Raw genomic sequence first — 138,056 nt, 5'->3', positions numbered from 1 at the left:
GCATTGCTAGGAGCCTCATTGGTTGCAGCCTCGTCCAGGGAGCGGCCTTGCCGGGAGCGGCCTGTGGTACAGTGAGGGTGGGGCAGGGAGCCTCCAGGAGGGACCCCAGGCCAGGGAGGCGGTGGCCCCCAGCAAGGCTCGGGCACCTACCGGTCAGTTTGGTTTCTAATGCACGGGGCTCGGGCGCCTACTGGTCAGTTTCATTTCTGATGCATGGCATGAAATAAAGCTTTGCTTGATTTTCGCTTTGTGTCAGTCTCGTTCCTTTGATCATGGACCCTAACATGGCCGTACTAGGATGAAGAAGGATGTGAGAGTTTTGAGAGGACATCAGAGGGAGCAGGGTAAGGTCACACAGGTCTTGGGGACCCTTCCCAAGGAGTTTAACTTCTATTCTAATGTGATGATAAACCACTGGACAGTATATAAAAGTACCTTGGTGTAGGGGCACCTGGGTGGTTTAGTCAGTTAAGTGTCTGTCTTTCACTCAGGTCACAATCTTGGTCCTCCGATTGAGCCCTGAGTTGGGGTGGGCGGTTGGGGGGGCTGCTCAGCAGGGAGTCTGCATCTCTTCCCCCACCACTCCCCCAGCTCACGTTTGCTTGTTCACGTGTGCTGTCTCTCTCTCTCCCTCTCTCTCAAATAAATAAGTAAAATCTTTTTTTTTCAAAGATTTTATTTATTTACTTGACAGACAGAGACCACAAGTAGGCAGAGAGACAGGCAGAGAGTGAGAAGGGAGGAAGCAGGCTCCCTGCTGAGCAGAGAGCCCGATGTGGGGCTCGATCCCAGGATCCTGAGATCATGACCTGAGCCGAAGGCAGAGGCTTTAACCCACTGAGCCACCCAGGTGCCCCAATAAGTAAAATCTTAAAAAAAAAAAAACAAAAAAACAAAAAAGTACCTTGTTCTGGCTTACATTCTAAAAACATCCTTTTGTCCGGTGCACTAAGTGTATGAAAAGGGGACAAGTTTGCAAGGAGACCACTTAGGAGAGAAGAAGATGACTAGGGGAATTAGTATGAAGGCAAACCAACAGGATTTGCCTGACACGGCATAAATTTATGGGATTATTAAGAGTCCATAGGTTAAAGCCAGGCAGACAGGTAACAGTTTATCTATACACCAGCTATTACTACACTCCTACTGCACCTTGTCCACACCTCTACCAGAGAGCTCACACAACACTCCCGGACATGCCCAGCCAGCCATTCCTTGGACTGCAAAAAAAGAAATAAATCTTATTAGTATTTGTGCCCCTAGCACCTTCCATCCTGTAAATAGCTGGTGTTTCAGAAATGTTTGCCAAATGAACGACCTATACTGACTGTAAGGAGAGATTTCATTAAAATTATTGCAGATTTTTAAAAAAGATTTTATTTATTTATTTGACAGAGATCACAAGTAGGCAGAGAGGCAGGAGGAGAGGTGGAGGGGAAGCAGGCTCCCTGCTGAGCAGAGAGCCCAACGTGGGGCTCAATCCCAGGACCCTGAGTTTCGGGGCTCAATCCCAGGACCCGGAAATCATGACCTGAGCCGAAGGCAGAGACTTTAACCCACTGAGCCACCCAGGCACCCCAAAAGTTTTTTGTTTTTTTTTTTTAAGATTTTATTTATTTATTTGACAGACAGTGATCACAAGTAGGCAGAGAGTCAGGCGAGAGAGAGGAGGAAGCAGGCTCCCTGCTGAGCAGAGAGCCCAATGCGGGGCTCGATCCCACAACCCTGGGATCAGGACCTGAGCCGAAGGCAGAGGGTTTAATCCACTAAGCCACCCAGGCAACCCCAACCTATATTTTAAACCAAAAGTACTTGTGTACCCTCTCTTGCTGTATCTATCTGTCAAATAAATAAATAATTTTAAAAAATAAAAATTAAAAAAATAAAATATAGGTTGTATTTTTAATTTATTTTATTTATTTATTTTTAAGATTTTATTTATTTATTTGACAGAGAGACCACAAACAGGGGGAGCAGCAGAGGGAGAGGGACAAGCAGGCTCCCCACTGAGCAGGGAGCCCAACTTGGGGATCAATCCCAGGACCTGGGATCATGACCAGGCACCCTGAAAATATAAGTTCTATTTTAAAAGTCCAAATTGGGGGCGCCTGGGTGGCTCAGTGGGTTAGAGCCTCTGCCTTCGGCTCAGTCATGATCTCAGAGACCTGGAATCGAGCCCCGCATCAGGCTCTCTGCTCATTGGGGAGCCTGCTTCCTCCTCTCTCTCTCTCTCTCTCTCTCTGCCTGCCTCTCTACTTGTGATATGTCTGTCAAATAAATAAAAATCTAAAAATATATATATATTTAAAAGTCCAAATTGGGGCGCCTGCGTGGCTCATTTGGTTAAGTGACTGCCTTCAGCTCAGGTCATGATCCCAGAGTCCTAGGATCGAATCCCACATCAGTCTCCCTGCTCCTTGGAGAGTCTGCTTCTCCCTCTGACTTTCTCCCCTCTAGTGCTCTCTCTTACTGTCTCTCTCTCAAATAAATAAGTAAAATCTTTTTAAAAAATGGAAGTCCAAATTGAACTGTTTTGGCTTCCAGTCTGGCTTGTAAGGAGAGCTTGGAGATTACCACTGGGTCCTAACAACAAATAAAAGGCCAGGCACACTGAAAAATCTTAGATCTGTCAGAGAAGTGAGATCACTGCTCCAATAGGTGAGACAGACAGACTGATAAAATCACAACTTACCAAGGCTGAAAACTCCAGGAACCAGCACTGGGGCCGGAAAACCTGAACAGTAACTATCAAGAAGTTGGAGGTTCAGGGGCGCCAGGGTGGCTCAGTGGGTTGAGCCTCTGCCTTCGGCTCAGGTCATGGTCTCGGGGTCCTGGGATCGAGCCCCGCATCGGGCTCTCTGCTCGGCGGGGAGCCTGCTTCCCCCTCTCTCTCTGCCTGCCTCTCTGCCTACTTGTGATCTCTGTCTGTCAAATAAATAAATAAAATCTTATTGAAGAAAAAAAAAAAAAAAGAAGTTGGAGGTTCAGTGTGGACAAGCCTGAATATAAGAACTCCAGAGGCTGGGACACCTGGGTGGCTCACTTGGTTAAGTAAGTGTCTGACCGTTGATTTCAGCTCAGGTCATGATTTCAGAGTTGTGAGATTTAGCTCCAAGCCCTGAGCCCCCCATGTGGCTCTGTGCTGGGCATGGCGCCTACTTGAGATTCTCTCTCTGTGCCTTCCCCTCCCTCTCTAAAAAAAACCCAAAAACAAGGACGCCTGGGTGGCTCAATGGGTTAAAGCCTCTGCCTTCGGCTCAGGTCCTGATCCCAGGGTCTTGGGATTGAGCCCGGCGTGGGGATCTCTGCTCAGCAAGGAGCCTGCTTCCCTTCCTCTGTCTCTGCCTGCCTCTCTGCCTACTTGGGATCTCTGTCTGTCAAATAAATAAATAAAATCTTAAAAAAAAAGAAAAGAAAAAGAAACGCCCCCCCCCCCCAGGGTAGGGCACACTACTGTGTAGGATTTAAGGAGTTAGAATGAAAAATTCACAGTGGGGTGTTGGCAGTAGATTTGAGCAGGCAGAAAAATAATCAGCAAACTTGAAGATAGACTAGTTGAATGACATAGTCTAAGAGAAAGAAAGGAAAAACAAAGAATAATGGTCAGGCCCTACGAAACCTGCAGGACACGATTAAATGCCAACATATGTGCCAGAAAAGGAGAGAGAGAAAGGAACAGGAAGAATATTTGGGAAAAAATAATGACCACTATGTACATGAATCTACACATTCAATATGCTCAGTAAATGCTAAGTAGGAGGGCACCTGGGTGGCTCAGTGGGTTAAAGCCTCTGCCTTCGGCTCAGGTCATGATCCCAGGGTCCTGGGATCGAGCCCCACATCGGGCTCTCTGCTCAGCAGGGAGCCTGCTTCTCCATCTCTCTCTGCCTGTCTCTCTTGCCTACTTGTGATCTCTGTCTGTCAAATGAATAAATAAAATCTTTAAAAAAAAATGCTAAGTAGGAAAAGTCAAAAGACAGCCACACCAAGACACAATATAATCAAACTATTTAAAAGTCAAAGGTGGAATTCTGAAAGCAAAAGAGAGAAGTAACTACTCATGCATCTCAATAAAATTAGAGTCAGAATCTCAATGAGATTAAAGCTGATTTCTTACCAGAAACCCTGGAGACCTGAAGATACTGGGATAACAGAATCAAAGTGCTAGAAGAAGAAAACAAAACAGAACAAAGTCCCAAACAGAGAATTCTATATCCAGAAAATTGTCCTTAAAAGTAAAAGAAAAATTCAGAACTCCCATAAGAAAATATGCAGGAAAACTCCATTATGTTGGATTTGACAATGATTTCTTGCATGTGACACCAAATGCACAGACAACAAAAGCAAAAACAGACGGAACCACATGAAACTTAAAAACTCCTGTGCATCCATGGAAACAGCTGATGAGCAAAAAGGCAATCCATGGAATGGGAGAAGCTCTGAAATTCTACATCTGTACAGGTTTAACAAGAATACATAAAGAATAGGGGCGCCTCGGTGGCTCAGTGGGTTAAAGCCTCTGCCTTCTGCTCAGGTCATGATCCCAGGGTCTTGGGATCGAGCCCCGCATCGGGCTCTCTGCTTGGCAGGGAGCCTGCTTCCTCCTCTCTCTCTCTCTCTCTCTCTGCCTGCTTCTCTCCCTACTTGTGATCTCTATCTGTCAAATGAATAAAATCTTTAAAAAAAAAAAAAAAGAATACATAAAGAATTCCTACAATTCAACAACAAGAACAATAAAAATAACCTGATTACAAAACTGGCAAGGATTCAAACAGATATTTTTCCAAAGAAGACATACAAATAGCAAACAAGCAGATAAAAGTATGCCTCCACACTATTAATTAACAAACCAAGGCAAATCAAAACCATAATGAGATATTATCTCATACCCAGTAGGTTAGCACTATCAAAAACAAAAAACCCAAAAAACAAAAACAGGAAAATAAGAAGTGTTGGCAATGATGTGAAAAACTGGAACCCCCACGCTCTGTTGACGGGAATGCAGAATGGTGCAGCTGCTATGAAAAAAAGGATGGAATGCCTCGGGAAAAGCAAAAGTAGGTTTACTACATGATCCAGCAATTCTACTTCTGGGTATCTCTTCACAGAATTGAAAGCAAGATCTCAAGGAGATATTAGCACACCCGTGATCACTGCGGGATTGTTCAAGATAGCAGGGAGGTGGGAGCAACACACATTTCCACTGATGGGATGAAGGGGTTACAAAATGCGGTATATAAAGAAAGTGGAATATTTTTGGCCTCTAAGAAGGAGGAAACCCTGTCACATCCCATAACGTGGATGAATCTTGAAGACATGACACTAAATTGAAACAAGCCAGCCACAAAGAGATAAATACTGTATGATTCCACTGATACGAAGTATCTATAGTAGTCAGACACGTAGAAACAGAAAGTGGAATGGTGGTTTCCAGGGGCTGGGCTGAAGGGGAAGTGGGGGCTTTTTGTTCAGGCAAATCCGTAGAGACACACAGAAGCTTCATGGTTTCCAGGGACTGCTCAGTGGCATGGGCTTTCTTCTTGGGCTGAGAAGAATGTTCTCGAACTACATGGTGGTGATGCGTTCACAGCTCTGGCAAACGTACAGAGCACCGCTCAATTTCACACTGCAAAATAGTTAAAATGGTGAATATTTTGTTTTGTAAAGTTACCTCAATTTTAAAAATCACTGAATTGTACACTTAAAATGGACACATTTGACCCATCAATAGAGCTTTTTAAAAAGATGTATTTACTTGAGAGACAGAGGGAGAGCACAGAGGGAGCAGGAGAAGCAGACTCCCCACTGAGCAGGGAATCCAATGAGGACTCAATCCCAGGACCTTGGGATCCTGACCTGAACTGAAGGTAGACACTTAACCGACTGAGCCACTCAGGTGTCCCTCAACAGAGTTTTTAAAGAAAGAGTGACATGCTGAATTCTCATTCAAGAATTGTCAGGCTCGGGGCGCCTGGGTGGCTCAGTGGGTTAAGCTGCTGCCTTCAGCTCAGGTCATGATCTCAGGGTCCTGGGATCGAGTCCCGCATCGGGCTCTCTGCTTGGCAGTGAGCCTGCTTCTCTCCCTCTCTCTCTGCCTGCCTCTCTGTCTACTTGTGATCTCTCTCTGTCAAATAAATAAATAAATAATTTAAAAAAAAAAAAAAAAGAATTGTCAGGCTCTTCTCAGTCATTTGCTCTTTCCCATTAATCTTAGACTCAGCTCTTGAAATTTCTCCAAATAACCTACAATCGCTCCAAATAATGTTGGTTGTGAACAACAGAAACCTTAAATGATGGTGATTTAAACAAGAAAGAGGGGCGCCTGGGTGGCTCAGTGGGTTGAAGCCTCTGCCTTCAGTTCGGGTCATGATCCCAGGGTTCTGGAATCGAGCCCTGCATCGGGCTCTCTGCTCTGCAGGGAGCCTGCTTCCCTTCCTCTCTCTCTGCCTGCCTCTCTGCCTTCTTGTGATCTCTGTCTGTCAAATAAAAAAAAATTTTTTTTAAACAAGAAAGTTTATTTCTCTCTGTTCCTTGAGCAGGGCCTTTGCACATCCTCCCTACCTTTGCAAACTCTCCTCTGACAAAACCAGTCCATGTTGACCTCAAGGTTCCTAAATATAATGTTCTCAGAAAGTCTTTTTCTGACCCCTGGGACAGACAGAGGCAGGCTCCCTCTGTTATTCCATACCACAGGACCCTGATTATTTTCTTCACCATGTTCCTCCATCGAACACCTTCTTATGAAAGGGACTACTCCAAGGGCTGTGAAGTTCTTGTTATTTCTCATTATTCTAATTATATATTTATTGTTTTGCCAGCCTATGGCCAGCCCCTCTCATCAGAACATTAATAAGCTCCAAATCCGTATCTGATTGTCACCCTCTCAAGGTAGCACAGACCTGACATAGAGTAGACAATAAACATTTGTAGACTTAAGGGATAAAATCCCAGCTCGAAATCTTATTTTCATTCTATTTAAGATCAGGAACATGAATGAGGCAAACATCTCAAAGGAGGACCCACCTTCTTAGTGAACAGAATTATTAGCTTTTACCAGATAAAATAAATCAAAGCTTTTTTCCCCCAAACCTTAGAAAACAAGGACACACAGTCTCTGGCTTCCAGCAAGCAGGCAACCTCCCTTGTGAACCTAGGTAGGAAATCTGTGCCCTGCACACTCACTCTCCTTTTCCCCCTGTCCCTATTTTACATGGGGTGACCACATCCTTTATTGCCCAGACTGAACCCTTCTGAGAGATCAAGGTAAGGAACACAATACACAGATGAACAACAGCCTGAGCCTATCTAGAAACAGAGCTCTGACTTACACTCAGCAGCATCTGTCCCAGGAAGCCAGCCTGCTACCTACAAGTCCCAGGCTCGTAGACCATCAAACCATTACTCCAGCAAACATTCCAGGAGGCCAAACAATAATCCTGCATCAACTGGCCCCAGATGGCCAGGACTCCATTAATGACTGACACCTTCCCTGGTTTTGGTCCCCACTTCCCATTTCAGGACCAGCCAGAGAAATCCAAAACCACTCACCAGACTAGTTACACAGGATGCCCTCCTTCTAGTTAGCAGTCCCAACAGCTTCCCCGGGGCCAACAGCCTCCAGCCAGAGCCCCCCAGAAACCGCTCTTGTTCCAGCCACAAAGCTCAGCCACTGGTCTACCTGCCTTTGAACGTTAAGGTGGCGGCCACCCTTGCTATTGTGAGCTCTGAATAGTCTTTGCGTGTTCTCATTTGGGCGATTTTCATTTATTTCCACAAATTACGACACTGTTAGTAGCTATGCTGAATCAAGAGGTAAAAATCGGTACTATTCAGAATCAGGACTAGATCACCCAAACTGTAAACACCATCAGCCCACACCTGTTTGTCGGCGAGATCAAGTCAGGGACTGCGAAGGTGTGAAGAACAGAAGGTGAAATGTACCACTAGGTGGGGTTGCGCCATTACAGACCAGAGGACGTTTCCATTATTGCGGGAAGTTCAGGACAGATGCAAGCACTCATCTTTTTTTACATAGTCAGTCATCTTTTTGGTCTCCATGTATGGAAGGGTACAAACTGAACATTGGACTTGTTGGAAATTTGTCTTCAGGGCAGTAATTACTAAAAGTAATTCCAGCTGAAAATGTTCAGGTATATCATTACTGATACCTAGTATTAACTTACTTTCAATTACTGCCTGCTGCCCTTGATAGGGTAAAGAGATGAAAAACATACTGTTTGCCCTTGCTGGTGTTCTGGAAAGTACTCAAGGTCCGTATGGGTCGCATAGTTTGCAAATTTTGCCCAATGCAAAATTAAAATAAGGGTCCACTTCTTCAAAAAGTATTAAGAATTTCAAGGTGGAAACTCTATGTGGCAAGAAAAGAAAAAAAAAGAGAAAGAAATCCTTTGATTCAGGGCAATGAGGAATACTTTATTTATTAACAGTAATATATTTCAGGGTGCCTGGGTGGCTTAGTCATTAAGCATCTGCCTTCAGCTCAGGTCATGATCCCAGGGTCCAGGTTCTAGCCCTGCATCAGGCTCCCTGCTCAGCGGGAAGCCTGCTTCTCTCTCTGCCACTCTCCCTGCTTGTGTTCCCTCTCTTGCTTTCTCTCTCTCTCTCTCTCTCTCTGTTAAATAAATAAATAAAATCTTTAATGTCTTAAAAATAATAACAATAATAAATAAATAAATCAAGTAATATATTTCTTTGACAGCCACACACAATTTTTTTTAAAAGAACAGGTTTTGTGCACCTGGGTGGCTCAGTTGGTTAAGCGACTGCCTTCAGCTCAGGTCATGATCCCAGAGTCTGGGGATCAAGTCCCACATCGGGCTCCCAGCTCCATGGGGAGTCTGCTTCTCCCTCTGACCTTCTACCCTCTCACGCAAAATAAAAGAACAGGTTTTGGGCTCCTGGGTGACTCAGTGGGTTGGGCCTCTGCCTTTGGCTCGGGTCATGATCTCAGGGTCCTGGGATCCAGCCCCGCATCAGGCTCTCTGCTCAGCGGGGAGCCTGCTTCCCTCCCCCCTCTCTCTGCCAGACTCTCTGCCTATTTGTCATCTCTGTCTGTCAAATAAATAAATAAAATCTTAAAAAAAAAAAGAACAAGTTTGAAATTCTACATACCCCTGAAACAAATAATTCATGCTAATATAAAAAATAAAGAAAATTCTACAGTGTCAGGGTGTTAAATTTCTTTCTTTTTTTTAAGATTTTATTTATTTATTTGAGACAGAGATAGTGACAGAGAGGATGAAGGGGGAGGTGAGGGAGAAGCAGGATCCTGAGATCATGACTTGAGCCAAGGCAGATGCTTAACTGATTGAGCCACCCAGGTGCCCAGGCTGTTAAATTTCTTTTCAAAGATTTTATTTATTTATTTGACAGAGAGAGATCACAAGTAGACAGAGAGGCAGGCAGAGAGAGAGAGAGGGAAGCAGGCTCCCTGCTGAGCAGAGAGCCCGATGCGGGACTCGATCCCAGGACCCTGAGATCATGACCTGAGCCAAAGGCAGCGGCTTAACCCACTGAGCCACCCAGGCGCCCCAGGCTGTTAAATTTCTTAATAAAATTCAAGTTGGGGCGCCTGGGTGGCTCAGTGGGTTGGGCCGCTGCCTTCGGCTCAGGTCATGATCTCAGGGTCCTGGGATCGAGTCCCGCATCGGGCTCTCTGCTCAGCGGAGAGCCTGCTTCCCTTCCTCTCTCTCTGCCTGCCTCTCTTGTGATTTCTCTCTATCAAATAAATAAATAAAATCTTAAAAAAAATAAAAATAAAAAAAAATAAAATTCAAGTTGGCATGAATATTGTCAATGAAAACAACTACTGAAGATAGTGCATTTCATATAACATATTTAAAATGTTCAGGGGCACCTGGGTGGCTCAGTTGGTTAAGCAGCTGCCTTCGGCTCAGGTCATGATCCCTGCAGCGTCCTGGGATCGAGTCCCACATCGGACTCCTTGCTCCGCGGGGAGCCTGCTTCTCCCTCTGCCACTCTGTCTGCTTGTGCTCGCTCTTTCTCTCTCTCTCTCTCTGACAAAAATAAATAAAAAAGAAAATCTTTAAAATGTTCAGTGCTTTTCATGATGAAACACTTGTGCATACTATTACATAAGCAAAATAGTTTTATTTAAAAAAATTTTTTTTAATTTTATGTATTTATTTGAGAGAGAAAGAAAGAGAGAGAGAGAGCACGACAGAGGGGAGGGTCAGAGGGAGAAGCAGGCTTGCACTGAGCAGGGAGCCTGACATGGGACTCTGGAGTCCGGGATCATGACCTGAACCAGAGACAGTCACCCAACCAACTGAGCCACCCAGGTGCCCTAAGCAAAATATTAAAAAAAAAAAAGGGGTGGGCGCCTGGGTGGCTCAGTGGGTTAAGCCGCTGCCTTCGTCTCAGGTCATGATCTCAGGGTCCTGGGATCGAGCCCCGCATCGGGCTCTCTGCTCCACGGGGAGCCTGCTTCCTCCTCTCTCTCTGCCTGCCTCTCTGCCTACTTGTGATCTCTGTCTGTCAAATAAATAAATAAAATCTTTAAAAAAAAAAATTTGTAACCCATAACACAGATAAACCATAGGGAGAAGCAAGGACTGGTTTATATGAGTGCTGTATACTTTCTTTTCCTTAGGGTTCATAAATGAGGCCCCTTTTATGGCCCTCTTACCATGCTCCCATTTGACACTAGAGATTCTTAGATCAGACATATGACTTTGATAATCTCAGGGCAAAGACCCTGGTGATCCCCATTGTCTAAACTTGGGGAAAAAAGAAAAAAGAAAAAGAATGTCAAGGTGGCCACAGCAGACCATTAAACCAAGGGTGGGATCTTCTAAGCACTAAAGCCTTGGCGAAGGCACAGGTCACACACCCATGAAGCCAATGGAAAATGTAGATGGTGTTCCGTGACAAATTACAGACCAACAAAGTATGCTGCTTCAGATATGTTGTGATGCTGCTGGCCCTGTCAGCCTCTTTTTATTCGATGCAGTACATTTTGCATGCTCACAATTAAATCACATTTAAACAGTTATTAAGCATTGACTCTGTGCTATTTACTGTAGGAAATCTTTGCTAAAGTTTAATATAATCAAGCACATACATAATCTAATAAAAAAAGATGTTATAAAAATTTAGAATTCTTATGCTCTTCCTCCCAAGACTCAAGAACAGGGCAGGGACTGAAACTGGTAAGCACTCAATACATTTTTGCTGAATATTCATTCAATGGGTGGAGATTTTAACAAAGGGAAATATCAAGAAAGGCAAAAGGCAGGGGCTAGCTAGGATTCGAGAGAAGTCACAGACTGGCCAGGAAAGTCATTGTAGACAAGAGCAAATGTCAGTAAAAGCAAAGTGCTGTAAGTATTACCTTCCAGGAGAATCGGATGCCTCCTAAAAGCATCTTCCCAGATGTTTCTTCCCAGCTGGGACCAGTACCTGTGACCCAGCAGGCCTTCAGGACTGACCCACTAAATGCAGGGAAGCAGATGAAGCTGGAGCCAAATGAACCAAAGTTTTGAATATTAGAGGGAGAATATATATTCAATGTACAGGTAAGAACCATTTGAAAAGGGCAGTGAAGTGATTAGAACTCTGAGGGAACAAGGAGCCTGTGGTTTCCTTGCTGTGGTTTTGGAACATAGGTGAGGTTATATGGGGTGAAGTCTGGAGCCAAAAACCAAGAAAGAATTCTTGAGACATCTTTGGTGCAGAAAGGTGGTTTTATTAAAGCATGGGTGCTGAAGGAACAGAAGACTGGCTGAGGACAAAGCAGAAGCTGACACCCTGCAACCTTCCCCTACCCCCACTCCTGGGTGGCACCTATGTGACATTCTTTAGGACTCTCCCAGCTATCTTAATGTTAATAGCTTGCTAAGAAGGGAAAAATGAGCTTGACAATGGCAAGGCCTCTGGTATCTCCTATTTGTAGGTCTTCTTTGGCATATGAAAGTTCTATTGAAACCTCCCTTTTTCCTTACCTCCTCCAACCCCATGATATAGAACCTGCCACCCCTCACAACCCCAGGGCAGCAACTCTTCCTGCCCATGGGTCCTGGTCCGTGCTTTAATACATCACCTTTTTGCACCAGAGACATCTTAAGAATTCTTTCTTGGCCATCAGTTCTGGACTTTACTACATTCTAAAACTTCATCATTTGGCGTCCAATGTGGGGCTTTGAGTCTTTACATCTGGACTCTGGGCTTTGGTGCCAAATTGATGAATACTTTCTCTCCTCTTTCTTGACTCTCATTTCAGGGGCCCTTCAGAGAGTATGGTCTTATTGGGACACTTTCATGCTGATTGCTTGGGCTGTAATCCTGTAGCCGGTGGCTACTGTATGGGGAGGAAAAGTCTGCCTTTTAGCTGGAAGTTAATACCCTGGTCGGAATGGTAATAAGACCCAAAAACTTGATGCTCTCTCTCTGTTCCTGTTCTTATACAAACTTGTCTGTCTTGGGCATGGGATGGCCACCCAAGTCACCAGGATGGCTGCCAATCTTAAGACTCCTGGGTGAAGTTTCCTCCTGATTGATCTAATGTGATCTCCTCCACATCCCTGGTCTAGCATCTTCTGGCCACTGGACCTCCACTGGGAGCCCACTGAAACCAGTATCCAATTGAATTAAAACCCAACTGGGGACCGTTTCCTAGGGACATTGGCTGTAAGGACCACATGTGTTAGAATGTTGCTTAGACCATGACAGATTTCAGTCTTTACTGTTTCTTGTCAGTGTCCTCTACTAAGTACTTAGAGCTACAGAATTCAGTAATTTCCCCTTGTAAAACTTCTCTAGTATTTTCCATGGGTTAAAAATGGCAGGGCAGTGACACAACTTCCAGAGTATAGGATGGCACAGTATCTTAGCCCATTCACCAGGCACCCATCTGTAGCCTAGGATGCAATGGGGAAGAGGAGGGATGCCAGCACCCTTCCAGGGCCTTTTACAGCAGGAATGCCTTCACGGGAAGGTAGAATGGTGATCAATAGCGATTTTTATTGAGAGATGCCTCCAGTTGCTTTTGACACCTGGAATGTCTGACATATCCTGTGTGAGACGCCATCCGGGAGTTGGGGGGGATTTTGGTAATGGACCTTCTTTACTTTTCTAGGAACATGGGATCCTCTTCTGTTCCCAAGAATTCTCCCTTGGAATCCCTTTTAACCCACTGAAATCAATTCAGATTGCAAGATTTAAGAAAGAAAAAAATGATCTTCTTCTGTAACACTGAATGGCCTCAGTACTCCTTAGGAAATGAGGAAAAGTGGCCCATAAATGGGACATTAAGTTTCAAGTCAATCTGTCAGTTAGACCTCTTTTGCAGGGAGAAGGGCAAATGGACTGAAACCCTATACATCCAAGCCTTTATGGCCCTAAATCGGGATCTGGGCCTGCAGGCCTCTTGCCAAGTGTGTCTAACCCTCAGCCCAGTTAACAGAATTCCCCTCCCCAGATATACTGGATGATGACTGTCTAAATAGACCAATTCCTCTTAATAAACCTGGCATGTTGAAGGAATTGCCAGCCAGTCCAAAGATACAGAACACTGGCTCTGTTGCTCACCCTCCTCCTTATAAACCCCAAGACCCCTCTGCTGCCAGCCTAGGTGGACATACCAGGAGCAGGACTCCCTCTCTTCCAGGAGCTCCATCTAAGTGTGGGATGCATCCTCTTAGGGAAGTTGCTAATGGAGAAGTGGGCACAATTAGGGTCTATGGCCCGTTCTCCATAGCAGACCTGGGTCAGGTTAAAACCACAATTACGATGACATTCTGAAAATCCTTCTCAATTTATTGAAGGCTTTCAAGAAGAATCTATTATGTGTGATTTGACCTGGAAGGATATATGTATCATTTTAACTTGTTGTTGCCCCTCTGAGGAAAAGAAACGAATTTGGGAGGGAGCACAGGAGTTCGCGGATGAGCTGGCAATGAGAGGAACATTCCCCAGCTGGGGGTGCTGCTGTCCCTGGCACTGAACCACACTGGAAATACTGAGAGGATAGTCCAGGGAGAGAAAAACAGGACCATATGATCAGTTGTTTATTCAGGCATTGTTTTTTGGTTTTTTTTTTTATATTTTATTTATTTATTTGACAGAGAGAGAGGTCATGAGTAGGCAGAGAGGCAGGCAGAGAGAGAGGGAGAAACAGGCTCCCCACGAGCAGAGAGCCCGATGCGGGGCTAGATGCGGAGCTCGATGCGGGGCTCGATCCCAGGACCCTGAGATCATGACCTGAGCCGAAGGCAGAGACTTAAACCACTGAGCCACCCAGGCGCCCCCTAATCAGTTGTGTTTTTTTGTTTGTTTTTTTTGTTTTTTTTTAAGATTTTATTTATTTATTTGACAGTGAGAGAGAGAGAGAGAGAGAGAGAGATCACAAGTAGGCAGAGAGGCAGGCAGAGAGAGAGAGAGGGAAGCAGGCTCCCTGCCGAGCAGAGAGCCTGATGCAGGACTCGATCCCAGGACCCTGAGATCATGACCTGAGCCGAAGGCAGCGGCTTAACCCACTGAGCCACCCAGGCGCCCTGATCAGTTGTTTAATAGAAGGAATGAAAAAAGGATTTTCTAAACCTCTAAACTTTGATAAACTTCAGGAAGTTACACAAGGAACTAATGAAAATCCGGCTCTATTTCAGGGACAATTGGTGGAGGCCATCCGGAAATACAGAAACTTGGACCCAGCCTCACCTGAGGGAGTCACCATACTAAACATGCACTTTATAAGCCAGTTGGCACCTGACATCCACTGAAAACTAACTAAAATGGCTTTAGGTCCTCAAACTCCCATCCAGCACCTACTAGAAGTTGCAACTGAAGTCTTTAATAACAGAGATATGAGCTTAAGGCAAAAAAAGGACTGGAGACATTTCCCATCTAGCTTCTTGGCTTCCACTCCTACAAAAGAGGAGCTTGAACAGCTCCAAGGATCCTAGGTTGTAGCAGATACCAATATAAGTGCCATAGCAACTCAGCTTGAACACATGTCTCCAAGCTACCACCTTGGTTCTCCCACTGCTGACCACCACCCAGAAGACACAGAGGAGCAGCTGCAGACGACGGCCGATTGAAGCAAGGCGATCAGATTTTAGCTGTTAATGGCGAGACGCTGGAATGTGTTACTCATGAGCAAGCTGTGGCCATTCTAAAGCGCCAGAAAGGGACTGTAATCTTAACTGTGCTGTCCTGAGCCTCGGGTCCTAATCACAAGATAGATGTTGTAGAATATCCATAGAAAGATGAAACTTTGAGGACGAAAAGCAGCCTCCACTAGAATTCACCTTCATTTACCACTTCACCCTCCTTGCTCGGGAGAGGTGGCTAGATTTCATGTGAATTGCCCAAACCAACCATCGACTCTTGGTGAGGTGAATTTCTAGAACTGAACGAGTCTTACCTGATTTGCATCTCACATCCATGTTTAGCCACTAGTAGTAACTGGTTCTTATTATCTCTGCTGAACCTGAAGTTAACCACCTCTCATTCCTGTGCCCTTCTCTGCCCATCCCCACTCACTCAGAGGCTTAATAGCAAGCTCACATGTCCTCTGACAAACAGACACAAATGTTAACCAACTTGTCATCTCACTCGTGATTTACTCATGCTAATTGTCTCTTCAAGTATGCCAGAAAACATTAGGAGTGTAATTAACTTACCACTGATCCCCATGATGAAACACCCCATTCTCCTATGGGAAATTATTGTGCTCTTTTCTGCACAATTTAGAGTCAGATAAGTCTCAAATTTGTTTCTCTGGGTAGATCTTTATAAGCTAGTCATTGATGATTATGATGAGTCAATTTGAAGACTGTAATCTGAAAATTCTGGAAGACTTTCTGATTGTTTTCTTGGCTACATAAATGTGTACCACTGAGCAAACGCACCTTATTCTCCACGGGAACAATTAGCATCAACGTTCTGAATTCTAACCGTGCTAGATTATATTCAAATCCAGGAAGTTCAGCTGGAGTTAATGGCATCTCAGCAGGCAGGCATCATTGCCTCTCTTCAGTCTTCAGACAAAGAGACAGAAGCCCCAGATCTCACCTGCAGAGATCAGTAAATTTTCCCTCAGGTTAGACCAGGTGTGGGTGGCCTTAGACTTGTGCAAAAGCAGAGTGACAGATTTAAATATCCTTCCCCTTGGCTCCATACCAGTCAATCTAGCAGCACAAACTGTAGGAACATAGGGATAGAACAACATACTTAGCCACAAAGTGACAGTGGAAATGAACTCAGCCTAAGAATCAGTGAGGGCTACTTGGCTGATGTTTCCTGATCTCCAGGATGCCCCCCCATTTGCTAAAGTTTTACGTGCTAAGAAAGCAATTGCAGCAGAGAATACAAAAAGTACCTTTAAAGTTGAATAGGGGCATTCTTATTTGAGTATTATCAGGAAAAGGGGGAAGATGCTTATCAGTGAATGTTATAGGTTCTTCTGTTTAAAAAAAAAAAAAGGTACCGCGAGAGATGAGTACCAGGATCAGTAATAGAAGTAGTTTAGCCGAATCTTTGAACTAAAACACAATGCTGCAAATGGTTCACCGTCATTATCTGAATGGAATGGACTCTGATTTTAAAATGTTATTTAATAATTATAGATTTTAATTAAGAATTACCTTCGAGTAGACATAATCACAAAGTGCATTAACTCTCGTCGGAATATTTTGTGGCGATTCCAAAGTATAGAGTGCCTAAATGTTATGTTGAAAATGTCTTTCGTGGCTGGTATTAAGTTTTCTGAAGTTACCTACGGCTTTTCGGAATTTCTGATGTATCCACCATGTGCAGTCCTGTTAGGGTCTTACCTTTCAGTGCATGAGAAGCTATCAGCCTCAGAAGTTCTAGGCTAATTGTACCTGTAAGAACACCTGAGGCAACCTAGAAGAAGTGAAGCCCAAATAAAACTTGAAAATGCACCTTAAAAAGAAAAAGCATGTGTGTGTGCATATGTTCACACGTGTGTATACACACACACATGCATAAGACTTCATGTATGACTTTTGAAATGTGATTCTGCTTGATTTTGATGGAATGCCCATTAAATATCGTTTTTGAAATAGCAAAAAAAAAAAAAAAAAAAAAAAAAAGGACTGGAGAACTAAATGGCAGGGTAAGATACAGGCTCGAAAATAATGGCCGCTGCTATTGAGGTTTCCCCATGGCACCAGACTAACCAGGGGCAAAAAAAAAAAAAAAAAAGGCCAGTAACAGACAGAAAACTAGGTAAGTCCCCATGCTATACATGTGGCCAGCTCAGACACTGGAGCAGAGACTGTCCAAACACGTGCTCTCCACTAGGGCCGTGTCCTGTCTGTAAAGAAGCAGGACACTGGAAGAGAGACTGTCCTCATCTCCAGAGAGAGAGGAAGACAGGAACTCACTTCCCTGCCCGAGAGTCGAAGCTGGAGGAGCTGGCATGACAGGGCCCTGAGGCTGGTCCGGCTCCCTCTGACATCAAGATGACTGAGCCCTGGATTACTCTGGGTATGGGAGGCAAGTTTATCAATGTTCTTACAGACACAGGAGCCCCTTTCTCTGTCCTTATTCATCATTCCAGCTCTACTTGCCTTGCTAACCTTAAAGTTGTTGGCATAGAAGGGGAAACTAAAACATCCTGTCAGACAAGGTCCTTAACCTGTAAATACAAAAGTCAGCTGGTCACTCGTGTTTTTCTAGTCCTTTGTCTTGTCTCACTCCATTACTTGGATGAGACTTAATGTATAAACTGGGTAGCCAATTTACTCTTCCTAGAAAGGGGGATGGCCTGTTCTCTTTAATATCTGGAGAGCTAGAACCATACCCAACTGTCACTTCCAATGTCTGGAAGGAAGTAAATCCACAGGTCTGGGATTGTGATATCGCAGGATGGACTCTTACACCCTGGCCCATCAAGGTGACCTTAAAAGACCCAACAAATATACCTCTAAAAAACAACATGCTCTAAAACCTGAGGCTAAAGCTGGGTTGCCACCACTTATTGACAAGTTTCTGAGACAAGGTATTTTTAAGCCTTATCAAGGGGCACCTGGGTGGTTCAGTGGGTTAAAGCCTCTGCCTTCAGCTGGGGTCGTGATCCCAGGGTCCTGGGATTTAGCCCTGTATGGGGCTCTCTGCCCAGCAGGGAGCCTGCTTCCATTCCTCTCTCTCTGCCTGCCTCTCTGCCTGCTTGTGATCTCTGTCTGTCAAATAAATAAATAAAATCTTAAAAAAAAAAAAGCCTTATCAATCTCCTCATAACACCCCAGTTTTACCAGTAAAAAAGCCAAATGGGGAATATCGGATAGTACAAGACTTAAGAGCTATTTATGAGGCAGTAACGCCTATTCAACCCTTAGTGCCAAATCTGCATACTATTCTCACCCACGTCCCTGGTAACACCAACTGGTTTATAGGACTTGACTTTAAAGATGCCTGTTTTTGCATCCCACTAAGTGAGGAAATGCAGCCACTATTTGCTTTTTTTTTTTTTTTAAGATTTTATTTATTTATTTGACAGAGAGAGAGATCACAAGTAGGCAGAGAGGCAGGCAGAGAGAGAGGAGGAAGCAGTCTCCCTGCAGAGCAGAGAGCCCGATGCGGGGCTCGATCCCAGGACCCTGAGATCATGACCCAAGCCGAAGGCAGAGGCTTAATCCACTGAGCCACCCAGGCGCCCCCACTATTTGCTTTTGAATGGACCTCACCTTCAAGCCCACAGGCTGCTCAATGAACCTGGACAGTCTTGCGACAAGGATTTAAAAACACTCCTCACCAGGGGCTCCTGGGTGGCTCAGTGGGTTAAAGCCTCTGCCTTCGGCTCAGGTCATGATCCCAGGGTCCTGGGATCGAGCCCCACATCAGGCTCTCTGCTCGGCAGAGAGCCTGCTTCCTCCTCTCTCTCCCTCTCTGCCTGCCCTCTGCCTGCTTGTGATCTCTGTCTGTCAAATAAATAAATAAAATCTTAAAAAAAAAAAACAACAACACTCCTCACCTATTTGGAGCTTCACTTACCAAATATCTCCATGATATAGCCTTGTCTGAGGGGACAATAATTCAAGATGGAGATGACATTCTAATCTGTAATCCCATGAAGGAGACATCCGATAAAAATTCTATAACTTTACTTAATTTTTTGGCAGATAGAGGGTATCGTGTATCCCCTAAAAAGGCACAAATATCTCAACAAAAAGTACACTGTTTAAGATATGAACTGACACCAGGTCACTGTATCTATCTACTGATAGAAAAAAAGGCTATATTGGATCTTGAGCCTCCAACTACAAAAAAACAACTACAAACAAAACAAAACAAAACAAAACACCCAACTCTGTACTTTCTAGGTATGGCATGTTTTTGCCGCCTATGGATTACTGGATTTGTAGTCTTGGCCAAACTGATGAGGGAGCAGGAGGCTGGCTGAGGACAAAGCAAAAGCTGGCACCTTGCACCCCCTCTCCATCCTCTCCCCTCTGTAATATGTGTAGCATTCCTCAGGCACCCCTGACCGCCATAAACAAATACTTCCCCTTCATTTACAAATGTTCTAGAGATTTACAAACAAAGAAGTTACCTTGTGCTATTGCTAATTTCCAGAGGCAAATAACTCATTTCCTCAAGCCCTCCCCTCCATACACAAAACTGAAGGAGGCTGAGGTAGAAGGAAATATAAATAAAGTTAAATCTCTTCTGAACGTAAGCATCACTAACAAAGATGCTTAATGGCAGGATTGTGACATCCCATCAGGAATCTCCCAACTATCTTGATGTTAATAGCTTGCCAAAAGACAACATTGATCAAGCTGGAAGACCTCCAGGTATCCCCAAAGACCTCTGGGATACTCCCTCCCGGCACCTTGTAGGTCCTCTTTAGCATATGAAAACTCCTTTGAAACCTCCCTTTCCCTCACCTTCCCCCAACCACAGGGTACATAACCTGCCATCCCTCACAACCCGGGGCAGCAGCTCTTCCTGCCCATGGGTCCTGTCCCGTGCTTTAATAAACCACCATTTTGCACCAAAGATGTCTCAAGAATTCTTTTTTGATCATCAGCTCTGGACCTCAGCCCACCGAACCTCACGTAGGTTCTAGAACTTCATCAAAACCATTGTATGGTATGCCTGGGTGGCTCAGTGGGTTAAAGCCTCTGCCTTCGGCTCAGGTCATGATCCCAGAGTCTTGGGATCGAGCCCCGCATCGGGCTCTCTGCTCATAAGGAAAACTGCTTCTCCCTCTCTCTCTCTCTGCCTGCCTCTCTGTCTACTTGTGGTCTCTGTCAAATAAATAAATAAAATCTTTAAAAAACAAACAAAAAAACCCATTGTATGATTCTGTTAAAGGTCCTGATGAGGCGGGCTCTCTGCTCAGCAGGGAGCCTGCTTCCTCCTCTCTCTCTGCCTGCCTCTCTGCCTACTTGTGATCTCTCTCTGTCAAATAAATAAATAAAAATCTTAAAAAAAAAAAAAAAAAAAAGGTCCTGATGAGGAATCTTTGCTCTGGACTAAAGCTCAGCAGATGGCCTTTCAAACATTAAAAGCCTCTGCCTTTGGCTCAGGTCATGATCTCAGGGTCCTGGGATCGAGCCCCACGTCAGGCTCTCTGCTGGGCAGGGAGCCTGCTTCCTCCTCTCTCTCTGCCTACTTGTGATATCTGTCTGTCAAATAAATAAATAAAATCTTAAAAAAAAACCAAAAAACAACCAAAAAAACCAAACCAGAATCTACAGGAAACAATTTAGCAGACCATGCAGCCAAAGAGGCAGCAAAAAAACAGATATTAAGACTTATACCAGTCTTAACTCCAATGGAGTCCATAAGTCCAGTCTATTCAGACCAAGAAATTCACATAGCTCAGGAGTGAGGATATACTAAAACTACACAGGACTGGCTTGTTAACAATGAAGGAAAATTTTTTATAACCCAAAAAAGTCAATGAAAGGTAATACAAGGCCTACACCAGGCTACTCATTTGGGCAAAGATGCTTTAAAACATTTAATTAAAAATACATTTGATGGAGTAAATTTGACAGTCACAATAAAATAGGTCTGCCGATCCTGTATTGTCAGCTCGCCTTCCCCGTCTTTTAAAACCAGTCCAAAGGCATGGATCCTACCCAGGAGAGGACTGGCAACTTGATTTCACACAGATGCTGCCTTGCATGGCTGTAAGTTTCTATTTGTGTTTATTGACACTTCACTGGATGGGTGAGGCCTTTCCCTGTGAAACTGAAAGAGTTGAAGATGGAACTAAGATTTTGTTGTGAGAAATTATTCCTAGATTTGGCCTTCCTCGATCTCTTCAAAGTGACAGTGGTCCTACTTCTACTGCTCAAATAACTCAACAAATAGCCCCAGCCTTAAAAATTAAATATTTCTTGCATTCATTCTGGCATCCACAATCCTCTGGGAAAGTAGAAAAAACGAATCGCACTTTAAAATTCCATCTTGCTAAGCTTAGTCTAGAAACCCAGGAAAATTGGGTTACAACAGGACTTCTCAGGATAAGAACTGCATCAAAACAACCTATAGGACTCAGCCCTTTTGAGTTATTATATGGAAAATCATTTCTTTCTATAGATCTGTTATTAGCAGAAAATTATAATGCTTTGTTAAATTATTCACTGGAAGCTGGTTTAATTCAAAAGTTACTCAACGAATATACTAATCATATACTCCCAAAACCTGATTTAACTATAACTGAAAACCCACCCCATGTAAATCCCGGAGACATGGTTTATTTAAAAAATTGGAAGTCGGCTAAAGCAGAAAACCTAAATCCAAAATGGAAAGGTCCATGTCAGGTCATACTATGTACTCCCACTGTGGGACACCCTTCATGGTTCCATGTATCTAGAATAAAACCTGTACTTCCTTCATAGAAACCCAGTGAGCAAACTATTAAACATGCCTTCTTACTCCTGTGAACCCATAGAAAACCTCCAACTGCTCTTCAAACAAAAATGAAGGTTGTATATGTTCTCTTTGTCTTCCTTTCTATCTTCCTGACAATTCCTTTCTACAGTGGGCACAGCAGTATGCTGAACTACAAAATCAAACGGGTTGTTGAATATGTGGAATTTTGCCTATGTCAATTATGTATGGATTATCCTGGTGGGTTTCCCCTTTACAGGGCATTGATTGGCACTCTCTACAGGATTATATTTCAGAAATAATATATGGAGACTGTATGTATCAGGATAAATCTATCACTAATTAAGAAGTTTCTTCTGGCCCATGATCAGTAAGACATGGAGTTCACCAGGACATAACTAAACTGTTTCATACTCTCAAACTATTAAAGTCCTAACTGTCCTTATACGCCCACAAATTAATACTCACCAACCAGGGCCTAAGCTACAAAACCTTACTGAGGATGGCATATATCAAATCTGGGATACATGTTTGTGGCTCACACCCACTATTGGACGGCTCAGTCAAAAGGCAGTTTCATGCTGGGAACAAAGAAATCATACATATTGTAAGGGCTTATCTAGCCAGAGTGATTCCATCTTGGATTAAACAATCATTCTAGGGACGCCTGGGTGGCTCAGTTGGTTAAGCAGCTGCCTTCGGCTCAGGTCATGACCTGAGTCCCATATCGGGCTCCTTGCTCGGCAGGGAGCCTGCTTCTCCCTCTGCCTCAGCCTACCTCTCTGCCTACTTGTGATCTTTCTCTCTCTGTCTATCTCTCTCTGATAAATAAATAAAAGCTTTAAAAAAAAAAAAACAGTCATTCTGTTGTTTCTGCCGTAAAACTTAAACTGACCCTGCCCCCCCCTCCCCCCCTCCAGGGGACTTACTTAAAAGCAAGCCCAGGAAACCAGTCCCAGGTAACAAATTCCAAATACAAGAGGGGGTCAGGCCAGCTGGAGGTATCCAATCAGTGGGGCGTGCATACAGTCTCCTAGCTACCAAGGAGCATGCCCCCCCCCTTTGGGCGCCAATTCTGACCAAGGTGATAGGCTAGTTCAAATATCTACTATAGGGTAAATTGTAATTCAATTGGTCATTTATGTGTGACCTATCATGACTGTGCAGCTTTCTGTGTGTTACAATCTCATTGGCCACCTGTGCGTGGCCAGGCCCAACCACATGGCCTTTGCCCTCAAAAGCTAGTCTGTAAGGCAGAGAGGGATCGCCTCTTTGTAAGGGGCGGCCCCGGCCAGTCGGTATGATTCTTCTTTCTTGGTGCTAAATAAAGCTTTGTTTGACCTTCGCGTTGTATCAGTCTCGCTCCTTTAATCACAGACCCATTATTGGGGGAACTTTCAATATGATACTTGGGCAAATAACACATGACATCTAGGATGGCTATCATTAAAAGCATGTTCCCAAATAGTAGTACTCCGGGCTACTGACTGGTTTGCTACAGATTGGGTGAGGCGACCTGGCATCAGATGGCCAGATCCAAACGGAACCCACTGGATATATGGAACTAACCTGCGGCCCTGGCTTTCTCCAGGGTGGATAGGTCGCTGCACCTTAGGATTTGCCTGGATTCATGGATGCATTACTAAAACCATCACTACTCCAGCTTGTTGGGTCCCCCAATAATGGGTCCATGGTCAAAACAGTGAGACTGATACAAATCGAAGGTCAAGCAAAGCTTTATTTCGTGCCAAGCATCAAGAATCAAACTGACTGTCAAACAGACTGGTCCGGGCCGCCCCTTACAGAGAGGGAGGGTGACCCCTCCCTGCCTCACAGACTAACTTTTATAGAGCAAAAACCATGTGGTTGGGCCTGGCCATACACAGGTGGAGAATGAGATTGTAACACACAGAGAAAGCTGCACAGTCATGCTAGGTCACACATGGGTGGCCAACTGATTATAATTTACCCTATAGTAGATATTTGAACCAGCCTATCACCTTAGTCAGAACTGCTGCCCAGAACGTGCCCAAAAGGTGGGTCCCACACTTCTTGGTAGCTAGGGAGACAGTATGCGCCCTTTACTGATTGGATGTCTGCACCTGACCCGACTCATCCCTGACTCTGGCTGTTATCTCCACCAGACCTGACCCACCCTTGTACTTGGGCTTTGTTACCTCTGACTGGTTTCCCGGACTTCTTTTAAGTAAGTTCTTTTAAGTAAGTTCCCCTGGGGCGGCAGGGTCAATTTAAGTTTTACAGCATAGACAACAAAATGGCTGTTCAACCAAGGTGGGGCCGCTCTGGCTAAATAGGCCCTTACACAGCTAAGCGCCCCAATTTATTTTTATTTGTATTGTTTTATTATTTTTTTAAAGACTCATTTATTTATTTATTTATTTGACAGAGAGAGAGAGAGAGAGAGATCACAAGTAGGCAGAGAGGCAGACAGAGAGAGAAGGAAGCAGGCTCTCCGCTGAGGAGAGAGCCCGATATGGGGCTCGATCCCAGGACCCCGAGACCATGACCTGAGCTGAAGGCAGAGGCTTTAACCCACTGAGCCACCCAGGTGCCCCTATTTTTATTTTTATTTTTATTTTTTTAATTTTTTTTATTTTTTAAAGATTTTATTTATTTATTTGACAGCGAGAGAGAGATCACAAGTAGGCAGAGGGAGAGAGAGAGGGAAGCAGGCTCCCTGCTGAGCAGAGATCCCGATATGGGACTCGATCCCAGGACTCTGAGATCATGACCTGAGCCGAAGGCAGCGGCTTAACCCACTGAGCCACCCAGGCGCCCCTTTTATTTTTTTTAAATTTTATTTATTTGACAGAGATCACAAGTAAGCAGAGTGACAGGCAGAGAGAGAGAGAGAGAGAGGAGGAAGCAGGCACCCCATCGAGCAGAGACCCCGATGCGGGGTTCAATCCCAGGACCCTGGGATCATGACCAGAGCTGAAAGCAGAGGCTTTAACCTGTAAGGACCTATTTAGAAACTGTCCCTGCTCCCCTTCCCTCAGGGGATTTACTTGGAGACAAGTTCCGGAAACCAGCCCCAGGTAACAAAGCCCAGATACAAGGGTGGGTCAGGCCAGGTGGAGAGGATGTCCGATCAGTGGGGGTTTGCATACTGTCTCCCTGGTTACCAAGGAGTAGGGACCCCCACCCTCTGGGAGCTTTTGGCACCAATCCTAATCAAGGTGTAATAGGCTGGTTCTAATGTCTACTAGGGTAAATTGTAATTCAATTGGTCACCTAGCATCACTGGAGTTTCCTGTGTGTGTTACATTTTCATTGGTCACCTCTGCGTGGCCAGGCCCAACCGCATGGCCTTTGCCCTTAAAAGCTAGTCTGTGAAACAGAGAAGGGTCGCCCTCTCTTGTAAGAGGTGCAGCTCTGAACGTTCGGTTAGATTCTTGATGCTTGGCGCGATATAAAGCCTTGCTTGACCTTCGCCTTATATCAGTCTCGCTCCTTTAATCACGGACCCATTATTTGGGCATAACAAACGCACTGACCCACCCAGGCGCCCCTAATCTCCCAATTTAAAGCAAAGATGGACACGATCTGTTTTTAAATGGTATGATCACTTAACAATGATTCCCTAAATAGCATCCCCTTACTTAATATCGAAGTCACACAGATGTGCAAAGCGGTCCTACAAAATAGAATGGCCTTAGACATCCTAACAGCAGCACAGGGTGGTACATGTGCAATTATCAAAACAGAATGTTGTGTGTACATCCCAGATTATCACAAAAATGTCACAGGACTCATAAAAGATACGAATACCCAAACTGGGGCTCTGTAAAATTCTTCTCTCTCTCAGTAGTTGGTTAAGTTCCTGGTTTAAAGGAGGATTATGGTCAACAATTAAAGATCTCTTTATTGTACTTCTCATTCTTATAGCCTTACTAATCTTAGTGCGTAGCCTTCAATGTTTCTCTATTTGGTGTCGAGACTCCGTTGCTACAATGACTTGCATTGACAGATCGCCTTGACCACTCAGAGATACTTCTTTCCTATCAACGTTGGATTCAGCTGCCTCGTCTTTCGACATCCCCAGCTGACCAATACTGACCTGAGTAGGTAGGGACAACTCTACGCCCCTGTTCAGGAGGAAGAAGTTACAGAAGATGAGACTTTTCACCTTCAACAACCTTAAAGAGTTAAGGGTCAAATTGTTCAGGGGGGAATGATGAGGGAACAGAAGGCTGGCTGAGGCCAAAGCAGAAGCTGAAACCCTGCAACCTTCCCTGACCCCCACTCCTGGGTGGCACCAATGTGACATTCTTCAGGAATTTCCCAGCTATCTTAATGTTAATACGTTGCTAAGGGGGAAACGACCTTGACAATGGCAATGACAATGACAATGGTATCCCGTGTCTTGTAGGTCTTCTTTGGCATATGAAAGTTCTGTTGAAACCTCCACTTTTCCTTACCTCCTCCAGCCTCATTGTTTGCAACCTGTCACCTCTCACAACCCCAGGGCAGCAACTTTTCCTGTCCATAGGTCCTGTCCGGTGCTTTAATGAGTCACTTTTTTGCACCAGAGATGTCTTAAGAATTCTTTCTTACATTCTAAAACTTAATCATGGGGACAAGACCCGTGGGCACAAAGAGCTGCTGCAGAGTTGTGAGGGGTGACTGTTCATATACTTGGGAATTGGGGGAGGTAACTAAGACAAAGGGAGGTTTCAAAAGGATTTTCATATGTTAAGACTCACAGGTTACCAGAGACCTTGCCACTGTCTATGTAAGGTTGTTTTTCCCTCTACCAGGGCATTAACATAAAGACAGTTGGGAACCTCCTGAAGTAATGTCCCACTGGTCCCACCCAGGAGTTTGTGTGTGTGGGGGGGGGGTGGACTTTGCAGGGTGTCAGCTTGTCTTTTGTCCTCAGCAAGCCTTCTGTTCCCTCATCACATCATCCTGAATAAGGAGAAGGTTAATGTGTTGACATCTCACAGCGTCTAATTCCACCTCCCTCCACCCCCAACCTTAATAAACACTGCTGTCATGATGAAGTTTTAGAACATAGGTGAGGTTCGATGGGATGAAGTCCGGAGCCGATGACCAAGAAAGAATTCTTGAGACATCTTTGGTGCAAAATAGTGGTTTATTAAAACATGGGGACAGGACCCATGGGCAGAGAGCGTTGTTGCCCTGCGGTTATGAGAGGTGGCAGGTTAGGTACCACGGGGTTGGGGGAGGTAAGGAAAAGGGAGGTTTCAACAGAACTTTCATATACTAAAGAGGACCTACAAGATACTGGCTACCAGAGGCCTGGCCATTGCCAAGGTCGTTTTCTCCCCCTTTTCAGCAAGCTATTAACATTAAGATGTTGGAATATTCCTAAAGAATGTCACATAGGTCCCACCCAGGAGTGGGTCTGGGGGAAGGCTGCACGGTGTTTGCTTTTGCTTTGTCCTCAGCCAGCCTTCTGTTCCCTCAACAGTCATAAGCCAGGAAGACCTCAAATGGGAATCTTTTAAAACACTGTGAACCAAGCAAGCACACTGAAACGAAAGCCAGTAACGCTGTGTTATCCATCCCGTTATTTATGTCTTAACTGCATAATAACACCTCACTTGTAAATAAGGACCTTTACCATAATTCTGTGCAGCTTCTAGGTCTAGCTGTAGTCCTGCTCTGGACGCGCTCCACAAACCAGCGGCAGAAAATCACGCAAGATGACTAGCTTTCCGAACGTCGCAGACGCCGTGGTCATCTGCACACATCTGCGTGCACCTGACTGCCCGCCCGGCGCCCAGGTGGGAAGCTCCCTACGGAGCTAGGTGGTGCCATGCTTTTACCCCTCCTTCATCGTCCTGGAGGTTTCTAGGTTTGGGGTTCATTACAATTCCGGCTCACACTAACTTTGCACGGAGCAGGGTGGGACTGGAACCCGACCCAGAACCCAAGCGGAGCGAAGCGGACGGAAAGGTGCGGGCAGCAACCGCGCGCAGGCGTGTGTCCGCACAGCGGGGAACAATAAAGTTAAGCGTGTTCAAAAGGGGTCCTTGTCATCCAGGGCCCTCTGGACAAGCCTGCAAAATAAGACTCCCAGAAAGTCCCTGGGGTTGGCAGGTGTCGTTGTTCTCGGGGGCGTCTTCCTCACTCGCGGTGGGACAGGACCTGCGAGACGGCGCGAATGGCAGGCGGGCGTCTGCGGGCGGACGCAGGCGGAGAGGGCGGCCCGGCGATCGTCGTGGGCAGCCCTGCGAGGACCCCGGTCCCCGTGGAGCTGGCCGCCCAGCTGGAGCTACCCTGACGCGCGCGATGAAGCCAAGACCCGCGAGGTTCGTGGACAGCAGGCTGAAGCAGCGAGTCGTGCAGGTGGATACTGTGCGCGGCCCTTTCTCGGCGGCTTCCAGGCCAGGCTGGACCGGCCGCCCGTCACGGCCCGGGTCCTGGGCGGTGCGTCAGCCGCCCTTACGCCATGCGGAACTTCCGGGAGCCGGGGTCCGGGCGGGTGCGGCGCCTGAGGAGTCGGGGAAGGGGAGAGTGCGGCCCGGGAAGAGCCAGCGAGGAGACGGGTGCACTGCGGAGGCGACGGGATGGGACGGGGGCGGATACAGCGCCTGAGGAGTCGGGAAAAGGGCGCGTGCTGCCCCGGAGGAGCTGGGACGGGGACTGGTGCAGCCCGGGAGGAGACGGGAAGGGGGCGGGTGTAGCGCCTGTGGAGACGGGGAAGGAGCGGGTGCAGCTCGGGAGGAGCCGGAACGGGTCAGTTCAGCACCTGTGGAGACGGAGAAGGAGCGGGCGCAGCACGGGAGAGACGGGACGGGGGTGGGTGCAGCGCCTGTGGAGATGAAGAAGGAGCGGGTCCAGACCCGGAGGAGACGGGGAAGGGGCGTGTGCAGCCCGAGAGGAGACTGGACGGGGGCGGATGTAGCCTCGGAGGAGCTGGGGTCCGGGCGGATGCAGCCCGGGAGGAGCCAGGATGGAGGCGAGAGTAGCCTGAAAGGAGCGAGGACGGCGGCGGGTGCAGCCTGGGAGTTGCTGGCGAGAGGACAGGTGCAGTCCAGGAGGACCAGGGACGGGGGTGGGTGCGTGGCATGGATCAGACGTTGTAGTAGGCTCTTGCCTACGGGTTTTTCATTTTCAAACTCATCTGTAGAAAGCGATGTGTAGTAAATGTCTTGCAGTGAGTGGCACAGTCTGCCAGCAGTCTTAGGAGGAGGGAGAAATTTCTCAGCACTCCGTACTCTGGGAGCTATATTTTCTTTCCCTTTTGCTTCGCCAGTGCTGTAGTCCCCTTTTTGGATGGGTCTCTTCCTGCCAGACTCTTAAGTGTTGGAAGTGCCCTGAGCTCCTCCTGCGCTGTTTCTCCAGACTCTTATTCCTTTCACCTACTTCCTAGGTGGTCTCCTCCAGTGTAAAATCTTTAAGTACTATCTATATGTTTTCTATACATTCACTAAAATTACTAAAACATAAAGTTAAATATAAATATATGAGTATAGAAACAGATTCAGTGAAAGTATATGTACATTTAATTTTTATTTTTTAATATTTTACTTATTTGAGAGAGAGAGCATGAGTTGTGGGGGCAGGGGACAGAAGGAGAGGGAGCCGAGACTCCCGCTAGCAGAGATCCGGACTTGGGGCTGGATCCTGGAACTTGGGGCTGGATCCTGGAACTTGGGGCATCATGACCCGAGCCCGAGGCAGACGCTTCACTGACTGAGCCACCCAGATGCCCCTATATATTCACGTTAATAAGTACTGTCTGTATAGTCCCAAGACTCTTGTGTCTAGTGTGGATTTTATCTTGAATAACTGTTTGCCTACTTAACATTTCCTCTTGAATGTCTGATGGGTATCTCCCACATCATATCCATAACTGAATATTTTTTTTTAAAGATTTTATTTATTTATTTGACAGAGAGAGATCACAAGTAGATAGAGAGGCAGGCAGAGAGAGAGAGAGGGAAGCAGGCTCCCTGCTGAGCAGAGAGCCCGATGTGGGACTCGATCCCAGGATCCCGAGATCATGACCTGAGCCGAAGGCAGCGGCTTAACCCACTGAGCCACCCAGGCGCCCCCATAACTGAATATTTTTATATTTTCCTCCAAACCTGTCCTTTCCTGTTGTTATCTGTTTCAGTAAATGACACTACTATCCATCCAGTTGTAAGGGCCAAAAACCTTAACAACCATTACTACTCCTTTGTTTTGCTTTCTGTAACCAATTAGCAATTTATTTGGCTTTACCATCAAAATATACTGCAAACCCGGCCATTCTTTCCCCACTGTACCTCCAACCATCATAGCCTAAACCGGTTCGATCTCTCTTAGTTCTACCTAAGGTCTGTTCTTTGCAGGGCAGCCAGGGAGGTCCTTTCAAACGGAGTTTGGCATGGCCCTGCTCAGAAAACCCCTTCGATGGACTCCCAGAGTATCTAGAGAAAAACCCATCATAAAGAGTGTGATGTAGTCTGGCCCCTGTCTACTTTTTTGTCCTGTTTCCTTCTGCTATCCCCCTCACTTTCACTGTCGTCACCACACTGACCTCAGACATGCCATGCACAGGACCTTCATTCCCACAGCTCAGCTGCCTCTGGATGTTCCCACCACTGGCTGCTTTGCTTCGTTCAACAGGTGTCTCAACAGTGATTCCTAATGGCTGAATCCAGTGGCCCTTACGCAACTCTTCACCATTTCACATTATCCATTTTTCTCTGTCGCTTTTGCTTTGGCTCATGAAAGCAATAGGTTCTTACGGTTTAAAATAGAAGGGTCAGAAATGCATAAAAGGAAAGAAAGAATCCCTTCATCTTCATTTCTGTAGGGGTAACCATGGCGAGTTTCTTTCTTTTTTTTTTTTTTTTAAAGACTTTTTCTTTTCTTTTCTTTTTTTTTTTTTAATTTATTTATTTGACAGAGAGAGATCACAAGTAGACAGAGAGGCAGGCAGAGAGAGAGAGAGGGAAACAGGCTCGCCGCTGAGCAGAGAGCCCGATGTGGGACTCGATCCCAGGACCCTGAGATCATGACCTGAGCCGAAGGCAGCGGCTTAACCCACTGAGCCACCCAGGCGCCCCCATGGCGAGTTTCTATTGTATCTTAAAGTTTTGTACATGTGTACACACTTGTGTCTATATATTCATGTGTGCGTGTATGTATATATATTTATTCACACATAGAGGATCACCTGATCTCTTGTCACTGGAGGCATCTATGCTGAGACCATTATCCTGTGTTAGTGATTCTTGAGAAGAAACTGCTGTCTGAAGTCAGGCATGCCTTGACTGGATGAGCAGCAGGCATTGAAACTTGGAAGTGGGCGGACATTCTGGGTTTGAAATCTGGCCCTGTAATTTACATGCTGCCAAGTAAGTAAGTAGCCTTTTAAAGTCTCTTTGAGACTTTCCCCTCTGTAAAGTGGGGGAGACTAACTTCCCTCATGGGACTGTGAGTGCTGCTCGAAGAATAAATTAGAGGCCTGCAGCAGGTGCATGGAGCCTTCAGTTTCTTGGGAGTTTTTCCCGGTGCCTCCAGGCCAAGTAATACCTGCTAGGTCTGTTTATTAAACAGTTAGATTCAAAGCCACTTCCTGACTATTTAATCCAAGTAATTTTTTTTTTTTTTAAGATTTTATGTATTTATTTGACAGAGAGAGATCATAAGTAGGCAGAGAGGCAGGCAGAGAGAGTGAGAGGGAAGCAGGCTCCTCGCCGAGCAGAGAGCCCGATGTGGGACTCGATCCCAGGACCCTGAGATCATGACCTGAGCCGAAGGCAGCGACTTAAACCACTGAGCCACCCAGGCGCCCCTAATCCAAGTAATTTAGTAGCTTTTTGAAATAAGTGATATATAAAAATGGGAAAATTAATATTGTGTTTCATTCTTAAATAATCATACATGAGTTGGGTTTGTGTGCCTTTTGGGTCATTTTGACTCTGACATTCTCATATCTGATTCCACATTAAATTTTGCAAGGGATTTACTTACAGCAACTGCTGAAAATCCAGTTTTGCAAAGATCTGACATCATCAAAAAGTGATTTAATATTGAAACCATGAGTTGTCTCTGGCTAGCAGTTCCTGCAGTATTGGACAGGTGGTAAATATTACGATGCTCCCTCAGATTTAAACAGCCCTTCATGCCCTTGTGAGCCTCGTGCTTTGTTCTGGGGTATTTGGGAATTTAGAGTGTAATAGAGTGTAATTAGAGTGTAATAAGCCCTCACTTAACTACCTTGCTATTCTAGTTATTGGTACTGTGCTATCATAGTGATTAATAATGTTAAATTCTCTGATTCCAGGCTTGATAATTATGTAGTGATTTTTTTAATGTTTCTGATATGCTTAATAATGAAGAGTTTACATTAAAGCATAAATGTTTGAATAGCTCAATCTCTGATTAAAATCACTGAGTTTAAAATAGTGTTGAATGTTTGTCTTGTTTTCTGTTGTAGTACCTCACCAGTAACAAATGTGGCAAATATGTGGACATTGGAGTCTTAGCATGTGATTTACAAAGAATGTACAGGTAAAGAGATGTAATCTCCTGATTCATGCCTTTATTTTTAGTTTCCATCCAACAGTCCAGTTGATACTATTTGCTGCTGGCATTTGTTCACCAGTCCAAAAGTTTAGAATTCAATCAAGGTATAAAAAGATTTATCAATTACCTACTATATGCAAAATGCTGTCCTTGTTACTAAGGGAAATGGCTGCTGCTTCCCTTTCAGTACCTTACAGTCTGGTCAGGAGTATTGCCTTTTTTCCCGTCTCATTAAAGAATTAAAACCATCAGGTATGATCTCCCTGAGCTTCCTGGCTACCTCAAAACATCTCTAGGCTTCCCCCTAAAGATTCAGTTTTTCTCTTCTGTCTCTAACCTCACCTTTCCTGATATCTCACTCCATGAATTATCACAACTTTGTGTATTTCAGACCCTCTGTTTTCCTTTTCTCAGTACACTAGTTTACTAGGACTGCCATAAAAAAGTATTGGACAGGGTGCCTGGGTGGCTCAGTGGGTTAAAGCCTCTGCCTTCGGCTCAGGTCATGATCCCAGGGTCCTGGGATCGAGTCCCGCATCGGGCTCTGCTCGGCGGGGAGCCTGCTTCCTCCTCTCTCTCTCTGCCTGCCTCTGTGCCTAATTGTGATCTCTGTCTGTCAAATAAATAAATAAAATCTTTAAAAAAAACCCAAAAAACACCAGTTGTATTGGATTAGTTTGCTTCAGTGCTCTGTCCTGTGGGCCCACTAGGATGGCCTCCCTGTCCTTTGGAGGGACAGTGCCACTTGTCAGATCTGGGCCCCCTGGGCCCAAGGCAGTGGCGGCAGCCCTCCAACCTTTGAGCCTCCTTTAGAGTCATTAATACCTTTCCTTGAAGGGTCATGTGTGTCCACAGCTGATGGCCCATCCCGTATAATCTTAGAACTCCAGTCGCATTCCTTCACTTCATCCTTCCTGTCTCTTCCAGTACAACCTGCCAGTGTTTCTGATGCTGTAACCTCATTTCTTTTTTTTTCTTTAAGATTATTTATTTATTTATTTATTTATTTGACAGAGATCACAAGTAGGCAGAGAGGCAGGCTGCCTGCTGAGCAGAGAGCCTGATGCAGGGCTGGATCCATCCCAGTACCCTGGGATTATGAACTGAGCCGAAGGCAGAGGCTTTAACCCACTGAGCCACCCAGGCACCCCTGTAACCCCATTTTTTTCCTTCTTCTTCTTTTTTTAAGATTTTACTTGACAGATCACAAGTAGGTAGAGAGGCAGGCAGAGAGAGAGGGGGAAGCAGACACCCCATTGAGCAGAGAGCCTGATGTGGGGCTTGATCCCAGGACCCTGAGATCATGACCTGAGCGGAGGGCAGAGGCCTAACCCACTGAGCCACCCAGGTGCCCCTGTAACCCATTTCTTTTTTTTTTTTTTTTTTTTCCCCTGTAACCCATTTCTAATCAAGAAAAATTTATGGGGTCCTGGGTGGATCAGTTGGTTAAGCGTCTACCTTCGGGGCGCCTGGGTGGCTCAGTGGTTTGGGCCGCTGCCTTCGGCTCGGGTCATGATCTCAGGGTCCTGGGATCGAGTCCCGCATCGGGCTCTCTGCTCGGCAGGGAGCCTGCTTCCCTCTCAGCCTCTCTGCCTGCTTGTATCTCTCTCTGTCAAATAAATAAATAAAATCTTTAAAAAAAAAAAAAAAAAAAGCGTCTACCTTCGGCTCAGGCCCTGGGATCAAGCCCTTGCTCAGTGGAGAGTCTCCTTTTCCCTCTGCTTCTTCCCCTGCTCATTCTTTCTCTCTTTCTTTCTCTGTCTCTCTGAAATACATAAAATCTTAAAAAAATTTACAATAGTGAAATGTAAACTCAGAATTTGCTTGAAAATAAGCTTTTTTTTTTTTTTTTTAAATTTTTATTTGTCAGAATGAAAATAAGCTTATGGTCAGGGTGAATACAGTTACATATACTTGTGCAAATTAATGTGATCAATTTAGATTGAGTCTAATGGGAAAATGTTGGGAGACCACTGTACTAAGATTCTTGTTATGTTTTTCAGTATAGACTACGGTCGAAGAAAAAGAAATGCTTTTAGGATTCAGGTAGAAAAAGGTGAGTCTTTTAGTGTTAGAGCTGAATTATTGAAGTTATTATTATTATTAATGAAGTTAAAGAATTGTTTTAGGTCATGACATTTTTCTTTTTGTTTCAGTATTTAATATAATTACTAGTGAGAAAGAACTTAAGGATCTAACAGAATTGGAAGATGAACATCTGGCAAAAAGAGCAAGACAAGGCGAAGACGATAATGAGTAAGGATTACAGGAAAGGGACCTGTTTTTCTTAAGTAGGAACCCAATCACATTGCATTTCTATTTGCAAAATTTTCAGTGGCTCTTCATTGCCAGCGTTGGCCACATGTAGTACTTAACCTGTCTCCAGATCTTTGCTTCAGGCCTACTGAATGCTCACAGTTGCCCAAAGAGGACACATTTTTGTGCCTTTGTATGAGTGGCTTTGTGTAACTCCCACCTAGCCTTCAAGATGCCACCTTAGTGCCTTTGTTGGGCCTTCTTAGATGCCTTTCTGCAGGTTTCCTTAACTCCTATTTATAGATATTTGTGATGATGCTTGTCATATGGTGTTGAGATTGTTATGTGTGTATCTGCAACAAACCCATCTCATTATCTGTGTTTTCTTCTGCCCTAATACAATGCCAGATATGTAAAAAGGTACCAACTAATTTTGTCATTTAAAAAATAATATTGAGGGTTTTTATCATGAATGGGTATTACAATTTCAAATGCTTTTTATGCACTTAATGAAGGATTTTGTTAATGTTTTTCTCCCTTTGTTCTATTAATTTGGTGAATTATGTTGATTTTTTTGAGTGTTAAGCCAGTCTTATATCCTGGGAAACACCCTACTTGGTCCTGATGTATTATCCTAGTTAGATACTGGAAAATCCTGTTTGCTAATCTTTTTTTGTATGTGGTTATGTCTCTATTCATACGGGTGTACATTATTTTCTTTTAAAGATTTTATTTATTTATTTATTTATTTATTTATTTTTTAAATTTTTAAAGCTTTTTTTATTCATTTGACAGAGAGAGATCACAAGTAGACAGAGAGGCAGGCAGAGAGAGAGAGAGAGAGGGAAGCAGGCTCGATGCTGAGCAGAGAGCCCGATGCGGGACTCGATCCCAGGACCCTGAGATCATGACCTGAGCCGAAGGCAGCGGCTTAACCCACTGAGCCACCCAGGCGCCCAAGATTTTATTTATTTAACAGAGAGAGAGGCAGCAAGAGAGGGAACACAAGCAGGGGAGTGGAAGAGGGAGCCCTCTGCAGGGGTCTGTCTCAGGATCCTGGGATCATGACCTAAGCTGAAGGCAGATGCTTAATGACTACCACCAGGCACCACCTTTTTTTTTTTTCTCTTTTGCAGTTTCTTCATCAAGTTTTGGTATTAGGGTTATACTGACTTCATAATATTCGTTGGAAAATTTTTTTTGTCTCTATTTGATGAAAAAGTTAGCATAATGTTACTGTTGTTCTCTCTTAGTTTGTTAGAATTCACCTAGAATTCATGTTGACCTAGAGGCTTCTTTTTGGAAGGGGTTTAGATAACATTTATTTTTTGCTAGATCTAGGGCTCTTCGTATTTTCTTTTTCTTCTTCTGTCAGTGTTGGTATATTGTGCTTTTAAGGGAACATTTCCATTTCAGCTAGGGTGTGGAATTTGTTGACGTAAAGTTCAAGATACCCTCTCATGGGGCGCCTGGGTGGCTCAGTGGGTTAAAGCCTCTGCCTTCGGCTCAGGTCATGATCCCAGGGTCCTGGGATCGAGCCCTGCATCGGGCTCTCTGCTCAGCAAGAAGCCTGCTTCCCTCTCTCTCTCTCTGCCTGCCTCTCTGCCTACTTGTGATCTCTGCCTGTCAAATAAATAAATAAAATCTTTAAAAAAAAAAAAAAAAAAAAAAAAAAAAAAAGATACCCTCTCATTTTCCTTTCAATGTCTATAGTATCTGTGTTGGTAGCTCCTTTTCACTTTGCTGCCTTTTCATTTGGATTTACCGTCATTTTCTTAACTAGTTAATATTTTTTTCTTTCCAGTTTTGCACTATTGTTTGCATAGTAAATAATCCTTTAGGACATATCTTTGTATACTTTTTTAAAAAGATTTTACTTATTTATTTGACAGAGAGCATAAGCAAGGAGAGTGGCAGGCAGAGAGCGAGGGAGAAGCAGGCTTTGTACTGAGCAGGGAGCCCCATGTGGGGCCCCACGTGGGGCCCTCTGTGGGGCTCGATCCCAGGACCCCGGGATCAGGACCTGAGCCAAAGGCAGACACTAACCAACTGAGCCACCCAGGCACCCATTTCTTTCTTTTTTTTTTTTAAATGTTAAATTCCTGAAGTGGTGTGTCTGGGGTCAAAGATACATTTTTGAGATTTCTGATACATTTGGAGTTGTCTTCCAAACAGTTGTCTGGGTTCATACTCCCAGCAGCTTTGTATAAAGAGTGCATTCCTTTTTCTTTTCTTTTCTTTTTTTTTTTAAGGTCTTATTTATTTCTTAGATTGAGGGAGAGAGTGAGCACAAGGAGAGGGAACAGCAGGCAGAGAGAGAAACAGACTTCCTGCTGAGCTGCTGAGGAGCAGCCTGATGCGGAACTCCATCCCAGGATGCGGGGATCATGACCTGAGCCTATGGCAGATGTATAACCGACTGAGCCACCCAGGTGTCCCTAAAGAGTGCATTTCTATGCACCCCTGTGGTCCTAGTAGTACTATTCTTTAATCTTTGCCAGCTTCCTAGGTGAAAATTGATATATTTTTATTTGTAGTTTTTTGATAACTTGTGAAGCTCAATTTTTTTGACTGTTCCATCTTTTTTCTGTTAGTTGCTTGCTTATGGGTTTTGTGTTTCATTTGAGAGGTATTCGAATTTTCCATATTAGTTGTCAGATATATTTGTATAAAGTAATACTACCTTTTATAGGTATTGCACATGCTTGTTCCGTTTTGCCATTTGTTTTTTATTTTTGTTTAAAATATCTTTTGGGGCACCTGGGTTGTTCAGTTGGTTAAGCAGCTGCCTTCGGCTCAGGTCATGATCTCAGGCTCCTGGGTTCAAGTCCTGCATCAGGCTGTCTGCTCAGCAGGAAGCCTGCTTCTCCCTCTCCCTCTGCCCTTACACCCTGCTCATGTTCTCTCTCCCTCCCCCATCTCAAATAAATAAATAAAATCTTAAAAAAAAAAAAAGTGTCTTTTGATTAGACAACTCTTGCATCTTTACCTAGTAAATTTGTTACTTAGTTATTTAATTATGGCTTGATGGAATATTTCCTTTTTTTTTTGCATCTGATATTCCTAATGAGACCCTTGGGTCAGATAGGAATTTGCATTTCACTTTTATTTATTGCTAGGATTAAGATAACCACAATTTATTAAGCATTTATTATGTACTCTAAGGACTTGGCGAGCTTCTGTTGAATCTTCTAATAAGCCAGTGAGGTGGACATTATTTATTCTCCCTCTTTTAGATAGGGAAGCAGGTTCTCACGGAGATTAAGTAGAAGCTAGTAACCAGCACTGTTGTATGATGAATACAGATTTCTTTTAACTCCAAAGTCTGGACCGTTAACCACCATAATTTTTTGCCTTAGTATATGTATATTTTAAAAAGTATTTATTTAATTTCTTTCCGTGTTCCAGAATTCATTGTTTATGCACCACACCCAGTGCTCCATGCAATACATGCCCTCCATAACACCCACCACCAGGCTCACCCAACCTCCCACTCCCTCCCTCGAAAACCCTCAGTTTGTTTTTCAGTCTCTCGTGGTTCATCTCCCCCTCTGATTTCCCCCAACTCCCTTCTCTCCATCTCCCCATGTCCTCCGTGTTATTTCTTATGCTCCACAAGTAAGTGAAACAGTATGATAATCGACTGTCTCTGCTTGACTTATTTCACTCAGCATAATCCCTTCCAGTCCTGTCCCTCTTGATAAAAAAGCTGGGTATTCATCCTTTCTAATGGAGGCATACTATTCCATAGTATAAATGGGACATATCTTCTTTATCCATTTGTCCATTGAAGGGCATCTTGGTTCTTTGCATAGTTTGGCAACTATGGCCATTGCTGCTATGAACATTGGGGTACAGATGGCCCTTCTTTTCACTACGTCTGTATCTTTGTGGTAAATACCCAGTCGTGTCTTAGTATATTTTTTTGTTTGGGTAGTAATTTTTTTAGGATGTGGGAGAAAAGCCTTTAAAATGTTTCTTTTCCTCTTCTTACTGAGGTATACTGAAAGCTATTCAGATGATGATTCAAATATGGAAGACTACCCAGATCCGCAGGTAAGTCAGACATTTAATGGACCCATTTTGCTTTTTTTTTTAAATCATTATGAACACTCCTTAAAAAAAATCAGTGTGGAATAGAATAAGAGACTTTGAACACCTCCGTCAGTAAATAATTGAAAACTTTCTGTGTTTAGTGTTGAAGAATTCTCTGGATGGCCATCCTTTCAGTATTTGTGCTTATGGCCTATTTTATAAGGAAAAAAAGGGGAAGAGAGTGACCAGAAATAAGGGCATATGGGAAGAGAAAGGGGAATTAACAGTAAAAATTGAGAAAAGGATATATTTTCTGCCAAAGGGCTGACATTGCCAAGAAGTAGGCTTTGATTGAAGGGAAATGTAGAAATAATATGCCAGATGATTTGTAACTTACTATATTTTTTCCCTAATGGTAATTCAGTTCTTAAATTTATTAACAAAGTTAGAATGATAATGAGTTCTATCTGATTATGTATTGAATTGATGGGATAGTAGTGACTCTCCTTGACAACCAGCTCATTTTTAGACCTGATTCTGTTGTTTTTTTTTTTTTATTTTTTTATTACTTTATTTTTTGAAAAGATTTTTGTTTATTTATATGACAGAGAGAGAGATCTCAAGTAGGCAGAGAGACAGGCAGAGAGCCCAATGTGGGACTAGATCCCAGGACCCTGAGACCATGACCTAAGCTGAAGGCAGAGGCTCAACTCGCTGAATCACCCAGGTGTCCCATTGTTGCTTTTTTCTTTTTTTTAAAGATTTTATTTATTTATTTGACAAACAGAGATCACAAGTAGGCAGAGAGGCAGGCAGAGAGAGAGGGGGAAGCAGGCTCCCCGCCAAGCAGAGCTCCTGATGTGGGGCTCAATCCCAGGACCTTGGGACCATGACCCGAGCCGAAGGCAGAGGCTTTAACCAACTGAGCTACCCAGCCACCTCCATTGTTGTATTTTTTAAAAGCGAGTTTACTTACTTGACTTTATTTAACTTTTTATTTAACATTTATTAATTGGTGCATTAACTTGAGGTGAAGTGGGGGGACATCATTTGTGACCAGTAAATGTTTGTTTGTGAAGCATCTTATTGTGAACCCCTGTGTTTTCTGGCTGAAATGCTGTGAGAGAAGGTGGGTAGTGGAATGTACAGGTAACTAGCTTCCCATGAGTACCTTCAAGTAATTCATGCTGATGTCATGTTTCTGCCAGGCAGCAAATCACATGAACAGCTCCCTACTCTCCTTATATCGGAAAGGACATTCTGATTCTGTTTCAAGTACTTCCGAGATGGAGCCCAGAGAAACCGCTGGTTCGACCCCATGGACACCTTCGGGAACAGGCTCCATCCCTTTAAAGACCCTGGCCAGAGGTTCTGAGGGAGGGTGGTTTATCGACAGAACTGGTGGAAAGATGGACCTGACAGATGAGAAGAGTAATCACAAGAAGCCAGGATCTGAGATAGAGGTATTTTTTAGTGGAATTTAGCCCTAAGTAGTTGGAGCACATTACCACCTTTTCACTGAATGTAATATCAGCAGATTCTTAATGTTTCTTGAAGGACATGGGGATTTGGAAGCATACAGAGAATGAGGTCACGTCGCCACCATTTCTGTTCAGGTCCAAGCCTTAACTACTGAAATAACCTCCCCCCAGTTTATTCTCCATACATAGATATCATTTTGTTTGTTTAAGATTTTATTTATTTGAGAGGGAGAACACAGGGAGAGGGAGATGCAGACTCCGCATTAAGCAGGGAGCCCATTGCAGGACTAGATCCCAGGACCTCAAGATCTTGCCTTAGCTGAAGGCAGACACTTAACTGACTGAGCCATCCAGGCACCCCACAGATGATGTTTTTACAAGTCAGATTCTTCCCATTCATGTATTAAAAATGGCTTTGATCAGTCTAATCCAGGGCCTTATAGTAGCCAGGAAAACTGTGCACATGGCTGCCCTACTGGCTCTTCAGTCATCTCAGCCACTGTGGCCTTGAACACCCCATGCATGCTCACCTGGGGCCTGTGCACTTGTGCTTCTATCTGGAACTGTCCCCAGATTCCTGTGACTCACCTCTTGTTTCCCTGTAATCTTGTCAGTGTCCTTTTCTGATGTGTAAAATATCCCGTAGTTGGATACCGTTTTTCTGACTCTCCTTCATCTCCTTTTAGTCAGGCACTTAGGACCACTTAAGCTTACTGAGTAATTCTCTAGTTGGGTTTTTTCTTTGACTTTCCTCACTAGAACATCAGCTTCAGAGGAATAGGACCTTTGGTTTGTTTAATAGTGTCTCCCTGGCTAAAATGCAGCTAATGGGGGTGCCTGGGTGACTCAGTCATTCGAGAGTCTGAATCTTGACTTTGGTTCTGGTCATGGTCTCAGGGTCCTGGAATCAAGCACAGCATAGGGCTCTGCTCTGGGCATGGAGCCTGCTTGAGAGTCTGTCTCTCTGTCCCTACTCATGCATATGTGTACATGTACTCTGTCTCTCTGTCTCTGTCTCTGTCTCTCTCTCTCTCTCTGTCTCATTCTCTCTAAAATAAATAAGTAAAATCTTAAAAAAAAAAATGCATGTGACATGTAGTTGTCACTTTGTTGAATTAGTGCCTGATGAGCCTTCCAAGGTGCATTTACCAGTGTGAATTAAAAAATAGGTACTTCGGGCATGTGTTACAGAAAGTTGGTTGTTCTTGGAGGAAGGGAAGTTAGTGCTAAATCAGCATGTGTGGCTCACTTTGAGCTTAGGGTAATGACTTCAGGGAGCCTGCCCAAATGGTACACCACGAGAATATACAGTGTAAGCTGTGTAAGTAGATAACCTTTTTTTTTTTTTTTTAAATATTTTTTATTTATTTATTTGACAGAGAGATCACAAGTAGGCAGAGAGGCAGGCAGAAAGAGAGGAGGAAGCAGGCTCCCTGCAGAGCAGAGAGCCCGATGCGGGGCTCGATCCCAGGACCCTGAGATCATGACCCGAGCCGAAGGCAGCGGCTTAATCCACTGAGCCACCCAGGTGCCCCTACCTTTTTTTTTTTTTTTTTTTTTAAAGCTTTCTAAGTTCCACATCAGGCTCCCTGCTCAGCGGGAAACCTACTTCTCCCACTCCCTCTCACCCTGCTTGTGTTCCCTCTCTCACTGTCTCTCGGTCAAATAAATAAATAAAATCTTAAAAAAAAAAAAAGGAAAGAAAGAAATACTGGTGCTGTGATTTCGAGCAGGGCATATAGAAACTTCTTTTCTTTCCAGGATTCCAAGGATGCTTCTCTTCTGGAGAGTAGTGAAAAAAGGAAAGGTAGGCTGAAGAGCAAAGGAAGCAAAAGGAAGAAAGACCTTCAGGAAGCAGATGGAGAAATAGAAGCTGTCCTGAAGCGGAAAGGTGAGCTGTGAGTTCCGGGGGGTGGGTGCGGGCTGACCAGTGGGCTCAGGGAGTAGTGTCCTCAGTCCCAGCACTCATGCCTGGACCTGCTGTGTGCAGCGATGTCTGTGAGAAAAATCTTCACTGTCCCATGGACCTTGGTTTCCTTAGACATTATTCAGTAGAATTCTGAGTTACTACTGAATCACTAATCTTTTCATCTCTTTTGTGTACCAGCTAAAGCCAAGGAGTTAGAGTTACAGGTCTCCAAGGTGAAGTTTGAAGATGTTGGAGGCAATGATATGACATTAAAGGTTAGTTCGAGTGCAGAATTTTACTGAGATGGGCTTATTGTCAATCTGTTATACCAACAAAGTCTGCCTCTTTGTTTCTGGTAGGAACTGGGTGTGGAAAGGAGCCTAGGGAGGGGAGAAGGGCAAACCTGGCTTGTACCTTCAGGGTGCTGAGGGTTAAAGAAAATGTAGTACCTTCCACTTCGCCACGACTGGAATTACAGTGTACGGAAGATACGTGTTTTGTGAGTGGTACTGTTGTGACAGAAGTAGGAGTGACAGTTACTGTTCACTTAGCATCTGCTCTGTTCCACTTCCCACGCGTCACGTCCATGACGCCGCGAGGTGGGTGCTCTGACAGCTGGGGGTGGGGGCATGGAGAGGGTCCTCCACCAGGCACCAGAGCCGGGCTGCAGCCTTGGCTTCAGGCTAGTTGGGAGGACAGGCCGATTGCTTCCATGGGGTCCACTCTCCTCTTGGTCCGAGAAAGACGTCTTTCATGTCTGTTCCCTGGCAGGAAGTCTGCAAGATGCTCATCCACATGCGTCACCCTGAGGTGTACTACCACCTGGGCGCCACCCCGCCGTGCGGAGTCCTGCTGCATGGGCCGCCGGGCTGCGGAAAGACCTTGCTGGCGCACGCCATTGCTGGGGTGAGGTTGGCCTTTGCTTCTGTGGCTTTTGGTCCTTGTGTCCTTGTTGTGCCTCTTTGGTCATCCTGAACCAGACTTGGCATCTTCTCTGGAGGATTGATCCCTCTCCATTTTCTTTTTTTTTTTTTTGGTTTTATTTGTTTATTTGACACACAGAAGGGGCACAAGCAAGGGCATCTGGGGCAGGTGGAAGGAGAGGGAGACTCCCCGCTGAGCAGGGAGCCGGGTGCGGGGCTCTATCCCAGGACCCTGAGATCATGACCTGAGCCGAAGGCAGACATCTAACCAACTGAGTCACCCAGGTGCCCTGATTCCTCTCCGTTTTTCCCTCTTTCCTGCTGTTGTGTGCTTTAATGCAGCCAGTTACTTAGATGGCAAGGTTTGGATGGGAAGCAAAGTGATGTGGCTGTAGACAGCCTCTTTTTAAACACGCAATTTATGTTTTGGCTACTTTCTTACCCTTTAAGCCAGTGCTTCTTAAAAGCAGTAAATAAGAAAATGAAGGATCGTATTGTTTTTCACAGAACTAAATTTACTCAAAATTTCCATTCAGAGTCATATTCCTACGCTTTTTTTTTTTTTTTAGGTTTTCTTTAATTTTTTTTTTTTTTTAAGATTTTATTTATTTATTTGATAGAGAGAGAAATCACAAGTAGGCAGAGAGGCAGGCAGAGAGAGAGGAGGAAGCAGGCTCCCTGTGGAGCAGAGAGCCCGATGCGGGGCTCAATCCCAGGACCCTGAGATCATGACCTGAGCTGAAGGCAGCGGCTTAAACCACTGAGCCACCCAGGCGCCCCTTTCTTAAATTTTAAATAATACCTGTACCCATTGTGGGGCTCAAACTCATAATGCCGAGATCAAGAGTCAAACTCACCATCGACTGAGCCGGCCAGGCACCCCATGTTCTTATAGTTTTTAATATGAAAATAGCATTTCTAAAATGATGATCTTAGGTGGCAAAATACAAAGATAGCAATCTTTCATCCCATCAGATTTTTCAGAAACTGTGTTGGGTGGTAAAATGCACAACATCCGAGTGACTTCAGTTTAAAGAATAGCATTTAGGGGCGCCTGGGTGGCTCAGTGGTTTAGGCCGCTGCCTTCGGCTCAGGTCGTGGTCTCGGGGTCCTGGGATCGAGTCCTGCATCGGGCTCTCTGCTTGGCGGGGAGCCTGCTTCCCTCTCGCTCTCTCTGCCTGCCTCTCTGCCTACTTGTGATCTCTCTCTGTCAAATAAATAAATAAAATCTTTAAAAAAAAAAGAAAAAAGAATAGCATTTATTCCTGTGACTAGTAGGTTAGTGCTCTGCACAGGGAGCTCGTTCATACAAGAGAACTGATGGATTTGCCTCATTTGTTCCTCTGTTTTAAGGAAACTATTGTGTGACCACCATGTGGCAGACATAGAAATATAGTGAGGCATATAGCAAACCCAGTCTTGTAGGAGAGGTTGCGTGAGGCCGCCATCACACAAGTAAATGTACACAGTCAACATCAGTCATGAATGGGAAACTTGGCGGGGGACCGTGGGTGGCATCTCTGTGGGATGCCCATGGCTGAGGCAGTGATTTTTCAGAATGAGTAGGAACGTGCAGTCAGGTTGGTTATTGTGTGCTGCGGGCGGGGTGGGGGCGGCTAGTGCTGCACTTGCCTCTCCTTTATGTCGGGAGCCTATGCTCCGACTGGTAATGAGCACCTGCCCCAGACCAGGTGAGACAAGCCAGTTGTGCCAGTGGGATACAACTGTGTCGTGACCCTGCTTCTCCTTTCCAGCAGATAAATAACTAGAACTTTCTGGCTCAGCTCTAAGCAGGGGGAACCTGTCTCTGGAGAGTCAAGTCCTTTTACTCAGAAGAGGTGACAGCAAGGTTGCAGAGTGCCTTTAGTAAAGTGAACACAAGTGGCAGGTGTCCAGGTGCTGTGTTTGAGCAAACTGTAGATTTTTTTTTTTTTAAAGATTTTATTTATTCATCAGATAGAGATCACAAGAGGCAGAGAGGCAGGCAGAGAAAGAGGGAGAAGCAGGCTCGCCGCTAAGCGGAGAGCCTGATGCGGGGCTCGATCCCAGGACCCTGAGAGCACGACCCGAGCTGAAGGCAGAGGCCCCAACCCACTGAGCCACCCAGGCCCCCCAAACTGTAGATTTTTTTTTTTTTAAGATTTTATTTATTTATTTGACAGAGAGAGATCACAAGTAGGCAGAGGCAGGCAGAGAGAGTGAGAGGGAAGCAGGCTCCCTGCCGAGCAGAGAGCTCGATGCGGGACTCGATCCCAGGACCCTGAGATCATGACCTGAGCCGAAGGCAGCGGCTTAAACCACTGAGCCAACCAGGCGCCCCTCAAACCGTAGATTTTTAAATAATGTTTCTCATCAGACCAACACAAAAAGATGAAGTTGCTCAGAATATCGGGCACTCAAACCAGGAAATTTTGAGAGAGGGACTGAATAAGGAACAAGTAGGAAAGATAAATTCTGACAACGTGATCATTCTTTCATGTATTTCTACCCAGGAACTGGATCTCCCGATTCTGAAGGTAGCTGCCACGGAGATTGTGTCCGGAGTGTCTGGGGAGTCGGAGCAGAAGCTGAGGGAGCTGTTTGAGCAGGCCGTGGTGAGTCCGACTCACGCTGGGTCCATGTCGTCAGGTCGCCCATGGTTAACGACTGAGAGACCGCGATGGCTAAATACTTCCAACTATTCAGGGGTACCGACTGTTGGCTAGACTCACCTGTTTAATGTGAAGTCAGGCATAAGTGTAACTGGTAAGGAGTTTCAGGCTGTCGTAGCCAGTGGTTGTGTGTTGAAAATAGATTGTCCTGGTCTTGTTTCCTTTCCCTTTTACTTTCCCCATGTTAAGTTTAGCAGACAGTTTGTAAGCAGTGTGAAAATTGTTCACCTTTAGGATTATCTCATTAGAAAAGCAGCCATAGAAATTCCAGGATAGGGCGCCTGGGTGGCTCAGTGGGTTAAGCCGCTGCCTTCGGCTCGGGTCATGATCTCAGGGTCCTGGGATCGGGCCCCGCATCGGGCTCTCTGCTCAGCAGGAAGCCTGCTTCCTCCTCTCTCTCTCTGCCTGCCTCTCTGCCTACTTGTGATCTCTCTCTGTGTGTCAAATAAATAAATAAAATCTTTAAAAAAAAAAAAAAGAAATTCCAGGATAAACTCTTCTCTACTTGCCTCATTGAACCAGTGAAAAGAAAATCCTGTTACCAGAGAAATTATAGATTGGATTTTATCCCAGCTCTAATTCCTGCTGTTAAAACATGGTAGACGACAAAAAAAACAAACAAAAAAAAACATGGTAGACGACCAACGTTCCTGTTCCCTGTTACCTAATGAAACAGCACTAGGGGCCGTGGGTCGGCGGATAAAACGGTCCAAGCAGATCACTTGGTGCTTCTGTCCGGCTGAACTCTGATGACCATCACTTGCTCCTCTTTGCTCTTTTTCTCACTGGATTCCCGGTCGTGGGCAGATGCTGTTGTGCTCGCCCCCGAGACCACTGTCTGTGAGCTGACTAACTGGGTGCTGCCTACAGTCCTCGGCTGCTCCTTGGCCCGTGTTGTCACTGGGAGGATTGGAAGCGAGCTGGCCAGATCTTCCCTTTAGTTGCTGTGGTCCCCGTGGTGTTGAGACGCCTTAGCCGGGCTGAGAGCATGATCATTGTCCCTGAAGAAATAGGAATGAGCATGCTGGAGATTGCATCTCTCCAATAATTTTATTTAAATTTTTCATATTAACAGATCCTCCTCTTTTTGTTTTTATTGTGGTAAAATATGTTAAACTTGCCATTTTAAACATTTTTAAGTGTACAGTTCTGTGGTGTTAATAAATATATCCACTTACGTGTTGTGTGACCATCACCCTTAACGTCTCCCTAGCCTGACCGCGTGCTCACTGGCCACTGGCCACACCTTCCCTCCCCAGCCCCCTGCTGTCGCTCTGTTCCCCGTGGCTGTGGCTTTGCTCCAGGCAGTCGGTGCTTCTGTCAGAAACTCCTCTGTCCACTCTGTCCAGTCTGAGCTTTGAAGAACACACGGGGAAGGTTCTGGTCGTCCACACGGCAGTACTGGGGACTCCCTTCCCTTCCTTCCTCAGTGCGTTCTTACGGCTGGGTGCTGCTGGTTCTCCAGCTTGGCTTGTGCTCCTTCCTGGGTTGTACCTCATAGCATTGCAGATATGGCTCGCTGACGAAAGAATTTCAGTAACTTGTCACCACAAAGCATGGGTGGATGAGAGGGTTGGAAGCTTGATAGCCTGAGTGCAGTCTCTCACCGTTCTCTCTGCAGCGACTTAAGTCACATCAAAGCAGACATCATCATGCTGGGACCTGCCTTCTTCAGTGCTGCTCGTTGGCTGAAAGGCCTGCGAACTCCAGAATTTTAAAAAATATTACATACTAAACTACGCTGCAGTGTGGAGAATGTCTTTGTGATTGTCTTCTGTGATATTTTTATTTCTAGTCAAATGCACCCTGTGTCCTTTTTATTGATGAAATCGACGCTATTACCCCCAAGAGGGAAGTTGCTTCAAAAGACATGGAACGAAGAATTGTAGCCCAGCTCCTCACCTGCATGGATGGTCAGTTTAAAATAATTCATTTTCAGATAATACGTTGTGAGTTCTTTTAATAGTGTGAGTAACATGAGGATATAAGACATTTGGGTGGAATAACGCCGAGTAAAATCCTTTTCCTAAAGGATCGTATCGTTAGTTTTTTGGAATACATCTTACAGTTATTTTAATGTGTTTATGCGTGCACGTGAGCATACTAACATTGTCTTGCTTTGTACAGTGCTGCAACTGCACCACTCACATTGTTCTAGGACTTGCTGTGTGTATTTTAATGCTCCTGAGAAATGTGGCTGTTTTAATGCATTTAAATTTACCTTTTAACTCCTTTTTTTTTTTTTTTAAAAGATTTTATTTATTTATTTGACAGACAGAGATCACAAGTAGGCAGAGAGGCAGGCAGAGAGAGAGAGGAGGAAGCAGGCTCCCTGCGAAGCAGAGAGCCCGATGCGGGGCTCAATCCAAGGACCCTGGGATCATGATCTGAGCTGAAGGCAGAGGCTTTAACCCAGTGAGCCACCCAGGCGCCCCTGCCTTTTAACTCCTGCATGGTATTCTTTAGGACGGATTTATTTATATTGCGTGTAAGCCTTCCCGTTTTGATTGATGTTTAAGTTGTTTTGTTTTTTGCTTTACTAGAAGCTGTAGGGAATCTACGTGGCCCTTTGTGGTGCACACATGCTTTTCGAGGGTAAATTCTAAAAATTAAGGTAATGGTTAAAGGTTACATGCTTTCAGTTTTATAGGAACTGGCAAACAGCCTTCAGAAGGGTTTGCAGTGTACGCTTCCTCATCTTCTGAGATGCCCTGTGTCCATGTCCCTCCACAACCCCGACTGTCACCTTGTTCTCATGTTTGATAGGCTGGTGGTGATGATAGAGATCTTGCCTTGTTCTTTTGCATTTCCCTGTTTTTGCAGGAGGTGGATCATTTTTCTGTATTTCTTGGCTCTTTGTATCACCCCAATCCTTTTCTCATCCTGTGCTTACTGTGTAACTGAATTTTTTAAAATTGATTTGAAGGAGTACTTTATTTTAATTTGTTAAGGAAGCAATTCTTTGTTAAATACAGTACAGGTACTTTCTCCCAGTCTGTAACTTGTTTTTCAGTTTTGTTAAATTGTTTCTAGATAGAAATTTGGAGGGAAGGTAAATACACTTTAGGAACTAGATCCTGCACCGTGAAATAGCCTGGGGTTTACGTACACAAGGTACTTTGAAGTAGTACAGTTTTGGGGCTCCTTGTGGTGCTGGTTGCAGGTTGCTTAGTCTGTTGTTTTATTTTTGTGTAAAATTTTCTGGGCTTGTTTTGAGGCCTCTGTTCTGAATTACCATATTAAAGGTATATTGTTACCAGTTAAAAGATACTTGGTTCCCTAAGAAGGAGAGAGACCCCAGGAGGCATACTGAAGCACAATGCTTATCCCATGATGGTAGAAACTTTCTGATTTCAGAGATTTTACAATCTGGAGGAAAGGAACAAGTAGCGGGCCTAAGCAGATTACCCATTACTAGAACTTTACCGACAGTTGGGGTTAGTTAGGGTTTCCGGTGTGTCTCTGTGTGTGTGTTTTAGGGTCTTCTCTATGAACAGAGTAGAGAAAGCAGTCAACGGTTTGGTGGACACAGTCGTGCCCCAAGTAGTCTGTCCCAGGTGGTGGTTTTTCCCCTGCAGTTTGAGAATTTTATAAAATACTAATTCAGAGTTTACAAATTAGAATTTTAATAATTTAAAACTTTTAAGTAAATTGTTTTGAATTAGGTAATAAGGAGGCCACGTAAGAGCTAATTTTACCTAATTTCAAAAAACTTAAAACTCAGGCATAATTTTAATTACTAGGGGCTTGAAAGTATCTTAAAATATCTTGTCCGTGAGGAAAGTGATGCCAGGACCCTGTGTATACAATGGGTCATCAGTGAAGCCTGGGCTAGGCTCCAGGATTCTACATACACGTGTACAGCTAATAGGCTACCCGCAAATGTGTGCTTTGTTTTTTTTTTTTTGTTTTTTTTTTTTTTTTAAATATTTTATTTATTTGACAGAAATCACAACTAGGCAGAGAGGCAGGCAGAGAGAGAGGAGGAAGCAGGCTCTCCGCGGAGCAGAGAGCCCGATGTGGGGCTCGATCCCAGGACCCTGGGATCATGACCCGAGCCGAAGGCAGAGGCTTTAACCCACTGAGCCACCCAGGCGCCCCAAATGTGTGCTTTGTTTAGGAGAGCTGATGCCCCATAAACAGGTTTTACTCTGCGTGGAAGGAAGTAAGATTTTGCTTTTTCCATAATATTCTAAAATTCAAACTTGTGGCTAACGTAACATGAGTTTATCATGATCACATCATACTGGTGAAAAGGGAGAAGAAGAGTGGGATTTATCTTGAAGTTATTGGCAGGAGAGGGTGGCCAGTCCTCTCTGAGGTCTGATTTTCATCTTTCGTGGAACAGGAAAAAATAGCATTTTGACATTCATGCCATTACCGCCTGTTGATTCCCTATGGAAGGGTATTTCAGATTCCCACAACTGTTCTCATTGAGTTCTGTTACTGACCCCTGATACACTCAGCTTGCATCCTTAAGACCACAGTATCTGAGTGACCCGACCTGGAAGAAGGAAGGGAATTCCCGCCCTAGGTCATTGTCATAGCTGTGGGCATTAGACCCATGTAACCAGCCGGGGAGCGGCTTTGGCTCCATGCCAGCTTCAGTGCTGGGGCGCTCAGTGTAGGCACATTTTCATGGGAAGCATGTGTGCTGCTCATGATTATAATGTATTTCGTTTCCTTCAAGTTTTTCTTGCTTGTTCAGTGACTCTCACAGTGTGAATCTCTTCTTTGAGCTTTTATGTAGTTTTCAGAAAGTTGTTTTTTTTTTAAGATTTTATTTATTTATGTGACACAGAGAGAGAAATCACAAGTAGACAAAGAGGCAGAGAGAAGGGGAAGCAGGCTCCCTGCTGAGCAGAAAGCCTGATGCAGGGCTTGATCCCAGGACCCTGAGACCATGACCTGAGCTGAAGGCAGAGGCTTAACCCTCTGAACCACCCAGGTGCCCCAGTTTTCAGAAAGTTTTTAAGAGCTTTCCTGTCTCACTGACCACCTTGTGCCTCTCTTCTCAACCCAAAATCTGTCAAAGGAGTAGTTGCTGTCTGCTAAGTACAGGGTTGTGTTTGCAGTCTACTCTACACTCCCGTCACTACATGTCTGTCCCTGATGTTTTACTGAGGCCACCTGGGACAATTGTGGGGGAAACTCTGTTGGTCACATTTGGTGGCTTTCAGTGCTCATTTGTCCGAACTTCTGTTCTTTAGTTTCCTTGTCTAAAAACTACCTGTTCCAGGGGTGGCAGGTGTCGCCCGAGGGGCCGACTACACCCTAGCGCCTGGCACACAGTGAGCCCCTAGCAAGTGTCCAAACAGTGGCTCTCAAGAGCCTTTGCATCTGTCGACTGCCTTGCCCTGGGCATTGTTGGCACACATGGCTTAAACACGGGCACTGTCTTTTCTGTCCTTGTCCTGCCTGTCCAGCTGCTCCTTAGCCGTTCCCTGCCGTGCCTGCCTCCGTCCCCTGTCCCTCAGACAGAGGTGGTCTGTAAGGCTTCCCACTCGGCCTTCTTGGATCTGCCTTCTGCCCGTTTCCTAGCTGTCTGATGAGCAGCACTTCAGCAAACAATAAAAACGTATCTGTAGGGGCGCCTCGGGTCATGGTCTCGGGATCCTGGGATCGAGCCCCACATCGGGCTCTCTGCTCCGCAGGGAGCCTGCTTCCTCCTCTCTCTCTGCCTGCTTCTCTGCCTACTTGTGATCTTCTCTCTGTCAAATAAATAAATAAAATCTTTAAAAAAAAAAACGTATCTGTAACCTCAATTTCTAATCAGCATCGACTCCTCTTCCCCCTGCCGGATATCCCATGCTCCGTGCGCTCGGGCCGACCCGCTTCCCTTCTCTGTCCTCCTGCGCTCGCCCTTCACGCCCTTCACAGGGAATCACTTAGTGCCTTAGACTGCATGTGCAGCCTCATCCTGCAGCTGGGCCTCTCCCAGTTCTTCCCCGTGTTCCTGCCTCATTGTCTCCTCTGTCCCCTGATGGCTGCCATCAGATCACATTGAGCTCTCCCCCGCTCTCTTCCGCACTACTCTTAGAATTATCTTTCCAACACACACACCTTCTCAGAAAAACCTTCTCTGGCTTCCTGTGGGCTAAGGAATATTCTACAGATTCCTCATGACTCAGCCATTAAGATACTGAATTAGCATCCTCCTGCCAAGCTTATTACGTTGTTACCTGTGAGGAGTGTGACCTCCGACCTCAGGTCAGACCTCTGCTGGTCCGCCCTGGCTTGGTAGAGAAGAATGAGAGAGAAATAACACTCAGAAAGGAAACGCGCTGGACACTGCACTCTGCCATTCCTGAAACTGTCTCTAGATGATGCCAGAGCAACTGAAGACGGTAGTGTGTACCCGTCCTCCAACACCCAGGTATCCATGCCACACGGCTGTTTGGAGACCTGCACTGTGCGTTCTCGTCCAGACTGCCCACTGCCAGGCAGCCCTCTCTGAGCTCAGCACGCGTGCCTGTGCCTCTGCTGTCACTCACACGCTCTCTGCAGGCAGAACTTCAGTCACTTGGGTCTGCTTATGAATATCTTCCTTCCCTGAATGTGGCCACTTCTGTGAAACTGTGCTGTCTTCCATTTGTCTCACTGCGACGCTTTGTTTCTCCCCATCGCCATGTGTCACAAGATTTGTCCGGTGGGTTTCTTAATACACTGAACTGCTCGAGGACATTGTGTATTTATCCTCCTCTTGTCTTCCACGTAACAAGACAATTAGTAAATGTTAGCTTTGTATGTATATTGCCGTCAAAATGTACTGCTCTCTAAGCACTCAGGCGACTTACGGAAGTGCTGTTGTCCGCCATCCCCAGTGTCTTGTTCTATGCTCACCCTATGTCTGCTTCTTACCAGATCTGAACACCATGGCTACGACGGCCCAGGTCCTCGTCATTGGAGCCACCAACCGACCGGACGCTTTAGACCCTGCTTTGAGACGTGCAGGAAGGTTCGACCGAGAGATATGCCTAGGGATCCCAGATGAAGCCTCCAGGGAAAGGTATGCTCTTGGAAGATGAAGTTTATGCGTTGCTGTGTGGTCTGAATGGAATGGTTTGGAAATGAGGGCTGAGAAGTACCACGTAGCCTTTTCTTTCTCTCTTCGTTTCTGTGCCAGTAACATTGATTTGGAATCCACGGCTGGTGTCACTTAGTTGGGCGATTGGCGGAGGAACAACTTGGGGAGCTGTGGAGCGGAGCTGTGCTCGCTCTCCCATGTGGAGGTTACATCGAGCACCACACTCTCACCTGTTGCGCCAACCTGCTTAACCCACTGAGCCACCCAGGCGCCCCGCGCTAACCTGCTTAAGACACAGGTTTTGCAACAGAAGTCAGCCAGAGAGCTGAAAGACCTGTGTGTTCATTCGAAGCCCAGCCTGTCCTAGTTGTGGCACGGGGGTGGGGGAGATGTGAGTGTCTGTGGAGCAACGAAAGCTCCAGCAGCATCGCAGAAAGCAAAGGCCACACAGGAGGCACCGGTGAGGCCAGGGAGCAGGAATCTAGCAGAGACGTCTTCTCTAAGAGCAGATTCCTCGTGGCTTTTGGCTCCGGGTTAGTGACACTGATGTTGGCTCTGTGGTCCCCAGCAGCTTTCGGGAAGAGTGGTGTGTAGTGAGAGGGGACTGTCACGGGAGGGCAGGGCAAGGAGGTGCTCATAAGGCATGTGGGTGGGAGAGGGTGGGGAGGAACACATCACCCCTCCTCCTTCCCAGCTCCTCAATCCTTCAGCCTTAGATTGTCGACCGGGTCCTTCCTCAGCAGCTGTAGCCCTGGTCAGGCACATGCTGATTACGTTCCCACACACGTGGTCTTCCATAGTCACTCAGGCGTTCAGGTTCATCTGCTCGTGTTTAAACCCGCAGCATGGTGATATTTAAGGTTTCAGTGGTTCTTATTTATTTGGCAAACATGCTGAGCATATGGCGTGTGCACATACCACTGTGGAGGGCGAGATGACCAATGCAGAGAAGTACGAGTCCTTGCTTTCAGGACGCATCAAATCCAGTAAGAGTTCTAGAAGTCAGGCCTGTGTTCAGCCTCAGGCTTTAGTTTCGCCAGCCTCAGGCCTTAGTTTCGCCCAGGGCCCAACCTACATAGAGATATAGACACAGTGGGGCCCATCTTCGCTGCTGGATAAAATGTCTGTTCTTTGCCCAGTGTCCCTGATCGACAGAGTCCTTAAACACTTTTGTTGATGGCCGTATTTTGAAAAATTTGAAGCCACAGAAAAGTTGAAAGAATAGTATGATTAGGGTCTGTATGCCCTTCAGCTGGATTCACCCCTCACTAGAGCTGTCCACTCTTATCTTCAGCCTCGAGAGAAAACACGTATATTTGTGTGTGTACCTTTTTTTTTTTAATTTGTCAAGTCATTTGAAGGATATTTGGAGACATGATGACACTTCAGCTGTAAGTCCTTCTCCGATGGGATTGTCATTCTGTGTCACACCATTTCACATCATTCCAGGAAATTTGATATTGACATAATGATAATATCTCACTGTATAATCCGTTCTGATTTTCCAGTTGCTCCAAGGATGTCCCTTTTTAGTTGTTTGTGTTTCATCTAGACTCCACTCCGGGATCAAGCCCGACTGAGTCCACGTGACCCTATAACCTTTGCCTGCCTCCTCGGGGAGGAAGCGTTTTCATGACATTGGTGTTTTCTGGTTGCTGCAAAATTTGAACATTCCCAATTATTTCCTCCTGATGACACTCAGGTTAGATGCTTTGGGCAGAAATACTGCCTGGGCAGTGAGGTGTTCTCAGCATCATGTCAGGAGGTTCACAGTGTCACTTCATGTCATCATTGGTCGTGATAGGTCTGATCACTCCGTTAGGAAGTTTGTCAGTGTTTCCTCCTGTAAAGTTGCCTTTTTCTTGTCCACTTAATAAATGGAAACCTGACATTTCTGGTATCTGCAGTAGCTATGGCTACCTTTGTCAGTTTGTCCAAACTCCACTGTAGACTCCTACTAGTCAGTGCTGTGGTGTTCACGGCAGTGTTTCATACAGGCCGGGCGCGCTGGCTTAGTCCCGGGCTTAAGTGTCTGCTGTGCTTAAAGCCAGCTGGGGAGACTGGGGTTCAAAGCCTGAAAGACGGTAGCTCTTGATTAGAATCATGAGTGGGACTCTTATAAGGCAGTGCATTTAGAAATATCATTTTTATTCTGGTAAAAACATAAAATTTACCATCTTAACTAGTTTGAATAGTACAGTTTAGTAATATTAACTTGATCTAGTTTGTAGCAAATTTCTAAAACTTTGCATCTTATAATTTCATTGTGGAAAATTAACATTCAGTGCCTGTTACACACCCATTACTCCTCCTACGAAAGAATATTTCTTTTTCTTTCCTGAGATTTTATCATCGCTATTAGTACTTAAAGATTGATTGATTGGAGAGAGAGATAGAGACCACGACCCTGAGATCATGAGCTGAACTGCAATCAGGAGTCAAACGCTCAACTGAATGAGCCACTCAGGCTCTCTTAAGATTTTATTATTTTTTAGCAATCTGCACACCTTTCGTGGGGCTCAAACTCACAACCCTGAGATCAAGAGTCAGACACTCAGGGGTGCCTGGGTGGCTCAGTGGGTTAAAGCCTCTGCCTTAGGCTCAGATCTTGATCTCAGGATCTTGGGATCAAGCCCCACATTGGGCTCTCTGCTCAGCAGGGAGCCTGCTTCCTCCTCTCTTTCTGCCTGCCTCTCTGTCTACTTGTGATCTCTGTCAAATAAATAAAAATTAAAAAAGAAAAAAAAAAAGTGAGACGCTCCACCGACTGAGCCAGCCAGGTGCCCCGAGAAAGAGTATTTCTGATTTGAGTCTTCGACAAAGGCAGAATGCAGTTTTCTTATTTTTATATTTGTGCCTAGCTCTGAGTGCAAAAACAAATCAGTTATATTATCATATGCAGGTGCTGTTGCCTTAAATTCTAAGGTGGGGAAAATATATAAATAGAATTGAGGTATGTCAGTGTTTGTATCACTAGTTCTTAGAAGGTCATTAATTGAGGAAATACTTAAACACCTTTTGTGTACAAAAAAGGAGGGAGGCAGAGTGGCATTTCAGTCACTAGTGTGAGTGATTTGAAGAACAGTGTGTACAAAAAGGAAAAAACAGGGAGGATGTATCAAGCAAAGCATGCTGGTCTGGGGGTTCTTAAAGGCTTCTCCGAGGAAGCTGAGACATTAAGGATAAGAGCGATGAACAGATCACGTGACAATAGATTATTCCAGGTAGGCCCTGAGGTGACTGCACTCAGTAAGTCCGGGGACCTGGAAGAACACTGAGACTGTAGAAGAGATAAGGTGTAGAAAGGCTACCAAGGAATGCAGAAGGCACTTCACATACCCTTGTTAAGGATTTTGGATTTCTCTGAGCGGCGAGAAGGAATTAAAGCAGTTCAATTATGTAGGACAGTGATGGAAAGAGATTTTTTATTTTGAAAAGATCACTGTAGCTACAATGTGAAGAATGAATGAAAGAAGAGTGAGAATGGGTTCTGGTGGCCCAGGGAGGGGCCTGTTGTAATATCCAGATGAGATGGCATTGGGATTAAGGAGGTAGGGGTAGGAGGGTAGGTCAAGATAACTGGAGCATGGATAGAGCACAGCTAGGGGGGAGGGCATTGTCTTGTGTGGGGAATGTAGATCGGGTGCAGCTGGGGGTTGCCTGGTGATCAGAGCATGGATGGGGCAGTGCTTGGGGGGGGTGCTGGGTGGTTGGAGTGTGGATGAGGCACAGCTGCGATAATCAGAGACATTTAGCAAGTAGAGCCAGTGTGTTGCATTTCTTGGCAGAAGGAATGTGTGGAAGGTGGGGGCTGTAATTGAGCAGGAGGGAATATTCCCAGGTTGCTGTGGTTTTCTCTGAGAGGTAAGAAGTAGTGGAGATAAGCAGGTGTTAGAGGAGGATTTGGGGAGAGCTAGAGCTGATCCGGGCAGCTGGGCTAGACGTGCTTGCAGGCCATCCAAGTAGAGATGTCAGCTTTGCAACTGGGTGAGTCAGGAGCTCTGAGGAGGTTGGGGAATTATCAGCATACTGAAGGCAGCTGAAGTTCTGTGAGTAGAGCACATTAGCCAGAGTGTGAGGACCAGAGGTCAGAGGTCCCGGGGCAGGGTTAGGGTCCAGAGGGAGCCGCTGGAGTGCTGGAGAGAGCAGAATGTGCGTCATGGGAGTGCGGGGACGTGAGTGCTCCCTGCAGGAGGGACTAATGAGAGCTCAGGAGGGCAGGGCTGGAGCACCGTTGTTGGAATTGAGCACCCAGCTCAAATGAGCTAGCTGAGAGCTCGTGGATAGGCTGATCGGGCAGCATCCTGGTTCAGTGGTTAAGTGAGTGGTGGAAAGAGAAGGAATAAGTGAGCAGACTTCCATGATTCTGCAAAGAGAGGTGTGGACGTGAAGGGGAGAGGGAGGTAGTGGCTGTGCGAGGGGTATTGGGATGTTGGGGGTAGGATGGGAGAAACCAGAGTACCTTGGAATGCTCTGGAAAGGAGCAAGTAGGAGGAATGGGGAATGGGAGCCCGGGGAGGTGCTGGCTGGGGCGCAAGGGCTCTTCCGTTGGAGCAGTTGTGGAAGGAAGGGGGGTGTAGGCCACGGAGCTTGTCGCTGTGGTACTTGGAAAACGGTGTTTTCTCCATGAATCCAGCAGTGAGATCATCTGATGAAAGTCAGGCAGGTGATCTGTAGAGGCTGAAGGAGGGTGAAGGCCTGCAGTTATATTCTTGGATGATTCGAAATGAGCCAGCTAGGATAATGGGATTTTTTGGTGGAGTTTAGGATTGGGGTGTAGAGTGGTACCTAAGCCTGGTCTTGGAGTGTTTTCCTTCCCAGTAGTGCTCCCCAGTCTAGGTACAGGCCAGGAGGGAGCCGAGATTTAGAATTTAAGAAAGGAAATAGAGGCCCTGGGGTCTAAGTTGTAGAAAGAGGAGCACCTGCTGAGGAGGGGCGAGCTCAGGGATCTGTCGAGGTCCAGAGCAAATTCCGGGGGGACGGGGACTGAGTGCGAGGGGCTCGAGCATGTGATCTCAGAGGTTGAGACAGCTCTGCTGTGTGTCCCTGTACCTTTTCCTGGAGAGCTGACATTTTCTAACTTTTGTTTGTTTACTTGTAATAAAGGAAAAATGGTAACAGTGCCTCATTTTATATGTAAGACGGTAATGGGACCTTAACTTTGAAAGGCTTCTTGTAAGGACTGTGTTAACATACCTAGCACAACCTCCAACATGTAGGAATCGTTAGGTAGCTATTGATGTTTTCCTGGACTTTAAAAGCATTTTGGTACAGAAAATTCCAGTGTACACAAAACAGTCTGTTAGAGCTATTCAGTTTCTGTTGCTGCAGAACAAACCACTGCAAAATTTTGTGGCTTTCAACAATAGTCATTTTATTGTCTCTTACAAGTCCCATGGGTAAAGAATTTAGTTTCTGTCTCAGGATGTCGTCTGGTTGCAGAGACGGTAGCTGGAGCTCCGAGGCACAGGGTTGAGCTTATCAGTGCACCTGCTACCTGTCTGTGTGTCTGTCCCCTCCTCACCTATCCATGTGGCACCCATCATGGGACCCTGTGGGCTTCCTTGGAGCCAGGAGGACTTAGGGTAGTAGGATTCTTGCTGGGCAGTTCCACAGCCTGTGTTCCACTGCCCCGTGCTGTTGAACAGCCACAGGGCTAAGCCCAGACTTGGGGAGAGGGGCCAGAGTGCCCACCTCCCAGTGAGAGGAGGCTCAAGAACTTTGTAACAGACATTCTTTAAAACTCTCAGGACAGTGAACCCTATGTCTTGTCATGTTATGATCATTTCAGTCTTGTTCTGTCTAGCCCCCACTTTTTTTCCTGGTGTGTTTTAAAAGCAAAATCCAGGCAGTGTGTCGTTCCATCTATAGATACTTCAGTGTCTCATGGATAAAGACTTTTTATTTAACTTCCATGCAGTGATGTTATAAACATCACAAATAATTCTTTAATGTACCTGATATCTAAACCATAGCCACAGGTTTGAAGTGTGTAATTGTATTACAAATTCTGAGTATCTGTATTTAGCATTTGCATTTCTCCTCTGTATAAATATTATTCCCTGCTTACCTAAGTCCTGTATCAGGATCATACAACCTTTCTTTACCATTTTAACTTTTCTGGAATTCATAATTGTATTTTTTTCATTTGCTAACCCTCTTGCAACTTTTTCATGTTCTCTGTTTCCTCCAGGCATCTGTGTGTGTGTGCCTGTGTGTTTCGATCTGTCCTCTGCCTTGTATCACAGGGATAGGCAGTGAGACACATGGGTAAAGTCCGAGCAACTATACCTGCTGTGTTGGGAGTCCTGACCAGTGATGGATTAGTATCATTTCCTGTGGGTGCTTTGCTCGAGCGGCAGACCGGGGCCGACCATTCTGTTCTAAGAGTGAGGCTAATGGGACACCTGTGATGGGAGGTTTTTTTTGTTTTTTGTTTGTTTGTTTGTTTGTTTTTAAGATTTTATTTATTTATTTGAGAGAGAATGAGAGAGGGAGCCAGAATGAGACAGGGGAGGATCAGAGGGAGAAGCAGACTCCCTGCCAAGCAAGGAGCCCAATGCGGGACTTGATCCTGGGACTCTAGGATCAAGACCTGAGCTGAAGGCAGTTGCCCAACCAACTGAGCTACCCAGGTGCCCAAGTGGTAGCCATTTTGTTGAAGCCCGAGTATCACTATAAAGCAGTCAAGTGGCCAGCTATCATTTTAACTAGATAATGCCACATGTCCGTTTCCGTAGATGGTTTTTGTTGAGTTGCTTCAGGTTTTTTCAGAAACAGACATTGAGGCAGCACTGTGGGCTGCAGGTCTTGCGGTTGTAGCTGCTGGACTCCTGACTCGGGCAGGGGAAGGAGTGAGGGATTGCACACCCCATTTTCCTGGTGGATGGGGCTTGTGGTCGTCTGCATACCAGACGGATCCTGCTGGCTGAGGGCATGCACATAGTATGGGGTCTTAGTGCTTCTCATGTAGGCTGTCCAGAACTTGCTGGTTTGGTTCTCTGCTATGGCCCCCGTTTCTGCCACCCAGCCCTTGGGTGCCTCCAGTTCCTGCTCTCTGGGGCTCGCCAGACAAATCTCCTCCCTTCTCATTAGTGCACCTCTCTGAGGAAGGTCAGTCTGACTTTGTCCCCTCTCCTAGGTCATTTATCATTCTCCATCCACTTCATTTGTTCATAAATGGCTGTTCACTTGGCCTGTGCTGATAAAAATAAATGACTGAATAAAGAAATAAAAGGCAAGCCTCTGGTGCAGAATTCCAGATGATTTATTTGGATGTACTGCGAAGGAGTGGAGTCTGACTCCCTGCACCTCAAATGGGAGCTGGGCATAGTTCAGTGTGGAAGAAGGAAGGGCTAACCGCATGGCAGAGACCCTGCCAAACACGGCATCCAGCTCAGGATTCACATCCTAGTGGGGAGGGGTGTGGATGACATTCCACCTCTGTGCTCTTCTTTCCGAAAATACATTAACTTAGTCTGATCACCATAAAAATATCAGACTAATCCCGCCGAGGGGTCATCTACAAAATTCTGGGCCAGTAATCCTCAACATTACCGGTAGTAGTAGGAAAGCAGTGTGGGGTATATAGAACTCTATACTGTCTTTGCAATAATTCTGTACATCTAAAACTTTAAAAATAAAAGGTGTATTTTTAAAAAATGACTTAAAATTCATCCTATTGATAGGCAAATATGACATTAAACCTGGATCATTTATTCTGGGAACCCCTAATATTTGAATCTTTTTTTTTTTTTAAGATTTATTTATTTGACAGAGAGAAATCACAAGAGAGGCAGGCAGAGAGAGAGGAAGGGAAGCAGGCTCTCCGCTGAGCAGAGAGCCCGACGTGGGACTCGATCCCAGGACCCCGAGATCATGACCCGAGCTGAAGGCAGCGGCCTAACCCACTGAGCCACCCAGGCGCCCCTATTTGAATCTTTTCTGGGGATTTATCGGCCTTAAGGCATCAGCTAGAGCTGATGCAGAAACCCGTATTGGGGCACCTTTCTCAGGTAGTAAGACGTGTACACATCAGAACCCTCCAAACACCCGTCCCTTTGGTGTCCTAGCGGCATAAATACCTCTCTCTACATGGGGCCCCGCTGGAGCCTGTAGCTGAAGACCAACGTTGATGGCTTTTGAAAGACCTCATACAAATAAAGATCGAACCTCCTTTTTCCTGTTCTGTGGCTCCCTTCCAGAATGGGCCAGGGTCTGAGTGCTAAGAGTCCAGACGGCCTCCTGGTTCCATGGACTATGGATTTCATGCTTCCGATTCTTGTTATTTTTCCAGGCAGAGGACTGTTGCTGCAGTAGTCACTCTGCCATCTTGAAACTGCAAATCTCTTCCTGGGTCTTTTCTCCTCCTCTGGAGTTTCCAGAGAATGGTGACTGGAAATATCTACATTTTTTTTCAGAAATATAAGTTGTAACTGAGAAAAGGATGATACTTACTTTATGTTAGCAGTTTCTTCTAACATTCTGAGTATCTTAGTGTTCTCATGAAAACGGTTTTACAGTGGAAGCGTTTTTTTGCGTCCACTGTAAGCAGTGGAAGTGCTGTGTAGTGTCTGAGTGATTTTTCGTTGGTCAGTAATGTTTATCTGCTGCTTTTCTTTTCACTTACATGACCTCAAGGGACTTTTCTGGAACTTATTCTCCATCAGTGCTCCTCTGCCCTACAACTTTGGAAATTCCAGACTGTATTTCCCTGTCCAAGTTCAACCGTAGTATCACAATATGTGAATCGTAATAACTAACACTTGGGCACTCACTGTAGCTCAGCCGTTGTTCGGAGGGTTCAGCGCATGTTCATGCTGACCCCCCTGCGAGCAAGTGCTACTATGATCCATAGCTAACAAGCGACAAAACCCAAGTGCACAGGGCAGCAACGGGTCCAGACAGGGAGTGGCAGGGCCAGGTGCAGAACTCCCAGCTGGTTTGTTTCTTCACAAGCTCTTACTACAAACTGTCTGAGGTCCTCCTTTGATGGCTATTACCTAGAGACCCACATTCTCTGGCCCTACCTGGTGGTGCTTCCAGCGAGCGGGCTTTCTCTCCCATGCAGTACGGTAAAGTTGGGGAAGTAACTGTCCTAACCTGAAGCTAGGGGTTAAGGTAGGCAGCATCCTGTCTTTTTGTGACGAATAGAACTGATGGTTTACTTGAGTTTGGTGGCTCTTATTTCTGGAAGATGTCCATTTAATCTACTCTCAAAGCAGAATTTACTTCAAATAAATAGTAAGTTGTTTTATTTTGTTTTTTTAAGAATTTTATTTACTTATTTGACAGAGAGAGACAGTGAGAGAGGGAACATAAGCTGAGGGAGTGGGAGAGGGAGAAGCAGCTTTCCGCTGAGCGGAGAGCCCGAAGTGGGGCTTAATTCCAGGACCCTGGGATCATGACCTGAGCTGAAGGCAGATGCTTAACGACTAAGTCACCCAGGTGGCCCAGTAGTAACTTGTTTTGACTGGTGGGTCAGGAATCTGAATTTTTTTAAAGAATATTTTATTTATTCATTTGACAGATCATAAGTAGGCAAAACATCAGGCAGAGAGAGGTTCCCTTCTGAGCAGAGAGCCCGTTGTGGGGCCCAATCCCAGGACCCCAAGATCATGACCTAAGCCGAAGGCAGAGGCCCAACCCACCGAGCCACCCAGGAGCCCCAGGAATCTGAATTTCTTTTTGCCTTTGTTTTCCCTACAGAATACTTCAAACTTTGTGCAGAAAACTTAGACTTCCGGAAAGTTTTCCTTTTTGTCACTTAGCACACCTGACACCAGGCTTCGTTGGTGCTGACCTTATGGCGCTGTGCCGAGAGGCAGCCATGGGCGCGGTCAGCAGGGTCCTGATGGCATGGCAGGAGCAGCAGACCATGGATCCCAAGAGTGCAGGTTCGCCCCCTGGACGAGGCCAGGAAGACCTGATGGGAGCCGAGCCCACTCCTAAACCACCGGTGTGTTCTGTGCAGGTACCTTCCCCTGTCCTGATGTCAGCCATGCAGCAGGCATCCATGGATTTGAAGTGTATGATTTTCGGTTTTATTGGCATTTTATGCACTGCGTGATGATCAGTTACACCCAGAATGCCTCTGGTTTCCAAAGTACAAGTTATTTTACATTTTTAGCTGATGCTGAGTAAGATCCTTTTACAACATGGATTATAAAATTGTGGCGCAGGGATTGGCAAACCATGGGCTGCCTGCCTGCTGCCTCTTCTTGGGACACAGCCATGTTCCCATGTTTCCCACATCACGTCCCTACTGTCCCACTTCATAGCACAGTTCACATGGGGGGCCCCCAAAGCCTATAGTGTTGGCCCTGCAAATCTGTCTAGAGAAAGTTCTCCAGTTGCTGTAAGAGCACCAGACACTTGGTTCTGTTTCCTGGTTACAGTCTGCTCACGTGGACTGGCATAGTCTACTGTGAGCTTGCTACACGTGGCTCTGGAGGATGGTCCTGCTCTAGCTGGGAGCTCTATGAGTCGTGAAGACTCAGCACAACATTTATTTAGCACTTGATGGTTTGCACAGAGGCGTCATGGCTTCGTGATCAGAGGAGCTAAGCATGAGAGACCATGGCCTGCCCGCGCCATGCAGCCTCTGCTCTCCAGAGCGGACATCCTGGTGTGTGGTTGCAGATGTCTTTTCCCTCCTTACTCATTTGGAACCACAGCTATATCTGTTAAAATTCACAGCAAGCGTAGTCCTTATATAATGCTGCACATAAGTTAGAATTTTATGAATTGAATTACTCAGTTACTCTTCACCCATCCTTTCATTTCTTTACAAAGCAAGAAATCTGCCTTTGAAGCTCAAGGCTCGGTGTAGTCCTAGGACGCCGGCTGTCTGTGTAGGGGCAAGCCTCTGGGGAGCCATGCTGTGAGTGACACTCTTACTGGTGTAATTTTGGTTTAATTTCATCAAAATTCACCTGCTGTTCAATTCTTTATAAACGAAACATGGGAATTGGTGGTTGTGGAAATGAACACAATCAGCTGCTGGTGTGGGCCCTGGCCAGCCCTGGTGTTGCCTACAGACACCATCCTCCTGTGTTCCATTCCAGTCAGTGGACCTGCCCCTGGCCAAGTCGCATGAGCCCTGCAGACCAAAATAAACCACTGTGTCAAAGGGGAAAATTGTTCAAACACAGGAAAACTCTTACAGCTTAAAGAAATACTGCAGTAACAATTTTTAAAGGTACAAAGTAACTTTCTCTTTTCTTTTTTTTTTTTTTAAAGATTTTATTTATTTATTTGACAGAGAGAGAGATCACAAGTAAGCAGAGAGGCAGGCAGAGAGAGAAGGGGAAGCAGGCTCCCCACTGAGCAGAGAGCCCAATGTGGGGCTCGATCCCAGGACCCTGAGACCATGACCTGAGCTGAAGGCAGAGGCTTAACCCACTGAGGCACCCAGGCGCCCCACAAAATAACTTTTTCAACAGACCTCATGTTTGTTCATCTTCCCCCTCAATCGCTCCCTGTCAGGATGAGTTGAAGTGGCTGCTGGAGCTGCTAAGAAGCCAAGACCCCCTGTCCGAGGAGCAGCTGCAGGGACTGTGCATTGAGTGGGATGATTTCACTGCTGCCCTCTCCTCAGTCCAGCCCTCTGCCAAAAGGGAAGGCTTTGTCACCGTCCCCAATGTGACTTGGGCAGATATTGGTGCCCTGGAAGATATCCGGGAGGAGCTCACGATGGCAATACTGGTAAGTGTATCTGCGGCTGAGCGCCCAGCATGTGAACGAGGCTGCCGAAATAGGCTTGGCTGTAGCTTTCTTATGTGGGTCCTGTTGGATTCTTAAAGATTTTTTTTTTTTTTATTTATTTATTTGACAGAGAGAGATCACAAGTAGGCAGAGAGGCAGACAGAGAGAGAGGAGGAAGCAGGCTCCCTGCGGAGCAGAGAGCCCGATGCGGGGCTCGATCCCAGGACCCTGAGATCATGACCCGAGCCGAAGGCAGCGGCTCAATCCACTGAGCCACCCAGGCGCCCCAGATTCTAATTAAGCCTCCAACAGCTGTTTCTCATTCTTCTGAGATCTGTTTTAGACCCATTCTCATGGTTGTGCTTGAATTCTTGGCAGTGAATGTAAAAAAAAAAATGGGTTTCAACCAAGAGCTGACTATTTGAGAAATATTTTCTCAACTCGCTCACACTCCTATGGGTCAAAGCAGTTTAGTGCCTGTGAAACTTTAAATTAATATTTTTTAAAATTTTATTTATTTGACAGAGAGAAAGAGGGAACCCAAGTAGGGGGAGTAGGAGAGGGAGAAGCAGGCTTCCCACTGAGCAGGGAGCCCGATGTGGGGCTCAATCCCAGGACCCCGGGATCATGACCTGAGCCAAAGGGGGATACTTAACAACTGAGCCATGCAGGCACGCCTTGGATTAATTTTCTTCATGCTTACTTTTACACTTTCCTGAGGATTCTGTGGTTCATTAATGAAGGATGATCCACTTTGAGGTGTGGAGCTTCTGAAAGCAAAGAGCAGGGTAGAGCATGTGTCTCTGGCTCCTGACCACGCAGGGCACTTCTGCCTCTGAGCCTCACAGGATGGCTCCACCTGATGCTTTGTAACCTGGGAATTTAGGTAGCGTAAAAAACTTGATTTTAAGATGCTGAAGTGTTGTATCCTTATGCTTGAAACGTTTGAATTCCCAAAGAGCAGGAATTCCTGTATTTATCACATGTGCCCCACACTCCTCTTGGCAGCATGCATCGAGATCATTCGGGCACACAGTGTAGAATGGACATTTGTAACAACACACGTGGCTATTGTCTTCACAGGCACCGGTGCGCAACCCCAATCAGTTCCGAGCTCTTGGATTGGTGACTCCCGCTGGGGTCCTCCTGGCTGGCCCCCCCGGCTGTGGGAAAACGCTGCTGGCCAAGGTACGGGGTGAGCGCAGGGATGAGCATAGCTGCCCGTGTTTTCCTTCTTACAATGGGGAGGAGAGTAGGAATTGAACCTTTGTCTTACAGCATGTGGGTTTTACATAGTCTCTATTACAGACTCTTTCTAGCAAAACTGGCCGTTTCTTCGGGAAGGTTTCTCACTTTTATTTTAATTACAAAAAAATGCATCATTGGGAATTTGCACAAGAAAAAGATTTTTACATCAGCCATCACCCCATCAAATTTTTTTTTTTTTAAGATTTTATTTATTTATTTGACAGAGAGAGATCACAAGTAGGCAGAGAGGAAGGCAGAGAGAGTGAGAGGGAAGCAGGCTCCCCGCCGAGCAGAGAGCCCAATGCAGGACTCGATCCCAGGACCCCGAGATCATGACCTGAGCTGAAGGCAGCAGCTTAAACCACTGAGCCACCCAGGCGTCCCACCCTATCAATTTTAACAGCAATTTACCATATTTTCTGTTACTCTGGCTTTTTAGTGAGCACGGTCATGTAGCTGTGGTTTGTAGTTGACCTTGTTTCCCTGCTTTTGTGTAGTTCTTTATAAGTATTGTCTTCTGTGTTTCTTATAATTGTTATTTTCAAAAAACCTTTTCCTTGAAATAGAAAATATACAGAAGCCAAAGGAGTCACACTACTTAGAATCTTCTCACGCGGCTAACTGGTTCATTCTGTGTTCAGTCCTTCCAGACATTCTCCATACACATGTCCCAATGATACGTGTGCGTAACTTTGCATGTGTTTTGACAAGTATAAGGTTTTTAATGATGCTTTCCGAGCAGAGCAGTATGTCTTGAACATGTCAACATATATACACCTCAGTATTTTAACATCTGTCTAGTATCCTGTCATGAAGATACTCTGTAACTTACAGAAATGATGCCCCATTGAAACAACACTATGTCTAATAGTCCTGTACTTAGATTTTTTGTATCTTAACTGATCGTTTTATTAGCATGCATTCCTAAATAATTTTTCAGTAAAAGGAATGCATGTTTCTAGAACTTTTGACCCATTACCACTTGATCAGAGTGAACCATTACCAGATGACATCTGCTCCATCACCGAAGTGCCTTCAAGACGCTTTGTGCAGATTCAACCCTGCCAGCGTGAGTATTGTCCCACACACCCCAAGTTAGCAAAAACCAGTGATGCTGCTTTCAATGTCTGATGGTCGGAGAGGCAAAAATGATATCCTACACTTTCTAATTCACATTTTAAAAATTACCAGTGGGCTTATCAAACTATGTATTTATTGGCTATTTTTCTTAATGAAACTGTTCATATCCTTTGCCTGTTTTTCCATTGACATGTGTGTGGTTCTATAATTATTCTTCATATATTAAATGGTTTTGTTTTTTTTTTTTTAAAGATTTATTTATTTGACAGATAGAGACTACAAGTAGGCAGAGAGGCAGGCAGAGAGAGAGAGAGGGGAGGAAGCAGGCTCCCAGCTAAGCAGAGAGCCCGACACGGGGCGCGATCCCAGGACCCTGGGATCATGACCTGAGCTGAAGGCAGAGGCTTTAACCCGCTGAGCCACCCAGGCACCCCTATTAAATGTTTTTTTATGGGTTGTTGTTTTTTTTCCTATTTATGTGGGCAAATTTCTCAGTCTGTGTCTTTTTTTTTTTCCTTTGGAGTCATGCATATTAGACCTCTCTTCCTTATCTGTAAGTTATGTGGGCTGTCATTTTTAATGTCTGTATAATGTTTCATCTTTTACTTAGCCCTCATCAGCTTTTTAAATCATTTGAATTACTTATAAGCAGGAAGTGAAAATTAATAGCACTTTTAGTAGGTGCCATAGCAACCAGTTTGTGACTGCTCCGTAAATATCCACTAACAACAGTAAATACCAAATATCCATAAATTAAATAGCACATGTGAAGTTTTCCAAACGTACTGTTGCTGATACGACTACATTTCCTTTCTCGGTGCTTCCTGCGCTCTTCTAGGCCCTGGCTGTGCAGGAGCATGGGAGCCCGGGCCGGGACAGAGGACACCTTTTGGGGGGCAGTTGTTTCCTGGCCATCTGTTCTAGAAGGACAGAGCAGGAAAGAAGGGCCTGCCTATGAATATGTAAATGCATCAGACAGATGCAGGTCCTGGGCCTGGATGCTTGCTGTGTTTGTTTACTTATTTACATTTGCCTTTGAGTAGCCCTTCCTTGGCAGGAAGGAGACTGTGTGGGTTATTTGAAATCCATAGATTTTCCTCTTCTCCGTATTCCTGCCTCCCCCGACTGCCAACAACTTGGTACCTGTCTGTGCACCCACATTCTGGCACCGGCCCTTGGTGAGGGGGAATCTGACCAAGGACGCCGTGGGTGGCCTTCAGGCTCACTGGGTCTGTGAGCCCAGGTGGTATTTGTGCAGCTGTGTACTTTTTCCTGGGAGAGGGTTCACCACTTTCTTTAGATGCTCTGGGAGGTACATGCCTGAAAATCTTGAAATAGTAGAAAATGTCCTTGAATGGCAGAAGGAAATGTTACTGTAGGAAAGTTGTGGAACTACTTACAAGTCAGAATCTGGCACCTTAGTCTGAACCATAAATGAAGATTTGGGCTAATCTTGGTTGTTTTGTTTACTCACAGTCACAATAAGATAATACCATTTTTCTGAATGCTGACGCATAGAAAGTGTGTGAGTATCATAAGGTCAAGGCATATGATTGCCAGAGCCAACACCTTGCACACTGATGGCTGATGAGGAAACTGCAGAGAGAGAGGAGTGAGATCAACGAGCGCCTGGAGCCTGGCCTGAAGCAGACAGCTCCTGACCATGTGCAGGAGGCTCAGGCTGTGAAGAAAAAGTAAATTGTGCTCACTGTGCTTCCCCTAGGAGACAAGATTGCCAACAACTTCAGGAACTCTTGGGGGTGTTTGTGGTTAAATCTTGGTAGTCTGGCAGGTGGAAGCTGAAAACCTGATGCAGGGGCATCAGCTCTCGTTAGATGTGTTCCCTGGCTCTCCTGTCTGTGTCATGTTGAATGAAAGCTGGGACAGAAACCAAGCGCTCCCTCTGAGGCAGAGCACGCATGCGTTCGTGTGGTGGGCACCTACTTAGCAACTTCCTTACTCTGTGCCGGCCCCGTTGGAGGCGAACCAGGCACTTCCTGTGGTGACATTTACTGTCTGTCTGGGGAGACAGGCAGGAAACGGTAATACAGTAACATGGAGATGCAGCAAGGTTAGGCTGGAAATAAGCAGATGTGCTGATACATTGGTGAGAAGGTGATGTTTGGGGATGCTGTCAGTTGGCAGTGTTCTGAGGGACCGGCTGGCCATGTGAGGCAGCAGGGACAGAAGGGGAAGGCTCCTCCAGGCAGAGCGAACAGCAGTGGCAGAATCCCTGACATGGGGAAGGGCTTGGTGAGTTCGAGATCCAGAGAAAGCCAGTGTCAGGACTGTGGAGAAGCTGTCCTGTCCCAAACCACAGGCTTGTAGCTGTGGTTAATATTTCACACTGTACTCAAAGATGAATACGAATCCTAGGGAAATGATACGACTGACTTGCTGGGGGCGCTGTGAGAATGGGTGGAAGGAAAGCAAGAGGGAGATGAAACTGGTCAGGGTCTTTTGGGTTTGGTTTCTTTGGATATCCAGACAGGAGATACAGCGGTCTGCGTGAGGGGCTATGTGGTGGAGAAGCAGAGAGCAGTGGACTCCTGCATTTTGGCATCAGAGCTGACGGGACTTGCAGGCAGATTGGATGAAATCACAAGACAGAGGGTTAAGGGGGGCCCCAGGGTTTGGGGCTAAAAGCTTTTGGAGTTGGAAGTGTGGGGTGTGGAGGGAGTTGGACAGATCCACACGTCCTGCTCTGTCAATGATGGGTTTGAGATGTGTGTCCAATCAGGAGGGAGATGCCGAGCAGTCTGTTGGGTCTAGATCTGGAGCTCCAAGGTCAGGCTCTGAGGAGAGGAGAGGAGGGAGATCCCTTCCCTGGTCCTCGTGAAGCTCTGGGTGATTTGCTCAGGGTTCAGGTGACCTCTGCATTCAGGTAACCTTCAGGTGAAGGCTGTTGGATTCTGCCACACGTATAACCACACGTGTCTCCTTCGTGCTTTTCTTTGGCTTTGAGCCATGCAGTTTAATCGTTATTAAAAATAATCAGGAAACACTGGCCTTTGGCCAGGGCTGATACTGATCTTTTTGAATTTGGGGTCATGAGCTAATGATTGCTTTCACTGGGCAACAATGTGCTTGGATGCGGAGGTTACGGTCTTACTGGGATTCCAGGCTGGGGCTACGAGTGTGCAGATGTGCACAATGTGAGCAAGTTTGCAGAAACAGAACACTGACATAGATGTTCCTGTCGTCTCCATCTGACTTGCAGTCTGAGTGATTCTTAGAAAGTTTTGGGTGAACATTCCTTGATTTTTTTTTTTTTTTAACCCGTTTCTCCTTTTCCCATATGTGAGCTGCGTCTAATAAGGAAAAAACGGCTGTGAGAAAAGGGAAACAGCATAAGCTGCAAAAGCCCCTGCGTTGTCATGAAGTGCTGTCACTTTCTGCTGTACTTGTTTGACTTGTGTCTTTTGGTTTCCTCTCCCTAGGCTGTTGCAAATGAGTCTGGACTGAACTTTATATCGGTCAAGGGACCGGAATTGCTCAACATGGTAAGTCGTGTGGCATCAGCCATGAGTATAGGTTGGGAGACTCGGGGCCCCTCCGCTCACGGGCTGGGGTGTCCTCAGTCCTGGGGATGGACGTGGCATTTGGGTAAAATCTCCGATGCAGGCGTGACATTAGCTTTGCTCTACGGTACCAAATGTGTGTAGCTGCCCTCCCAGTTAAGTCTCATCAGCTCGGAGCCTCCATGTTCCCACCTGCAAAATGGAAATAACATTCAAAGTGTGTGCTCCTTGCTGAGTGTTCATCACCCACTGTACACACACAGTCGTCCCTCAAGCAGCCTGGGTATGAGCTGTGCAGGCCCACGTAAACATGCAGAGACTTCTCAGTAAATACGGTCCTCGCCATGTATTTTCCTCATCATATTTTCTTCTCTGATGCTAGTAACTTTATTGTAAGAAGTCAGCTTGTGATACACAGAACATACAAAGTAGGTGTCAGTTGACTGTTTATGTTGTCAACTGTTAGGCTTCTGAAAGTCAACAGGCTATTGGTGGTTAAGTTTTGGGGGAGTCAAAAGTTACACATGGATTTTCGACAGCAGTGGGGAGGGGGGTCAGTGTCCCTAACCCTGTGCATTGTTCAAGGGTCAGCTGTATTCTTCTTCAGCAACCCTGGAGAGATGACTTAATGTTTCCTCTGATTCCTGATTTCCAAACGAGGAAACTGAAGTCTTCAGGCAGCGTGCACCTTGGCCAAAGTCCAGGGCTGAGGGAGGAGAGCTGAGATTTGAGTCTCGGTTACGTGACTTCTGGTCTGCTTGCCTTGCTCTAGTGTCCTGTGGCTCAAATGACTGAGTTGGTTTTTTTCTTTAAAGTAGGCTCCACACCCAGCATGGAGCCCAGCACAAGACTTGAACTCATGACCGTAAGATCATGACCTGAGCCAAGCAGGAGTTAGACACTCAACCGACTGAGCCACCCCAGCACCCCCAAATGGCTTAAGTTTTAATGAATAAAAGTACTAAGGGAGAAAAATATTACCATAGTATATAGTAACTTCTTTCCATATTTAGCAGTTTAGATAGTGTCTCAAATTTAAGAGAGTTTGAATATCTTATTATCTCTTCATCCCTGTGAGAAGTAAAAATGCTATTCTGTCATGTATTCAGACGAAGAAGTGAAAATAGTATTGTTTATTTTTATTTTTTTTTTTAAAGATTTTATTTATTTATTTGACAGCGTGCGCGCGCGCGAGAAAGAGATCACTAGTAGGCAGAGAGAGATAGAGAGGGAAGCAGGCTCCCTGCCGAGCAGAGAGCCCGATGCGCGGGACTCGATCCCAGGACCCTGAGATCATGACCTGAGCCGAAGGCAGCGGCTTAACCCACTGAGCCACCCAGGCGCCCCAGTATTGTTTATTTTAAAAGGCCTTTTAGGTGTGCCCGCCGGCTCAGTTGGTGGAGCATGTGACTCTTGATCTTGGACTTAGGAGTTTGAGTCCCACGTTGGGTGTAGAGATGATTTAAAATCTTTAAAAAAGATTAAGAGGCTTTTTACATTTATCCCCCTACTGGTTTTTATGTTTCCTATTGTATGTGATACCTTGCTCCTAAAGTAAGGATTCATATTTAAGTGTTTCCTGTGGGCTTTCTATATACATCTTTACTTCCCTTTTGCTTCATTTCATTTTGGCGTTCTGGCAGAGGTGTTAGAAATGAACCTTGGAGGGAGAGGATTGATTGGGATGAGACTGGGAAAGAAGGGACAGTGAAAGGCTGTCCTTCCTTGCTAGAGCTGGGATTTCCTTTCCAGAATCGCAGAGACCCAACAGAGGCTATAAATTCAGTGTGTGGTGTTGTGTTAACTTTATTATAAAGCATCCCAAGCACAGAAGAAGTTATGGAGAGGAATGGAACATATCCTTCTTGTATTTGTCACCCAACTTTAAAAAAACATACAAAACCAAGGTGCTTAAAGCCCCCTCCAGGCCTTCCCTAACCATGACCCTGTTTTCTTTCCCATAGAATTTACCATAATCTTAAATTTGGTGTTCATTTATCCTGTGTAATTTCTACATTTATTCTATATGTACTTAGCTCTCAGCAACACCTCAGTATTATTGTAAATGTTTCAGGAATGTTTAGGGGATAATTAGAAATGTGACCACTTGCCAGATGGATGATGTTTAGAGAGTAACTTGGAAGGAAAGGGTGGATTCGGTGACAGGGTGCAGAGTGCGCTTGTCCTGACCAGTGCTGAGTAAGGCGGGAGGAACAGATGATGAGTGAAGCTGGCTAATGGGCATATTTAGGGTTCCATATACTATAATGCCCACTTTTGTTACATGTATGGAATGCTTTTATGAACAGTAAAGGAAAAACAAAAGAAAACCCACTTTACGTAAGTGGTATGTGGGTTTTTTGTAACTTTTTTTTTTAAGATTTTTAAAATTTATTTGACAGACACAGCGAGAGAGGGAACCCAAGCAGGGGGATTTGGGAGAGGGAGAAGCAGGTTTCCAGCCGAGCAGGGAGCCTGAATCGGGGCTCGATCCCAGAAGCCTGGGATCATGACCTGAGCCTAAGTCAGACATTTAATGACTGAGCCATCTAGGCCCCCCTGTAACTTGATTTTTCTTATCATTGTTGAACATTTTTATCATTCTTTTAGCGTTTCTGGTCCCAATTCCGGTGGGGAGGGGATTCCCCCTCAAAAACATCAAGCAATTTCAGACACCAGCAGGGTATCTAAGAACACGCATGACTTAGTTCAGCTCAGTTCTGGCACAGTCTGCTGGGACACAGCATTGGACTCCAGAGGCTAGAGCTCAGTCCTACAGAAGGGTCCTCTACCCTCCACTGCACACAGCCTCCTCCTTAGTTGCTGTTGATTTGCTAGATCAGCTCACAGAACTCCGAAAAACACTTGTGTTTATTGAAGGAGTTGATAAAGGATAAGAAGAGATACATGGGGCAAAGTCCCAAACAGGAGTCTCGCGGGGCTTGATGCCTGGCTGCGGGGCACATGGTAGCAAACTGGTTCCCTGGCATAGAAGGACGGAAAAACTGTCCTCTTGGGTTTTTATGGAGGTGTGATTACATAGCCATAATTGGCTGAGTCACTGACCATTGGCTGATTCATTCTCAGCCCAGTCCTGAATGGGGACGTGTGGGTGAGGAGGACTGAAAATTCCATTCCTCTGACCACCCTGTCAGCCTTGCCCTCAGGTGGGGTCCAAATTCGCCTTGATTAGCAATACCTCCTTTCACTTTTGTAGTTCTGACGTTTCTCAGAAACTATGGGTGAAGATTAGATATATGAGTAACCAAATAAATATATTGTGTAAATCATTCTATCGCAGATACTATTTTTGTTGATATGTTTACTTTGAGTTCATTAGTCTTATGTGTGGTATTCCACTGATTGAATATAATCACACTTTTAAAAAATCAGTGATGGATGTTTAGGTTGAACATTATATACACATATCCTTTCATACATTTGGGAGCTGTTTGTCCCAAGGGTATGTACTCAGAGGAGAATTGCTGTCTCTTCTAGAGTGTGTGCACTTTCAAAAATAGAATGTTTTGCCTGCTTTTTTCCCAAGGTGGTTGTTGCTGAGTTACACCTCCCCCAGCTGTGAAGGGGGTCCCCAAGTCCTCATCAGCGCCGGCGGGGTCAGCTCTGAGTATGAATGGTCATCTTGCTGTGATCTGACTTGTTCTCTAGGGAGAGGTGTGGGAAGAGGTCTGTGGCAGAGTATGGAGTGATGGGCAGAGATGAGGTGGTCTGTTGAAGATCGACTTCTCAGGGTTGGAAAATGCATTTGCTCTGGGGAATTTCAGGAACAAGGGGTCTGGAGACATCCAGCAGATATGCAGATATGAGTCTGGAGCTCTGGGATTTGGGGTGGCCCCTGAAACCCTGGGAACGGGCCAGGTCTGCTGGCGGAGGGGGTGCATTCACCAGGACCCCTGATGGCACTGGGGCAAGGAAGGAAAAACTGGCAAAGCAGGCTGGTCTCTTGAAGGGGGAGAATGCCCAGGACTTTTTAAGCCTGAAAACCGGGGGAGGAGGCTAACTTTAACCTCGTCGGTATAAGCAGACCGAGTACCAGGAACTGGAAGTAGGTAAGACCTTGGGTTTGGCAACTAGAAGATCATTAGTGACTTTAGGGCAAATATTTTCAGTAATTGTGTTTGCAAAAGCCAGATTTTCAAGGTTGAAAAAAATAGATTCTTTAGGACCCCGAACCAGTCCACTGTATTTGTACAGGGCTCAGGGTGTGATGATGGAGGCAAATGTGAAAGTGACACAGGCTTTCCAAGGACATCCACCATGATGCAGTGAAGGTGGAAGAGCTGCAGGTCACAGTAGTAGAGACACTGTGAGTTAGAGGAATCGGCAGACAGTTGGGAGAACTGGTGGCAGGCTGTGAGACAGTGCAGGCGTGAGGAGCACAATGAGCAGAAGTACTGAGAAAGGACAGGGCAGTGGTGAGGGAAGGACAGTTCTGCTCACGGGAACCTTACACCTTCATCACTGTTGTGATGCACCGTGTGCCTGCGTGATATGGTTTTCAGATTGCTTTAGCCATTGTATTATGAAAAACCTACTTTTCTTTCTTTTTATTTAATTTTATTTATTTTTTAAAAGACTTTATTTATTTATCTGACAGAGAGAGAGAGAGAACAAGAAGCAGAAAGGCAGGCAGAAAGAGTGGGAAGCAGGCTCCCTGCTGAGCAGAGAGCCGGATGTAGGGCTCCATCCCAGGACCCTGGGATCATGACTGGAGCCAAAGGCAGATGCCTAACGACTAAGCTACCTAGGTGCCCCAAAACCTGCTCTTCTTAGTCAGTCAGTTTGAAATTTTACAAGAAGAATTTCTAATGCTTTGCCAGCAGTGAGACTGTATTCTCACATGTGACTTTCTGTACAGATTAGTCCTAATGTTATAGCTGCTTGTGAATTGCTGTATTCCTTGACTGATCTTTTTTATTTTTTTTAAAGATTTTATTTATTTATTTTACAGAGATCACAAGTAGGCAGAGAGGCAGGCAGAGAGGGAGAGGGAAGCAGGCTCCCTGCTGAGCAGAGAGCCCAGTGTGGGGCTTAATCCCAGGACTCTGGATCCTGACCTGAGCTGAAGGTGAGGCTTAACCCACTGAGCCACCCAGGTGCCCCTAGATTTTTTTTTTTTTTTTAAATTTTATTTACTTATTTGACAGGCAACACAAGCAGGGGGAGTAGGAGAGGGAGAAGCCTGTATTTCTTGACTGATCTTATTTTATATTTTGATTTAGTTTTTTTTTTTTTTTTTTTTTAAGATTTTATTTACTTATTTGACAGAGAGAGGGAACACAAGCAGGGGCAGTAGGAGAGGGCTCGCTGAGCAGGGAGCCTGATGTGGGGCTCGATCCTAGGACCCTGGGATCATGACCCAAGCTGAAGGCAAACACTCAACGACTGAGCCATCCAGGCACCCCTTGATTTAGATTTCTTTTTTAAGTTTTTATTTGCTTAAGTCCTCTCTACACCCAACGTGGGGCTTGAACTCATGGCTCTGAAATTGAGAGTCGCACACTTCTCTGAAGGAGCCAGTCAGGCATGCCTGATTTAGACTTTAATATACCGTATGTCTCACAAAGCTGTTGGAGGCCTCGCTGGCTCACCTACCGTCTCTGATGCCATGTGACAACATAGCTCTCCCATCAGCAACATGACCTTGTGGGAAACACGGCAGAGCAGCTGATGGCGGTTAGAACACTGCTGAATTCGGGAGAGTTACGGCTGGGTATCCTACGCGATGGAAGTTTAGGAGATCCGTTCTAAAATAAAACAGAATTATGGGATTAATTGGGACCTGGAGGAGACCTTACACTCACTTTGCCTTTGTTTTGCAAATGAGGAGATTTGTAAACATGGACAATAGCTAGTTTTTTTAAGTTGACCCACATATTGGCTGTTTTTATGCATCAGAAATGAGTACCTGTCCACAGTTGCATGTGATTCCCACCTCATGCTTTTTGGACTCTGATATCTAACTGCCATTTAAGACTAGTTTTACCATGATTTGGCCCCAACCCCAAAGTTGATCTCTGTATTGTTTCTGCTGTGTCAGTACGTTGGTGAGAGCGAGCGCGCCGTCCGCCAGGTATTCCAGCGAGCCAGGAGCTCCGCGCCTTGCGTCATCTTCTTTGATGAAGTGGATGCCCTGTGCCCTCGGAGGTCAGACCGGGAGGTAGGTATAAAGCCCTAAACCTTTTGTGAGTTCTGACAAAGTCACTCCCTAAGAACACTTAAGATTCTTGCAGTGAAGAAACCTAGTAATTCAAAGTGAAAGCCCCCAGGGTGACAGTTGGTTTTTCTTGGCGTCTATGTCCATTTTTGTCTCTACATGATATTGCTTGAACTGGTCGGGAATGACGTGGCTTCCAAGAGCCCGCCTCATGATCGTGACTCTATTCAGGCAAATGGGTTCGGGAGACAGGAGAAAGTATAATTTAAGATTCCCTTGAAATAGGGCTGAGCTTTGACTCAGCTCTGCTCCTTGTCTACCCCAGACTCTCCCTGCATCCCCAGGCTGAGTCACAGTTGGTAGGAATTTCAGTACAGTGAGTGTCTGTAAGTGCTTTTGTCACAGGGATGCTTGTCTCAAAGTCCCCAGCAGAGCAAAGCCTCTTGTAAGCAACAGACAGCCTGAAACAGGTAGTGGAGACTATCTGATAAGGACATTCCTGGCAAGATGACTAAGCAGGTGATTTTATTTCCTTTGTGATATATCTTTAGATAGTTGTTCAGTTATCTTCAGATAGTTGTTCTGTGTGTGCCCCTAAGGTTGTCAAAACAGTTACTGAATACCTCACTTTGCTCACAATCTCCAGAAACCTTCCAGAGGCTCAAGAACAAAACTTGAGTAATGTCCGAGTGATTTATGTCATAGGGAGATTGTTTCCTCATCAGAAAATCCTTCCACGGTCTTGTCTCTGATGGCGATGTCGGTGGCCAGGGGTTGCCCTGCCTGTTGTGACATTCTAAATCCCATGTGGGATCCAGAGCAAAGCACTGCCCTTTCTATCCTGCTGGTTGGGGCATGGTACACTCTGGGTCTGACTCCTTTTTAATTCTTCTGTGGCTTCACATACGCCCTTCATTTGTCAGGAACCCCTTTCATGGGTTTTCAGCTATCTGTCATCGGCTGGGAATCTAATTTGTGGGGGTTCACCGAGATGCATCCACTCTGCCGCCTGCCTCAGAGAGGTCTGCAGCCCGGGAGCCTCGCTCCTGACATCTGGCTTCTCTTGCTCTCTCTTGGATGTGTATGAACACACGTTTCCGTGTTCCAGTACACATGTTCTGCTTTTTTGACATCTTGAAATGAGGGGGATTCTGAAAATATGTTAAATTTGAATGTATTCTCTTATTATACAGGTTATACATGAACATGTACTTGTGAGAAAATTCAAATAAATACAAGTGCTAAGAAATAGTCTTCTCATTTTTCTCCCTGTTACTCTCCTTGGAGGTTACTGCCGCCAACCCTTTCATGTGCGGTATTTGTCATTCTAAAACTTTCTCTGTAAACTTAAAAACATGTATGACTTAGACTTTTTTTTTTTAAAGATTTTATTTACTTATTTGACAGAAATAGAGATCACAAGTAGGCAGAGAGGCAGGCAAAGAGAGGGGGAGACAGGTTCCCTGCTGAGCAGAGAGCCTGATGTGGGGCTTGATCCCAGGACCCTAAGATCATGATCTGAGCCAAAGGCAGAGGCTTAACCCACTGAGCCACCCAGGCGCCCCTAGACTTGTTTTTTTACACAAACATGGTCATTCATCTTGACAATTTTCCCATGTACTTAATAACTTAATTTTTTAACAATTGCATAAATATTCCACAGTCTGGAAACAAGTATTTCTTAAATTGTTGTTTCTCTTACAAACAGAACTGAAGTAACATTATCATCATATATTTCTGTGCATGTGGGGGAGTTTCAGAAGTGGGATCTCAGCGTAGATGTGTATGTATTATGTTCTGAAAGCTAACACTGAATCATCCTTCACAAAAACTACCAGTTACGCCTACCTGCCAACAGTTTGTGAAAATAACCATCTCCTTTGCCTTTGTCATCAACGGGTAACACCCATCTAAACAATTTTTGTCAATTTTTTTTTTTTGCAAAATGTGATATTAAATCTTAGTAGTCATGTCCACGCTTGTCAGTAAGATTGATTGTCTTCAGTGAATGTGTATTTCATGTTCTGTAATTTGCCTGATCAGATATGTTGACCTTTTTGCTCTTAAAATTTTGTTCTAGTTTATAGGAGCTTTTGTGTGCTCCAGAAATGATTCCGTTGTCCAGTTATGTGTGTTGGTGCTTTATTCCCCCAGTCTTTTTTACTTACCTTTAATTTGCTTATTACATACAATGTTATAATTTTAATATAGTAAAACCTGTCATCCTATTCCTGCAGATTCTGAGAGTTTCATCTTGTTGAGGTGGGACAGGGTTTTATTGTTATCCGTGCTGCTGGACTGTTTTGCACTTGGATTATAATTATCTTCATCCTCTGAGATGTTGATGTTGCATCTCCCAGGGGTGGTAATGTACACTAGCTACTATCTGGAGAAATCCGCCTGTAAACTCATGACCACCTCTGCCCACGGACTTTGTGTTGAAGAAGGGCAGTCATGACAGCCGCACAAACACACACAGAGAGACACAGACACAAATGCATGCACAGACACGCAGACACACTGACACACAGACACATAGAGACACAGACACACACAGATGCACACAGAGACACACACACAGATGCGTGAACAGACACCCACTTTTCTCATCTCCATTGTGCATTTAGTACATTTCTGTGTCCGAGTGAGTTACCCCTCTATCCACCACTTCCCCAGATATTTCTCTTGGATGTTGCTCCGGGGTAGCTCTGCTTTGTACTGTTGGCTTTCAGGAAAAGAGGAAAAGTCTCCATGCCCCAGCCCAAAGATCTGGAGCATCTCACATCCTAGGGGATCCCTTTGCACTGAGTGTACACATGACCTACAGGAAATCCATTGCAGCCAGCAGGTCTTTGAATAACTCAGAGGCAGAAGACTCGGGTCAGCCAGGCTTGCCCATGTTTAGCTGAGAGGCCTGGACAGGTGGCCTCTCTGAGTCTCAGCTTCCTCCTTCTGGAACAGGGGATAACAGGACTTGGGGGAGTTCCTGATGCGAATGTGTTTTGCACAGCACCTCTCAGAAAAGTGATTACTGTTACCTCTTGACCAAAGCTTTCATTCAAGTTTGCAAATACGCCATTTCATGTGCAAAAACATGGTGATGTGTTTTTCTTTTTATCGGGAACTGATGGAGCTGTATTTATTTATTTTTAGACAGGAGCAAGTGTCCGGGTGGTGAATCAGCTACTTACCGAGATGGACGGTCTGGAAGCTCGGCAGCAGGTTTTCATTCTGGCGGCCACCAACCGGCCAGGTGAGGAGACAGCTCTCAAAATTTTCAGCATTTGAAAACCATGGGATTTACATACAGCCTTGTAATGGAAGATTAAGTTTAGGAAATCGCTTTTTGGCTCATCAGTTGAAATAAAACCTTAGGAAGCTTCCTTGTAAGCTAGAGTAAAAAACATAGTATTACTGGCTAGATTTAATGAGATTTTTTCTCTGTGTTGATACTCAGAAGGTAGTCTGGTTGGCAGAAAACTTAGAATGTATGCTTGTGATCATACAAGTATTATCAGCATTTATGTCCTGTAGTTTCTGTCAAGTTCACAGGAAAGAGAACCAGAGTCCTTTCACTGTATCTGAAGGTAGAGGATGGGTTTTCAAGGATTTATACCAGCATCATGTCCCTGTACCTGCATTTAACTCGTACTTAAAGTTGTTTGTAAGCTTCAGAGCCACAATGGGTTTAGAAAAGGCTCCGCGTTTCAGATGTGCTTCAGGTGCTCTCACTGTGGGTCACAAATTCTCTTCTTGTTGCTCAGTCTTCTGCTGTCATGTGAGCTTCTGGCTGCCGTAGTGGCCCCTGCATCCATCTGGGCGTAACTGTGTTGGCCAACAGTCCAGGTGATGAAATTGTTCTTTCCGGTCTTGTAAGATCCTTTGGAAGGTGAATCCTTCCTGAATTATATACTACTCCATTTTCAGATGGAAAATTGACAGATGGTAAGGTTTATACTTTGATGAGAGTCCAGTACTGTCTTTGGAGTCTGATGGCACCGGGTTTGAGTCCTGGCTATGGCTTCGTCTGTTGCTGTTCTGTTTCAGCCCCAGGCAGTCTGATTGCCGCGGGGTGACTGGTTCAGCTCTGTCACGGACCACACACACAGCTGGCAGATCCTGTGAGTCCCCAGGTCCCCTGCTCCCCACGTCTGCTCAAGTGGTGTCTCCGGGACACCCGCACTTCTGACCAGCTGCAGTTGAACAACAGATGGAATGCAGGAAAGTGCCATACACTTGGCCCTTAAACAGCGTGGGTTTGAATGACGTGGGTCCACTTATACACAGGTTTTTCTCGATGAACACAGTGCAGTCCTATAAACGCATTTTCTCTTTATTTAAAAAAAAAATTTTTTTTAAAGATATCATTTTTTTATTTGACAGAGACACAGCGAGAGAGGGAACACAAGCAGGGGGAGTGGGAAAGGGAGAAGCAGGCTTCCCGCTGAGCAGGGAGCCTAATGTGGGCTTGATCCCAGGATCCTGGGATCATGACCTGAGCCAAAGGCAGATGCTTAATGACTGAGCCACCCAGGTGCCCCGCATTTTCTCTTCCTAATGATTTGCTTAATATTTTCTCTACTTTGTTAAAAGAATTTGGGACATCATACAGAGAGCATTCAAAATGTGTGTTGATTGACGTGATGTTATTGGCATGGCCTCCAGTCAGCAGTAGCTACTAGTAGGTTTTGGGGGAATTGAAGGTTACACTCAGACTTTAGAGGCAGGGACGAGGTGGGTAGTCAGCGCCCCTAACCCTGCATTGTTTGAGGGTCAGAAGTTGCAGGTTGCTGTAAAGGGAAATGTTGGGCCAGGTCTGGGGGCAGTGCAGACCTTGGTGCCCTCTTCCTGTGGAGCTGGGTTAGAGGATCACCTACCTCAAGGCCCCCTCCTGGCCCCAGTGTGCTCATCACCCAAGAAGCTCTCCTGAGCTTTGCTTCCAGAGACAGTTTCTGGGGGGTTTTATACACAGTCAAGCCGCCCCTTCTCTGCAGAGGTCTGGCCCCAGATCCCACCCCTCTAATCGCAGGGCTGGGCTTTTTGCTACCTTGCCCATCCTGGCATTAGCTGGGGGCCAACCTTGGGTCCTCTCATTAGTGTAACAAGGACTCCCATCCCTCAGGAGATTCTGGGGAGTTGAAGTTTTATGACAGGAAGGAAGAGCACATGTATTCATCATACATCAGCCTTGGCACACCTTCTTTCTTCCTGCTCACCACTGTCTCTTTGTCTGGGAGATGAGGAGAGTGATACCTACTTGGCAGGACTGTTGCACATGTTACGGGATGCCCCCAGCCTGTCTCCCAGCAGGTGTGGCAAGTAGCTCCTCGGTGACTTTCATCATTGCCAAGAGCACTTTGGTTGATTGCTGGGAGTGGTCATGAGGTCACACGCTCCCAGCAGTCCTGGAAGAAACCTGGAAACTCTCAGATTTGCATAGAATCACAGCCTACCCTTTCTAAGTAGATACAAATTTCCAGAAGACACTCTGGTCTGCGATAACCCACTCTGTCTTCAGCAGCCCTTGCTGTTTTCATGTTTGGTTACTGTAAACACTTTAGCTTAATCTGTAGCCTAGGGAATAGCAGGTCCTCAGTGTCCCTGGATTTTACTCGAATCCTCTCCTTCCAAATGGTGCAGGAGCATTTCCTTTTCTCTGGGTCGTGTTTCCTGATCTCTAGTACCTCTGAATTCTTGACAGTTCTCCAAATTCTTAGTTGTAGAACCCAGGACTGAGTAGAGCTGTCTGTGCTGAGTTTAGCCAGTTACAGTAAGAATGACAGGAAGGCGGTGCCTGCATTTTGTCCCCTCCAGCATCCCTGACATTGTTTTCCTCACTCTGCCCCTCCTCTGTACTTCTATCCCCAGAGTAGATCCCACTGCCTTGGTGCCTGCAGAAATCCAATAGTTGTTCTAGATCTTTCACCTGTTTGTCTGCCTGTGGCAGTTCTGTTTCCTTGTGTGCTGTCCTGTGACAATGTTTGATTCTTTATGACTTGCTTTCTCCCCAGCTTTCAGAAATCCCTTCTTGCCTGATGACCTTTGCCACATGAGAAGTTACTGCAATACTTAGTGGCAGAAAATTGCCGTTCTTGCTTTGTCCACAATTTTGTGGGTCAGGGATTCAGGAAGGGCTTGTCTGGGAGGTTCCTCTGTGATCCACACACCATCAGCTGGCGTGGCTGGGCCAGAGGATCCCCTTCCCTGGCTGTGCTCTCTGGCATCTGTATCTCCCCTCCTCTGCTCATTGTCCTCTTTCTGGGCCTCCATGTGGCTTCCCCTGGGGTCCTCATTCCCGAGTGACCACTGGGTCCCAAGAGAGGAGGGTGGAAGCTGCAATGGGTCCTGAAGGCCCAACTGGGGAGGGTGACAGGGAGACTCAGATACAAGAGCAGCAGAGGGAGAATGTGAACAACCGGAGTCACTTGAACTCTGCAGAAATACATTTCTGTCCCATTCTTTTTCTTCAAGCACATTGTAGCTCCCTCTTTCCATCTAGTGCTGAAGATCCATCAATCAATGTCCTGTTCTTTAATTTCTCAGCAGATTCACTGTTTCATAAAGTATTTCTTGGGTTTTTACTGTATAAAGATTAGCAATTCAGAAAAGTTGTATCTATCCTGATCTGAAGCTGGGGCACCTGGAGTAAATGATAGACAACGAGGATCAGAGGGTAGAGGATGACGGGTAGTTGGAGGGAGAATGATAATTTAGATACTGTAGTCCGGGAAGGCTTCTTCCAAAGTGGTCTGTGAACACGTGTAGCTGGGGCACAGGGGAGCGAGAGCACCTGGTTCCGGGGATCCCAGACAGACCACGTTCAGCAGCTCACCAGTCACATGACCAAAGGCAGAGGTGCAGATGGTGGTAACACTGGAAAGGAGTTCATTTCAGTGATGCCAACACCGGGAGGAAGTGGACTAGCGTCTAAGACGGTCTCCAAAGTGCTGCAAATACCTCCAGGTTTGCAGAGGATAGGTGTGGGGCAAAGGTCGGTGGGTGGGTGCTGGTGGGCAGTGGAGGTCAGGCCGATCATTGTCTTGGGGTCAGTCCTGGGTGGGGTCTCCCTGGGGGCAGGGCAGTCCTTATTGCTTGAGGGGTTAGTGTCAGATCCTGCCAGGAGATGCTCTGCCTGCTGGGTTGTTTTGCAGGAGTTAAGAGATAACTTGGAAAAAAATAAAAAAGAGAGATAAGCAGGAAGGAAGAGCTAATCACTTAGAGAATACAGACTTGTGGTCCAGTTGGGGGTGGCTGACATCATCTTTCGCATTGACCCAGGGGACGTGAGGGATGAGACATGCAGAGTCTGTGCAGAGCGCTCCAGGTAGAGGGCGGGCAGTCAGTGTGAAGGCCCAGGTCGGCATGTGTGCCATATTGCAGAACGTGCTGGAAGGCGGGGTGCCTGCAATGAGACGAGTGGGCCTGGAGGAGAGTGCAGGGCCTTGGAGGCCGCGGAAGAGGCTCGTGTGCTTTGCTGAGATGGGGGGCCCTGGAGGGTTTTGAGTGAGGAAGTGGTACCATCTCATTTTCTTTCCTAGTTCTGTTTTTATAAACTATGATACTACTCTTGGTTTTTTTATTTTGTATTTGGAAGCATTTATAAGTTCACAGGAAATTATGAAAAGAGTGCATAGGGGTTCCATGTACCCAGTTTATCTTAATTGTTACATTTTATGTAACTAGCATCATGTGCCAGGTCAAAACCAGGAAACAGACATTTGTATGTGTATGTGTTTCTGTGCAGTAGATTCCTGTAGTGACCACAGCAGTCAACATGGGAACTCTGCCATCAGCTCTGAGATCCCCTTTGCTGCCCTAAATGGTAAAACCCACCTCTGTGTCCTCCCAAAGCTCCACACCACCACCAACTTGCTCTTACCTACATGTGTCACGTCAAGAGTTTACTATACAAGGAAGCATAGAAATGTGGCTTTTTAGGTTGGCTGTGTGCACCTCGCATAATGCCTTTGAGGTGGGTTCAGACGCAAGTATGGCTTCGCAGTTTGCTCCTTTTTAGCGCTGAGTTGGGGAGGGGCACAGTTGGTTTGACCTTTCTCTTCCAGGGCAGTGTTGTGGTTTTTCCACTCTGTTACACATACCATGAACCTCTGTGTGACTAGGTTCTTGTGTGGACCTAAGGTTTGATTTCTCTGGAATAAATGTTTATGAGCACCGTGGCTGGATCAAATGGGAAGAATATGTTCAGTTTTTTATTTATTTTTTTTAAAGTTTTTTTTTTTTTTTTTTTTTTTTTTGGATAGAGAGTGAGTACAAGCAGGGGGAGCAGCAGGCAGAGAGAGAGGGAGAAGCAGGCTCCACGCCAAGTGGAGTGTCAGGTGCAGGGCTCGATCGCATGATCCCGGGATCATGACCTGAGCTCAAGGCAGATGCTTAAGGACTGAACCACCCAGGTGCCCCAATGTTCACTCTTTTAAAGGGCTGTTGAACCTTTTTCCAGAGTAACTGTACCATGTGACATCTCTGTCAGTAATGGCATGAGAAATCCAGTTGGTTTGCTTCCTTCCAGTATTTTGTGTTGTCACTGTATTTTATCCTAAGGGATGTATAGTGGTATCTCATCATGGTTGTAATTTGTATTTCTCTAATGGCTCATCAGCCATTAGAACATCTTTTTGTGTGTTTACATACCATCCTGTATCTTCTTCATTGAAGTATCTCTTGTATCTTATGCCCATTTTCTAAAATTGGATTGTATTTTTTTTAAGATTTTATTTTATTTTTTTTATTTTTATTTTTTTTTAAAGACTTCATCCATTTATTTGACAGAGAGAGATCACAAGTAGATAGGCAGAGAGAGAGAGAGAGAGAGAGAGGGAAGCAGGCTCCCTGCTGAGCAGAGAGCCTGATGCGGGACTCGATCCCAGGACCCTGAGATCATGACCTGAGCCGAAGGCAGCGGCTTAACCCAATGAGCCACCCAGGCGCCCTTATTTTATTTTTTTAAAGATTTTATTTATTTATTTGACAGAGAGAGATCACAAGTAGATAGAGAGGCAGGCAGAGAGAGAGAGAGAGGGAAGCAGGCTCCCCGCTGAGCAGAGAGCCCAATATGGGACTCGATCCCAGGACCCTGAGATCATGACCTGAGCCGAAGGCAGCGGCTTAACCCACTGAGCCATCCAGGTGCCCCTAAGATTTTATTTTTAAGTAATCTCTACAGCCAGTGTGGGTCTCAAACTTAGAACCCTGAGACCAGGAGTCTACTCCACTGACTGAGCCAGCCAGGTGCCCCTAGACTACACTTTTTTTTCTTTTTTAAACTATTGAATTTTGAGAGTTCTTTATATATTCTAGATATGAGTCTTTGTCAGATACGTGGATTTTCAGTATTTTTTCTCATTCTGCAGCTTATCCTTTCATCCTCTTAAGAGACTCCGTGTATTTTTTTAAGTTTTTATTTATTTCGTAATCTCTACACCCTGGGTGATGCTTGAACTACGACCCCAGGATCAAGAGTTGCATGTTCAGAAGACTGAGCCAGTCAGGCACCCCTTCAGTATATTAATATTTACCTTTATATATTCTGATTTGGGGAGCATTTTTAAGAACCTTTTTCAGTTTTATGTCCCCAAAATTTTCTTCAGTGTTTTCTTCTAAAAGTTTTGTAGTCTTATGTTTTTACAACTTAAAATCTGTAATATATTTTTAGTTAACTTTTATTTGAGGTAGGAAACTTAGGTCTAGGTTTATTTTTTCCCCTATGAATATCCAGTTACTCCATCATTTTTGAAGACTATCGTTCCTGCATTGAATCACTTTTGCACCTTTGTCAAAAATCAGTTGGCATATATCAGCAATGGACAATTGGAATTTGAAATTAAAAACACAATTCCATTGGGGTGCCTGGATGTCTCAGTCAGGTAAGTATCCAACTCTTGGTTCCGGCTCAGGTCAGGATTCTCAGGTTCCTGAGATTGAGCCCCTCAGTAGGGAGTCTGCTTCTCATTTCCTCTGCTTCTCCCCTGCTCATGTTCTCTCTCTCTCCCTCTCAAATAAAAATGAATAAATCTTTTCTTAAAACGACACACAATACCACTTACATTACCGCTGGAAGGAAGGAAGGTAAGTAGGTCTAGTTGTAAATCTTACAAAATATGTACAAGATATATATGAGGAGGGGCTTCTGGGTGGCCCAGTTGGCTAAGCCTCTGACTCTTGGTTTTGGCTAAGGTCATGATCCCAGGGTCCTGAGATGGAGCCCAGCCTCAAACTCCCAGCCCAGCAGGAGGCCTGCTTTTCCCTCTCCCATTCCCCGACTTGTGTTCTGCTCTCATGGTCTTTCTCTCTGCCAAATAAATAAATAAATAAAATCTTAAAAAAAAATCTTCAGGCTCTCTGCTTGGCAGGGAGCCTGCTTCCCTTCCTCTCTCTCTGCCTGCCTCTCTGCCTATTTGTGATCTCTAGCTGTCAAATAAATAAACAAAAATCTTTAAAAAAAAAAAAAAGAAGGGGCGCCTGGGTGGCTCAGTGGGTTAAGCCGCTGCCTTCGGCTCAGGTCATGATCTCAGGATCCTGGGATCGAGTCCCGCATCGGGCTCTCTGCTCAGCAGGGAGCCTGCTTCCCTCTCTCTCTCTCTCTGTCTGCCTCTCTGCCTAGTTGTGGTTTCTCTCTGTCAAATAAATAAATTTAAAAAATCTTTAAAAAAAAAAAAAGAAAAGAAAAATGGGGCGCCTGAATGGCTCAGTGGATTCAAGCCTCTGCTTTCTGCTCAGGTGGTGATCCTGGGATCAACCCCCGCATCGGGCTCTCTGCTCAGCAGGATTTTTCTCTCTCTCTGCCTGCCTCTCTGCCTACTTGTGATCTCTGTTTGTTGAATAAATAAATAAAAATATTTTTTAAAAATCTATATGAGGAAAAAGTACAAAACTCTAATGAGAGAAATCAGAGAAGATATAAATAAATGGAGAGGTGTTCATAGATAGGAAAACTGAATACTGTCAAGACTATTAGTCTTTCCAACTTGATCTGTAGATTCAAAGCAACCCTACGCACAATCAGCAGGTTATTTTGTGGATAAACATTCTAGAGTTTATATGGAGAGGCAAAAAGCCCAGGATGGCCAACACAGTATTGATGGAGAAGAACAAAGTTGGAGGACTGACACCACCCAACTTTAGACTTAGTATAAAACTGCAGTGATCCAGACAGTGTGGTATTGGTGAAAGAAGAAAAAGAGATAAATCAGTGGAACAGAGCAGAAGCCAGAAGTAGACCCACACAAATATAGTCAACTGGTTTTTGATAAATAAGCAAAGGCAATTGAATGGAGAAAGGATAATCTTCCCAAGAAATGGCACTGTAACAACTGGGTCCTCACATGCAAAAAATGACTCAAGACACAGATCTTACACCTTTCACAAAAATTATCTCGAAATGGATCATATACCCAGATGTACAGTACAAAACAATAAAACTCCTAGAAGAGAGCAGGAGAAATTTCAGTTGAACCTTGGTTTGGTGATAACTTTTAGATACAACACCCAAAGCCCAATCCATGAAGGAAAAAAATTGATATATTGAATTTCATTATGTTGAGAAACTTTTCTTCTCTGAAAGACAGGTTAGGGTGCTTCAGTGGCTCAGTGGGTTAAGCCTCTGCCTTTGGCTCAGGTCATGTTCTCAGGTTCCTGGGATAGAGGCCCACATTGGGCTCTCTGCTCGGCAGGGAGCCTGCTTTTCCTCCTCTCTCTGCCTGCCTCTCTGCCTACTTGTGATCTCTCTCTGTGTCAAATAAATAAAAATAAAATCTTTTAAAAAAAAAAAACAAAAAACGATGGTGCATCTGGGTGGCTCAATGGGTTAAAGCCTCTGCCTTCAGCTCAGGTCATGATCCGAGGGTTCTCGGATGGAGCCCCACATCGGGTTCTCTGCTCAGCAAGGAGCCTGCTTCCCTTCCTCTCTCTCTGCCTGCCTCTCTGCCTACTTGATCTCTGTCTGTCAAATAAATAAATACAATTAAAAAAAAAAAAGACATGGTTAAGAGGATAAAAAGACAAGACACAAACTAGAAGAAAATATTTGTGGAACATGTTGTATCTAAAAGTTACCTGATAAAGGACTGCGGTGGACTGAATGTCGTGTCCCCACCCCAAATCTATTATGTGGAAATCTTTACCCCAGATGTCAGGATGTAGAAGATGGGGCCTTTGGTAATGAGGTCTGTGGCTGGGCCTTCATCAGGGGGATTAGCACCATTATGAAAGGGACACAATGAGAAGATGGCATAGCTGCAGCCCATAAGAAGGCTCTTCCTGGAACCCAGCCACGGGGGCACCCTGACCTCAGACTTCAGCTTCCAGAACTGTGAGAAACAAATTTCTGTTGTGTATCATGCCACCCAATGTGTGATATTTTGTTGTAAGAGGCTAAGTTGACTAAGGCTGATATCCAAAATGTACAAGGAGCTCTTATAAACTCAGTAATGAGAAAACAAACAGATGTGGTAAAGATCTAAGCAGACTCCTTACCAGAGAAGATGTACAGATGGCAGATAAAGACGTGAAAAAATGTTCAACAGCATCATATGTTATTAGGGAAATGCAAATTAAGACAATAGAGATATGGGTGCTTGGGTGGCTCAGTGGGTTAAGCCTCTGCCTTCAGCTCAGGTCATGATCTCGGGGTCCTGGGATCGAGCCCCGCATCGGGCTGTCTGCTCAGCAGGGAGCCTGCTTCCTCCTCTCTCTCTCTCTGCCTGCCTTTCTGTGTACTTGTGATCTCTCTCTGTCAAATAAATAAAATCTTAAAAAATTTAAAAAATTTTAAATAGTAGAGATACCATTGCACATCTACTGGGATGGCTGAAATCCAAACACAGACAACACTAAATGGTGACAATATGGAGCAACAGGAGCTCTCACTTGTTGGTGGCAGGAACGCAGAATGGTACAGCCACTTGAAAGACAGTCTGGCAGCTTCTTTAAAAATGAAACATGGACAACTGTCTGGCTCAGCTGGTGGAGCGTGTGACTCTGGATCTCAGAGTTGTGAGTTTGATCCCTACACTGGGTTTAGAGTTTACTTAAAGATAAAATCTTTAAGGAAAGAAACATTCTTACCATAAATTGCCTAACTTGTAATTGTGGGTGTTTCGATGCTCCTTTCAGTCCTGTTGGCTGCACATCTTTGCAGTTCTGTTGTGCATATTCATTTAGAACTGTCATTTGGTGGGCTAATCTGTATGTTCTGTCATTACATTAAGTCCTTCTCGGTCCCCTGACAGGTTTTTTTTTGAAGTGTATTTTATCTGCTATTAATATAGCCATTTCTGATTTCTTTTTTTTTTTTCTTTTTTTTTCTGATTTCTTTTGATTGATGTTTCCATGGTATATCTTTTCTATCCATTTACTGTCAACCTATTGATGTCATTACATATGAAGTGAGTTTCTTATAAACAGCAGATAAGGTCCTTTTTATTTTATTTTTTAAGATTTTATTTATTTGACAGACAAAGATCACAAATAGGCAGAGAGGCAGGCAGAGAGAGAGGAGGAAGCAGGCTCCCTGCTGAGCAGAGAGCCCGATGTGGGGCTCAATCCCAGGATCCCGGGATCATGACCTGAGCCAAAGGCAGAGGCTTTAACCCACTGAGCCCCCCAGGCACCCCAAGGTCTTTTTTAAAATCCACTCTTCCAATTTCTCCCTTTTAATTGGTGTATTTAGAGCATTTACATTTAGTGTACATTTTTAATTCTTCCCATAGTTTTTCATTTCTGATGTTCCTAATTTTTTTCTATCATTTCCTTTTTGTTTTAGGAACTTCCTTGAGCTATTCTTTTAGGTATGTTCAGCTTGTAGCAAATTTTCTTGGTTTTCATTTACCTGTTAATGTCTTGATTTCAGTTTCTTTCTTGAAGTCTGTCTATGCTAGATAGGCCATTCTGGGTTGACTGTTCTCTCTGCCAGTACCTGAAAATTGTGCCACGTCCTGCCAGTGCTTATGATTTCTGAACATAGACTAGCTCTCCTTTGAATGTCCTAACTGCACAGGGAGGGCGGTGTCACTGTTCTCTGGTTTTGTTTTTAACTTTTTATTTCTGTTTTTAAAATATTTTACTTATTTATTGGAGACAGAGGGAGAGAGAATCCAAGTAGGCTCCAGATGCGGGGAGAGCCTGATGTGGGGCTGAATGCCATGACCCTGAGATCACAACCTGAGCTAAAACCAAGGCTGAGCCCACCCAGGTGCCCCTCAGATACTTTTTTTTAGCTTTCTCTTTTCCTCCTGGGACTCCTATGACACACATGTTAGATCTTTTGTTATAGTCCCATAGGTCCCTAAGGCTTTGTTGCTGGTTCTTTCTATCCTCTGTTTTCTCCGTGTTGTTCAGATTTGGTAATTTCTGTTCTTTAGGTTCACTGATTCTCTCTGTTGTCTCCATGGTCCAGTAAGCCTGTCGAGTGAGGTTTTCCTTTTGTTTGCTCCGTTTTGCCATTGAAAATTTTCTGTTCACTTCTTTATGTCTTCTCTTTCTTTGCTGAGACTTCATTTTTTTTCATTTGTTTCGAGCCTGTTCATGATTTTCCCATAAGTACTTTTATTGTGGCTATAGTAAAACTCTTGCCAGGTGACTGACTCCAACACCTGGGTCATGTCAGTGGTCCACCTTCTGTGTTTCTTTTCTCATTAAAGTTGAGATTTTTTTCTGGGTCTTGTTTCAACAAGTAATTTTCAGTTGTGTTCTGGACATTTGAGTGTTTTGAAATGTTGAGTATTAACTTATATTTTCTCCTTTGAGGCCTTCTCTGACTGTGCAGGGGAAGGGGAAGCCGCCTCTTGGCCATGGGCTGAGACAGGAAGCCCAGCTCCTTGCTCTACCTCCGTTCACACTCACTGGGTGGGGAGATATGTCGTTCCTGCTGGACCTCCGTTAACATACCCTCAGCCTGGGTGGGGGCACCTTGTACTCTTCCTCACAACCTCCAGGAACCCGGGGAAAGCAGAGGTGAAAGTGTCAGCTCTCCACTGGGCCTTCTCTGACACTGCCTGGCATGAAAAGAGAAACCCAGATGGGGAGGTAGCTGTTAAAATTCAAATGACACTGAAAAGCAAAAGATAAAATTACCCTCTCTGTCCCTGCCCAGAGGCAACCACTGGTAAAGTCTATGAGCTGTTTCTTCTGGGTTTTTTTTTTCCATATTTTCTAATAATATGCTCATATTGCTGTTTCTTATCAGTTTCATATGCTGCTGTCACTACTTTCTTAGGCACATGAAGATTTGTTATATTCACTGTTGCTCCACATGCGGCCGCGGTCGCGGCCACCCTGTCGTCCCCACATGATAATACCGTTTCTGCGCAACTTTTGGTCGCATCAGCAGTTGGTGTTTACATTACCAGGATAGTGTACCTATTTCTCTGCGTGGACCCAGGAGTTACACTGCGATCAGAGTTCTGTTTTCACATAACCTTCTCATTCTTAGATGTAAAAACTCTTGTTTTCTTTCTCTTGCTTTGTTTTGTTTGTATTTTTCATCAGATACGCAGACAGTGGTAAGTACTATTTGTGTCCATGATTTATTTTGCTTTTGTTTCCAGACCATTCTCTGCTCTGGTTGCAGTCTGGGCTTTTTGAGTTTGATACACTTGAGGGTATTTGGGTATCTCTATTCCCTCCTCATTACTGATTGGTAGCCTGGCTGAGTACAGGATTTTGAGTTGAAAAAATTTTTTTCATGATTTATAGGCCTTGCTTTTTTTTCTCTTAAAAGTTTAGTGTCATACTGATCCTTTTTATGTGACATTTAAAAAAAAAAAAGATCTTATTTTTAAGTGCTCTCTACACCCAGTGTAGGGCTGAAACTCACAACCTAGAAGTCAAGAGTCTCACATCTTACCATTTCAGCCAGCCAGGCGTGCCTTATGTGACATTTTGTTAATTTTTTAAATTTTGAATTGGATTGGATTGGGCTTTTTTTTTTTTTTTAAGATTTTATTTATTTATTTGACAGACAGAGATCACAAGTAGGCAGAGAGGCAGGCAGAGGGAAAGGAGGACTCCCTGCTGAGCAGAGAGCCGGTTGGGCCGCTGGATCCCAGGACCCTGGGATCATGACCTGAGCCGAAGGCAGAGGCTTTAACCCAGTGAGCCACCCAGGCACCCTGGATTGGACTTTTAAATGTCTTCTTTTCTCTTAGTTTCTATTTCTGTCTTACTTTTTCTCCTACTTTTTGAGCTACTGGTTTTTAGAAAGTAAGTGTGAAAGATTGCAGTGTCACCTTTCCACCTGTGGTTGCCCTGTGACCCAGCCACAGCTTTCCTGTGTTGTGTTTTCCTGTGTTGTGTGGTCCACCAGAGTCCACACCCTGCCCTGGAGATACCCTCCTTCCCATGCTGTCCCCATAGAGTACAGCTAGACCACAGATGTCCCGATTCGCCTCCCTTCTTCCATACAGGCTCCGAGGGACTGTCCGGTCCCACTTCATCCCCTGTCTGGCTGGTTAGAAACGCGGGTGCCTGGCACACAGATGCGTGAGACCCAAAGAGCCCCACTGGCTTATTACTCATTCTTCCACTCAGCAGCGATCTGTGTCCTACTGTAGCCACACACAATCCAGAAAGTTTCTGCCCCTGGTGTACAGCTCAGGTGAAGTAACAGGGCCTTTATGATGGATAAGTTTCTGGACAAGAATTATGTCTGAAGTTTCACATTTTGACAGAAAGCTTCTAGTTGAGGGCCCCCATCTGCTGTAAGCCCTTCGTAACTCTTGGGTGACAGGGGGATGGCTTACATGGAAGAGATTCACTTCATCTCATAGGATATTCAGCCACTTTGAGTTCCAAGTAAACTGCCTTGTTTCCTTACCTATCTGGCCTTGGGTCTTGGCGGTGTCTTGGGGCCATGGTCAGACCTGTGTGTCTTGCCCTTTGGCACAGTACTTTATATATATATATATATATATACAAAATATTTTATTTATTTGACACAGAGAGATCACAAGGAGGCAGAGAGGCAGGCAAAGAGAGAGGGGAAGCAGGTTCCCTGCTGAGCAGAGAGCCTGATGCGGGGCTTGATCCCAGCACCCTGAGATCATGACCTGAACCGAAGGCAGAGGTTTAACCCACTGAGCCACCCAGGTGCCCCAGTACTTCCCTTTTAAAGATTACTTAGGCCCCAGCCTCACTTCTTCTGGGTCACAGGAACCTGATACATGAGAGAACCCAGGAAGTATTTGTTTAGTGAATTGTAAGAAGAGGCCTACTTTTCTTTCATGAAGGCTGACCCACCTTGTAATAATTTTCACTCAACACATTATTCATGGTCTCATTAGCCTGAGGATGGATCCAGTTTGTAAGTAAATCCGCTTGATTGAGAGGTGACATAGTGTTAACTTTACCAGATTCAGATAACTTTTCAAGATTCAGTGATATTGAGTGTATTTATAGACTCCTGCAGCCATCCTAACCATCTGATGTTAGAACATTTCTGTTACCCTAAAAAACAATCTGTCATTGGCCATTACTTGCCATCCTTCCCCCACCTCCAGAGCTTCTGCCTGGCTCACTTATGTGAGGGGCTGTCAAGTCCACCTGCCTTCACCTAGCATCCCGTGTTGCAGACCATAGCTAGCACGTAGCAATACTTCGTCCCTCTTGCCGGTTGATGGTCCCTTGTGTGGGTATACCACATTTGATTCATTCGCCGGTCAGTGGACATTTAGGTTGTTTCCACTTGGGGGCTTGTGATAATACTGCTGTAAACATCCGGGTACAAATTTTTGTGTGGACATATATTAAAATTTCTGTGAGGTAGATACCCAGGAATGGGATTGCTGGGCCACGTGGTGACTGTGTTTACCATTTCAAGAAACAGCCAGACTTTTCCGCAATATTTTACATTCCTGCTAGCAATTGTAACAATACAGCGTGTGGGCCTTACGATTTCTCCACATCCTCGCCAACATTTCTTACGTCTTTCTTTCCGAGTATAGCCATTCTAGCGGGTATGAGGTAGTATTTCAATGTAGTGTATCTTCTTTTCTTTTTTCTTTTATTTTTTTTTAAAGATTTTATTTATTTATTTGACAGAGAGAGATCACAAGTAGGCAGAGAGGCAAGCAGAGAGAGAGGAGGAAGCAGGCTCCGTGCCAACCAGAGAGCCCGATGCAGGACTCGATCCCAAGACCCTGAGATCATGACCTGAGCCAAAGGCAGAGGCTTAATCCACTGAGCCACCCAGGTGCCCCATGTATCTTTTCAATTGGGTTATGCGTTGTCATGGAGTGGTAAGACTTAATTATTCTAGATAGGAGTCTACACCAGATAAGTGATTTGCATATGTTTTCTCCCAGTTTATGGGTTGTTTTTTCATTTTAAATTTTGGTGAAGTCCAATTTATTAATTTTTTTAAATCACATGCACTTTTGTTGTCATGTCATATCTTAAAAAAATCACTGCCTAGCGCAAGGTCACAGGTAGGCAGAGGGAGAAGCAAACTCCTCACTGAGCAGGGAGCCTGATGTAGGACTCAATCCCAGACCCTGTGATCATGACCTGAGCCAAAGGCAGATGCTTCACTGACTAAACCACCCAGGCACCCCCTAAGAATGTTTGCTAATCATAATTGGGATTATTACACCAGGCTTACTTTTGAGCTTGCAGATCTGGCTTTAAGATCCACTTTTTTTTTTTTTTTTTTTTTTAAGATTTTATTTATTTATTTGACAGAGAGATCACAAGTAGATAGGCAGGCAGAGAGAGAGACAAAGAGAGAGAAGCAGGCCCCTACTGAGCAGAGAGCCTGATGCGGGACTCGATCCCAGGACCCCGAGATCATGACCTGAGCTGAAGGCAGCGGCCCAACCCACTGAGCCACCCAGGCGCCCCTAAGATCCACTTTTATTCTTAAGTTAAAACACGTTTTACCACGTGATACTGGCATAACCACAGATTTACACATCACTGAAACATGGTAAGATCTAAAAATACTGCTTCATGTATTGGAATAATTGAGTTCTTAAAAAACATGAAGGCCATGCAAAGGCGCTTGGGTTGGTTACACGTCCGACTCTTAGTTTCAGCTTAGGTCATTATCTTGGGGTCATGAAATTGAGTCTCATGTCTGGCTTTGTGGTCAGTGGTGGGTCTGCTTGTCCCTCTCCCTCTGCTTCTCACCCCCCACCCCACCATTAGCACGTGTGCTTGCTCTTACCTCTCTTTCTCTCTCTCCCTCAAATAAATAAATAAAAGTCTTTAAAAAACACATACACAAAGGCCACACAGTGGACAAAGATTAGCCTTTTCAACAAAGTGCTAGAACAATCAGATACCGTATGCAAGGGGTGCCTGGGTGGCTTAGTTAAGCATCTGCCTTTGGCTCAGGTCATGATCCCAGGGTCTTGGGATCAAGCCCTGCATTGGTGGTGATGGGGGAGGGTGTCCCTGCTCAGCGGGGAGCCTGCTTCTCCCTCTGCCCCTTACCCATCCCCTTGTGTGCTCTCTGTCTCTCAAGTCAGTAAAAAAAAAATTTTTCTTTAAAGATCTCATTTATTTATTTGACAGACAGATCACAAGTAGGCAGAGGTCGGGGATGGGTGGGTGGCAGGTGGGTAGCAGGCTCCCTCCTGAGCAGAGAGGCTGATGTGGGGCTTGATTCCAGAACTGGGATCACGACCTGAGCCGAAGGCAGAGGCTTTAACCCACTGAACCACCTAGGCGCCCAATAAATAAAATCTTTAATAAAGAAAAGATGGGGCGCGTGGGTGGCTTAGTCATTAAGCGTTGGCCTTCAGCTCAGGTCATGATCCCAGCGCTCCACATTGGGCTCCCTGCTTGGCAGGAAGCCTGCTTCTCCCTCTCCCACTTCCCCTCCTTGTATTCCCTCTCTCACTGTCTCTCTCTGTCAAATATACAAATAAAATTAAAAAAAAAACCATATGCGATAAAAATCACCTTTAATACACACACCTCTTCCCACGCATAAAAATTAACTCAAAATGGACCAAAGATCAGTGACAACTCAGAGCTGTAAAATTCCAGGAAGAAAACAGGAGAGAAATGTTTCCTACCATGGATAAGTGAAGATTGCTTCGATGTGACCCCAAAAGCACAATCTTTTAGAGCAAAAAGATAAATTGAACTGCTCTTCACAAGATGCCACTGAGTGAACACAAGAACAAAACTGCACTGACTAGGAGAAAATACTTACAAAGTGTATATGTGATCAAGGATTTATATCTGGAACATAGAATGGATTCTCAAAACTCAGCAACCGAAGAACATTAAAAATTGGCTGAACACTGCACAGACCCTTCAGAATCAGAATCAGAATCAGAATTTCAGCTAGAAAGAAGTCTGAGTTTGTTCATTAGAAAACAGGAGACCCATTATTTATAGGTGCACTTGTGCGTGAACAGTGGTCTTATCATAGTGAGCTTTGTGAAGCCTCTCTGGAATGGTTGAGGGCCTCTTCACGGAGGAATCAGGAATGTACCTAATGAACTTCAGTGTCAGGCAGAGTTTGGAGCTTGCTCTTTGCTCCTGCTACCAAGAGTCTGGTGAGGACAAACGAGGGCAAGAGTTTCTTCTGGGGGACTCAGGGAAGGCTTGCTGGAGGAAGCATTGTTTGAGAATCCCACTATGTGTAAATGAGGAAGAAAATATTTCGGAGAAAGGAACCACTGAGAGCAAGGAGAAGAAGGCTTGAGGCTTCTAGGTTGTTTAGGGAACAGAGAGAGAGAGGTCTGGTCAATGGGGTGTGGGAGTTGGGGAGACTGTGAGGAGAGAGGGAACTAGGATGGAAGGATCCGGTCCTTAAGGGCCTTCCTCCAGTGGTGAGAGATACGGGCTTGGTTCTGCCACAGCGGGTGGTCGGCAGGTGTTTTAGAAGATAACCCTAGGGGCATTGCAGTGGGTCCCAGAGAGGGGAAGTTCAGAGATAGGGCCAGTCAGAGGTTGTGACACTTGGCCGCTGAGGACAGGGTAATGGGAGTCCCCCTGTCAGAATGGGGACAAGTTATCAGGGTCAAAGGAAGGAGAGAATCCCGCGGGAATTCCAGGCTCACGTGGTGGGTCCTCATCTGAGCCAGAGAACCCTGGTGGCTCGTGGGTTTGGGCAGAAACATGGGCTGGACTTTTCTGAAGGATATACTTTCATGAGGAGGAACTTTTAGTTTTAATAAAGTCTAATTTATCAATTTTTTCTTTTTAAAAAGTCATCTTCCCACATCTCATGTTAATTATATTTTTTAAAAGATTATAGTTAATTTATTGAAGACTTGACCCTCCCATCTTCTCTAGACATCATTGACCCTGCGATCCTGCGCCCCGGACGCCTGGACAAAACACTGTTTGTGGGTTTGCCACCTCCTGCAGACCGTCTGGCCATCCTAAAAACCATTACAAAAGTGAGTAAAGGAAATGGCATGGTTTCATGTGTTTCTCTCCTTTTAGATACACACAGGTATCTGTAGCTTTAAATATTTGTTCAGCCTGTGTCTCCCAAAGAAAAGGTGAATGGTTTAGATAATTGAAGAGACTGTCCATTCATTTTATTTGCTTAAAATAAAAGGGATATTTAGACTTAAATGCTTGACTGATATATTTGAGATTTTACTCTAATCACACTTTTTTGTTCTTTTGAATCTTTGATTGTTACTTTAGAGAAATTGCCCTTAGAGGAATTTTAAATGGAATAGAAACTTTTGTAGCTGAGAAGTGAATAGATACAGGCCTGTTATAAATGTCCACGGAAACTGAGTCTCAATCACAGTGTTGAATCTGTCCTCCGTGTTTGTATATGCCAGCTTTTTTTTTAAAGATTTCATTTATTTGAGAGAGAGAATGTGAGTGCATTGGGGGAGGGCCAGAGGGAGAGAATCTCGGGCCGATTGCACCGAGCCCAGAGCCTGATGTAGGGCTGAGTCCCACAACCCAGAGATCATGACCTGAGCTGAAACCAAGAATCGGGCGCTCAACCAGCTGAACCACCCAGGATCCCTCCTCCTTTATTTTAAGTAAACTACACCTAACATGAGCCTCGAACTCATGCCCCCAAGATGAAGGGTCAGCACTCTACCGACTGAGCCAGCCAGTCACCCCGGTGCACACCAGCTTTATGATGCCTTTATAGTATTCATGTTGCTATTTTTATAAAAATAATAAACAATATGGACAAAATACAAAGAAGAAAGCAAATCACCCTAAATTGTATGGCTACAAAAATAATGTGCATTCACATTTTTTTAAATCTTTTTTTTTTTTTAAGATTTTATTTATCTGACAGAGAAGGACAGCAAGAGAGGAAATAAAAGGAGGGGAGTAGGTGAGGGGGAAGCAGACTTCCCACTGAGCAGGGAGCCCAATGTGGGGCTCGATCCCAGGACCCGGGATTATGACCTGAGCCAAAGGCCGACGCTTAACAACTGAGACTCCCAGGTGCCCCAACTTTCTTTTTTTTTTAAAGATTTTATTTATTTATTTGACAGAGAGAGAGAGATCACAAGTAGGCAGAGAGTCAGGCAGAAATTGAAGGGGAAGCAGGCTCTCTGCCGAGCAGAGAGCCCGATGTGGGGCTCGATCCCAGGACCCCGAGATCATGACCCGAGCTGAAGGCAGCGGCTTAATCCACTGAGCCACCCAGGCGCCCCCCCCCAACTTTCTTTAATGTAAAAAAAGGCAAAGCTAAAACAATTATCAAACCTCCAGTAAATGTTTTTCTCCATAAATGATATTATTTCCTAAAATAGCACCCTAAGGGTTAAAAACGTAAAAAGATCAGGAAAACCAGTAAGCAGCAGAACCACTTCTTTTTTTTTTTCCCTACTCTCATTTTGTTTTAAGATTTTTCGTTTGTTTGTTTGAGAGAGAGTAGGGGTGAGGGAGCAGATGGAGAGGGAGAAGAGTCTTAAACAGACTTCATGCTGAGCAGGACTCAGTCTCACGACCCTGAGATCACAAGCTGAGCTGAAACCAAGAGTGGGACAGAATGGTTCATGCCTTTATTTGGTTGCCACTAGTAAACGTTAAAGCTTACACGTGTGTAGTATTCTCTTTCTGTAATGGCAGAGGAAGATTCCAGGCTTTCATTACCTAAAATTGCATGGAGCAGTGAGTGTTTGCTGCCACCTTCCAAACGAGGGGGTGCGGGGGAACGTGAGGGGTGCAAGGGGGACTAGCCTTTGGGTGGAGGCCTCAGGTCTCACTGCTTGGAAGACTGCTTGGAGGAAGTGAAGCCAGAGGCTGTGAAGGGAGGTGCACCAGACGCAAAGCCCTGTCTGGCACGGCAAAAAGGACACGTGTGAGAACTGGGTCTGGTGTGAACGAATAGGATGCTGAACTGACTGTAGAGTTGAGGGGCAAAGACAGAGCCGGAGAAACTCTCTGTTTGGGCCACTGAGTGAGTGAGAGTCTGGGAAGGAGGAGGTTCTGGTGCTTGGTCAGTCTCCTGGCGAGAGAGTCGGCTCGAGCCTGGAAGGTCAGGAGAGCCCTCTAGCCACCACCAGCATGGCTTCAGAGACATGAAGTCACATGGCTTTGACCCAGGGCAATCTGACTCCCAATAGCCCACCTCCCGGGCAGCATCTGGGGACACTCGTTTGGGGCCCAGGTGCGGGTGATGGTATGCCAAGCAGCCCCACAGCACGAAGTACCCGACCCAGGACGTCTGCAGAGCCACAGCCATGTAGCCCTGCTGTCACATGCGTCCTTGGGTCCGTGGCCAGCGGGTTCTGTGACAAGTGCACGCGGCATTTCGTCCCTGTCCTGGGCTCCTTCCTGGAGCTGTCTCTGAGGCGTTGTTTGCTTTGGTTAAAGTGTGAGTGTACAAACACAGACACGTGCATGTGCTCCTAATTTGTTTCCATGAGCTCTCGGTAGTTCTGGTGGCCAGAAAATCCTTCCACTCTTGCCCCTGGGCGAGCACTAAATACAGGCACGGACTGGAGGAGGCATGCCCGACGGGAGCTGTGGGTACTCAGGGCCGCACACATTCGGACCCACAGTGATGACTGATACTGTTTTCCCTCGTGTTCTCCTCTGTGGGCTGCTCAGCACCACAGGACAGTCTGACAGCGTCCTTCAGCTAGAATCCCATTGTCATTTGCTGCAGTTATTAGCCCTCAGACTCGGGTAAAAGCACCCCACGTCAAAGGCAAAGTTATCGAGAAAAGAAGGTAATAGAATGCTGTGCGCGGGAAGTATGTGCTCCTGATGGTGTGGGCTTGCTGAGGACAGGAAGTCCTCGGACTCAGGCCTCCCCTCTGAGGAGCGCATCTCCTAGACCAGAGGGTGACACGCACGCTTACAAAGCAACACAGGCCCATTCATTCCCGTGGCACGGAGGACAGTAGAGGGGCTGAACCACCCAGGGGTTTCAGCTATGTGAAGAAGAAAGTCCACTGACATATGGGCACTGGGCAACCCAGGGGTGGGGTTATAGGGCTTCGTCTGTGTGGTCCGGCTCGGTCCATCCACCAGCCCCACACATCGTTGGATCGCTGCGCGGGGAGAGCTGTGGGCATTTGGCTCTGTGGGTTCAGTGGTTTGTGGTCTCAGGTTTGGGGAGGGTGCAGGGGCCTTTGTTCCAAGTCGCTTTAAGGTGGCCATACTGCTGTGATAGGGTGTCTTCAGTCTCATCTGGAAGGAAGGCTGGACTATGGGGACAGAGATTGCTGTCTCTGTCTTTGAGTGACAGCTGTGTCAGTGGGACAAGGGTCTGGATGCTTGGACGCTGCAGTGTCTGCGTGCAGACATCATGATGCAGGGCACTGTGTTGATGTCCATGTTATGTGACATCGTGTGTGTTCAGGGGACCACCACCAACTGGCTGTGAGTGTGGACATTCTCAGGTGGCGGTGAGCCCCTTGATGGTCTCAGGCCCCATCCTTTGTCAGTCCTGGCCTTGTATTTCCAGACGTTCTCTTGCGAGCATATAGTGTGTGGGGGGTGGTTAAAGAACCATTTACCTGGCGTAAATGTGGAGATTTAGGAGGAAGAGTGTAGAATTAGAGACAGCCGTCCTTTGGGCAACTTCCACACACAAGCTGGGAATATGGAATGAAAAGACAGAGAAAGACATTTTATTAGGAAAATCAGTGTGACTTTAAAAGCAGCTTTCTGTAGCACTGTGGTTTGGGCTGTTGGTGGTCAGTTCTCAGCATCTATCAGTGATAAAGGCAAAGGAGGGCTTTCGGTGATATCCTCCCTTTGGACCCTAGTGAGTATTTTTGCTTCAGTTAAGCGTGTGCCGTGTGCTCCCACGGGAGCCTCGGAGCCTCACACACAGACCCACAGAGGGAAAGTTCTCAGCGCCTGGGCACCTGACCTCGGGACAGAGGGCTGATCATCCTGCAGCACCCACCCTCCCACCTCCACCCTCCTGCCTCCACCGTCCTCTCCCCTTCCCCTCTTCTCCCTACTGTCCTCCCCAATCTCCCCTCCTTCTGGGATGTTCTGTTCACAGGTCTATGTTGATAGCTAGGGCCAGAGCTGGCAGAGGGACAGGATGCAGAACCTCTGATTGCCAGGAGAGAACACAGTCAGACCGTCTGCCTGGACACACTCTGTGAATCTGCCTGAACTGAGGAAAAGTGGCATTTTCAGTGTTTACCCTTTTGGTGCTAAAGTTTGCTAGATTTTTACTCCAGTTCCCCAGATTGTTATATATACAGTTTCCTCTTCTCTTACTGATAACGTGAAATTGTAGGGGGAGAGGACAGTAAAATTCTCTCATCTTGGTCCTAGAAGTCTGAAAAGACTCATAGGTCAAAGCAACTTCTCAGTATCTTTTAGAGTCTGTTTCTTTCTTTTCCTTTTTTTTTTTTTTTAAGATTTTATTTATTTATTTGACAGAGATCACAAGTAGGCAGAGAGAGAGTGGGGGAAGCAGGCTCCCTGCTGACCACAGCCTGATGCAGGGCTTGATCCCAGGACCCTGGAATCATGACCTGAGCCGAAGGCAGAGGCTTCAACCCACTGAGCCACCCAGGCACCCTTGGAGTCTGTTTCTTAAGAGAAAATTAGCAGGAGCCTGGGTGGCTCAGTGGGTTAAGCCGCTGCCTTCGGCTCAGGTCATGATCTTAGGGTCCTGGGATCGAGTCCCACATCGGGCTCTCTGCTCAGCAGGGAGCCTGCTTCCCTCTCTCTCTCTCTCTGCCTGCCTCTCTATCTACTTGTGATCTCTCTCTGTCAAATAAATAAATAAAATCTTAAAAAAAAAAAAAATTAGCAATAACAAATCACTTACTTGGTATGTTTGGTAATAATGTGATAGAAAGATATTTATCACCAAAAGCCCCTTGGACAAAGGGAATTTTTTTAAACTTCTATTTCTTCCTTAATAAATGTAATTAAAACAAAATGTCTGCCAAGTGCTTTGAGATAATACATAGTCTTTAAAATAGCAGTAAATCCCACTAAAAGACTCAAAATTGCCATTTGTTTCCTTTTTTTTACAGTGTGTCCCAGAAGACTAAAAATATATCTTAAAATCTCATCTAGAAACATTACCTGTTAAATTTTCATGAGCTAAGAATATCAGGTATAATAGACAATGTCTGTGAACCTCATAACAGTGTTCCAGGCATTTGAAATGTTCAGCTGTTGTTTCCAGTTTAATGATGAGCAGGATACAGAGGGGTACATTTCCATGGGTGTGTCCAGAGATTGGCAAGAAACTCCAAAATAACAATTACCATGTTATCGTGGTAAGATGATGTTAATTTTCCTTCCTTTATTTTTTTACAATCAACTAAGTAAATAGATAACATTCTGACTCCAGAATGTATTATATGACAAAGGACAGGTGTCTGTGATTAAATATAGATATAATCATTGAAATAAAAGTTATAGGGGCGCCTGGGTGGCACAGTGGGTTAAAACCTCTGCTTTCAGCTCAGGTCATGATCCCAGGGTCCTGGGATCGAGCCCCGCATCGGGCTCTCTGCTTAGCAGGGAGCCTGCTTCCTCCTTTCTCTCTGCCTGCTTCTCTGCCTACTTGTGATCTCTGTCTGTCAAATAAATAAATAAAACCTTTAAAAAAAAAAAAAAGAAAAGTTATAGGGGTGCCTGGGTGGCTCATTCGGTTGAGCATCCAACTCTTGTTGCAATTCAGGTTGTGATCTCAGGGTCATGAGATGGAGCTCCGCATCACGCTCTGTGCTCAGCAGGAGTCTGCTTGGGATTTTCTCCCTCTTCCTTTCCCTCTGCCTGTGCTTGCTCTCTTTCTCTCAAATAAATAGATCTTTTAAAAAACAAAAAAGGGGGGGGGGGCACCTGGGTGGCTCAGTCAGTGGGTTAAGCATCTATTTTTGGCTCAGGTCACGATCCCAGGATGCTGGGATCGAGTCCCACATCGGGCTCCCTGCTCAGTGGGAGTGTGCTTCTCCCTCTTCTTTTGCCCGCCCCCGAATCATGCACGCATGCACTTGCTCTCTCTAATAAATAAATAATAGTCTTGAAAGTAAGTAAAAAAAAGAAGGAAAAGTAATGGTATAACACAAAATGCCTTTGAATCCATGTTCTATAAATCTGTGCTTATTCAGAATTCTAGGAATAATTGTAAAGGGGTCCTAACTTCTTTTTCTTACTTGTGATAAAATATGTTTAACTTAAATTTACCATTTTAATCATCTTTTTAATTGAAGTATAATTAACATAATGTAATATTAGATCCCAGCGCACACACTATAGTGATTCAGCACTTCCATGTGACAGCCGGTGCCCATCACGACAGGTGCACTCTTCAGTTCCCATCTGTTACATCACCCACTCCCCTACCCACCCACCCCCTCTGGTGACCATCAGTGTGTTTTCTGGAGTGAAGAGTTTGTTTCTTGGTTTGCCTCTGTCTCTCTCTTTCCTTTTTTCCACTTTGTTTTCTTAAATTCCATATATGAGTGAAATCATATGGTGTTTGTCTTTCTCTGATGGATTTATTTCACTTAACCATTGTACTCTGTAGCTCCACCCATGTCGTTTCAAATGGCAAGATTTCATTCTTTTTTATGGCTGAGTATTTCATTATACCACATCTTTATCCATTCCTCACTCAGTGAACAGCGGGGCTGCTGCCATATCTTGGCTATTGTAGATAATGCTGCTATAAACATCGGGGTGCACGTGTCCCTTTGAATTAGTACTTTTGTATTCTTAGGTAAATACCCAGTAGTGCAGTTGCTGGATTGTAGGGTAGATTTATTTGTAATTTTTTGAGAACCTTCCCTACTGTTTTCCAGAGCAGCTGCACCAGTTTACATTCCCACCAACAGTGCTCAAGGGTTCCCCTTTCTCCATGTCCTCCCCAACACCTGTTGTGTCTTGTGTTGTTGATTTTAGCCACTTTGACAGGTGTGAGGTGGGATCTCACTGCGGTTTTGATCTGTACTTCCCCGGTGATCAGTGACGTTGAACATCTATTCATGTGTCTGTTGGCTGTCTCTCTTGTCTTCTTTGGAGAAGTGTCTGTTCATGTCTTCTGCCCATTTTAATAGGATTATTAGGGGTATAAAGTTCTTTATGTATTTATGTATTTTGACATATCAGATAGGTCATTTGCAGTTACCTCCCATTCGGGTAGGTTATCTTGTCATTTTGTTGATGGTTCCTTTGCTGTATAGACGATTTTATCTTCATGTAGTAATGCAATTTCCCTTGACTTTCCCTTGCCTGAGGAGACGGATCTAGAAATGTTTCTACGGCCAGTATCAGAGACATTACTGCCATTAACCATTGTGAAGTGTACAGTTCTTTGCCATTAGTACTTTACACTGTTCTTCTTAAGCAGCACAGTTGAACCGAGTAATTTAAAGATCAAATTGGCATAATTCTTCAGTTCATGAATCAGCAGCATACCATCCAGCAGGTAGAAAGGAGCTCCCAAAGAGCTGTAGGAAAAGAAAGATTTTTTTAAAGCAGAAAGGAGGTGGGACAAGGAAGTATATTAGGAAGGACTATGTCGTTTCATACCAAGTTACCTCCCTAAGGGGTCAGAAGGGTCTGTTGCAGGGTGTGGGGGGATTGTCTCACTAGTTTGGACCTGTTGGTCAGAGGATTCCCTCACTGACCGAGACCCGCGGCTGATATCCTCCTTGCGTCAGGAGGTCCCCTTGCTGGTGAGGACCCGGGGCTGAAGGTCCCCTTCCTGCAATCGGGGTCTCCTCACTCCTGGGGACCTGGAGCTGAAGGGATCCCTCCCTTTGTCTCCTTGTTGGTGTAGACCAGGAGTTCCAGACCCAGGGGTTGAAGGTGATGGGACCTTCTGGGAGAGGCTACACCTGCAGTTGAGTTGGGTGTTAAGTCTTGGTTTGCTGACTAGGACTTGGCACAACTGATTCCGTTCGTGGCCTTGCCTCTTTTTTAACAATTCTCCCACTTTTGGTCCTACCTTCAGCCTACCTGAGGATGTGATAAAAATATATGGCCCTGGCGCCCCTCCTCTCCGAAGTTCTCAGTGTTTGCTAATGCTCTCTGGTAAGCACAGGTCATGACTTCAGGCTCACTGCTGCTTAGTGAGTCATTGTCTTAGTCCCGTTTCTGACTCTCTGTTCCTAGGGAGCTCATGGGCTGGGTTCTTAGTGGCCGTGAACATGCATCTGAAGCCTTTGAGGGCATACAGCATGCTAGGGAGCCAGCTCTGGTTATTATAAGCAGAACAGTGCCCAGTGCCCTTTGGGTGCACTTTGGAGCCATGATCCCAAGACCCACACCAATCAAAATCAAGTCAGAGAAAGACCCTCTTGAAGGATTTACTTTTTGTAAGCCAAGTAGCCTGTTTGGTGACTTTATGTTGCTGAGCTTCAGCGTCCCCAGAAGTGTGGGGCACACGGTCTTGGCCACAGTGTGGACACCTCCTCTTTTTATAAAATCAAGTGCGATGCTACTGTCAGAATCAACTTTGGCCAGATTCTACGGGTTTTTGTTGAATAGCTCTGCTGTAGGAGCAGATTCAGTAATATTTTCAAGAGTGAAGGAGAGGTTCCTGATCTTAGCTGCATTTACTTTTATTCCTGCCCATTTCAGGGAACCTGGGACCTGCCAGAGGGAGCTAAGTTTGAATCATGAGGGCCTTTTGCTACAGCCAGAGTCCAGTGAAATTTAAGGGTCTATAGACCACATGGACTGTTTTATTCAGGTTATGCCTGCTGTGTTTATCCCTTTGAGTTAGTATTTTTGTATTCTGTAGGTAAATACCCACTACTACAATTGCTGGATCATAGGGCTGTTAATCAGAGACAGGAGAATGGACCCAGGGCTCAGAGAGTCAGGCACAGTAGAGAGGGACTGAATTTGTTCAAGAGAAACTGAGGCAGGAGTATCATGGCAAGTCCAACAGTCGATTGGAAGTTGGATTACCCGTCTCTCCCCCAGTACCTTTTTGGCCAATGCCAGGGCAGAGGGAAAAGAAGAAAGGGTTTTGTGGTTAGTTGAAGTGTGAAGGTTTCCTCTGGGGACATAGGGGGAAGCAGTCCACCTCGACGTTGCCTGCTTCTCTTCCCATCACTTTGACTTGAGGTCTCCAGCTGCGGCAGACCAGATGTCAGGTGACATTCTTCAGCTGGGTGCTGCTTATGCAGAGTCGAAACCCTCAATTCTGGAGGCGGCCTGCCTCGGGAGGGCCGCCTAGCATGGGGCGGTCCATGGGGGCTGGAAGGCAGTCTTTGTTCTTAGTGATTCTGATCCATAGTGGTGGGGAAACCAGAAATGTTACGGTGGAGAGTCGTGAGCAGATGATGAGGAAACAATTCAGGACCCGGTCTAGTCACAGGTCTAGTCACAAAGTCTCAGCGGCAGTTAACAAGATTAGAACGGACTAAGGACAAAGGTACGAATGAGTGTTTCTCTACAGTTACCTTCATTTTTTAATTTGAGGGGGATCAGGCTGGGAGAAAAGTAAATGTTTCGTCTCTGTTTATAAAGGCTTTTCCAAACTGCTGTTAAGTCATCTATGGTTCCTCAGATCAGGAAAAATAAAATATTAAAGAACCAGCAGCGCTTCTGGCAAGAGTCGTAAAAACTGTAATCCTTAGTTTATTCAGCCCCGTGTTATTAATTCTTGTTCTGTATGAGTCCAGGTTTTGCCTTCAGTTCCAGAAATTCTTGCGCAATTCATTTTTACACTTGATCTTAGCCAAAAGGCGGAGAAGCGATTGCACCATTCATTTTTATGAAGTTACTGGAAACCTGTATTTGCCGGAGGGTTTTCCATGAACCTCCTTGAAGGTGACCCACTTTGGCAGGAACATTATTGCAAAAGCATCCAACTAACACAATAACTCTGTAAATGACAGACAACTTCAAAAAAACCTCCATTGTTAAAGATCAATTAGAGTCCATTATGATGGGATTGACAGGAGATTTAGTTGTTTCTGTAACAGAATTTTCAAATGACAACTGGGAAGACAATGGTAACATTATACTGGACATACCAGATTCCAGGAGTCTCATGTCATTTCTGCAAGAGTTACATGCCCACACAGTACACTGTAAACAAGGCTGGTACCCCGCAGGACTCACCCGTCCCCCCACCGACAACATAGCAAGTAAGCCATCATTTGACATCTCCCTCTTCATAAGGAGAGAAGAAATCTTTGGAGATGTTCTAGGGGCCCTTCAGTCAATTTCAGAATTAGCCCTAAGTTAAAAAGACTTCATTTAAGATTTGAAATTGGCAAGTTTGTCAAAAGTATCAAAGGTTTGGGGCGCCTGGGTGGCTCAGTGGGTTAAAGCCTCTGCCTTCAGCTCAGGTCATGATCCCAGAGTCCTGGGATGGAGCCCCACATCAGGCTCTCTGCTCAGCGAGCAGCCTGCTTTCCTCTCTCTCTGCCTGCCTCTCTGCCTACTTGTGATCTCTCTCTGTCGAATAAACATTAAAAAAAAAAAAAAGGTATCAAAGGTTTAAAACACTTGGTTGAGTAGTATCACAGGGTGTTCACAAGGTAACCATTGTGAAACCTCTGGTTACGTTCTTAAACGTGGTGATACTTAAATACCTCTCAGGCAAATATCGAAAATTAAATCCTTATATAATTCCCCCCCTTGTTTTGAGGGGGGGAGGGGCAGAGAGAGAGGGACACAGAATCCCAGTCGGATTCCATGATTAGCACAGAGCCTGAAGTGGGACTCAGTCTTCCGACTCTGAGATCAGGACCTGAGCCAAAATCAAGAGTCAGATGCTCAACCGACAGAACCACCCAAGTGTCCCTATAATTTCTTATTTAAGAGCAAACCAAGGGCACCTGGGTGGCTCAGTGGGTTAAGCCTCTGCCTTCAGCTCAGATCATGATCTCAGGGTCTTGGATGGAGCCCCACATTGGGCTTTCTGCTCAGCAGGGATCCTGCTTCCACCCCAATCTCTGCCTGCCTCTCTGCTACTTGTGATTTCTCTCTGTCAAATAAATAAATAAAATCTTTAAAAAAAAAAAAAGGCCAATAATCCAAGAAAACTCGCCCTTCTGCAGATGAGAGAAAATTAAGGTTTAGTTCTACCTAAGTACAATATTGGTACTAAAGCTTTTTAACCCGTAAAAGTATTCAATCTTACTCACCTTGATCACCTGTAAAATTCTTTTTAACTCTTACAAACCTTAATTTGTAATGAAAATTAAGAAGTAAGCAATTGTGGACTGTCTGTTCTGTGCCTTGGCAAATTTACGAATACTGTTCATATTTTCTAGAAATGTATGTTTTCTCACAGTAAACTTTTGGGTGACACAAAACATGTTTTCTAACAGTTCCAAATATCTTTTGCTACTCCGCAAAGGAAACCAAATGTAGATGAACCTGGTGTTAATAATGTTTCAGTATTTCATTTGCAGATGATCTAGACAGTGAATTTCACTGAACTCATCATTTAACTTAACTAATAAAACTTTAAGGTTTTGGGTAACCAGAAGATCTTTGGGAACTATTTACTGAAAATTTCACCCATTTACATCTTTTAAAATCATTTGTTTGTGGGGCTCCTGGGTGGCTCAGTGGGTTGAGCCACTGCCTTCGGCTCAGGTCATGATCTCAGGGTCCTGGCATCGAGTCCCACATCGGGTTCTCTGCTCAGCAGGGAGCCTGCTTCCCTTCCTCTCTCTCTGCCTGCCTCTCTGCCTACTTGTGATCTCTCTCTGTCAAATAAATAAATAAAATCTTTTAAAAAAATAATAAAATAAAATCATTTGTTTGTAACAGTTGTGCTTTGATTACTTTGGAAAATTTCACTGACTTTGGACACAAAGTCATTTCAAGTTAGTTTTGGGGGCAGCCGATTTTGTAATAGGTAACAGGAACTTACTTGATTAGTAAGCCCGAGTGGAAAAGAAGTTTTATTTTATTTAGTGTTAATAACTCCAAAGACGTGGCTGTTTTAATTAAACCAACAAACTGGAAGTAGCTTTTAGTCACCAAAGATTATCCTAGATCATGTGAACTGGAGGGAGTAAAAGCTCCAAATATTTGGGTTAGTTTTTATGTTTTAAGAGTTTTAGGAATCCTTCCACAAACCCTACAGAAGGCGTTTCCTTCCGTCTGGTGACATTGGCTTAGCTTAGCTCAGAAGAGAGGGCTGAAAAAAACATTCCTGTCAGGCTCTGAGTATCAGCTTCCAGTTTGACCAAGTACTGAAACAATCTTTTTAAATATTTCTGGCAGTATTGAACCACCCCTTGGACTTAAGAGACATCACCAGAGAGGGTGCAAAAGTTTTGTCTCTTTCTGCTGGATAGTACAGACAGAGGTCTGGGAGGGCGGACTCGTGGGAGTGTTCACTCTCTGGTGGCTGTTCTGTTTCCCCAGGATCCTGTCTGCAGGCTCCGTACAGCTTAAGGCATAGGTGTGGTTCTGGTATCCCTCAGACTTTGATAAGGTTTTCCATTAATTTTAATTCTGGTTTCCTGGGTGTTTCTGGAGTGAGGTCACAGCCCACTGGGCCATCCCTGAGAGCCTTGCCAGCTCTGGTTCTGCTGGGTGGGAGCCCTCTCTCTTGGCAGGGCGGGAAGGGGGGATGGCAGGGTATGTGTGCAGGCACTATGGCGGGTCTTGTTGGCTTTTGTTCCATAGTCTTTCAGAGTCAGATCTGTGGCCTCTCATCCTGTTTCCTGCCTTCTTACCAACCCACTAATCTTAGCACAGAACTCAAGTGTAGAAGCCTTCCGCTTAGGAAATTTTTTAGCTGTGACCTTGAATTTGACTTTTGACCAAGGATTGAAAGCTGCCCCAGGAGCATGGCTGTGGCTATGGCTATGGGTGGCCTTGTTTGAAAAGAAGCCTATTTGATAGTGACCTCTGAGTGAAAAGGGGTTGAGGCTGAGGAGTGCTGGAAGGAGGAGTGCCGAGCAGAATAGTGACATCGTACAGTCTTTTTTGTATTAGCTGCCTCTCCTTTTTAGTTTTCATTAACCTTTGACACAGGTCTTTCAGGATAGCTATTTTAGAATTTTGACGCATTTTGGAGGCTTCTGCACGCCAGTTAAAATAGGAGTCCCATTCTCTTTGTTTGGTTTGGGAACCTTTGTTTTTTTTTTTTTTAAGGATTTTATTTATTTATTTGACAGAGAGAAATTACAAGTAGGCAGAGAGGCAGGCAGAGAGAGAGGAGGAAGCAGGCTCCCTGCCGAGCAGAGAGCCGGATGTGGGACTCGATCCCAGGACCCTGAGATCACGACCTGAGCGAAGGCAGAGGCTTAACCCACTGAGCCACCCAGGCGCCCTGGGAACCTTTGTTTTTAAGGACACTTTTTTTTTAAGGGATTTTAGTTATGTATTTGTCAGAGAGGGAGGGCAAGTATGGGGAGCAGCAGGCAGAGGGAGAGGAAGAAGCAGGCTCCCCGCTGAGCAGGGAGCCCAAAGCGGGGCTCTATCACAGAACCCTGAGATCATGACCTGAGCTGAGGGCAGATGCTTAACCAACTGAGCCACTTGTGCCCCAAGAATAATTAAGATTTTAATGATCCAAAGATTCCTTAGCCCTTATTTCTATTAGTTGAAAAGTAATGTTGGTACTGAAACTTGGAGGTGTCCCATGTAGACCACCGTCTACAAAGGCAGCCGATTACTTTCTTTCACGTGACAGTATATGAGGGCTTACTTCTTTTTCTTTCTTTTTTTTTTTTTTTTTTTAGATTTTATTCATTTATTTGACAGACAGAGATCACAAGTAGGCAGAGAAGCAAGCAGAGAGAGAAGAGGAAGCAGGCAGCCCGATACGGGGCTAGATCCCAGGACCTTAGGATCATGACCTGAGCCGAAGGCAGAGGCTTTAACCCACTGAGCCACCCAGGTGCCCCACGGCTTACTTATTTTTCTAAAAAAAAAAAAAAAATTTCCTAAGAATTAGAAAATTTCTGAAATCCAAATTCTAAGAATTATTTTTCTGAAATACTACTTTTAGATAATTACTCATTTACTGCATTCCTTTGTATAATGAGCTGTCACAAAAGATTTCACTGAAAGGTTGTCCTATATCTAGAAAGCTGACAGCTGCCCACAGTGTGCAGATGTGAGAACAAGTTCTCCTCTTGTCCCTCATAAACAGAACACTGAATTTTAACGGACAGTGTTTTCATCAGTGTCCCTGTGACACTGCTTCTCTTCATGAGAAGAAGCTTCTCTTCCTGTTAGCTGAAGACCTAACTCAAAGTCATTTGTTGAAAACAGCTTTGTGAAAGGTCAGAGAAATGCACTCTGCGGGTATGCGAGCCATTGCGAGAGTCCAGCTTGACCCAGGAGTTGAATTCAGATGTTGAGACGTCCAAAAGAGTTATCCTTTAGCAGTCCTCCATGAATTTATTCTTAGATCAAACCTTCGATTATAACAGGACAGACGGCATGTGGAGTATTGGGGGGGGGGGGGCGTCTGTGTGCTGTGGGACTGAAGGTAATGCTGGTGGTTTCTTACAAATGTTTAAGAATCTAATGAGGGCTTGTGCCTGATGAGGCAGCCTCTCCCCTACCCCGCCTCTTGCTTCTCATGATGCTGGAGGGACTCCGCAAGCTCTTTCCATTAGGCCTTCCTGCTTTGGGGGAGCCTGGAAAGCCCCTGCATTCCTGCTCTCCGTCACAATAGATCACTGTTACACACCCACCTTCGCTGCTTCCCCACCCCAAATGTAGCACAAAATTATGTTTATCTGGAGATCAGATACTGGTTTTTAAAATTATTTTAATTCCAGTTAGTTAATATTTATTTATAGTGTAATATTTGTTTTGGGTGTACAGTGTAGTGACTCAACACTTCCATACATTATCCAGCTCATCATGATAAATACACTTACCTCTAGTAACCGTCAGTGTGGTCTCTAGTTAAGAGTTGGTTTCAGGGCACCTGGGTCAGTCGGGTGTCTGCTTTTGGCTTGGGTCATGATCTTGGGGTCCTGGGGTCAGCCCCAAGTGGGCTCCCTGCTTAGTAGGGAGTCTGCTGCTCCCTCTGCCTCTGCGTTTTCTCTCTCTCTCAAATAAAATCTTAAAAAAAAAATCTGTTTCTTTTTTTCCCCCTTTACTCGTTTGTTTCTTAAATTCCACATGTCAGGGATGCCTGGGTGGTTCAGTGGGTTAAGCCTCTGCCTTCGGCTCAGGTCATGATCTCAGAGTCCTGGGATAGAGCCCCGCATCAGGTTCTCTGCTCAGCAGGGAGCCTGCTTCCCGGTCTCTCTCTGCCTGCCTCTCTGCCTACTTGTGATCTCTCTGTCAAATAAATAAATAAAATCTTAAAAAAAAAAAAATTCCACTTGTGAGTGAAATCATGATCATTGTCTTTCTCTGACTTATTTTGCTCAGCATTATACCCTGTAGTTCCATCCATGTCATTGCAAATGGCAAGATTCCATGCTTTTTATGGCTGAGTAATACTCCATAGTGTGTGCATGCATTTATACCACCTCTTTATCCACTCATTTGTTGATGGACACTTAGGCTGCTCCCACCTTGGCTGTTGTAGGTAATGCTGCTGTAAACATCAGGGTGCGTGTATCCCTTTGAATTAGTATTTTTCTGTTTGGGGTCATAGGGTAGTTATATTTTTAATTTTTTGAGGAGACTCCGTACTGTTTTCCGGAATGGGTGCACCAGTTTGCATTCCCACCAGCAGTCCTCCTTTCTCCACATCCTCACCAACACCTGTTTTTTCTTGTGTTACTCATTTTAACCATCTGACAGGTGTGAGGTGGTATCTCATCATGGTTTTGATTAATATTTCCCTGATGATGGGTGATGTTGAGCATCTTTTCATTGTGTGGCCATCTGGATGTCGTCTTTGGTGAAATGTCTGTTCATCTCTTCTGCCTATTTTTTAATTTGATTATTTGGTTTTTGGGTGTTGAGTTGTATCAGTTCTTTGTATAGTTTGGATACTAACCCTTTATCAGATATGTAGTAAGCAAATATCTTATGCCATTTAGTAGTTTGCCTTGATCAACAAGTACCTGAACATGAACATGAACAAAACAGGTACTTTGGTTGATCATTACCTTTCTCTGCAGAAGCTTTTTATTTTGATGAAGCCCTAGTAATTTATTTTGCTTGTATTTTCCTTGCCTCTGGAGACCTATCTAGAAGAACATTGCTATGACTGATGTCAGAGACAGTACTGCCTGTGTTCTCTTCTAGCAGTTTTATGGTTTCAGGTCTCACAATCAGGTCTTGAATCCATTTGAGTCTTTTTTTATGTATGGTATAGGAAAGTGGTCTAGACTCATTCTTCCGCATGTAGCTGCCCAGTTTTCCCAGCACCATTTACTGAAGAGATTGTCTTTCCCCGTCAGATGTTCTTTCCTGCTTTGTCGAAGATTAGTTGACCATAGAGTTGTGGGTCCATCCCTGGGTTTTCTGTTCTGTTGCAGTGATCTCTGTGTCTGTTTTTGTGCCAATACCATATTGTCTTGATCACTACAGCTCTGTGGTAAAACATGAAGTCCAGAACCGTGATGCCTCCAGCTTTGCTTTTCCAAGATTGCTTCACTCTTTGGAGTCTTTTGTGGTTCCACACAAATTTTAGGATTGTTTGTCCTAGTTCTATGAAAAATGCTATTGATATTTTGATAGGGATTGCAGTATATGTATAGATTGCTTTGGGTTGAGACATTTTAACAATACTTGTTCTCCCAATCCATGAACATGGAGTGTCTCCATTTTTTTTGTGTCCTCTTCAACTTCTTCTTCCCTTTTTTTTTTTTTTTTCTTGTTTAAGATTTTTATCTATTTATTTGACAGAGAGAGACAGCGAAAGAAGGAACACAAGCATGGGGAGTGGGAGAAGGAGAAGCAGGCTCCCTGCTGAGCCAGGAGCCTGATATGGGACTTGATCCCAGGGCCCCGGGATCATGACCTGAGCTGAAGGTAGACGCTTAATAACTGAGCCACCCAGGCACCCCCATCTTCAATTTCTTATATGAGTGTTTTTTCAGAGTATCGGTCTTTCAACTCTTTGGTTAGATTTATTCCTGGGTAGTTTACTCTTTTTTGGTGCAATTATAAATGGGATTGTTTTCTTAATTTCTCTTTCTGCTGCTTCATTATTGGTGTATAGAAATGCAACAGATTTCTGTACATCGATTTTTGTATCTTTTGATTTTACTGAATTCATTTATCAGTTCTAGCAGTTTTTTGGTGGAGTCTTTAGGGTTTTCTACATAGAATATCATGTTATCTGCAAAGAGTGAATTTTGCTGCTTCTTTCCAGTTTAGATGCCATTTATATCTTTCTGTTTTCTGATTTCTGCAGCTGGGACTTAAAATAATATGTTGAATAAAAATAGTGAGATTGAACATCCTTGTCTTGTTCCTGACCACAGAGGTCAGTTTTTCCCCATTTAGGATGATAATAATCCATGGGTTTTTCACATATGGCCTTTATTATGTTGGGGTATGTTCCCTCTAAACCTACTTTGTTGAGGGTTTTTACCATGAATGGATGTTGGACTTTGTCAAATGCTTTTCCTTCCTCTATTGAAAGGATCATATGGTTTTTATCCTTTCTCTTGTGGATGTGATGTATCACAGTGATTGATTTGCAAATATTGGATCACCCTCGTGTCCCAGGAAGAAATCCCACTTGATGGTGGCGAATGTCTTTTTTAATGTACTTTTGGATTCAGTTTGCTCATATTTTGTTGAAATTTTTTGCATCCATGTTCCTCAGAGATATTGGCCTATAGTTCTCTTTGTTTGTGGTATCTTTATCTGGTTTTGGTATCAGGATCATGCTGGCCTCACAGAATGAATTTGGAAACTTTCCTTCCTCTTGTAGTTTTTGAAATAGATACTTACTGTGTTTTATTACCAAAATAAATTATAAAGTTCTAGGAACTTCCCAAAGTCCATTTAGTTGCAGATTTGAACTTTAGAACTCAGAATTCCTAATTCCTGGTCCGATGTTATTTCTTTCTTTTAGACTTTTTACTGAAGTACACTACACATACAAAGAAGTGGAGATGTCGTTAAATATGCAACTGCATGAGTTTCTGTAAACAAAACCTCCAGATTAAGGAAGAGTATGTTATCGGTTATGGTCATAGAGTGTTAGTTGCCAGGGCTGGAGGGGGTGGGAGTGGGCAGGCCAGTGGCTCTGCATCTAGCCTTTCATTTGGGGAAGGTGGAAGAAGCTCTAGACATGAATGGTTGTACAACACTGTGAATGTACTTAATGCTACTAAATTGTACAGTTTAAAATGGTTAAACTAGTAAGTTTCATTAAGCAAATTTTACTGCAATAAGAGAAGAGAGATTGTCACCAGAGCCTCAGAAGCTGTGCTCCTTCCTTCCCGCCACTCCTGAGCCCCCTAAGCCCCTCTCCGCGCCCCAGGGTTAACTGACTAAATGGAAACTTTATACATTATAAGGGTCCATGCAGTCTGGCCATCTAGTTTTACCCACTTGGGAGGGAAAAAAGAAAAGAGCACCAGGACTGTTTGCCTGAGGTCCCACAGAGTTTATTCCTCATGATGCCTTCCCAGGTCAATGTGGATTGAGTGGGAACCGTAACTGTTTCTTGACTACGTGTTAGATGAACATTTGCGTTTTATCAAGTCATAGCAGACACAGAGTTTATGAAGCTGTTAAATATGTACAGCCGGGAGGAAGAGATAGGACGCTGTGTGTCTGCGTGTGGCGCCTGGCCCTCTGGTCCAGCTCGAGGCGCCCACCATACTGATGCGAAATACCTAACCTTGAAGTTTAAGAGCCCTTTGACTCACTCACTTTCTCTGTGTTTCTTCAGCTGTTTCCTAAAGTGATACTTATTACAAAGGAAGGAGTGTATGCAATATATGTGTACATTATAAAAAAGAATAATAAAGCAAAAACTCACAGACCTGCCATTTATCTTGGTCATGATTTTAAGTCACTAAAATGTCATTACATCTGTAGCGTTAAGTATATGCCTATAAGTTGCTGGAATTCCAAGCATGTCCTGATGTCTGTCCTTTCTGGCATCTGTTGGTATATGAGCCATTGGGGAGGTGGCACCAACGCCTGGATCGAGTTGCAGACAAGGGCTGGGAACACACAGAGCCCAGAGGGTGTGTGCATCCTCCCCTGGTCAAGTTCACGGTTCTTCCCGTCTCACCTGCCAGCCTTGCACCGAAGTACTTGCTGTATTCAGTTGGCCAGAGGAAGTGTTTTTTCCCTTTAGAAAGGTTGAAGTGGTGGTTTCTGTTCTTGCTGCGACTGCACAGATTCTCAGCTCCACAAGATCAGTCAGCCATTTGCCTTTAGCTTTCTGAATATTGGAGTCCGATTCTTAACCTTGTTTCTCAAAATTGGAATTTTTTTTTTTAAAGATTTTATTTATTTATTTGACAGACAGAGATCACAAGTAGGCAGAGAGGCAGGCAGAGAAGAGAGGGGGAAGCAGGCTCCCCGCCGAGCAGAGAGCCCAATGCGGGGCTCGATCCCAGGACCCTGAGACCATGACCTGAGCCGAAGGCAGAGGCTTAACCCACTGAGCCACCCAGGCGCCCCTGGAATTTTTTTTTTTAAAAGATTTTATTTATGGGGTGCCTGGGTGGCTCAGTGGGTTAAAGCCTCTGCCTTTGGCTCAGGTCATGATCTCAGGGTCCTGGGATCGAGCCCCACGTCGGGCTCTCTGCTCGGCAGGGAGCCTGCTTCCTCCTCTCTCTCTGCCTGCCTCTCTGCCTAGTTGTGATTTCTCTCTATCAAATAAATAAAAAATAAATAAAACTTTAAAAAATGGAGTCCGATTCTTAACCTTGTTTCTCAAAATTGGAATTTTTTTTTAAAAAGATTTTATTTATGGGGTGCCTGGGTGTCTCAGTGGGTTAAAGCCTCTGCCTTCGGCTCAGGTCATGATCTCGGGGTCCTGGGATCGAGCCCCGCTTCAGGCTCTCTGCTCAGCAGGGAGCCTGCTTCTTCCTCCCTCTCTGCCTGCTTGTGATCTTTGTCTGTCAAATAAATAAAATAAAAAAGATCTTATTTAATTTATTTATTTGACGGATATCACAAGTAGGCAGAGAGAGGGGGAAGCAGGCTCCCCGCTGAGCAGAGAGCCCAATGTGGGGCTCGATCCCAGAACCCTGGGATCATGCCTCGAGCTGAAGGCAGAGGCTCTATCCACTGAGCCACCCAGACGCCCCTCAAAATTGGGAATTTATAGAAATCTCACAACACTGGTCTAGGAATCAAAGATAATTCATTTAGTCAAGCGGTCATTACTCTTCATGAAGAACCTGTTCTGTGAAAAAGCCCAGATTAAGTCTCCATGAAAACTGATTTTTCTCTCTTAGAATGGCACCAGACCACCCCTGGGTGCAGACGTGAGTTTGGAAGCCCTCGCTGCTGACCTGCGATGTGATTGCTACTCGTGAGTACCTCGATCTCAAGTCCTGATCTCTCGATCTTGTGGGCAGGATGGGGGATAGCGGTCCTGTGGGGAGGGTTGAGTTTGGTGCCCTGTCGAGTGCCCAAGGTGGTCAGTGGCTGGCTTGGGCCTGGCTCTTCCTTCTGAGAGCCCCATCTTGGGCTCTGAAGAGCTCTGGCGCTGGGGCACGTGCTCCCACGTCGACTCTTGGTTCCCAGCTTCCCTGACTGCTGTGGCTGCCTTCGCCAGTTGTCCATCCCTTCTTCCAGAAGACCTGAACAGACATTTCAGTGTTCCTGCTTCAGCCCTGAAGAGGGTCATCTGTGAGCGTTTTGTTCTCCGCGGCTCAGAACGCATTTTCACAGCACACCTGCTAACCTGCACAACCCATAGTGATAGCCAGAAATCAGGCATTTCTGCCTGCAGCACATGTGTTTGTGTGGTCATGGTTTTTGTTATTTTCTTTACGTTCAGTAAGGGTGTTAACTGTCCCATTTTGGGCACACAGAGAAGAAAACGAAACTCACATTTCACTAACAGGGAGATGTCTGCCTCTCTGGCTTTGAAAGCCTTATTGCTTGGTTGTCCTTGATATACTTGGTGCTCATGATATTCCTCTGGGTCAGAGCCAAATAATGTGCTTTCCAAAGCCAATGAGTAAGGTGATGTTTTCTTTCTTTCTTTCTCTCTCTTTTTAAATTAATTTATTTCAGGGGCGCCTGGGTGGCTCAGCGGGTTAAAGCCTCTGCCTTCGGCTCAGGTCATGATCCCAGGGTCCTGGGATCGAGCCCCACATCGGGCTCTCTGCTCAGCAGGGAGCCTGCTTCCCTTCCTCTCTCTCTCTCTCTGCCTGCCTCTCTGCCTACTTGTGATCTCTGTCTACCAAGTAAATAAATAAAAAAAAAAAACTTTAAATTAATTTATTTCAGTGAGAGAAAGAAAGAGCGTGTGATGGGGAAGAGGGGCAGAGGGAGAGAGAATCTCAAGCAGACTCCACACTTAGTGCAGAGCCTGACATGGGCTCGATCCCACAACTCTGAGACTGTCACCTGAGCTGAAACCAAGAGTCCAACGCTCAGCCAACTGTGCCTCCCAGATGCCCCGAGACAACATTTTCATGTTGGAGACATTCAGACTCGGTTACTCCACAGTGTAAACTTACATCCCAACAGCCAGACCGACAGGGGACCATATTGGCATCTGGTTAACATCCATTCTAGTCGAAGACCTTCATTTCTTGTAAAGAGGATTACAGTGGAAACCACACGGATCATTCTCAGGGAGTGTGGTCAGGATGCATCATTTTATCTTGTTTCTTCACGTATGAGCATCAGGGCCATAACCCTCTTCTCTGTCCAGCTATCTTGGCTCAGGCGTGAAGGCAGGGATTGTCTTGATGACAGGACACACTCGGAATCACAGGTGGTGGTGGTCAGCAGAAGCCCCTCCCTCCCTCTAAGGACAGTGCATTCCTCCCCGTACTTCCATTGGGATCAAACTCATACAACTACATGAACTTACTATTATGTGGCGGGGGATGGCTTACGTGAGTAGTTTACAGCTTTAAGAGCTAAAACACAAAGGCAGTTTAATGGCAGAACTTACCCTGGGCCACATGTTCTGGATTCTTCAGAGGAGGGCGCAGGTTTACAAAGGGATCAGGGGTAACATGGGATATCTAACCACAGAAACATTGCATTTAGCTAATAATTTAAGCTCTGTGGGCATTTAATGTTTTACATTGTGTGGATGGGCAACATTATATACATGAAGTAAATTTTAATGTCTAGAAATGAGGTTTTTATCCCTAGGTCCAAACTCTCTCCCAAAGAGCTGCAGGATTCTGTTGAAGATGTGATGTAGTGAAATGCCAGTGAGCAGTGCTGCTCGTTGAACTCAGGAACTGTGCTGAGGCAGCATAGTATTGCACGAAGTAATTAGAGGCTTGTTAGCTGTCCTGCTTTAATTCATTTATGACAGGTCCACTCAGCTCGGACTTGAGTCAGGACATTAAAGACTTGCTAGCCTTTGTGCTTCCCCCTTTTGAAGTAGTTGCTATAAATGACTCTTGTGTAAGCTTACTCTAGGCGGTAGGTCGCATGTGGACAGGCAGCACACTGGCAGCACAGGCCCTGTGGATGGAGATTTTATGGTGAATGTGTAACTTTCTGTCAACTGGGCTAGTCATGTAGACTTTTTACGTTAACTTCAGTATCTATAGCTGTTAGCACAGGAATGTTTATGATTCCTTGCATTGTTTTCATCATAATTATCCTTCTTCTAAAAGCTAGAAATAGGGGCGCCTGGGTGGCTCAGCGGGTTGAAGCCTCTGCCTTCAGCTCGGGTCGTGATCCCAGGGTCCTGGGATCGAGCCCCGCGTCGGGCTCTCTGCTTAGCGGGGAGCCTGCTTCCTCCTCTCTCTCTCTCTGCCTGCCTCTCTGCCTACTTGTAATCTCTATCTGTCAAATAAATAAATCTTTAAAAAAAAAATAAAATAAAAGCTAGAAATATTTGAAGTGAAATTGAAAAGCTCTTTTCCTGCTGACCCTAGTGGTCAGTCTGTTCCTCAGCTATGTGATTTGTGACTGGAAACTGCGGTCAGGCTCCATTCTTTGCGCTGTCGTAGAATAACTGAGAACAGGTCTTCTCCTGCAGGGGTGCAGATCTCTCTGCTTTGGTTCGGGAAGCGTCTGTCTGCGCCCTGAGACAGGAAATGACAAGACCGAAGGGTGGAGGTGAGACAGGTACGGTGCTTTCTGGAATGTCTCTGTTCCCTGTTGTTGTCACTCTAGACACCTCACACCACTGCTGACCCGCAAAGTGACCGTTGTCTCGTGTCTGTGATGTGAAAGCTGATATGTCTTCACCTCACGTGGTGTCTGGCAGCCATCTAGTGGCTTCTCAGCCTCTTCTCCGCCCCCCCCCACCCCCCGCAGAGCCCACGCGTCTGTTTTTATTCCCACTGGGTTTCTCTGTCTCCCTCTTCCTTCTGCCTTTGGCTCCTGAGAATCCAGGGTGAACTTTGGTTTAGTTCCCAGCGGCACCTGTGCCGCCGAGATCTGTCAGCAGACATCCCTTCATGATGAGGTCCCCGTGTTTTCGTTATGATTCAGTTATGCAGATCGCTTTTATTATAAGCTATTTTAGATTCCTCTTGGAGGATGTAAGTGATGAATCACTAAATGCTACTCCTGAATCCAACATTATACTTTATGTTAACTAGAATTTAAATAAAAATTTGAAGATGTAGGGGCGCCTAGGTGGCTCAGCAGGTTAAGCCTCTGCCTTTGGCTCAGGTCATGATCTCAGGGTCCTGGGATTGAGCCCCGCATCGGGCTCTCTGCTCAGCAGGGAACCTGCTTCCTCCCCCCACCCCACCTGTCTCTCTGCCTGCTTGTGCGCTCTCTCTCTGTCAAATAAATAAGTAAAATCTTTAAAAAAAAAAAAAAAATTGGAGATTAAAAAAAAAGAAAAGACCACTGGACTTAGAAGCAGAAAAAAAAAAATACAAGTTGCCATGGCATTCAGATTATATTACATGATTTAAAAAAAAAAAAAAAAAAAAAGTTCACCCATGGAGAGCTTTATAATTCTGCATTAAAGTTAAGAATTAAAATAAAATAGGGGCGCCTGGGTGGCTCAGTGGGTTAAAGTCTCTGCCTTCGGCTCGGGTCATGATCCCAGGGTCCTGGGATCGAGCCCCACATCGGGCTCTGCTCCGCAGGGAGCCTGCTTCCTCCTCTCTCTCTGCCTGCCTCTCTGCCTAGTTGTGATTTCTCTCTGTCAAATAAATAAAATATTTAAAAAAAAAAAGAATAAAAATAAAATAATATAAATAAAAATTTTAAAAGTTTTTTTTTTTAACAAAATTTAAAAATCCTCTTGGAAGTAACAGATAAAATTCTCAAACCTAGACTATCTTGTAAGAAACGTTGTGTAAGTTTGCTACTTGAGAGCAGAGTCTGATGGTGTTTTGAGATATTTGGACCTCTCTACGCATGTTGGCTGTTTGGATGTTCATTTATAATCATGCAGCAAATTTTGACATCTGTGCTCTGCTACAGTTTGCATTTCTAGTTATCTGTCCTCTAGGGACTTAGCATTGATATCTTCCTCACCAAAATCCTTATGCTATTCACCTTCCACTTGACATGTTTAACTACACATTTTATTTTATTTTATTTTTTTTAGGTAAATATGGCATCCTAATATTTGTATAGATAGTTCAGTTTTAATCATCATCATGTAAGCTGTTTCAGGAACATTCAAAACCAAGTCTTGTTCAAAATGTAGTTATTTGATTTCCCTTACTTACATAATGGCACAACCTTATGAAGAAGGAGAGCCCCTTCTGATCCAGTGTTGGGATAGTATCTCTGATTCTAATATATATTATGATATAACGCTGTACCATCTACTGATGCATATGCACTCTTAAATAGCTATAGAATATTACTTTCCTCTCCCAGTTAAATTATTTGTATTATCTTAAAAAGGAACAATTTTGGCTCTTCTTCATCAAACATTGTCATTAAGTTAATGCGTAAACAGTGCAAAGAGGGGCCTTCAAAGGGTGATAGTTTAAGAGTGATCGTCTCTCTGGGGTGTCCTGCATTGAAACCTCGTAAGCATGGGGAGATGTTGGTTAGCGGATAAGACTTCCTGCCATAAGATGAACACATTCCGGGGATCAGATGTATTGCATGAGGTCTATAATTAACAATAAGGATTATATACTTGAAAGATAGATCTTAGAAAGGTAGATCTTAGATCTTGAAAGAGTAGATCTTAGAAGTTAGACACGCACACACACAATCGTGTGAGGGATGTAGGTGCCAGCTAACATTTGTGATGATCACTTTACAGCAACGTCTGAAATTGTCACGATAGTCACACACCTTAAACTTCCATGTTATATGCCAGTGATCTCTCATTAAAGGGGACGACGGGTAATGAAAACAGGGACTCTCTAAAGGTGAACAAAGTACTTTTTTATATAATTTGTCCCAAAGTAAACTGTTTCGATTGCTGGAGGGAAATAATTTACACTACAATGGACACTGATATAAAACTTAAGCATTTATTTAAAATTAAATATGGTTAGGTGTGTGTAAATTAAATGAAATTGAAAATATGTCCCAAAACATCTGATAAGCAGGGTGTCCCGGTCTTGACTGTCATTCAGAACAGACCCAGTGTCATCACTATCTCTTCCCTGTTCCCTCCACCTCTTGCAAGTCAGTGTCTCAGGAGAATCTACCTGTCAGTTGCTGTTAGGGCCCTCCACCCAGATGTGTCTGTGATTTGCTCCCCAGGTGAACTCAAGGTCAGCCAGAAGCACTTTGAAGAAGCTTTCAAGAAAGTGAAATCTTCTATATCAAAAAAGGTAAGAAATGCTCTTAACATGTGTAGAGAAGAACTAGAATGGAGACCAGTAGATTGTGAACTTACAGAAACAAGGAAAATAATTGTCTTTATGGGAGCATTCTTGAGACTGGAGTTTTGGGTGTTTCTTGAAAGACTGAAGCCAGAGAGAGGGTGACACGTGTGGGTCTTTCCACTGTCTGATGATTTTTAGTCTCTTTGGTTCACATGTCCCCTGACCTGCCCACACATTTCAGGCAGGTACAGATGTCCTCCCGGTAAGGTCAGAGAAGGGTTAAACACACGGTCCGCTTTTCTATTCATACAACGCCAGATAGCGAGTGTTTGCTTCTTACAGCGCAGAGGAAGTCTGTTGGTGGTAACAAGGACGGCCAATGCCACACACAGCTGCGGGGGTGTGTCCAGCCCTCTGAAACGCCTGACTTGGGCACCGCTGTGATAAATTTGTTCACCTGGCTGACTTGTTTTGGGGCTCCTGAAAATGTAATGCGCCTTAGCCGCGAGAACCTGCTTCCTGATGGACTAAAACTCCCTTTAAATCATTAGTCATTTATTACCCCAGGTCTAGGATTTCTGACGATAATTACTGATTGAAAACCTTCGAGTCAAAGTCCAAGGAGTTATGGGAGGTGGGCTGCCCTGTTTGGTGTCTCAAGATTTGCTCTGAACCTTCTAAGTGAGGTGACTGCTGTACCACTTTTATTTTTTTTTTTTTTAAGATTTTATTTTTAGTTAATCTCTGTTCCCAACACGGGGTTCGAACTCACAACGCCAAGATAAGAATCGCAAGCTGTACTGACTGAGCCAGCCAGGCGCCCTCCTACCCTATCACTGCTAACTACAGGAGCTGGTTAACTGGTTGGGGCTGGTGGTGGCTCTGATTCGGTCCTCGAAGAGTCTGCTCTATCCAGACTCAGTTCTCCGCCGTAGCTGGAAGCAGTGGTCTGCCTTTACCTCTCAGGTACTTTTGTATCCCAGAGGAAACAGGTCTGTTCTGCTGAGCATCTTCAAATAAAACCCAGTCTTGCAGGGCGCCTGGGTGGCTCAGTAGGTTAAAGCCTCTGCCTTCGGCTCAGGTCATGATCTTAGGGTCCTGGGATTGAGCCCCGCATCAGGGTCTCTGCTCAGCAGGGAGCCTGCTTCCCTTCCTCTCTCTCTGCCTGCCTCTCTGCCTACTTGTGATTTCTGTCAAATAAATAAATAAAAATCTTTTTTTAAAATTTAGAAAATTAAAAAAAAAACAGTCTTACTAATTAAAATCGGTAATAGTTTGGCAGACTGGTGCTCCTCGTTTTGATCGACAAGAGATTCGTGATGTTAGTGTCCTCCGGAAGGTTCGTCATCGAAAACATGGTTTTAGTTGAAATTGTTCCTCACCTGCAGCTGGAGTCCCGGGCTTGTCAGGACTGAGAGGATGTGTGGTGCTTAGTAGAAATGTGTCCACATGGTAGTGCAGACACACAGTTGTTTGTTTGTTTTTTTAAGATTTTATTTATTTATTCATGAGAGACAGAGAGAGGCAGAGGGAGAAGCAGGCTCCCCACTGAGCAGGGAGCCTGATGTGGGACTCAATCCGGAGACTGCAGGATCATGACCTGAGCCAAAGGCAGACGCTTAACCATCTGAGCTACCCAAGCACCCGCACACACACAGTTCTGTAATCTCCATCAGTGTCTAGAACATTCCATCCCTTCCGAAGTTCCTTGTGGCCCCTCTGTGGCCAGTGCTGGCAGCACTGCCCATGATCGCAGGTCTGACCCATCTGTGGGCTGCATCCCCACAGAAGCCCATGGCGTGAGCTCCCTGGTCCGGCTGCTCTGCTCAGTGGAGGCGTCTGGGTTCCATCCCTGTTATGTGTGGTCCATTTCCACCTGAGCAGTTTTCCAGGATAAGAATATAGCATGGCTTCTGGGGCGCCTGGGTGGCTCAGTGGGTTAAAGCCTCTGCCTTCGGCTCGGGTCATGATCCCAGGGTCCTGGGATCGAGCCCTACATCGGGCTCTCTGCTCCTCGGAGATCCTGCTTCCTCCTCTCTCTGCCTCCCTGCCTACCTGTGATCTGTCTCTCTCTCTGTCAAATAAATAAGTAAAATTAAAAAAAAACAAAAACAAAAAAAAAGAATATAGCATGGCTCCTTCTCGTTTCCTCTGTTGGGGGACACTTGGTGCTGCTGGGGTATGTGTGGCTTTCATGAGTAATGTCTGTGTGAGAGTAGGGTTCTGGCTTACACTTCCCTCTGGTGTGCAGCTGGGGCGGCATGGCCAGGGCTCCAGACCCTTCCTTGAAGAGCGGCTGAGTCCCCCAGTGTCATAGTCCTCTCACGGCAGCATCCAGCAGCATAGGAACTAGTGTCTCGTGTGCTCTCCATGAGCATCTCCAAATGGCAGGACAGCCAGCAAAGTTTCACGTACCTGTGGGCCGTTTGAAGTTCTGCTGTCCTGTCCTCGTGCTTCGATCTTAAACACTAGACTTGTATCTCTTCTTGCTATAAACTTGCACAGATTCTTAGCTTATTCAGATGTGCACGCGGAGGATATTCTCTCCAAATCTCACTTTCTGCTGCTCACTTTCTGTCATCTAAAAGCACATTCTGGAGAGCAGGATCCTTGAATCCAAACGGAGGCCAACCTGGCTCCTGTGTGTATGGCTTGTGCGTCCTGTCAGGAGAAATCTTGGCAATTTCAAGTTCACAAAGATTCATCATCTTTGCTTTTTTCTAGACATGTCATACTATTTAGCTTTTACATTGGAGCCTTGTGATCCATCTCAAATTAATATTTTAGTTTGATGGGAAGGGAGGTGGGGGTCATGGTTCCCTGTTTCCATGTGACTCCTACTTGCTGTGATTCTGTTGAGAAGACTTTCCTATGGAGTCACCACCCCCTCTCTGAAAACCAGTTGTTCATAGAGGCGTGGATCCGTTTCTGGGCTATGACTACGTCTGTCTTAATGCCACAGTATCTTTTTTGCCACTGTCTTGATGACCACAGATCTGTAAGTCATAGGATCAGGTATAAGCTCTCCAAATTTGTCCTCTTTGTCTCCCCTCAATTTTTTAAATTATCTTAAACCCTTTAATGTCCATATAAAGTTTATAATCAGCTTATCGATTCCTACACAAGAAGCCTGCTGGGATTTGGAATTGAACTGAATCTAGATCAGTTGTGAGAACGGCTCTTGAAAGTTTTTCACTTCATGAACTTTGTACATCTGTCCATTTAATTAGATTCGTTTAATTTCTCTTAGATAAATTTATTCACTTTTTAATTCATTTCACTTCTTAGATCCACAGGATTTACCCAGTAATGTGAGTTTTCATGGTAAATATCTTACCGTCTTTCATCAAATTTATTCCCAAGTGATTTATACTTTTTTATGTTATTTGTGGATTTTTTTACATCTTGTTTTCTAACTGTTGCTAATATATAGAAGTTCATTTAGTTTTATCTGTTGACCTTGGATAGCTCATTTACCACTCTTTTTATCTCCAAAAAGATCAGTTTTCTAGAAACTGCTGTATTTTGAAAAGTTCCCATGTTTTTGCTTGAGTGACTTTATCAAGAGGCTACAAATGTGGGCACCTGGGTGGCTCAGTGGGTTAAGCCGCTGCCTTCGGCTCAGGTCATAATCTCGGGGTCCTGGGATCGAGTCCCACATTGGGCTCTCTGCTCAGGAGGGAGCCTGCTTCCCTCTCTCTCTCTCTCTCTCTGCCTGCCTCTCTATCTACTTGTGACCTCTCTCTGTCAAATAAATAAAATCTTTAAAAAAAAAAAAAAGAGGCTACAAATGTGTCATACAAAGTTCAAAAATCACTTGACCTGATTTCTAAATTTGGCTATGTTTTCATCCAAGCAGCTAGGACAATTAAGGATTAAGCCTTCACTTTATCTCCTTTGCATACTTTTGCAGGTGAATTTGACACCAATGTATATTGTTTTTTTGGGGGTGGGGGTTCTCGGATCCTTCTTATTCCTTTTTTCCTGATCCTTCCCAGTTGAGAACTGTGGTAAAGAACCTCTTCCTTCTGGTTGAGGATAGTGCAGTTGAAATTAGAGGCACAGGCAGGGTTGAAAGGTGTGGCGTTCCCTGTGGCACTTTTCTGGATGTGAATCTGAGCGGCTCATCGATAATCCACTTCTTTATGCTTTTATAATTAGGGCTCTTTTAGTTGTAAAGGACAGAAACCCAACTCCAACTCATGTGAGTAGGGGAAAACAGAGTTCTTTGAAGGCACCTGGGTGGCTCAGTTGGTTAAGCATCTGCCTTCGTCTCAGGTCATGATCCCAGGGTCCTGAGATCAAAGCCCCACTTCTGGCTCCCTGCTCGGCAGGGAGCCTGCTTCTCCCTTTGTCTCTCCCCCTCCTGATGCCCATGTGCTCACGTGATGTCTCTCTCTCAAATAAATAAAATAAAATGATGCATCTTGAGTTTAAAAAACAACAGCATGGGACGCCTGGGTGGCTCAGTTGGTTAAGCAGCTGCCTTCGGCTCAGGTCATGATCCCAGTGTCCTGGGATCGAGTCCCACATCGGGCTCCTTGCTCGGCGGGGAGCCTGCTTCTCCCTCTGCCTCTGCCTGCCACTCTGTCTGCTTGTGCTCACTCTCGCTCCTCTCTCTCTCTGACAAATAAATAAAATCTTAAAAAAAACAACAACAGTTCATTGTTCCACTTAACAAGGATCTTGAGAGCACAGATGGCTCTAGGCATGCTGGCTGCCGAATCTCATTGCTTCCCTTCCTGGGGGAAAGTGGGTGCCCGCAGGTCCAGACACCTCCCAGCAAGATAGTTCCCCACAGGCTCTGCCGGGAGAGTCTCAGGAAACCCTGGGGTCAGTCCCGCCCAGGTTAGGATCCCGTGCCAGAACCAGTCATTGTGGCCAATTAGGAAATTAGATGCTCTGGCCAGGCTGGGCTGTGAGGGGCCGCGGAGTTTGTTCACGCCTTCAAGGCCTAGAATGAAAATCTGTAAATAAGATGCTGGTGACTGCGGTTAACTGACGTGGTAGTGGTGGGATTGGGGTTTGGAGTCTTCCTGCTGAAAGAGAATCACTAGATTTTGTTTATAGAGCAGGGAACACACATTTTAACCTCTCGGACCTACTTACCGAAATGGCAGTTGCTTTGAAGTGAGTTAACATGGGTTTAATGAGATGTCTAAGAGGACAGAAGTCCTGTCCTGAGGTCTGCAGAGCGGGCCTTCATAGTTCTCAAATACTCAGCACATTCTTCGCTTAGAGACCCAGTGCAGAAATGTGTCACCTGGCCCAGTAAACCGTTGGTAACTGGTTGAGGGTGGTGCTGTCAGCAGTGAGCAGATGGTCCTCTCCGGCTGTCCGTCCTCACCAGCTGTCCGTCCTCGCCGGCTCTCACTCGGGCAGGGCGAGGCCCTTGGGCTCCACTGAAGATACCTGCGGGTCCTCACTGCTATGAGTGGCTGCGCCCTGTTTGGTCCCAGGAGGACCTGACAGGCTGCAATCTGTGAGGACAGATCCTGACCCAAACGGCAGGGCCCTCCACCAGCAGCTTCTCCAAATCCAGAGGCGAGCGTCCCTGCTGCGTGTGCATCACAGAGCAGCGTCGTTCCCTGTGCCGGTGTCCCTGCGCACCGGAAACCTGAGGCCCCCCAGCTGCTGTCCACGTTGAGACGTTGAGGTTACTTTCCCAGATATTTATTATCTCCCGGTACAGTCTCTGCACGCTGCTCGCTCTGGCATCGTTCTGTCGTCAGGAAGGAAACCTCACTCAGACGGACAAGCCGGATTTTGTTCTTTACTTCCTCTGTTAAACCACCCCAGAGCAACCCTCCTGTTTAAACCACCCCAGAGCAACCCTCCTGTTTATTTGCTCACTGGCGGCATGTTTTTCACACCCGCTGCCCGCAGCTCTTCCTTTCTCTTCTCCACATTTCATTCCCAGATTATCTTCATTTCCTAGATTATTTCCACCCCATGGACACTCCCAGGAGAACAGCTCCTCAAGTCAGAGTTTCCAGCTGTGTTTTAATGGGTTACCTACGAGCCTACTTTTTACGCGTGTCGAGTTCCTGCTGTATGCATGCCAGGCGCTGTGCTGGACTCACAGAAAAATTTCAGGGGACAGGCTACTACACATAGAACACGTATTGACCTGGGCACTCGATCCTGTCGGTGTTAGAACGCGGCTTCCGTCTACAGCCATACCACCCTGAACGCGCCCCATCTCGCTGATCTCAGAAGCTAAGCAGGGTCGGGCCTGGTTAGTACTTGGATGGGAGAACATGGCTTCCATGTAGCAAAGCTGCTACATGGAAGGGACCAACTACATGACAAAGGCAGTGTGACTGCTTTTACTAAAAACATCCACACCTGTCACGCCAGACGTTGTCGAAGACTCCGCGGATGTCCTAGTGAGACTTAGTACTAGTGTAGTCTTCATGTTTTGGGTGATCGAAAATCTCTAAATATTTGATTTCTGAAAAACTTAGCAAATAAGCTATAGCTTCCCTTTGGAAAATAGGCATTGTATGAATTTTGAATAAATATTAAATAAAGCAGATGATCAAGCTGATTATTAATTTGATCTTTTAAAAATAAGGCAGGACATCAAGGTGAAGCCCCACATTCCCACGGGTCCTCATGAAATAATTACTTACAAAACTAGTAACAGTTTGCGGGGAGAGACTGGCTTCCCTTGGGGCTTTTTATCCTTTTTGAACTTTGCACTATATGAAGGTCTTACCTAGTCAAAAAAAGTGAATATTGAGGGGCACGCAGCTGGCCCAATCGGTGGAGCGTGTGACTCGATGTTTGGGCTGTGGGTTCCAGCCCCACGCTGGGTGTAGAGATTATTTAAAAAACAAAAGTTTTTTTAAAATTAAAAACTAAACAGGTGCCTGGGTGGCTCAGTCGTTAAGCGTCTGTCTTCGGCTCAGGTCATTGATCCCAAGTCCTGGGATCAAGGCCCACGTCGGGCTCCTTGCTTCTCCCTCTCCCACTCCCTCTGCTTGTGTTCCCTCTCTTGCTGTGTCTCTCTGTCAAATAAATATATAAAATCTTTTTTAAAAAAATAAAATTGAAAAAATAGTAATTTAAAAGTTCCAGAAGACCAAAATAGTAATAATAGTTATCTCTAGAAATGAGGATTAATTTTTTCTGATCTGCATTTTCTAATATTTTTGCAATAGATCTTATTTTATAATTTTAAAAGTTATTTTACTCTAAGAAAGGGATTGCTCAGGACACCTGTGTGGCTCATTGGGTTAAGCCTTTGCCTTTAGCTCAGGTCATGAGCTCAGGGTCCTGGGATTGATCCCACCGGGCTCTCTGCTCAGCAGGGAGCCAGCTTCCCCTTCTCCCTCTGCCTGCCTCTCTGCCTACTTATGATCTCTCTCTCTCTCTCTCTCTCTCTCTGTCAAATAAATAAAATCTTTTAAAAACAAAAAATGAAAGGAAGGAAGAAAGGGATTGCTCTAACCTAGTTATAATGTAGGGGTGCCTAAAATGTCTTCACTGTAGATTATTCGGCACAGAAAGTGATGTTTTACCCTATTTCAGAGTTAATTCATCATTTCACTAATTCCTACTTTATGTTCACCTTTGAAACTGTTTGACAGGTACTTGAAAAATCACTAAAACAAGTTACGTAGATTTTTTTTTTCCAATCCGTCTTTCAGACCGGAAGTGAACATTAAGTACAGTCCAGGAAATGGGTTTCCCTCATGAATGGGAAACGCCCTCTAGTCAGGGTCTGACTTCTCGCAGAGAGAACAAACAGAAGAGTTTGCCTTCTCTGTCTGACTCAGGATTGTGGCCAGGGTGAAAGCTAGTGGTCGTAAAGTCTCTTCTGAACACCAGACAGACCTCATATGTGAGGGACACACCTCATTGTGGCCACTTTGTGCGAGTGTCTCGGCATCTGCCGGACGTCAGGAACGCGGCTGTGCCTCTGGCGCGGGGCCCCGGGCTGGTCAGCACGTGCCGTGCTAAGGCCGTTTGTTGCTGTTTGAAATCATTTAAATGGCTCTACTCCATGGTCTTTTTTTTTTTTTTTCTTTCCTCCCTGGTCTTCTAAATTCTTGCTTAATTTGTTCTGGGGACCAGACGGGGCAACTGAAAGTTACTGTGGAAAACCAAGCAGACTGCAGCAGCAGGAAAACTGCAGCAGCAGGAAAACTGCAGGAAGACCAAGCTGGGAGTGGGGGCGGCTAAAAACACTGATCTGTTTTCCAAAAGCCTCAGTAACTAAAACGCCGTGATAGTGGGCCCTGACCTGACCCTAATACATAAGTTCTACAAACAGTCCATCGTGCTGGTCCCCACACCACTGACAGAAAGACAGGCACTGATGTGGGGGCAGTGGGGGCACCTCCAGGTGCCCCGGCAGGCTGGGCACACTTCACAGCACACAGAGCTGTCTGTTCTTCATCCGTCTTCCTGCAGAGACACTTGTCCCGCTAGCTTAGAGCCCATCCTGAGGGGTTCCTTACAAAGTCACGGCCTCCCTGAACACCTTACCTCCAGTCACGGTTACTGTGCGGTCGTTGGGGTGGGATGTCAGCGTGCGCATCTGGGGGACACACATCGGCCCCTGTCATGCTCACGAGCTCTGTGTCTGTTTTGTCCCCTGTTCTCAGGACCAGGTGATGTATGAAGCTCTGCAGCGGTCCCTCAGCCGGTGACCCCAGCGGCAGCGCACCCCAGAGCAGGTCAGTGCGTCCAGCCGGCCGAGCTGCCCGCTTGTCACCTGACGCAGAGGATGTCCCTTGTGAGCGTGTTACTCCCGGAGTGATGTTGCTGGTTGGAGCCAAAGACTTTCTGTCTGGCTAGCTGGGCGCCGGAACACCCTCCCTTCTGTTTAACAACAAGAAAGACGTTTAACTGTTGAACTAAAATAATTGATGACTTTTTTTAAATAAAATTTTGAAAACAGTCTCGAGTGTACTTCAGAAGAGTTGCGATCACAGTAAAAAGAACTTTCCCCTAAGCCATCTGAGTGTAAGTTGCCTGCTTGAGGCTCTGTCACCCCCAAACACCATGATGTACGTCACCCGCACCCCAGGCTCCCCCGATAGCCAGCCGTCACACTCAGGAAACCACCTGTGAGACGTGGCCATCCCATGGCCCCCCAGCTCTGCCAGACCTCTCTCTGCAGCTGCCCCAGGTCGTCCTTTTGACAGAAGGGCCAGGAGTGAGCTGTTCATTCTGTTCCTGTTTCGCTCCCATTGCTTCAAAGTTGGAGCACTTCCCGTCTCCTGACTTCGGACTCTCTGGAAGCTTCTGGGCCAGTTACTTTGTAGAAAGCCATCAGCAGTTTGTCAGTGGCATCCTCATAGTACCACCCCAGTTATGCGACCGTGGTTATGTGACCGTGGCAGGACTTTCACGAAAGGTGCCATGTTCTCACTGCATCCTGTCTGGTGGTGCCGTCGGGGTTTGTCTCGCTCCTGACGTCCCTGTGATCCCGTGGGACGGTGGTCCTGCTGGGCTGCTCACACGCGGCTCTTCTGTGGAGGGCGGTGCTAAAAACCATGAGCGACTCCCTTCCTTGTGGAACATGCGATTCGGGTAGCCCTGGGTCTGGCCCGTTGGGAGCCCCTCCCGCGCCTGGGAAAAGTCCCTGCTGTGTTCGCTATCAACGCTCATTCCCCTGTGCTGCTTGCGGTGTGATGTGACACAGCAGACACGGGCACTTGCCTTGTCCTTCTGTTCCGCACTCCACCTCGCGCTAAGGAAATGTTTGTGCTACTTTGAAGAATAATCAGTGGGGGCGCTGGGTGACTCTCGGCTTCGGCTCAGGTCATGATCCCAGGGTCCTGGGATCAAGCCCCACATCATGCTCCCTGCTCAGTGGGGAGTCTGCTTCTCCCTCTCCCTGCCCCTGCTCGCTCTCTCTCTCTCTCTCTCTCTCAAATAAATAAAATCCCCCCTCCCCCGCCCAAAATGGAGAAGCTCCAACAGATGAAGTTTCCAGCAGAGATCATTAGCTTCTCTTCCCTCCGTCCCAGCACTTGCTCTTCCTCTGAGTCACCCACGCTCAAGCCTTGAAGGGTGTTCAGTTCTGAGCAGCGGTCAGGCCCCTGTGACACAGACGTGTTTCTGCAAGCTCCCCTTCCTTTGTCCTCAGGGGCTCGGCCTCGTGCTGCCATTACCTTTCCTTATTTACCGGGGCCTGCCGGTGGGCTCCCCGTTCCAGAGTCTCGCAGACACTGAAGCCAGGGCCGTCTTTCCAAAATGCTACTTAATGACATGGAGACAGAGGGTCGGGTCCTTCGGCCCTGACTGTGAGGTCCAGCCTCCATGAGGAAGAGCAAAGGGCTAAGACTCTGGACCTTGAGGAGTCTTGCAGGGCTGTGGGGGGCGGGGGATGCAGCCAGCAGAGACTGGACCCAACCCGTCTGCGCCACCGTGGGCCCCAGCGCTGACCCCTCATGGGCTTTCCTCCTCATGATCATGTGCTAACTCTTGAGCACGTTCACAGACATGCCATGCGTGAAGAAAAATGATCTTTGGGTGCACAGGTGCTAATAAACCCACAAATCTGGCCCACACACACTTTGCTGTGACCGACCTCCCCACCGGAGGCCCCTTTCCTCTGCGTGGCTCCCTCCAGCTGGACCTTAACCCCAGCAAAGCCTCGCCTCGAGCTCCTATTCAGCCTCTAGTCAGTTCTGGGGTTCGGCTCTCAGCCCGAACTCATTAGTCTAATTATACACGGACCTTCGTGCTGTGACATCAGCCCACCCTCAGCACCTGCCCTGTGTCCCCACCCCCACCCTGACTGATGTGCACTCATTCCAGGGAAGCTCATTGTTCTCCAAGCCTCAGCTGAGGAGCCCCCCAGCCCCTGGAGCACCTCCTGTGTCCCGACCCACCCAGCGCAGGGCATCCACTTCCTGAGAAGCTTTGCCCCGTCCCTCCCTCCGCTTGTGCGTGGGCCGAGTTTCGTGCTGACATGGCCGGTGGCGCCCACATGGGATCCGCCCCAAGCGCGAGACCCACAGACTCCACAGGGCGCCCAGACCCCACTTCCTGCCTCTGCAGCACTCGGAATAAGAACAAAGTAACTGTTGGGACGCCTGGGTGGCTCAGTTGGTTAAGTGGCTGCCTTTGGCTCAGGTCATGATCCCAGTGTCTTGGGATGGAGTCCCACATCGGGCTGCTTGCTGCACGGGGCGCCTGCTTCTGCCTCTGCCTGCCACTCCGCCTGCTTGTGCTCTCTCTCACACTCTAACAAATAAATAAATAAAATCTTTTTTTTTTTTAAGATTTTATTTATTTATTTGACAGAGAGAGAGATCACAAGTAGGCAGAGAGGCAGGCAGAGAGAGAGGAGGAAGCAGGCTCGCTGCGGAGCAGAGAACCCAATGTGGGGCTCGATCCCAGGACCCTGAGATCATGACCTGAGCTGAAGGCAGCGGCTTAATCCACTGAGCCACCCAGGCGCCCCATAAATAAATAAAATCTTAAAAAAAAAAAAAAAAAAGAACAAAGTAGCCGTTGAGTTGCATAGCCAATCTCTTCCGCACAGGAAGCCGTGTTAACACTGGGGAGGTCTGATGTTTCCACCAAGGTATCTACCCAGGTGGGACCCGGTAGCTCCAAAGAGGAGCCCGTGGGACTCTTGGGGGTGCGTCGTCTGCTGCTGGGTTATTGCTCAGAAGGACTCCCCAAAAAACACTTGTCCCTGGCTGAGCAGCCCGAGTGTGCCCAAGGCTCTCAGCAGACGCTGTTGCGAGAGTTGGGCCTGCACGAGCATTCTCTAAAACAGAAGATGATGTGTGTGTGCTTTACACCAAAATTCTAATTACCTTGTTTTGCGCAGACAGGCGCACCTGCTGTCCAACTCTGGCTGGCTGTGAGGGAGCCTGGTGAGCGGAGTGTGGGTTCTCTGGAGACTCCAGGAAATTTTGCTGGCTTGAACTTTGCCAGAATTAATAGTGTAGAATGTAAAATGAGTGTCACAATCACCGGGGGCTTGAGAAGTGCAGATACTGAGTGAAGGAAGCAGCTGTGGCACCCAAGGAAATCGTGTTTCAAGGTAAAAGGTGCTGTCTAGGAAGGGGATCAGCAAATTAACTCGATAAGCACTTTGGGGGCACCTGCTTCATGTCTGCTGGTTTTTAGTTGCCGCCTTGATTTTTCCGGGCTCACGAAGAACTTACAGTCAGATTTTCCAGCCCTCGATTGCCACACTCAGTTCATGGTCCGGCTTAGGTTCACTTATTGGAAATGCAATTAGGGCACCTGGGTGGCTCAGTCAGTTCGGCGTGTGCCTTTGGCCCAGGTCATGATCCCGGTGTAGTGAGACTGAGTCCCGCATCGGGGAGTCCGCTTCTCCCGGTCCTGCTGCTGCTCCCCCTGCTCGTGCACGCACTCTCTCTCTCTCTCAAATAAATAAATGAGTCTTTAAAAATAAATAAATGATAAAATAGTGGATGGCCTGTCTTTGAATTCAAGCAGCTAGTATCAGAGCCTCAGGCAGCAGCCGCTCAGTAGACACTGAGCTTGTGCAGAACGGTCGAGTGTTTAAATGGTTGTTGGGTCTTTCGGAGGAGCTCATTGTCGGTGAGCTCTTAGGGCAACATGGAACCAGAAAGGTGAACGCGGGACCGTAACGATACAGTGGAATGTGTGGTTTGCCAGCTTATAGTGGAAGCTGTCAAATATATGTGTAAAAGAACAGCGCTTGGATAACTATGTGCAAGTTGCTGTTTTTGTGGGTAACCTGGTCCAAGCAGAAGGACTCCCTGAGTGCCCCTTGCTTGGATTCTCCACCTGCCGCCCCCACGGCTCCCACCCTGATTACTTGGAAAGGAGTCTGAGACAATGTATCATTTACTCCATAAGGTATTTTAATTAAGTGATTTTTAAGTAGAGAGGGTGGCGGTGAAGAAAGAGCGCCTCTATTTTTCTGCCTCTGCAGTGAAAGATGGAAGGACTCAGGCAAATGGGGACCTCCTGGGACAACAGAAGGCGCCCACCTCTCCGCGGCAGCGTCAGAGGCCAGCTTGTGTCTTCCAGGCTCTGGAAGACAGTGACCATGTCCCCACGAGGCCGCCCCCAGGGGTCTGAGCACATCCGGCTCCACTGCGCGGTGGATTTTGTCTTGGAAAATATGACCTGCAGCTTCCCGAGTTGTAGTGCCGCAGAAGGCCTTTGAATCACCTGTCAGTGTTTCTCAACTCTGGGTTATACAAGAATCACCCAAGGCTTTTCGAAAACGTGCCACCTGGGCCTCGCCGTGGACAGGCTGGATCAGAGTCCCTGGGTGGGGAGCAGGGAATCCTGCTCCCACACTCTCCCAGGTGATTCTGATTCCCAACCCCCGCCACCCCGGGGAGGACCCCCAGAACCCCACTCTCGCAGTTTAAAGGTGGGGAACCCCAGGAAGGAATTGTGCGGGAACACACGCTAGTGACGCCCAGGTTGGAAATGCGTGGCCAGTGTGTTCTTCGGCAACCGCAGGGGCTCGCCAGCCTTGAGATGGGGGAGGTGATGATCTGGCCCCCTTTTAGACTGCTCTCGCCATGGTTTACCCCCAGCAGTGCATGGGCCGTGGCGGGGACAGAGAGCTGACTCAGATGGGCTGTAGCCCCGGTGCCTCTCCTCCAGGTCACAGAGCTCTCCTGAGTGCATATCCCTTGGCCCCAGAGAGGGGAGCAGGACCAGGGACTCCCTGCCCGGCCTCCTCAGCACCCACGAAGAGCTCACACACCCTCTAAGGCTGCAGTCCCCTATGGAGGGAGCCAGGCACCCAGGCCTCATGTCCAGGTTCCAGGCGGTAAGACTCTGGGTGCACTCCCCCATTGGTGCCCGTGCCGAGGGCCTGGGGTTGCATTCACCTCTTGTGGCAGGTTTTCCACGAGCAGGCCAGTGTTAACCTGAGTTCTTCCAGGCATGGACTTGACCTTCCCTAGACCTCTGCAACCCTGAGCCCAGTGGCGGGCCCTCTTCCGGGAGCCTCTGGGGAGGGATGGTGGGTCTAGGGCAACCTGAGCACAGGTCATCAGAGGTCATGACCACAGAGCAGTGTTTTAAACATGAAGACGGAACGCCCACCATGTGCTTGGCCCACTTCTCTGTCCTCTTCTGTCCATTCCCTGGAGTACTGAGCACCTTGCTTCCCAAGCACCTGAGCACACAGACTCCAGCTCTGGCAGCCAGGGCGAGTCTGGAGGCAGAAGGCCAGAGCAGCCCATTCTGTTCTGATTTTAGTATATGTGCTGCCGAAGCGAGCACACCCATTCTGTTCTGAGCATCTCGCTGCTGGACGGGTAGCACCTAGATCACACGGTGCCCTGCCATGTGCCTCCGGGGGACCCTCAGGGCACCCCATGCAGAATGAAACCAGGCTTTGCTCTGGCTGCCTGTGGGGACCGGCATCCAGTGGGGCGTCAGGGTCCTACAAAGTGAGGCTCGGACCTGCTCAGCTTTTTGAAACATAGGTTTGTTGCACATCCACACATGGGTAAGACCAAGCAGTGAGTCAAAGAGCTACTGCACCATCTCACTTGTATGGGGAATCTAAAAAACAAACTGACGCAGACGCCTGAAT

General features: G+C 45.6%; 1 protein-coding gene across 12 annotated transcripts; it reads left to right on the top strand.

Moving 5' to 3' along the window:
• The first annotated feature begins 27,999 nt into the window (after window positions 1-27,999).
• Window positions 28,000-132,431, top strand: NVL (nuclear VCP like). Of its 12 annotated transcripts, none has more exons than XM_045982529.1 (23): window positions 28,000-28,194; window positions 32,282-32,355; window positions 34,374-34,426; window positions 34,527-34,626; window positions 38,625-38,682; window positions 39,870-40,124; window positions 41,904-42,033; window positions 42,250-42,326; window positions 42,823-42,957; window positions 45,467-45,568; window positions 47,421-47,538; window positions 52,490-52,634; window positions 62,361-62,610; window positions 64,140-64,358; window positions 65,442-65,546; window positions 70,127-70,189; window positions 76,269-76,388; window positions 79,539-79,638; window positions 97,647-97,753; window positions 118,067-118,143; window positions 120,796-120,884; window positions 123,456-123,526; window positions 132,136-132,431. In XM_045982529.1, the coding sequence occupies exons 1-23, from the start codon at window positions 28,138-28,140 to the stop codon at window positions 132,178-132,180; spliced, it is 2,550 nt and encodes an 849-aa protein (XP_045838485.1). In that variant the 5' UTR covers window positions 28,000-28,137; the 3' UTR covers window positions 132,181-132,431. The 12 variants fall into 12 exon arrangements, 9 of the variants coding, with proteins under 9 accessions (XP_045838485.1, XP_045838484.1, XP_045838490.1 ...); XM_045982528.1 differs by having other exon boundaries at window positions 62,361-62,625; XM_045982533.1 differs by having other exon boundaries at window positions 28,061-28,157; window positions 62,361-62,625.
• Window positions 132,432-138,056: the final 5,625 nt, after the last annotated feature.

Source organism: Meles meles, chromosome 17 (assembly GCF_922984935.1).
Source record: "Meles meles chromosome 17, mMelMel3.1 paternal haplotype, whole genome shotgun sequence".
Lineage (NCBI taxonomy): Eukaryota > Metazoa > Chordata > Mammalia > Carnivora > Mustelidae > Meles > Meles meles.
Note: the sequence above shows the minus strand (reverse complement) of the source record. Positions and strands in the feature narration are given on the sequence as shown.

Excerpts from the sequence above, each read along its gene's own strand:
- NVL (XM_045982526.1), top strand. The coding sequence starts at position 28,669 with ATGAAGAAGGAGCGGGTCCAGACCCGGAGGAGACGGGGAAGGGGCGTG. Across the intron at positions 65,547-70,126 it reads GGAAAACGCTGCTGGCCAAG|GCTGTTGCAAATGAGTCTGG; the intron begins GTACGGGGTGAG and ends TCCTCTCCCTAG. Across the intron at positions 118,144-120,795 it reads CTGCGATGTGATTGCTACTC|GGGTGCAGATCTCTCTGCTT; the intron begins GTGAGTACCTCG and ends CTTCTCCTGCAG.